Source organism: Aricia agestis, chromosome 11, assembly GCF_905147365.1.
Source record: "Aricia agestis chromosome 11, ilAriAges1.1, whole genome shotgun sequence".
NCBI lineage: Eukaryota > Metazoa > Arthropoda > Insecta > Lepidoptera > Lycaenidae > Aricia > Aricia agestis.
In genome coordinates, this window is record NC_056416.1 from 10282312 (window position 1) to 10426490 (window position 144179).

Here is a 144179-nt window from a genome sequence, read left to right on the forward strand (position 1 = left end):
AACACCTTATTACAAATACACACCACAAATCATACTCGACACACCTGACTACAAACTTTACTGGGACAGAACAATATTAACAGACAAGACCGTTCATCACAACAGACCAGATATAACACTACACGACAAACAAAACCGAACAGTCTACCTCATAGATATCGCCATACCCAACACACACAATCTCACAAGCACCCATACAAGTAAAGTTACTAAGTATACCGATCTCACAATAGAAATAAAAACGCAGTGGAAAGTAAACTCAGTCAAAACCGTACCCATAATTATTTCGACTACTGGTATAATACCGAAAACATTACATACGTCCCTCAAAACACTTGACATTCACCCTCTCACTTACATCACCTTACAAAAAGCAGTCATCCTCAACACATGTCGCATCGTCCGTAAATTTTTGTCAATTAATGATTAAACTTCCTCATCACCTGAAGTTGCTTGGCCACAAGCCCGCAACTTTAGTGGACCCCGCAAGGGAGAAAAGAAAATTAAAAAAAACATATAATAATAATAATAATAATAATAATAAAAATAAAACACTTTATTGCTCACAAATACAAAAAATTACACAAAACACAAGCTCAAATTAAAACAGTTATTTAAATATGTGGGCAAAGGCGGTCTTATCGCTAAAAGCGATTTCTTCCAGACAACCTTTGTGTTAACTGGAGAACCTTAATGTAAGCGGAAGTACAGTTATTTGTTTCAGAAATAGCGATTATATTATATTTTAGTTTTAGAATTTAGTTGGAACGGTGTTCTTGCATTGCTTTCGAATTTCGAAAGCCTGCCTATGACTGGCAAATAATTACTCGTTTTTATTAATTGAAGGCACAACTGTAAATAATTGTCGTCGGTTAATTTGCTTCTTAATTTACTTTTAATCTAATTCATAGATGAAAATGTTTGCTCACATGAATATGTAGACCGGTTATAGATATAAGAGCAAAATGTGCTATTTTTTTGGTCGTTTCATATGTTGCAGGAATGCTATTCCATGTATCAAACAGGATTTGCTCTATTTTAGGTAAATTATCGCAGGTTGATGGAAAATTTTCTTATTGTTTAGGTGTTTTATTTAAGCTAAAGTGGTACAGTTAGGCAGTGAGTGAGTGTAAGAAAACTTTTCTTAGAAGAACCATATTAATCCTATGGAAGAGCCGCGGTCTGCCGACCCCTGCCCTACCCTATTCCCTTCCCTACCCTCCCCTATTCCCTTCCCTTCCCATCCCTACCCTCCCCTATTACCCCATTCCCTCTTAAAAGGACGGCAACGCACCTGCGGCTCTTCTGATGCTGCTAGTGTCCATGGGCGACGGAAGTTGCTTTCCATCAGGTGACCCGCTTACTCGTTTGCCCCCTTATTTCATAAAAAAAATACCCACCCTAATAGTATTATCAATTTATCACTTAGTTTTGTTACACCCTATATTTCTTAGTAAATGGAAAGGTAAGTTAAAATGTTACGTTAAATAAACTTTATGGATGATTAAATAATACATATTGTATGAAATCAATTTATAATTCTCTAATATTTAAATTTTTAGGTGCAAGAAGCTATATAAACCCTCATTGTAAACTAAGCTACGTGTTTATCTTTTAATTAGATGATGATGTAAGAATCATTGTAACTGCTGGAGGCATTACCGAATCACTGACGAAAATGAGATGTGATTTTAATAATTAATGTCATCCTTTTGATTAAAAATTCAAGTTCACAGTTATTTTGCCTCGAGTTACCTTCCTTGTACTATTGTCTTAGAGGTCCAGTTACAGGTAGAATAAGTGTGAACGGCGTATACAACGATCACCCGTGAGAACGTGTGACGTCAGAGGCGGGGGCGGCGCGCGCACCCCGAGCCCAGCCGTCGTATCTGTTGAACGCGGGCCGCGCGCGCTCCGCCCGCCTACCGAGTACCGAGTACCGCGCGTACTACGCGGCCGGTAAACATAGTGTGATAGTGAAATAGGATGCACTGACTTGACAGGTACGTGTGTTGCGGTGATAAGAAAAATCAAGTAAGTGTTAAAAGTTGCGGATAATCGGGCGTATTTTATTTAAATTTTTATACGTGTGTTTTGTGTACGAAAAATCTCGCGATTTTGTGAATTAAAAATAATATTTTTTTAAAATGAGACGAGGAGTTAAAGATACTATTTTGTGACCCGTTAATATAGAGTTCGTGTCACGCTGTGATGGAACAGCGTAAAATTAGCCGAAAATTTCCAAGAGCTAGATTTAATATTGTGTCTAGACTGAACACTAGATTAACTATAAACAGGGTAAGTAAACCTAATTAAATAAGTTTGCTTTGATAAATACAACGAACTCTACAATTATACTAGCTAGTAAAACATGAAATCGGTTGCTTGAACTGCTTGAACACCAATAATATTTTTTCTGAAAAATTGTCGAAGTATTGTCTTTTACATCCAATATTAACAATTATTGTACCTTAGTGCCAAAAATTGCCGTTTATTTAAATTAAAAAATCCATATCCATACTTCCATACTAATATTATAAATGCGAAAGTGTGTCTGTATATCTGTCTGTCTGTCTGTCTGTCTGTTACCTCTTCAAGTTCAAACCGCTGAACCGATTTTGCTGAAATTTGGCATGGAGATACTTTGAGTCCCGGGAAAGGACATAGGATACTTTTTATCCCGAAAAAAGGTACGGTTCCCGCGCGATATACGAGTTTTGGCGCAACGGAGTTGCGGGCGTCTTCTAGTGAGTTAATAATATCAATAGATCAGTACATGCAAATAATTTAATATTATAATATTATTCTCGAGATTTCTAGCATTTAGCTTCATTAATTTTCATTAAGCTAAGCTGAATCGCGAGAAATTATTAATTACAATATTTACTGTGTAGGTATAAGCTGTAAGTATTATACCGTTCTAAGACTAAGAATTTCTGAGACTTTACTAGAGAATAATATGTTTATTCTGTAATTTACATAATATATTCGTGTGAAATTGTTTTGTTTCACTTTTTTTTTGCATTTAATTTATAATACTTATAAAAATGTTACATATTATTATTCTTTCCAAGAATTTGCCTACTACTATCATAATAATATTATTATGTTATTAATAAACCATCACTGATGATGTTTTTTTCTTTGTTTTTCAGACTTATAAGCTTGAATTCACGTGTACAAAATATTATTATGTTTATTGCAAATAATCCACATACCTTGAGCAGTGAGAGAGTACGCTGTGAATTTTCTATATTTTCAATCACCTTACCAAAAAAATTGCTGTGGAAACGCTATCAATGTTTTGTCCTTATTCATCAAGCTTCTTTTCCAAAATCCTAGACAAAGACAAAACATAGTAATTCACTTTTATTACGAAGGGTCTAATGTTTAATTCATCCAGCCCCATACGGTTACCAGTGACCGAGACTCAATAGAAATTCTATTGTGTCTCGTTTTTCCACGATCGACGGGATCGTAGTATGTAGTGTCAGCTACAAAATATCTCTTATTTATATAAAATTCTCGTGTCATCAAATTTTATATATATATTAAGTGGTCTGAGAATCGGCTACAGGTGGCTATTTTTTATATTGATAAGTGCATTTGTTAAACAAATAATAGTAAATTATTACAACTCGAGGCTGGCGACCATTGTTTGTGCGACGGCATAGCGATGGACTGCCATGGTGACTAGGGATTGCAAAAAACGGATTTTAAAAAAAATCCGGATTTTCGGATTTTGACAAGCTAAAATCCGTATTATCCGGATAATCCGGATTTTATGAAATTTTTCTAATATTTTTGATTAAAAGCTTTAAATGCGAGTTATTTCCTTGTTATTTCTTTATTAAACATTGATTTTAAAAGCGCAATATCAGACTTCTTAAAACAATTAACATTTTTCTTAAGTTAGTGATTTTCATACGGGCGTGATGAAGTAAGAAAATAAAATAACAGTATCTGATAATTAAGACGTTATTAACAAATTAAAAATATCTTGATTTTTAAAAGATATTTGAATAAGTGGAATTCAAGTTAACAATAAAATCCTAAACAATTTCCGGTTTATGGACGACTAAGCCCTTTTTGCTCCTACGGATACAGATAATAAAAATTACCTTAGGCACAATCAATGACCAACAGCACGAGATGTAAGGTCGAGGTGGACGTACTTGGGCCAGTTAGTTTATTTGATAACAGACAAGGAAATACAGAGAAACTAGTCCATGAAGAAGCTGAGGAAGGAAGACAAACCCCTCTCAGGGAACCACAGATTCGTCGACATGTGTATTTTACTCGTCCTAACCAACAGAGCGCAAACTCGGTCATTGACTAATTTACAAAAATCCAAATTGGGGCCTGCCTAAGAGCAATGAATCGCAGTAAGTTGGAAGTAAGTCTTCTCGACAAAACAAAAAATCCATCCAAACAAGAATCTCAGACGTAGGAGTCAAGACGGCGGCTAAAGTAGCTTTGGGCTGGTCGTGTTATCCACATGCATCTAGGCTGGATATCGACAGAGTGGGTATCTAGCCTAGGCCTAGGAAAATATAGCTCGATGCCCTGGAGGCATTTTTTCCCTCTGAAGGCAGGTTGCTGTACTCTGTAGCCCTGAAATCACCAAGACTCCTAATCCTCATAAATTGAACGATGCGATTGGAATTGGTGCCACCAATTTCCTCTATAGTAGAGAAGGTGAGTTTGAGCTGCCTGAGCTGCAGCAGCTACAGCTGCTGAGTAAAATAGTATTGTCAACAAGGTAAAAACAAAACAAGTTAAAAGGTGTCTCGGCCCTTTTCCTAGAATCTGCAAGTCGTAATGCTAGATATACTAGTTATTATGTGAACGTAAAGATTTTTATTCTTTTCTTTAAGTTTAAGATTATTAAGATTTTTATTTTTATTCTTATCTATAAGTTTAAATAGTTAGTTTTGTAAAAGCCAGGAATTAGTGCTTTAGAATGTTCAAGGCCAGGAGTCTAATTACATTGCTCTTTTCTTGCACATGCCTCGAGCACTTGCTTTGTAGTAATGGGAGATGTTTCAAAGACCGCTACTGGACCGTACATGAGATTCTCAGCTCTAAGCCTAAAGACGTTAATGTGACCCGGGGCCCATACTAGTCGAAGTTGTTGTTCTCTTCCAGCATGTTTTACGTATCACCATAATCTGGAACCAATTTGGACGAAATTTCTGCTGCAGTGCTAAGTGCAGTTTGACTGTCAGAGAAGATAAGTATATTTTTATTAAATATCATCTCTTGGCTCTCTTGTGAGCAACCGATTATTGCAAAAACCTCAGACTAGCACACGGTTGCAAACTCTCCCTTGGAGCTATATCAGCAGTGAACCTGGAGCGAGATAAGTGGAATATCCTGGGGGAACCTTTGCCCAGCATAAATTTGACCCAATAGGCTTATTGTACAGAATAAAAAAAACTTAAAATAATTTTTTAAACTTTAAATCAACATTTTAATATTTTATAAACCCTTTTCCTTTATTATATTAGACAAACTTACAAATCAGAAGATTTTATAGAAAACCATTTTATTCAATACTAGGATATTGTCAATCCTAAAAGAATAATTATTGTACATTTATCATGATTGCAGTCATATTATTAAATAGTAAAATGTATGGTAAAATAAACGGTAGGTCATAAGATATTAAAAAAATACGTTCTTTATAAGATTTACAAATGTTGATACACAATTTACAACCGCCAAATAACTAAACAATGCAATGTTAGACATACGAAGTACTGAGATAGGTACCTATTGAGCGCGCAAATTTGTGATTGTGACTTTAAACAAATGTGAATTTGTATGTCAGATGCTACACAATACATCTAAACTAATTTTATACTACGTAAAAGCTTATTTTTCATAATTTTACCAACTATTCGAAAAAACCGAAAATCCGGATTTTCAAAACTAAAAATCCGGAGTTTCCGTAGGCCCGAAAAATCCGGATTATCCGGATTTTTCGGATTTCGAAGTATCCGGATTGCAATCCCTAATGGTGACTGTATACTTATTTAGTCACTTCAATAAAACAATATGGGCGAAATATTTTATAACATAGAAAAACAAAGTTTGCCGGGGAGGCTAGTGTAAAAATGTTGACCAATTCTTAGATTCATCCGACAAACGGGCAAAATTTCATCAAAAATTGACCAACCGTTTCCGAGGTGTTAAAAAGCACCCCGTCAAAACAATTATTAAGTATGTTTGTATGGCATTATATTCTTAATAGTTTTTTATGTGACGATGCGACGCGCGACGTAGCTTTCAATATACAGATGTAGGCGTTCCGCGCTACACTAGCGTAACGTAACAAAATGCATAGGTAGTACTCATAGCAGTTATCCTCACAGGCTACAGCACGTAAAAAAATCGGCCAAGTGCGAGTCGGACTCGCGCACGAAGGGTTCCGTACCGTTATAGAGCAAAAATAGGACAAAAATTGTGTTCTTTTGTTTTGGAGCCCCCCTTAATTTTTTATTTTATTTTAATATTATTATTAAATATATAAGTAGACATATAACAATGGACTTTATGAAAAATTCATGTACCTACCTTTTGCCATTATTGATATAGAGCAAAAAAGACCGTAAAAATCATGTTTATTGTATGAGAGCTATAATATTAATTTTATTTTGTTTTTAGTATTTGTTGTTATAACGGCAACAGATATACACAATCTGTGAAAATTTCAAAAGTCTGGCTATAGCGGTTCTTGAGATACAGCCTGGAGACAGACAGACGGACAGACAGACGGACATACAGACGGACAGACTACGAAGTCTTAGTAATAGGGTCCCGTTTTTACCCTTTGAGTACGGACCCCTAAAAACATGCCACATTAAATTAAACAGTCAATCCCCATTTTAATATACAAATCCTTACATAATGTATACTGTCGTATACATTATGTAGAGGTAGTATACGGCTTGTATTAGGGGCCGAAGATTAATTCGGGTCCGTGATCCATTGGATTTGGCGTTTGATATTACTTTCGGAATCCATTTTTCTCCCCGCGTGATGATCCGGTGTAAAATCTACTCGTCGGTGTCGATTGATCAATAAGAGCCCCCAACGCGTGCTCTACGGTTTTTAATTCGCGCACTTTCAAGATTCTTTTGTTTTAGCGCCATTAGGGGTATATTTGGGTCAGTTATAGCTGACGCCGTTTTATACGTGGGAGAGCCATGCTTCGGCACGAATGGGCCGGCTCGACCGGATAAATACCACGTTCTCACAGAAAACCGGCGTGAAACAGCGCTTGCGCTGTGTTTCGCCGAGTGAGTGAGTTTACCGGAGGCCCAATCCCCTAACCCCTACCCTATTCCCTTCCCTACCCTCAACTATTCCCTTCCCTACCCTCCCCTATTACCCTATTCCCTCTTAAAAGGCCGGCAACGCACTTGCAGCTCTTCTGATGCTGCGAGTGTCCATGGGCGACGGAAGTTGCTTTCCATCAGGTGACCCGTTTGCTCGTTTGCCCCCTTATTTCATAAAAAAAAAACGCCCCTAGCAGATATAGTAAGTCCATAATCTATACAATACCAATAATATTACAAAATATGCGAAAGGGTGCTTGTCTGTCTCTGACTTTTTTACGCTTGTAAATAAAAGCTAGGATAGTTTTTGCTGATGAATGTACGTTTTTTGCAGAATGAGCGAAGTTATAGGCATTATATTTCAGTCTCGACTAAATTATATCGCAAATGGCAATGCAAATTTCACCTAAAGGTAAGCCTATATATAAATTAACTAGCTGTCTCGGCAAACATTGGCAAAACAATGTTATAAAATATTTCGCCCATATTATTTTATTGAAGAGCCTAAATAAGTATGGCACCATGGCGACGTCCAATGCTATCCCGTCGCACAAACAATGGTCGCCGTCAGTCTCGAGTTGTAATAATTTGCTAATATTTATTCAACAAATGCACTTATCAATATAAAAAGTAGCCCGTAGCCGATTTTCAGACGTCTACTATAATATGCATTTAATATAAAATTTGGTAAAAATCAGTAAAGCCGTTTCGCTGGAGTACGGTAACTAACATTGTGACACGAGAATTTTATATATATAAGAGATAATTTTAATGCGAAAATAATCACTGAAAGAATAAATTATAAAGTAATTAATAACAGACGGACGGTTTCGCATTTAAATGGAATAAAAACACCGAATACAAATGCGAAAATGCATTCAGCTGTTCACATACAAAAACGATAAATAAATATGCATTTGCAAAAAACCTTTCAGTTTCAATTGAGAACAAAAAGAGCGTAAAATGTCGCAGTCTGTCGCGCGTCAATAATATTTTAGTTTCATATCACATTTATTCTTTTTTAGGGTTCCGTGCCCAAAGGGTAAAAACGGGACCCTACTACTAAGACTCCGATGTCTGTCCGTCTGTCTGTCTGTCTGTGTGTCTCCAGGCTGTAACTGAAGAACCGCTATAGTTAGACTTCTGAAAATTTCACAGATTGTGTAATATCTGTTGCCGCTATAACAAAAAATACTAAAAACAAAATAAATTAAATATTAAAGGGGGGCTCCCGCCTCCCATACAACAAACGTGATCTTTTTGCTATTTTTTTATCGATATCAATAACGGCAATACATTGGCACTTGAGATATTCACGAAATACTCAAGTTTTATTTGTACTTTAATTATCCATACTAATATTATAAATGTGAAAGTGTGCCTGTCTGTCTGTTACCTTTTCACGCTCAAACCGCTGAACCGGGATACTTTGAGTCCCGGGAAAGGACATAGGATACTTTTTAACCTGGTAAAATGTACGGTTCCCACGCGATAAACGAATTTTCAGCCTATTTATGCTCTATTGTGGTATCGAACCCTTCATGCGCGAGTCCAACTCGCACTTGACCGATTTTTTATTTGATTTTTTTATCGATATTTTTATATGATAGGCTTTTAAAATTATAATTTTAGAATGAGATTGATCGTAAAGTTTTAATTTGAAAAACATGTAAACAAAATATTATGATAAAAATGTATAGGCACTTTAAATTATTTTGTAGTAAACACGACGTGTTGGGTTAGAAAAACGATAATACCTCTGGTTTATTATCTACTTATTAAATATTATCTTACCTTATATAGTAGAATATAACAACATTTTTCTCGCTATTTCGCTGCGGCGATAATTTTCGTGGCGCAGAATGCGTGATATTTTCTGGATCAAAATCTTTGTCCTTTCCTGGGACTCAAAGTATCCTCACCAAAATTCTTTCAGAATGTTACATATTATATTATACACGGACAACTTTCTAATCTTATATCTTTTAACGAGCAATTCTTGTATATAAGTATATACTAACTAATTGACCGAGCTTTGCTCGGTATTAGATAAAACACTAATAAAATGACATTTCCTAAAAATTATTCCTAGCTAAGTAGATCGATTTATCTCCCCGAAACCCCCTATATACTAAATTTCATGAAAATATCGTTGGAGCCGATTCCGAGATTTCAATTATATATTATATACAAGAATTGCTCGTTTAAGGATATAAGATATAATTGGAAAATGTTATTTTATTCGTGTTTTATCGAATACCGAGCAAAGCACGGTCAAATAGCTAGTATTGTATAACTACAGTACCTATGTATACCAATTAGTTATTTTTTTAACTTATCCAATATCGATATTCTATACTCCAAAATGTTAATCTTATCGGCGTGTTGACCTTCACAAAACTAATTCGAAGACAGACCGAAGTTGTGATAGAACGAGGATGCGATGTCCGCTCAATCAGCACTATTGTGCTCCACTCAGAACTTCTGTCCTCAATTTCGTATTGAAATAGTTATTTCAAAACTAACCACTTAATGTTAGTGGACTTAACTTCGGCGAAATTCCGAATTTATTTAAGGACTTCCTACTTAGTTACTTTATGCCGCAGTTTTGCCATAAAATTGACATTTGCATTGACATTTATACGTGGGAGAGCCATGCTTCGGCACGAATGGGCCGCCTCTAACGGAGAAATACCTCGTTCTCACAGAAAACCGGCGTGAAACAGCGCTTGCGCTGTGTTTCACCGAGTGAGTGAGGTTACCGGAGGCCCAATCCCCTACCCTATTCCCTTCCCTACCCTCCCCTATTCCCTTTTCTTTCCTACCCTCCCCTATTCCCTTTTCTTTCCTACCCTCCCCTATTACCCTATTCCCTCTTAAAAGGCTGGCAGCGCACCTGTAGCTCTTCTGATGCTGCGAGTGTCTATGGGCGACGGAAGTTGCTTTCCATCAGGTGACCCATTTGCTCGTTTGCCCCCTCATTTCATTTAAAAAAAAAATTGCCACTGTAAAATTTAAAAAAAAATTCTCATAATATGACAAGTGCACATATTGTGCGCAGATCGTTTGTTTATTGATCTACGTCTATTATTGAGAAGTTAAATTCTACCATTCTCTCTCCCATCTTTTTACCGCACAGCGAAAATTATTCTGCCGGTACCTACTCCCTAAATACAACCCGTTGTTTTTTTATGGTCAAAGATATATCTATTTTATAAAAGGACATCACATTGTTCACTAAAACTTAACAAAACAAAAATTATAGTAATTTTTTGTTTGATACTGTTAAATATTTGCGAAAAAACAGATACTCGTGTGTGATTTCTATCGCTATTGTTTTTGTGTGCGAATAAAAAACTTATCGGCGTGATTTATTGAGGCACAAACGACACAATTAGGTTGAAGGCGTATTAACTTCGCTTTTGTTTACTCGGCACACGAAGAGATATAAAAGATGAGGCGACAAATACGTTTTATGCAAGCTGCGAGGCATTCGACAATAAACGTTTTTCCTTCATAACGGTTATTGAATTATTTGTTGGTTCAGGCCTCGTTTCCACTAAGCAACAATTCACGCGCAACATGCTGGACAACAAGTTGCCCAACATGTTGAAAGTCAGCGCGGGACTTTTGATGAACAACGTTGTCTGTCTACGCATCTACTTTACGTCGGTCGTCGTCAACATGTCGCCAGAGGAACTTGTGTTGATTTTAGTGGCAGTGGTTATAATTTTTTTATAGTATCTGTGAGCAGTATCCCATAGACGTTCATAGTTTTGGTACAGTTCGCTTAATTTGAGCACTTGTTCGTTAGACCACACTACGGACATTGTTGCGCGCGTCTCCACTTGACGACAATTGATGCAATTCTCTTTAAACAAACAACAAGTCGCGCGTCATGTTGCGCGTCAGCTGGCAACATCGCGCGCTGTTGTGCAGCGTTGCCGTACATATTGAGCGTCACGTGTCGCGCGCTAAATGTTGCCTAGTGGAGACGCGGCTTCATTTCAATTTTGTTTTAAACATCGGTACTTTATAGGGATAGGAATCGTAATTCATACTCCCACACTTACTAGTATTATAACCCATCAATCACCAAGCGGCAGTCGGCTATCGCATTTAAATGTATTTGAAAATATTGTGTCTGTGATACCCACGTTGGAGGTGGTAAATACGAAAGTGTGTTTATCTGTCCGTCTGTTACCTCTTCATGCCCAAACCACTGCACAAATTTTGCTGAAATTTGGTATGGGAATACTTTCAATCCCGGGAAAGGACATAAGATACTTTATATCACAGAAAAATGTACGGTTTCTGCGCGATAAACGAATTTTGGCGCCACGAAGTTGCGACTTGCGGGCGTCATCTAGTATATTTTAAAGCATGTAATGTATTCAATACTTTGTTTCATCAATACTCTACCACGCCCGGTCGAAATTCGGCCTTTAATTTAATTATCTTCTTCTTTTGGCTCCCCGTTTAAGGTATTGACTATTTCAGATTTAATAAAGAAAAAATAACAATCCATTTTTAATTTGACAATAGACTTCAACCATAAACAAAAGAGTATAATTCGTATGTATAGGCTTGTTGGTAAAAACGGGACCCTATAACGGGACTTTGATGTTTGTCTGTCTGTCTGTCTCCAGGCTGTATCTCAAGAACGGTGATAGCTAGAGAGTTGAAATTTTTACGGATTATGTATTTTATAAAAACAAAATGAATAAAATATTTAAAGGGGGTTTCCCATACAACAAACTAGATTTTTTTGGCATTTTTTGCTCTCTATATCAAATATCAATAATGGCTACACGTAGGCACTTGAAATATTCACAAAAGACTTAATGGTATTAGTACTTTATTAATTGATGATAAAATTAAATATTTAAGGGAGGCTCCCATATAAAAATACATTTTTTTGCCTAATTTTGCTCATAAATCGTACGGAAACCTCCGTGCCCGACTTCGACTTCGTCTCTCCACTTCGACTCCGACGAGTCCGACTCGCACTTGACCAATCATTTACTTTTTGGGTACGGAACCCTAAAATGATTGCTTATAAATTATGCAAGGACTATAATTATTGTAGTAGAATGTGCGGATATCGCAAAGCTGATAGTAGTTTCTGTTATATTTGTCAAAAATGTAGGTCACTCTCGCGAAAAAAAATTCGAACTTTCAGAGTATATATTATAATGAAGAAGGCGCTACTCATATCTATAATATAATAATATAATAATAATATTTATTTATTGCATATAAATGTGGTACAAAAAGGGATAACTAGGGGATACCACGTAAAAGAAAGGCGCCTGGAGGTGTAACCCAGCGTTAGTGCGAGAAAGGGACTTAAATATTGATTACTGAAAAAAAACATAAGAATCAAAGTTCGAGGAAATTTAATAATAATGATTTTGTACTTAATTTTTTCTTTTGATGTCATACAGGCGAAATTATACTTTGACTTGTTTTTTGCAATTACTTCCGTAAAAATGTATAAGAATCAAACTTACAGAGAATTAAATTTGCAACAATCTTATAATTTTTGTAAAAAAATGAAAAATATAGATGTGGTCAAAAATAGGCACCTTCAAACCAATATGGCGGCTAACGCCCCGTCGGATTTGGTTGAGAATTTGAGATATTTATGACCTTTTCTAAACACTAGCGCAAAAAATAACTTTCTATAATTATTAATTTCAGAAAAGATCTAACGCGACTGTAGTAATACTGTGATGAACGCTATAATCTTAGCGGCTCCTATAACTAGACTAGCAATTTTATTGCGCCATATCACATTGCGTAATATTATTGACCGTCTAGGGTTGATATTGAATATATCGCGCGCCTTCAATCTAATAATTTTCAAATAAACTGTTCAATAAAATTGAAGGGTGATATTGCACAATACAATTGATCGTCTAAGGGCCGGCTTATGCAACAAATCATTAAAGTTTCATGAAAAAGAATAAATAAAAGCCAAATGTTATCCCGTAGTTATATTGTTTTATTTTATAATCTTGGTTGACATTTAAATTTGGAAAAATATTTGAAAAATTGGAAAAATATATTGGAAATTTTTCTTTTTTTCTTTTCTTTTCTTTCGGAAATTTTTCCATTATCCATCTGTAGTGGTAACCAACATTTTTCGTAAAGTGTGAGTAAAGTTAGAACCGTCGAAACATCTACACCTACTCACTTAAAGCTCAGTCTGTGCTATTTTATTATAGGTCGTGAAAAATACGCTACAAAGTGCCACTATTCCATTCCAGTCACAGTTATTTCTACACCATTCTCGCACATTTTTAGAGCGTCGCGTAATCATTAATTGGGGAGTCGTAACGTCAACAGATACACTTCCTCCATACTTCAAAAAGACGATAGGAAAGTTCAATCAGTTGATATTCTGTAATTCATCAAAGTAGCTCCGAGAATCTGTGACGTCACATCCGGCGCGAATGAAGGGAGATCGGAATTAAGGCTGGCGCAGACGAGCGACCGATACCATAATCTAAATGACGAGGCACAGCATTGCATACAAATGAATATTATTTAGGGGACTCACCATTAATAACACTGAAATCCGAATGAATGAATCCGTAAAGAACTTTATTGACACATTTAACACATACAATCGGATAGGAGCGCGAGCCTCGACTGCCCAAGGAATGCAAGCGTAACATAATATCCATTATACATAATATATGTAGTGTGTACAGACTGTACACCTACAATATTCCTCCCCTTATACAAAAAAAAATACAACACACAAAAAGAATCATGAAATAAACTTATTCTGTAAACTGTACCTACACTTGATAAGTAAGGTGACATTATGACGTGTTAACAACAACAATATCGTATTACATAATACTAGCTATTTGACCGAGCTTTGGTCGGTATTTTCTAAGAATGATTCCGAGGTAGATCGATTTATCGCCCCGAAACCCCCTATATACTAAATTTCATGAAAATCGTTGGAGCCGATTCCGATATATATATATATATATACAAGAATTGCTCGTTTAAAGATATAAGATATGTAGTGTGTACAGACTGTACACCTACAATTATAAAAAGGTTTATTGTGCCTTAATTCGCTGTATCAAAAATAATTTTAGCCTTTAAATTAAATTTTTTTTTTTCAAAAGACCCGACCGCCGAATAACAAGACGCGACCGCTGCCGAGCTCAAAAACTGTCTACGTGACATTTTATAGAATGTACAAAAGAAATTCTCTACAAAGCCGGCAGCCGAATACAGTACGACCTACGAATAATAAAAACTAAGGAAGAGTAACTCCGTCAAAAAAAGTGCACCAAAAGGCTACAAAATGTGACCCGAATACATGCATATATTTATGCGTGTGTTCGGAACACATTTTTCGTGTATATATACTCGAGTGACATTCAACCAGGTTGACATGACAATTTTGTCAAACTCATTTTACAATTTGTTTACATAGGTTTGTTTAACACTCTGATACTGGCAACTCACAAAGGAGCCATTAATAAAAAAGAAGAAGGTTTGTTTACTTACTTTTTACGTAGCTTTTTACAATATTTTTGTTGTTAAAATGCCTAAATGCCCTGTGAAATGGTGTAGAAGTCATACAGATACGACTTTTAATACAGGAATAACCTTTCAACTGTAAGGCAGTTCCATGTACAAGTCTACCATAAACTAAAAAAATAAATACCTGATTTTGGTATTAAAAATACTTAATTATAGTCACAACATTATGGCACTATTAAGATTTTATAGAAGCAACAATTTCTAAGCATTACTTTTCTAGCAAAGCTGCCATTTATGAGATGATGTGAGCTCGGCTGAGTGTGGTTTTGTGTGATGAAGTTCTGACTTAGTTTTCACGTTATGTATTTTAAATTGTTGTCATATTTTGTTACACACTGATTGTTCAAACAATTAAATACCGATATAGCTTTTGAGATTCGAGAAAATTCATTTTTATAAAGATATAATAGGCTTGTAAGTTCACAGTGTCGAGTTGTAGTGTCTGTCACATAAAAATCATTACTTTTGTCTATAACTACAGTAAAATTACTTTTACATCAACAAAATTAGAAACTTTCCTACGTGACGGCGTTACTCAAATGATAGTGGCATTAAAATTTGTCATCTTTTTTATAACATCTAAACTCTAAAAAATATTTTTGTAGTGTCGGTCACATTATAGAGTCGATCACGCCCAAAAGTAGCGTTTTGTTTGTTATTTTTGCTGATAGATGGCGAAAACAGCTATAGAAAGCAGAGAGGGAGAAGCAGAAAGCTAAATTATTATTTTAAGAACCTGCCAGACCACCTCAATGTCAAAATAAAATCCTAAATTTTGCGATGTCTGGAAATGGGAAGCAATTGTCACAAAAATCTCCACGGATATGAGATTATTACAGATATCGCAAGAAAATAAGATAAAATTATTGATTTTTAAACTTTATTGCACGTAAGATGCAGAACTGGAAACTTTCTAAAGTAATAGCGACCGAAACTCCATAGTGTCTGGTCGTTCTTACCTCTATAGGACTCATATAATGGAAAATTTTTAGCTTAAAAAATGACGAAAGTCTGCCTATCGCTGCCTCTTGGGTTATTATGTTAATAGTTTTTGAGAAGATTTCGTGTTGAGTTATTTTTTTGACTAATTATTAGTGATTTCGTTTTTGTGACGTTTAAGTTCAAAAAAAGCATTTTAATGAATTAACTAATTACTGATTAGCTTTTATATACTTTTAGAGTTCGTACTGTACGTGCTGAGATACATAAATTTTAAAGTTTAATGTAAAACTACCGACTTTTACCTGTACAAAGTCAGTGTAGTGTCGGTCACGTTTTGGGCTGTAGTGTCGGTCACAATTTCTTTTGCTAATAATTACTTTTTTAAATAACTTACAGGTAATCATTTTATAATAGTTTGTTTCATGCACTTTCGATAAAAATACAAATTAGAGTTATCTAGCACACAGAGAGGAGGATTATTGGTGTTTGCAAACACTCTCGGAAACGACTTCCTTTTGCATGTAGTGTCGGTCACGTTTGTGTGTGACTAAATAAATGCTATTTGAAAACAACAGTGTAGGTATACCATTTTTTCTACATAAGTTAACTTGTTTTATCTGCTACAAAGCCATCTTAAAATTGATACTAACAACATGATAGTAACCATAATATATGACAAAATAAAACGCAAGTTGTATCAAATGTAGAGTCAGTCACATATGGAATTGCCCTGTAAGTGAATTGTTTAAAATTATGCTTAAATTTCTTGTATTTTTGTCGACCCAAAAAAGATGGTTTATTTAAGTTGGATGCTGGGGTATTTGCATAAAATTAAGCTAGTCTCTTTGTGTTTGTCTTATTAAATTTACATGTTATTCTAAAAGTGCAATAATCAAAAAATTATAATATAATCACAAATTTTTTACAAAGTCGCCATGGACAGTGTTATGCAAGATGTAACAATTTAATCATAAATGAAATTTTAGGGTCTGGCTGACATTATACTAAATGCGTTATAAGATGATATGGGTACCTATTCTCATATTTCTTGCTACGGATTTTTTTTACAACAAAACAAAAAAAAACATAATGTAATTTATATTTTTTTATGAAATAAGGGGCGAACGAGCAAACGGGTCACCTGATGGAAAGCAACTTCCATCGCCCATGGACACTCGCAGCATCAGAAGAGCTGCAGATGCGTTGCCGGCCTTTTAAGAGGGAATAAGGTAATAGGGGAGGGTAGGGATGGGAAGGGAAGGGAATAGGGGAGGGTAGGGAAGGGATTAGGGTTGGGGATTGGTCCTCCTGTAAACTCACTCACTCGGCGAAACACAGCGCAAGCGCTGTTTCACGCCGGTTTTCTGTGAGAACGTGGTATTTCTCCGGTCGAGCCGGCCCATTCGTGCCGAAGCATGGCTCTCCCACGTATTTTTTAGTTTAGTAAGTAACATTATTATACTCTTGAATTATCCTCCTGAATTATCATGCTGCATGATGAAAAATGAGCGTTCATCATGCAGCATGTAATTCACGTAAATGAATGGTCATGCTGAATTACCGTGTACGGGGTACTTTAGTTTTTATTATTCGTAGAGTACGACCAATTCGTTGTCTTTGGATTAAAAGCAAAAAGTTCTATATGCAACTACATGCATGCAGTAAGTAGGTACGGTGAAGGAAAACATCGCGAAGAAACCCGCACATATTATAATATGATGGGACCATAAAGTTAATAAGATATTATACTTAATAATAACTTTATGGATGGGACCCACCATGACCATTGACCAACTAGGTGTAACGAGTCAAATACTGGATGTGCTTGGGCAACCATAAGTACATTTAAAATCTTGTCCCCAGGCACTACAGAATTAAAAAAGTGCTGAGTGGTTATTTCGGTCGGATAATCTAATATAAAAAATAAGTCGGGTTTATCCTTCCTGACGCTATAACTCCAGAACGCACGAACCGATTTCCACGGTTTTGCATTCGTTGGAAAGGTCTCGGGCTCCGTGAGGCTTATAGAAAAAATAATTCAGAAAAAACTTCAAGAGAAAAGCAGGAAAACTGGGAAAACAGGCAAAATCGTTGTTTTGCCTGTTTTCCCACTTTCCTTGCTTTTGCCTTTTGCCTTATCGGGACGGCTAGTACTGTATATAAACCATCCACAGCGGATGCAAAAGGCCAGAGTTTTATTCATGATATTATTATATTATAACCCGTTGCTTTTTATCCATCGTCTGTCATTTCCATCTTTGCCGCAGCAAGCAGCATCTTGCATCGTCGCTGACTCGCTGCATGGTTTTTATGGTTTAAAAGGTAACTAGAACTTGTATTTTACAGGGTGTAACAAAAATAAGTGATAATACTTTAGGGTGTGTACGTGTTCCTTGTAGAGAGTTAACTGTAAAGGAGCAGCTCTGAAAAACGAAAAAATTTTTTCACTTTTGTATGGGCAAGGGCCCGAGCGTCACGAGTTTCCCCATACAAAAGTGAAAAAAATTTTTGGTCTTTCAGCGCTGCTACTTTCACAGTGAACTCTCTACAAGGAACACGTACACACCCTAAAGTATTATCACTTATTTTTGTTACACCCTGTATAGGTACAAAATATGATCACTAATAACCGCAGCTTTAATATCTACCTTAACTAATTATTTTTAGGGTTCGTTATCCTCTCTGGGGTAAAAACGGGACCATTCTATTACTTAGACTTCGATGTATGTCCATCTGTCCGGCTCCAGGCACTATCTTAAGAACGGCGATGGCTAGACTTTGCTCAAAAATGGTACGAAACGCTGAAGTTCAACTCGCGCTTGGCCGATTTTTAGTATATTTTATGTAAAACATTTTTGTCTCAGGATTAGTATAGTCGAGTCTTTGTGTCGTGCCTTGTTCTCGGACAACAATAATTTTATTATAGACTAGACTAGTGCATTATTTAATAGCCTCTTATGCTCGATTAGTCTGGTCAATGTTCTTCTGAGAACTTCAGTTCCCACGAACTAACCTAGCTAAAACAGTTTTGTTTGTGTTTTTAGTTATTTTAATTTGTTATCTTCGAACACTTCTGTTATAATGAGATAATTTTAAATAATATTCTTTTTTGACTTAGGTTTGTTACTAGAGTTTCTTATTGTTTATGTCAATCTATCTAATATATAAAATTCTCGTGTCACAGTTTTCGTTGCCATACTCCTCCGAAACGGCTTGACCGATTTTCATGAAATTTTGTGAGCATATTAAGTAGGTCTGAGAATCGGCCAACATCTATTTTTCATACCAAAAATTATTTATATGGCAAAACAACGTTTGCCGGGACAGCTAGTATAATTATATAAACTAAAAGGTGTTTGTTTTCTTTTTTTAGGTTTATCTTAGTTATTTAATATCTATACTAATATTAAAAACGCGTAAGTGTGTCTATCCATCTATCTGTCTGTCTGTCTGTTACACCGCTGAACCGATTTTGATTTTTGGTATGCAAATACTCTGAGTCCCGGGAAAGAACATAGAATATTTTTTGTTGCGGAAACATAAACAGTTCCCGCGTCACGTTTGCCACTACGCCAACCAGCCTACTGAGGCCATTTTAAATATATTAAGGCACTCTCACCATGAATTAAAATAGCTGAAAAGGTCATTTTTAAATTAAACCTGGTGGCATGTTAAATTAACGGTCCGTCAGTAAGACCGAGCTCTACAAAAGGACAGCTCCCCTAATACGGATTACAGGACCCCAAATGGATTTAGGGACGCCATATTGTTTTTCCCATTATAATCGAAAACATGCTTTTTGAGGCATATAAAATGTTTAGTTAATGCAAAACGCATGCAATTTTAGCACAAAAAAAACTTTAATGGTGCACAGTTTACTGAGCGCCCTCAACGTGGCCAACGTACGAACGTACCGAACCTTTATGGATCAAAACCAACGATCATGTATATCTAGAGAGTCATATTCGTATGATTACCCATGCATGATTCGTAATATTGCATTTCTTTCTTAAAGACAACAAGAGCTTTTTAAACAATAATGTCCAAGACTTGTGGACTACGAGTACAAGTGTGTAATATGAAGTTGTTAATTAAAGCAACAGCAGCCTTCACAAGCTAATGGCGAGCCGAACAAGCTAAATTAACTTCAGAAAGAAAAAGAAAAATGGCGCCACCAACTAATTTAAACTTCAAGCTAACAGCTTTAATTGCAGCTACAGTTTATAAGATGTTATCTAAAAATACTGACGCAATTTGAGATAGCATAGTTATAAATAAGTAGATAGTTAACTTTATAGAGATGGAGAACTTTTTAAGGCGAGGATTACAAGAATGCGTATGAAACACTACAGATAAAATGATACAGTCATGATGATTTTGTCAAAACCGGTCGTGTGATACATTTAAAATTGTAATAAAATAAATAATAAAAGTGGAATAAGTGCATAAAAAGTGTATGTGAAACATGAATTTCCACCAAGAAGTTACAGTACATTCAATATCATTTATACTACAAAATACAGCTGATATAGCCAAAAATGCTGGTAGGTGGCACAATACGTGTAGTATTGATATAATGATATCTCAGATTTTTGACGTGTGATGGCGGTCGTAGGCCATGAAACAATTGCTCATTTTCCAATTCCAATTGAAAATCACATCGGTATATCAAACCTATCGACGAACATAGGTCACCAAACGTGGCACTTCAAGAGGACGCTCTTACGGTCGGCTGGAGCACAAAAATGTAAGGAATCAAATTGACCCTTCCAGTCAGGCGTGATTTTTTTGATTCCGCGTCTACGAATCAAACATTTGTTACATGGCGTAAAAGTTGTTTTTTATCTAAAGACGAAGAAAAACTAAATGCTAACGTTAACGTTTTTATTTCACTTGAAGAATTTTCAGCGTGTTCCAGTCTTTTTTCACTTCAATAGCTATTTTTAACAACACTTATTATTGTTAAATGACTATATTACTATATTATTCTTAGTATCATAGACTAAGAAAAATATATTTTCTCTATGGTAGAATTAAAAGAAGGGCCTAACAACAATAACAATTATCAAGTTAACAGGTAGTCCTAACAGGAGTTTTATTAAATATTTTATTTTAGAATTTTTCGACGTGATTTATATCATTGGAGATTAAAACGATCGGATTTGTTATTGAATTTAACAGACACGAATATTTTAAACTAAACATTGTCAGCTGCGTATTCATTTTATTTTCTGATAAATACGTGAACATCATGAACGGCCGTTATATAAATAGGCCGTTATGAAATCACATTTTTCATGAATCGAATTTTCATTTCTCATAATTTAATTCATATTTTTCACTAATTAATAGCCATCTATAGTAGCATCTATACTAATATTATAAATGCGAAAGTGTGTCTGTCTGTCTGTTACCTCATTACGCTCAAACCGCTGAACCGATTTTGCTGAAATTTGGTATGGAGCTACTTTGAGTCCCGAGAAAGGACATAGGATACTTTTATCCCGAAAAAGGTACGGTTCCCGCGCGATAAACGAGTTTTTGTGCAACGGAGTTATATGCATTTCTATCTAGTTTGTCATAATTGTGAAACTAAGCACGAAGTTAAGCTACACAATGTAAGCGCTTGAAGCTGGTAAACTATGTACTGTTTCAACTTTTTCAAGGACTCTCCCCGCTAAGCGACTGTTAAAGTATCGGAAAAGCGTGAATGTTCTACCGTAATGTGAATTCGTTCCTTTTTTGTAATCTGGCTAAACATTAGGCCCACTTTATTGTCTATCTACGTAATGCATTTTTTATTATACTGACATGGATTTGCGAACTAGAAATAAACCTTGAGAGGCCTGCAAACTTGAAGTATTTTTTAGGGTTCCGTGCCCAAAGGGCAAAAACGGGCCCTTATTACTAAGACTTCGCTGTCTGTCCGTCCATTTGTTCGTCTATCCGTCTCCGCTCGTCTGTCCGTCTGTCTAATGCCTGGGCCCCACCTGCGTAGTGCTTTGTGCTCATAACGATACCATTGGACGATCTGCGAGTATCGTCCAATGGTATCGTCTCATAGCACGAATATTCGTAGGATATACGCATGTGCGGCTGCCGCATGAGAGACATGTTGGTATATAACGGTACGGAACCCTTCGTTCTAATTAGTTTTTCGCACGAGAACAATACTTAGTACTTTCGCAATAAAAAACTATCGTATTTAAAATAAAATCCCAAGACTCAAAGTATCTAATATAATTACTTTATTATATTATCTTAATCAACCAATCAATCAACTGAACCTAGTATAGTTTGTGAAGCGGAAACAGACAAGTATACTTTTTTTGATGATTACTTTTTCAATTACAATAATTTTGGACTAACCAAGCGACGCTGTATGATTGCTAATTTAGCTTAGGTTAATGAACATTGTCTAGCCGATCCAGCTTAAAGTAATTAGGGTCATGTACCTGCAGTGTAATCTGCAAGCGACTCTCGCTAAAGCTCGTAATTCGGGGTTCTAGTTAAATAATAATTAATTCTCATTAAATTAGGTATAATCTTGTAAATTTCGTTAGGATTGTAATAAATTAAATTACAATTTTTCCACACTTCTTTTTCTAATCAGACTAATTGTCTGTACTTGAACTCTATTTCAGGAACACAATATACATATAACTATACTCTATAGTTTATAATATGTGTCAGCAGCGCTGAAAGAGATTTTTTTGTGAATTATATGGGCAAGCGCTTCAGCGTCATAAACTTGCCCATACAAAAGTAAAAAAAAATCTTTCAGCGCTGAAATACTTACGACAGAGAACTTAAATTTTCCGGTCGCTCAGTATGGAGTCAGCTAAAAGCGACCATTACTGGACTAGACCATCTATAAGATATTTGCAACTGGGCTCCCACACATAACTGCGAATTCGCATCGCATCGCAATGTCATTTTTATTAAGAGTTTTGTTGCAGATATTTGCGATGCGATGCGAATTCGCAGTTATGTGTGGGGGCCCAAAGGACGCATATAAATATATTATGCGTCCGTACGCGCGTAGCTAGCATGTAAATGATAGCGCATGCAACCGCTCCGCTATTTAAATAAATCGTTTCATAGTTACGAGTACATACTATGTTGCTTGTGATCTCGCGATGTAGTGGCCAAACCGCTTGTTCGCGCGGACACAATAAAATTCCAGCCTAGGTGACTGTGAAACAGGCACAGTCTTTTAATAATAATAATCCTATCAAAATCACATTTTCATATTATGTAAACTCTGGCATTAACCGCAAACAGCGGCATAATAGAGTTAACGCGGCCACCGGTCGCCCGCGTGACAACACCTGCCGCTATCAATTATTTAACATGCGGGTACACGACCGAAACGTCAATCTACATTAAAACGGCGTAATTACAAACGTCGGGTCGATTAGCGAATGCCGAGAGCCTTCGACGTGTTTGCATTGAATTCCAAAACAAATTATACAGAGTGAAACATTTCAAGTTTTACGTTCACATACGCTAAAGAAACATTGGACAATGAACGTTTTCCAAATGGTGTGTATTCTAAGGTTTTAAATTGTTTTTCTGTGTTAGGTAAAAATCAATATAAAAAAATAAGGCCTTTGTGGTTAATTATACAGTATTTTCCCAGCAAATGTAACTACTATACAAATACTGTACTGCCTGGACGACTCTAAAATGTCCATAAGTACGATTGTTCAAGCACGTACAACGTTCTGGCAATACAGGCTTTGGCAATGAACTGGTCAATACGTCTGGGACTTAAACCATGTGCTAGTTTCCTCACGAACGTCATGTACCGTAGGGGTATTCACCATATTCTTCTCGAGTGTAAACCACTCTTATGCCACCGACACTCTGAACATGAGCTTTGTTACTTTTTGAAATGACCAAAAAGACGTGGGTGAAACCGTAAAAAATAGGATTTTTTATTGTATGTATACAGTGGCACATTGTAGAAACGTCACGGACACATTAATCTTGCTCATAATAATATTGTCCGCTTCTTCGGAACGTGCACGTCAGTAGTGACATATTTTAAAAGAAGTTTTAGGGGCATGTGTCAAAAAATAAACAACAAGAGTTTGTTTATTTTGTTAATATTAAAGCAAATAAAATATATATAGAACAATAATTAATGGTATTTGGGTTATATTTAGTTAAAAACTACTTGTGGTGAATATAATCATAAAAAACTGGTTTTGAGAGTGTAAAACACCCAATAAGTTTCAAGGCCCAATCTATGCTAAAAGGAAATAAATTGGTGTTAGCAGGACATGTAAGGGATGTAGAATAGCTAAGAACTAATGGCAAAGTTTATTTAATACGAGCCACTATAATTCGCCGAACACCGGTGACTTTAGCACCCTATAAAACAAGTTCAAACAATGATATTCTATGTTACTAACGTAACAGAAACTCATTGAGTTCAAACGTAAGTACTCAACCAACCAAAAAACGTAACTAAGCATTTGGATAAAGCAAGTCTAAACATTTTTATTCATTCTTACAGATAGATAATAATGATCGGCCATCGGGTTGTTGCTGGAGTAAAATGCAGCTGCGTTTATAACCAGCTGCTGCTTTAATCAGTAACAAAAATACGAGCAATACTTTATACTTGAAAAAAATAAATGTAATGTTTTTAAAAATCTTGTTTTTATTTATTTTTTACAACATTAATACTCTTGAAGAAAATCGGAGTCTATAAATTTACTAAAACACTGCAAACATTATTCATGTTTCTGAGTTAGGTACACTTTCAATCAATGAGTTTCTAAAATAGTAACATAGAATACAATTGCTTTCAATCACTTCAATATGGATTCTTACTCGAGCAATATCATTAGTCCTTTCGGTTTCCTCTTGAGAGTACTCGTTTTGTTTTGCTCAAAATGGGGGCATAATAATTTTAACTTTTTTACTCCTTTCATCTAAAACTTGCTAACTTGAAAAACCTTTTTCATTTTCCAGCTCCTGAAAGATCAGTTAAACCAGAAGTAGTATCTGGTTTATCGTCATTTGTGAGTCACTATTTCTTCCACCTGATAGGTACTTTGGATTTAAATGAAATATTCTATGAAACTATCACTGCAAGTTTTGTCCAGAGAGAGAGAGACCATGGTGATCCATCATTCATCAACACTAAAATAATAGTTAGGTACTTAATTAATATCTTTCTAAAATGCAACTGAAATAAAATTGACTTAGGTTATATCGAATAACCTAAGACATACATAGACATACTTTTTCATTTTAACAGCAGCTATCCATTTATATCTGACCTAATTTCCTAGTGGATTTAGGAAAGACATTAAATTTGTATACTGACTACCTATTTCTGCTGTTGTTTTTGCAGTCTATGATAAAAAATAATTAAGACCAATTTCAAAAAATTTCAAAACAAGATTGACATGTTTGATTGACTATTAGCTGAGCCCCTTTGGTTGCATATTTTTGCCGCGGCAAGCGTGGCAATCGCTTTCTTTACTCCACTCCACCCACTTCGCACGCTCCGAATAGTCTCTTCCATTTTTTATGTTCCTACCTGTTACACGCGACACCAGCTTATATTTTATACAGTCGATGTAAATACTAAATTACTAACTCATTTAAACAGGCCTTTCCTTGCTAGTTCTAGACTTTACGTTATTTTAATATTATCTTGTAGGAATTATGCGGATTTTCCAATGTTTCAACTATCCTTTGAATCCATTTTAATGATAGAATAAGCTACAAAGAAAGGATAAAAGATTAAAAGGGAGTACAAACTACAGACTACAAATTAAAACTAAATAATACTTTATTTTTTAGAAATTCTTACATGTGTTTAAAGCGCTGTAAAAATGTAACATAATATTGTTTTAACCACGTTTAATTGTTAAAATACCTTCACCCCTTTTGAAGTGAATATATGGCGGTATTTCGGTGCTACACAACCAGAGCGAAGGCTTTCTATTTGATTTACAACGACAACTGCATTTTAAGCTAAAATATTGCACAAGTTCCCGCGGCTCCGACCGCATCTGTATAATATCGGATACATTCATTTCGTATTCTCTTAAAATTGGAAAAGTTAAAGTACAGCTGCTGTTCTGTCTGCATGTATAGTCCGTGCAATCCACGAAGACGCACCCCACTATTCCTCCTAATCGTCTATACTGTAGACTCTATAGTTTATGTGTGCAAGCTTTCGCCAATGTTTCAGTGTTATCGGTACACACTAATTACCTATGAGTGCACGCGCACATTACAATAAATAGATCAATTAAGAGATAGCGTCACGGTCAAAGGGAAAGATGCTCACCCAAAAATTGGTGGGGCGCGCCTTCGTGGATTGCACGGACTATATACATTCTGTTACCCGCAACTATACTGCACACGCCGCGCCGTAGCCTGAGTCCTGACTGTAGAGGTCATTGAGCTCCTGTCAAAAGACTTGTGTGTGAAGTGAATGATGTTTCTAGCAATGAGTTTCTAAAATTAGTAACATAGAATATCATTGGTTTCTTGACTGTTGTGTGAACCGTATCACTTCGAACTCTTAAAAGTTAGAGATAATCCATTCTAAGAGTTTCCAAAGAGGTCTTCCGAATTCCGATTCATCTTTAATAGTATGTCTTAATAAAAGTGCCTCTTTTTGATCGATTACTCAACCGTTTATATGGTCCGATTTTCAAAATTCTTTTTGTGTTGTATAGGGTTTACCTCGCATTTGGTACCATGTTTACAAAAGTGGTGATCTGATGATGGGATCCATAAGGAATCAAGGGGACTCCTTGAAATTTGTATGGAAACATTATATAGTAATTTCGATTTTTTTTAAGCATTCGAAGTAAATGCTACCAAAAAGTAAGATTTTGCACCAGGTTAAACCCTGGATCCGAAGGTAGCCAACAGAACTTAGGAAACCTTAACAGGTTCGGGGATTTTGGCGGTGTTGAAACCCCTGAAAGCATAAGCCAATATATCAATTTGATTGACCTTTTAAACAACAAGGTCTAAATCATATAGTTTAGTGCAAAATAAAATATCTGCGAAGCTTATTTAGGAAAATATGATGCTTTATTTTTTATATTTTAAAATGTCCCTACAGGCTTACTTAAACTTTGAATCGTCAGTGTTTTATATGGAAGCTTCTTTGGCGTATACATCCCCTATCTTAATCTGACAGATCCGATGATATTTCAATATTCAAAAAAAAAATTAACCCACTACGTGAGAAATCTGATTTCTATACCATGATAACTAGACACATGTCGGAAGCAATCATAATAAACAATCTTAATCTGATACGCTCGAGCTTGTCCCGAAATCCCCTCTTCCCCTGCCCAACTATATGTTATGTACCGCGTAACAAGTCTCAAAACTTCATAATATTATAGACAACATTAAAAAAAAAGAATTTTGGTTTCACCATGGTTTCAAAATTTATCATCCACAGCTGTATTTCTTACTATTTTTATCTTTCACAGACATTACTTGCGTAAAGTATATTTTTAAATTATGTTGTTATAGAACTGACATTCGAATATTTAATCAGTTAATCCATTAAATGCTAGAGTGCCAAGAATGTACCATTGACTAATAGCTCTGTTTTCATAAAAACGAATAGGAATGAAGTGAATTCTGAGTATTCTGATCATTTTAATGAGTATAATCTATTGTTATATTATGTAATTCGTTTTTAAAATGTATGGAAAGTGTTGGATATATGTGTATTTGAATTGTTAAAAGTTTGAGAACGTGCCATATATCAAATTTTCTTAGTTTTGATTGGCTTGAAACTTTAAGACCACTCAGCACTTTATTAGGGATTACGCAGTGATCGATTTTTAGATCCTTGTACTGGATTTACACGGGTGACTATAGCCGCACGATTTACTGCCTTTAAAATCAACTGCCTAAATGGCAATACGCCGCATGACGAATTGCAATTTAGACAGTCGATTTTCGCCATACGGCGTAAATCACTATAGCCACCCGTGTAAACCCAGCATTAGGGACGAAGAATGTGCAGAGAATCACGTGGTGGCAAGTTATTAGTAGAATAATGATAAATTAAGGTATTCGTAGATCACAATCGTTATAATTGTTTTATAAACGTAATTACGAGGGTTCAAAAATACGACGAAACGTTTCGAGAAAAGGTAGGTAGTGCCCTTGCTCTTCGCTTGGCTCGTCTTGGCGGGGGCACTATCGTGCACCCAGATGCTGCCCCTTCAATTTCGTGGAACGATCTTTAACTTGTGAGCGGCCTTTGTGTAGTACATACTACATTTAACCAAAAATAGTATTTTAAAAAGATAAAACCGACTTTAAAATTGTTCCTAATTGAGAATTAAAATTCCCTATCTTAAAAACTATTGAACCGATTTTGATGAAACTTGCAATATTCCCTAAGTTGAAGTACAACAAAGAATGTTTTAAATCACACACACACAACACAAATATATAAAAAAAAAACATACATAATATGTAACACTTTTGAAAATTGAAAAATTTATTCAGACGCTGATATAGACTACTGACTAACATAATATACTGAAACTGGGCAGTTCTGGAAATATGACATACATACGGGTCGAATTAATAACCTATTTTTTTTGAGATTGGTTAAAAACAAATCTCACTGTCGTTATTGAGCAGAATTAGAATTGAAGCACTAAGGGCCGGGACACATGTACACGATACGATATCGACGATCGTAAGAAACTAACGTGCCACGATACACGGCACATCGCCATCGATTTCTCGAAATTAACTGCGAAAATTCACCCTGCATTGTAATGCAGGGTGAATTTTCGCAGTTAATTTCGAGAAATGGACCGCACTAGACGCGTCCTGCTTGTTTTGTCCCATAGTACGGGACGCTGCTCGACTAGCGTTATTAAATGATCGACCTCAATAGCGTCCATCGTCTTTTAATTTTGAATAACAACTGTGGCACCGCAGGAACGCATCGTGAGTTTCTACGATGCGACGTCGTGCCGTGTATCTAGCACGTTACGATGTCGCGACGTAGATTTTTACGATGCTCGTCGCAGATTCGTCGTATCGTGGTACGACACGACGTCGTATCGTGTTTATGTGTCCCGGCCCTAACTCGCGAGTCCATCCCAAACAAACACTTGAGAGTTGAGACCGGCCGTCGGGATCGTGGATTGCACTAAGATTAGTCAAAGAGATCGTTTGTTTAGGAATGCTGGTGCTCTTCAAATTGATAGAAGGGCCATCCGAGAGGCACGTCGTAAATATAAAGTGACACCTGATGGGCATAGTACGTATAGAAATGTTTTTTTTTTATGAAATAAGGGGGCAAACGGGTTACCTGATGGAAAGCAACTTTCGTCGCCCATGGACACTCGCAGCATCAGAAGAGAGAGTTGCTGGCCTTTTAAGAGGGAATACGGTAATAGGGCAGGATAGGGATGGGAAGGGAAGGGAATAGGAGAGGGTAGGGAAGGGAAAAGGGTAGGGGATTGGACCTCCGGTAAACTACTCACTCGTCGAAACACAGCGCAAGCGCTGCTTCACGCCGGTTTTCTGTGAGAACGTGGTATTTCTCCGGTCAAGCCGGCCCATTCGAGCCGAAGCATGGCTCTCCCACGTCTACATACGTCCAAATAGGTCTATGTATTGAAATACATAGACCTATTTGTTTGTATTACTTTTTATTACGCCGGTCGCATACACACGTTTTCCGAATTCGTTTTTCGTATTCGGAAATCCGAATGCATGGAAATAATATATCAACTGGCGCACAGGTTCGCTTTTTCCGAACGGAATGAATTCCGCATTTAGTTTACGTATAAAACTGTGCTAGGCGGCGGGTTAACGCGTGAAAAAAACGAACGCTTGCGCTAGCCTCACGGAAAATCCAAATCCAAATCTAAATTACCACATTAGGAAATCGAATACGGAAAACGTGTGTATGCGGCCAGCCTGAAGCTGTTAGTTTACGCTGGCCATTGGTCAATAAATCACAAAGATGCATCTAATTTTCACGAATTTTTCATATTTTGCCATAACCGTGCATTATTAAACTAAGTTAATATTTAACACATTGTATAAAATTATGAAATTGAGACACTGACCTGGGGGATTTTTAAAATGTTGTATTTTTATCGAGTTATTAAAAAAACTAACGATAATTCTGCGTCGTACTTTTTCACCTGGCATATGCAAGACGGGCGTGAGTGTGAAGAGAGAAGGACGATGTTTGATTTTTTGGGTTAGTCGCCTTCTTAAGCTAAGCTCACCTGTAATTCGCTATGCAAATGCGCCCGCTTTTGTGTGAAAACTTTCCCTCGCCGGAACTTTGCAGATCCAATCGATTGGCAACTTAAAAGCTAATCATGCATGAACAGAGTACTTACCTGCCGTAGCTTTGAACTCTAAAAAGAACATACAAAAACTTATATTATATTCATGTTTAGTAGAAAAAGTTGAAATTTTCTACTATTTCTAGACTTTATCAATATATAAAGGGACTAAAAATGTGGGACTGAAATAAGATGTAAACAACGGTAAGAGAATCTATATTATACTAGCTGTCCCGGTAAACTTCGTGTCACTTTAAAACCTTCCCTGGACTTAAGTATACGAATATTTTAAAACTAAAATCAGCCCAATCCGTTCAGCCGTTTTCGAGTTTTAGCGCGACTAACACATTTGAAAATCCATTTTTATATATAAGAAGATGATGTATCTAATGTTTACACCGGAACATGTAAAACGTAAATACTTACTATCTGCAATCAAAACGGAACACATCACTCAAAACCGCATCAAAATCGGACTTACATCGAGCCATAATCTCCATCACTCACTCATGCATTAACTTATCTTCCGTCGCGGTCCGCGGATAACATGTGATTAATGTTCAAAAATATTCGATAAAGTCGAAGACGAGAATACCCAAATTGCAGGCTAAATTCATTTACCAAAAAATATATTCACCATTCATAAATTAAATTACAAAGCAATGAATCAATCAATTATTATCTGATATTTAGTCCAAACAAAATCGTTTGATTTATTTTTATTTTACAATTGAGAAAACAGGAAAATCAGCGAGGTAATCTTGGCGAAGAGAGAACGATTTATAAAAGCGATTGGTTTCAAAGAAATGCGAATGTGAATATAATATTAACTACAATGAGCAGACATTTTTCAAAATCGTCATTACGCAAGGCAACGAATTTGAAATGGCGAAATTAATCAAACAAGTGCTAACTAATAACAATAATAATTAATAATTATCCTAAGCAATTCAACTTGGTGAAAAACTTGTAATAATAATCTAATAAAATTATACCTAATGTGTGTTAAAAACATATAAAGAAAAAAATCAAGTGCTCTCAAATTTTGGGGAGAATAAAATCACCTCTAAATAATAATTATGAAATAATACTATTTACTTTGTAATGTTCAGGGCTTTATAATATCGCACGTATGTAAACTAAACATGACAGCAATGTAAATATCCACTACAAAAATAAAAAAACATTTTCACGGCGCAAATATTATTAAAAATGTATGTTAAGTGTACACACACGTTCAACAGTTGGTGTGTTTATTCAAAATGTCAATCAACTTACAAATTAAGAACGTTCTTTTGAACCAATGTGCGTAGCAAGTTTTGAGTTCTGAGTTCTATGAATAAAAAATGGTGTCACAAGAAAATTGACTAACTAACAAATGAGATGTTATTCTTTACTCTGATCTCGAATTCCTTTGTAACTACGCTGTTTCATTTTAGTATATTATATGAATCACAACTGTATTATTAACTAAATTCAGTTGAAGAGATTATTATGTAGTGACAGCATTAGTTTGCCTCTGTCATCTACTTTTTTTAGATCTTCTATGAATCTACTTGTCATCTCTCTATTATTATATTTTATTTTTCATTGTTTTCTGTCCTTTTGCATTACATTTTAGTAATTGTAACTTACAATAATTGTATAATTTAATATAATGAACTAATCTATAAGTAACACCTATTTCATTTATTATACGGTCTAATAAATTATATTAATATTACTTCTTAACCTTTGAGAAAAGGACACTGATCCTTATTAAGTACCTACAGCGTTTATGCTCTTAACTTACCGTATATAATTTATTATGATTTACATAATAATATATCAACTATTATAAAAGTAGGAAAGCCCAAAAGGTGATTTCACGATATTCTCGAGCGTGTCAGAAAGTATGCTATAGCTATGCTAGGTCTCCACTACACTCAAACACGAATAGCACTCTGGCCTCCCCTACTACTGAACATTACATTGCCCAGCAGGATGCCTAAATTTCTATTGTAACATTTTGGAAAGCACTGTGAAGCCACAGGCCGGACTTCCGCGGCCTTGTGGCCACTGACTGGGGCTCGTTACCTCAATGCCAGTGCCTCTCAAACTTTATCTGCATCTAAACCTTGACCGATGACTTTTCGATTTTATTTTTACAATTTGCAGAAATATTCGGGAAAATTCTAGAGATTTTCTAGAGAAAACTTAATTTTCTGCCAAAAATTCCGAACCGAATTTTTTTCGATTCGGACAACCTTTGGTAGAAAATAAAATTTTCTCTAGAAAAGCTCTACAATTTCTCTGATATACATGACCCACTAAACTGAAAGATTTATTTGCTGCGTATATAAATTGACTTTGGGAAGTAATATTATTTAGGAACGTAGATAAATGATCGGTTTCGTTGTAGCGGAGCGCGCACCATTAGTCTGACGGCATTAAAGTTATTGATCATAATTTATTGGCCATTTCGAACTCACAAGTACAGTGTTTCCAAAAATGTTATCGAGGGCTCCGAAATGCTCTACACAATAGTCGTTACATAATTTTCAGGCTTAAGAAGATAATATAGGATACCGATTAACAATGTGCAGTTATAATATAGACGTTTGTATTACTCTAGAGGACGCCTGCAACTGTTGCGTCGAAATTAGTTTATCTCGCGGTAACCTAACATTTTTCAAAAAGTATCCTATGTCATTTCCCAAGACTCAAAGAATTTTCAATACCATAAGTGAAAATCGTATAGCGGTTTAAGAAGAGGTACCAGAGAGGCAGACATACTTTCGGATTTGAAGGATTAGTATGAATTATAATGTTACCTGAAGCCATTTTCGTGCCTATAAATCATATAAAAGTATCGATTTTATATCAATAAGGGCCTGTTTCAACACTTCCTGATAGGCTTTCCACCACTGAACTTGACAGATAGAGTATGGAGAATCTGTCATAAAAGTTGTGGATAGCCTATCCGGCACTTTATCAGGAAGTGGTGAAACAGGCCCTAAATGTTCTATTTTTATCAAAGAAAATGCATTATTAATGTCTTATCGTTGGGGACAAGCTGAAATCGTAGAAGCTAGGAATCGATAGAGGAATTAAGTGGACGCTGGATAGCATTTCGTATTCTCTAAACGGTGAAATCCAATCGAAGTAAGAAATAGAGCTCGTGCCACTTAGAGCCACTTCCACCGTAGAATTGTTATTTCCAGTAAGTTTTATCAAAGAAAACTAGATGATAACAATATTTAAAAAGATTAAACTTACTTCCAAATTCCTTGTCTCAAAAACTAGATACTAAGCCGATGTTCCAGAAAACCGTTTTTCTGAAAATCTATTCATTAGGACATTCCCTCTTCTTTGCCTTCAAAATATAGAATATTAACATACATACATACGGGTCGAATTGATAACCTTTTTTTAAGTCACTTAGTAACTGCAGCACTAATGCCAATATATTTTAAGACGTGCTGCCAAAATAACTACAACTAGTTTTTATTATTCGTAGCAAAATAACTAAAAATGTTTAAAACTTTTATTTTAGTAATTAACAATGTTCAAGCTCAGAAAATCCCTGGAGCATAATGTTAAACCGTTACACGAGTAATGTAATACATTTTAAACTATTACCTACTTTATTCGTTATAATTATAGCAAAGGGTACTGACACTTACAATTTTATGGTTTTATTATTACATTTTGATTAAAATATGTTGTCTGGACAACAATGTCAGAGTAGACAGAATGATAGAGTATACCGACTTAGAACTGATGTTGAAATTTTTAAATTTGACGTATTATGACGAAAATCGTCGCTAGGGTTGTTAAATTATTACCTACTATCGGTTGTATTACGGGGAGTGCTCTGAGGAATTGTTCGGAATCATACTTGCAACTTTTCGCTATCGTCCCACGCGAAAAACATACCATCCTCATCACCTTGATGAGTGGCAGTTCGTTTTTCGCGTAACTTTCTGCCGCGCACTGTAAAACTCTGGAATGAACTGCCACCAGCAGTATTTCCGGACCTATACGACCCGCAAACCTTCAAGAAAAGAGCGTATTCCCTCTTAAAAGGCCGGCAACGCACCTGCAGCTCTTCTGATGTTGCGAGTGTCCATGGGCGACGGTAGTTGCTTACCATCAGGTGACCCGTTTGCCCCCTTATTTAATAAAAAAAAAAACCTACGAATTTAAAATTATGACATATTCGCTGGACGTGTTCCTCTTTGGTCGTATTGTTGTTTGTGTTTTGGCACATGCGATTAAAATTGTCAGAATTCAATTTTGAAATCTTTGTTTTAAGTATTTAAAAATAAATTATATCAGCCAGCGTGAGGCACAATCCGTTCATAATCCTAGTGAAACCCGACGAATTTGACAGATATTGAAACCTGTCCGTTTCTTTGCAGTCGAACTACTGGTCGTTATGTCTATTGTGACAATGTTTTACAGCAGTTGATACTATAAACTAGAAATAGTGAAAGTATTATCAAGAGCCCAAGTTAGAGCATCCATAGCAAATTAGCAATCTATAACTCGACTACATAAAAAAGATTTTTTAATAAAGAAAATTACATAAACTTTGTAAAATTATTACTCGCGACATATAATTATGGCGATTTAATAATCAGAGCAGTAGTTTAGCCGCTAGGAGCGATGTTAAAAGCATACCCTTCGAATTGACTTCGCTGTTGACGAATAAAATAATAATAATAGTAATAAACGAAATAGAAAATACTGATATTCCACAATACCTAGACACATTAAAACAAAAACTTAATACTCTAAGTAACCGCTTAAAAAGATATAAAGAAACCACTAACAGAAAAAGGCAAAACAAAGAATTCATTAACAATGAGAAATTATTTTATCGTAACCTTTCAAAACCGTAAATGAATGACAATAGAGAAAACACCACAGCACTGCCAAGCGCTGAATCGTTAAAAGAGTTTTGGTCGAATGTATGGTCTAAGCCAATAGAGCATAAACAAAATCAGTGGATAGAGGAAGACAAAGAAAAAGTAGAAAGTATACCGGAAATGGAATTCGAACAAATAGATATAGAAACCTTAAAGACAGTTATTAATCGAACACATAATTGGAAAGCCACAGGTTCTGATAATATACACAACTTCTGGTACAAAAAGTTATCATGTACTCATAAACTTCTGCACATACACATAAACTCATTCATTCGCTCACCTGAAATAATGCCACCCTACATAACGCACGGAATAACCTACATGCTCCCCAAAGATTCAAATAATACAGAAAACCCAGCGAAATACCGACCTATCACTTGCCTGCAGAATATATATAAAATAATAACCGCATGTCTCAGTGAATATATCTATAAGCATACACAACAATACAATATTCTTTCTGAAGAGCAAAAAGGTTGCCGCAAAAAAAGTCAGGGATGTAAGGAACAGTTAACCATAGACGCCGTGGCTACCGAACAAGCACGTAAACAGAAAAGTAATATTTTCACTATGTTCATAGATTACAAGAAGGCATTTGACTCCGTACCACATTCGTGGCTCGTATATATACTCAAACATTATAGAATCCACCCCATTATCATAGACTTCCTGAAAAATATAATGCTACAGTGGAGCACCAAATTAAGATTAGGCAATTCAACTGATAACTCTATCGAAACAGATTACATCTCAATAAGAAGGGGAATTTTTCAGGGAGATTCCTTAGGTCCACTCTGGTTTTGCCTTGCATTAAATCCGTTGTCATCCATCCTCAACTCAAACAATATTGGTTTTAAAATAAATTACAACAGAGAACATACCCTCATAACTCACCTCATGTACATGGATGATATTAAATTATTTGCCAGTACGCTAGAAGAAATACACACACTCGCCAACATAACACAGATATTTTCTAACGACATTGGCATGCAATTTGGAGTAGATAAATGTAAAGTGCAAGCTGTCATAAGAGGAAAACTAGAACCCACTACATATGAATTGCCAAACTACGAAATCATAGATACAGTTGACCCGGTAGAAGGATATAAATATTTAGGCTACAATCAATCTCAAGGAATTCACTATAAAAATACAAAAAAGCTTCTTAAAGAAAAAATTAAATCAAGATTACACCGGATACTTCGCACTCACCTTAATTCTAGAAACACAATTAAAGCCATCAATACCTTTGCAGTACCCATCCTTACCTATTCTTTCGGAATTATTACCTGGAGCCAAACAGATCTTAAATCGCTACAGAGACTAATTAACACAATAATGACAAAGCATAGAAAACATCACCCTAGAGCATGCGTACAAAGGTTGACTCTGCCTGAAGTGGAAGGGGGTAGAGGGCTCATTGACATTACTAACTTACATAATAAACAAGTCGCTCTTTTAAGAACATACTTCCACAATCACTGACACTCGTCACCACTACACTACGCTGTATCCCTATCTGATAAATTCACGCCACTTTCACTCGCCAATCATTCCAAACAAATCAGAATCACTTCCAAGCAAGAAAAAATAGATGCATGGTCCCAGAAATCCCTGCATGGCCGCCACCGCAACGACTTGACTAACATAAATGTGGACAAGATAGCATCAAACGCATGGTTGAGGCGGGGTGAACTGTTTCCTGAAACAGAAGGGTTCATGATTGCTATCCAAGACCAGGTCATCGACACCAAAAACTACAGGAAACACATCATATGAAGTACTGGAGCAGGCAGTGACCATTGTCGACATTGTCACAAACAGCCCGAAACAATCCAACACATCACCGGAGCTTGTTCATCCACCACACAAACAGACTACAAACACAGACACGACCAGGTAGCAACTATCATACACGAGACACTCGCACACAAATACAATCTCATTACAGATAAAATGCCATACTATAAATACACACCACAAACCATACTTGACTCACCTGACTACAAACTATACTGGGACAGGACGATACTGACAGACAAAACCGTTCATTATAACAGACCTGACATAACTCTACATGACAAAAGAAATAGGACCGTTTATCTGATTGACATAGCCATACCAAATTCACATAACCTCACATTTACACATACAAACAAATTGACTAAATATACTGACCTAGCAATCGAATTGAAATCGCAATGGAAAGCAAACGTTGTTAAGACCATACCTATCGTCATTTCTAGTACTGGCATTATACCTAAAACTCTACATACTCGTACAAGCCTTAAAACACTTGACATTCACCCACTCTCATTGATAACCCTGCAAAAGGCTAAATACTTGCCGAATTGTTCGGAAATTTTTGTCCATAGCATAACATCAAAACTCACCTGAGGTTGCTTGGCCACAAGCCCGCAACCTTAGTAGGAAATCCCTTAAAGGAGAATCTAAAAGAAAAAAATATAATAATAATAATATCTATGGACGCTTCACACCACGTCAGTCTGGCCCCGTGGTAAGTACCTGAAGGACTTGTGTTACAGGTAACAGACAACGGAAATATATTTAATACTTTTTATACTATACATATATTTAAGATTTTTATTATAAGATACATATATTTAATACACAATACACATCCATGACCCACGAACTTTGAAAACTTTTTGTTCCGTCGGCGGGATTCGAACCCGCGACCCCCGGCCTGAGCTACCAACGCGCTCACCACTGAGGCACAGAGGTCGTCCTAAAAAATAATATAACTCATAGAGCAGGCCCTGGGTGGAGTTGGGTACGCAAAATTTGAGGACCGCAATCTGTGATTGGGTAGAACTCAGAAAAGTATGCAGATAATGATTTTGAATGTTGCCAGAATTTGTATTGGTTCATTTATTTTTTACCTTTTTTTGTAAAAATGTGATTCCTAGGGCAACATTCAGAACATCTGCATGCTTTCTAACAGAATGCGGTCCTCATAATATATTGCATACTCAACTTTACCCAGCACCCGCTCTATAAGTAGTAAGTGCTAAATGGGGGAATATACAAAGTGGCATAGACTGCCAGCGATTATGTCTACTTCATAGAGCAACGCGCAATGCTTAGAGTAATTTACACATTGGGCCGTGTTTGCCGAGGCACGCCTGTGACATGCAAAGCGATCGCTTTATCAACGACTATAAAGAGCTGAATGGTCTCTTACAGTGCGTTTATGATATTAATAAGATTTTACCTTCGATCACATGATTTTACTTACATCCATACTATCCATACTGATATTATTATAAACGCCTCCGTGGTCTAGTGGTTAGAGCGTCGCTCTCGACTCCGGAGATCGTGGGTTCGAATCCCGCGTTGGAAACATGTTATTTCCAAGTTTGGTTAGGACAATGCTGGCTGATCACTTGATTGTCTGACAAGTAAGATGATCCATGCGTCGGATGGGCATGTAAAAAGTCGGTCCTGTGCCTAATCTCTGGCCAGTCGTATCGGTCTTCCGTCCCACTGGGTTATGAGAGTAAAGGAATAGAGAGTGCTCTTGCGTACTGCGCACACACTTGGGTACTATAAAATTACTCCTGCGTACCTGGTCTGGCTTCAATGAAACCGGCCACCGTCACTGAAACCGGTGTGGGGAGTATTATATTATAAATGCGAAAGTCTGTCTGTCTGTCTGTTATTTTCACACTTAAGCCGCTGACCCGATTTTGATGGGTATGGATATTATTTGAGTACCGGATAAGGACATAACTATACAGGTTGTTCGGGTGAACACCGTTATCCTTAAAATCATCAAATGAGCCCGTCAAAATCAACAATTTTTCTATGAGAACAATGCTGGGAAGTCTTATAGAAAAAGTTGTTCATTTTGCCGGGCTCATTTGATGGTTTTAAGGATAACGGTGTTCACCCGAACAACCTGTTTACTTTTTTCCCGGAAGAATGTACTGTTCCCGCGGGATAATTTTGCTGAAATTTGGTATGGAGATACTTTCGAGTCCCGGAAAAGGATATTCGATACTTTTTATCCCGAAAAGATGTACGGTTGCGACAGAGTTGCGGGTATCAACTTAGTACCCTATAAATTATAATAAATACGTATCATGGTACCCATTCCAACTGATATGGGTCCTTTGCGTTGAAAGCTCATTAAATTAAGGCTTGACCCAGTTATCGAAAGCAGCAAAAAGTAAATCTTGATACCAAAACGGATGTCGAGGAACCTTAAGCCTTTACTCAAATTGCAAAAAGAAGTAAATAATAAATATGTATGGGATTTGTCAAACCTAATGCTAAGTACTCACATACGGTTTTGCTCGATAGTTTTCTCGAAATCGAGCAAAAACTACCGTGTGGACCGTAAAACTCACAGCTCGATGGCTCGCATCGACCCAGTTTGAAGGCTCGAATCGAGCCGGCTTGACAAATTTTTGACACAGTTATTCTTCCTTAGTTTTTATTAGTCGCAGCTAATTTCCTTCGAAATGGAGTAAAACTATCGAGCAATACTGAATGTGTGGACGAAAGCCCGAGCCGTGGTTTTTACTCTACGTGATTGCTCGATCGAGCAAAATCATATGTGAGTACTTACACATAAAGACAATGTGTCAAAATCATAATCAAATTAAAGTTAAACAATCATTAAATATCTCTAAGTTCATATTAAGCTAGCCTTAAAATATTAGGTTGGATCCCACAAATTTTATATTCTAACTTTGCTTAAATTTCTATTCTAACATGGAACTGATTAAACCAGTTTGTTCAAATTAGGAATCTTGATAAGCAGTATAATATTTTCGAATCAAAAATAAAAGATTTAGCTCCCAATATCTCAATGAAGAAACAATATTTCTTATTAAGTTATCTACTGAAGTTTCAAACAGTTTCACCCGGCCCTCAATCTTTAGATCTTTTTCACTTATATTTTATTCTGTCGAACAAAAGATAAAACAAATAAATTTTATCTTAGCTTCGACAGTATTTAACAGAAGTTCGGGGAAAGTTTAAAACAGTGTTATTAGACTCGATTATTTTTGGCAATTAAAAATAAAGGACTTGTTTATTTTTTTACGTCCGTGTTGTTGGACATTTAAAAAAAATTGCAACTAGGCTAGTAAGGCTCGACTTAGGGTCAATTCAGACCGCAACGCGACGCAAATGTGTACTGAATTGACTTATTTAAATTGCTGAGACGTCTTGCAAATCAGTGAAATCCACACAAGCTTGTGATCTCGCGAATGCGATGTATCAGCCAAACTGCTCTTAATGCTCTTTCGCGTGGACGCATAATATAAATAGAGCCTTAAAACTAACAGGCACTTGACACTTCGTATTAAACGGCGAGCACACTTAAAACTAGCATAGAATCTTAGTTATTTCATTACATTTAATACCATTATAATATGCTTATTAGTTTCTCATTCCCTAGATGCCGTTGGAAAATTGATTAATAGACAGATCGTAATTTGGTACGATTATTTTGAGTCAAGGTTAGTCATGATCTGACTGGGATTGACAAAACCGGGTTTCGAAGTACGCTCCGTACCCAGCAAAATCGGTTCAGCGGTTTGACAAACACACTTTCGCATCTATAATAACTAGAGATCGCCCAATGGTCGAAATTCGACCTTAACGGCAATGACATTAGGACTACTACCTATATTTTGTTAAAAATATTGACATCATCATAGTTTTTTTCAATTCTTGTCTCTGGGACTCAGCTGATCTCAGACTGGCCGTTTAAGCATTGTCTAATAGTATCTAAAATTAAATAAAAAAAATCAATAATCCATTTTCAATTTGTCAACTTGTTGTCAACAGACTTCAACCATAAATAAAAGAGTATAATTCGTATGCATAGACTTAATATATATAGCATTATAGGTTTATGTTCGTTTGTATAGGCTTGTCACTCAAAAATCTGTCATTTTTCCTAGTAGTAGTGTCGTAGTGTGTGTAACGTTTTATTTGTTAAAAATATATATGATAAAATAATAATTTTAAAATAATATCAGCTCGATGCACTCCTTCACCATATAAACTATAACTGTGCGAAATTTCATGCACCTACTTTCCCCCATTTTTCGTAAAAAAGGTTACAAACTCTTTCTCTCACGTATTAATATATCTATAATAATATAAGTATCTACGAATAATAAAAACTAAGGAAAAGTAACCCCGTCAAAAACGTGTTCTACAATACCTGTCAAAAAAGTGTACCTAGGTCCTAGGTACACATTTTCAATACAATTTACAATATTTTAGATGGCCTTGAATCGAGCGGCTCAGGCTGATGTTACATGACAGTTCGTGTTCGCGCCAAACTTTAGCGCGACGAATGTGGCAGTTGGCAACACTGCGCATGAGTCTGCGCTGTCAGCTGTCATACGTTTGACGCAAGTTCGAAACAGTCCATTACCGGCGCGCGATCGTTACATACGAAAAATATCGGCTAGCCGTTCCCGTGATTCGCGATAAATCCTCAGCTCAGTGAAATAGAAGGTGACAGTGTCGTGTGACTACGAGCATCAGCACATCAGCCCTATCAGCCCTATCAGCCCATCTGCCCAGCTGTCTCAGCCACCAGGTAACCCCAGTTTCCTTTCTGCCCATCGTTGTAGTGTAGGGGTCCTCGCCCCTACATTTTCTGGTCCTTTCGAGCCGTCCAGTGACCTTTCTGGTCATCTCGAGCCTTTCAGCACACCCCGTGGTCCATACGAGCCTCCTAGGAAATTTTTTCACCCACCCGCTTTAATGCCCCGCCCGGCGAAAATTAAAACTACAGTTCATTCTGCTCATATTTCTGCCTAGTATTATTGAAATCCCATTTTATTACTAATATTCTATCGTATAAAGTAGCCTCCGCCCATTTTTTACCCCCTTACGGCAATATTTTTGCAAAGTTAGCCAAATACGATTTTGTTCGTCCGCCATATTAAGTAATAATTTGCATAGGTAATTTAATCCCCTATTATCTTATTGTGTAATTGTAATCGCATTATTTTCAGCCCATATATTGCGTCTATATTGCATTTAAATTAAATTCCCGAATATATTTCAGCCCAAACACCAATATAAAAATATCTTCAACATAATTCCGTCGGGTTGTAGGAACAAAGAAACTTTCATACATCACATAGTTTGTGCCTATTACATTAAGTGTTATTATTGTTCAGCTCATTGAAATATTTACAGTTGTTTTTGTTAACTTAGCACTTAGGTACTTCGACTTAATTACTCGCTTTATCGCGATCGATCTTTCGCCGCGCGCGCATAGCTCAGCACCTCCGCTCCGATAAGAAACATCTGTTAATTGTTTTTAATAACTATTACAATAACAAGCGTCTTAGGTATCGCATTTAAACGTTTTATGTCTCCGCTCATTACATAATATTGCTGTTACCGAGTTATACTTGCGTTAGAATTCAGATATACTAACTCAGCACATTACTATACTTAACACTTTACTATTTTTTCAACATAGTTTATTAACTACTTATATACATTTTTATCAGCTCGTTAAGGTTCCTTTACACTAGCATGCCTACTAAATCGCAAGCTGCCGTTTTCAGAGAGGCCGTCAAAGCTTTCAGTCGGCTCAAAGAAATTGCGACAGCACTTTCTAGTGGCGACTCTAAGGAGTCTTCTCAAACATTAAGAAAGGAATTTAATGCGCGATTCAAGGAAGTTTCCTATCAAAAAACAAGACTCGAGAAAATTTATCACGAGATCCTAGACGACCCAAACTTATCCCAAGACAACGAAAAATTATACACGTCGAATTACGACAGTGCGATTTCTGATTATTATTTTATTTTAACAGCGGCCGAAAACACACAAAGTACTTCGGAGTCTCCTCAGCTCACTTCTTCCGTTTTGCCTAAAATTGAGCTTCCTAAGTTTAATTCGTTGGTTGAAGAATGGCCTTCTTTTATTACGATTTTCCGTAGTCTGATGGACGACATGGCAACGTTGTCGGACGCGGTAAAATTACATTACCTGCTCTCATGCCTGTCGGGGGAGGCATTATCCATGGTTTCTCATCTAAAAATCACTAACGAGAATTATAGTGTTGCGCTCGACATATTAACACGTCGATATGAAAACCGTCGCGTGTTGATCGACAGGTTTGTCGATATTATACTCGGTCTGCCCAATATTCATATACGCTCGAGTATCCGAGCTACTTTTCTCACTCCGCTCATCTCAGCTCAAAGCGCATTAAAAAACTTAAACTTGCCTATGGACAGCAACTATGTTTTTGTCTCAATTGTAGTCCGTAAACTACAGGGGGAGCTCCGCACATTATTCGAGAGGAGATACGGCGCATCTGATGTCCTGCCCACTTTAGATAATTTAATCTCTTTTTTAGAAGAGCACGCGCGCTGCATCGAGACAGAATGTCCGACACCAGCGCGCACTGAGTCTCAAGGTCAAGCGGGATCTTCCCGTCAACAACCCCCCTCCCCCCGCTCTCCGCGCAGTCTCCGCTTTAGACCCATCAGCCCCGCGTATCAGCGCTCGCCTTCAGCACATACCATGCGTACCCCGCATGTCAGCCCAGCTCCATCTCATTCTCGCCAACACTATGCACCCCCCTCTCCCCCCCGACAAGTTCAGCACGTATACTCAGCTCAAGCCAGTTTTAAATCTAAGTTTTACTGCCCATATTGTAGGTCCACAGAGCACAAATTAATAGCTTGTCCCAAGTATAACCATCAGCCCATTCAAGGACGTTGGGACTTTATCGAGTCAAAAGGTAGATGTCGTAAATGTTTAGGTCCGCACTACGAAAACGAATGTAGGTCGACTGGTGTCTGTAAGGATTGTGGTAGTCCTAATCATCACACTTCTCTTCATCGTCATGATGCACCACGCTCGCCAACATCATCAGCTCATTTACTTCCTGCTCACCTGCGCGCGCAGCCCCGTCGTCGTGATAATAATAATAATACTCATACCTACACATCTAACACAAACCATACGATCGTTCATCATCAACCATCTACATCTCATCAGTCGCATTCATCTTCGCCTCATAATAATAATAATAACAAACAATGACTACCTACCATCACGGAGCATTCAGAGTTAGAAAATCAGCCCAATAATTTAAATAATAATTTTTCTCATCATAAATCCGCTCATAACTCAGCTCATAATTCAGCTCATAATGATTCCGCTCAAGTTAATACTACTCAGCATAATAATAACTCATTACAAACTCCCATATTATTACCTACAGTTGTTTTGAAAATTTCAGATAAATATGGTAACTATCATAAAGCACGCGCATTACTTGATTGTGGTAGTATGATAACATTAATTACTCAACGCTTAGTAAAAACACTTAATTTACAACCGAAACATTGCTCATTAAAAATTACAGGCGTTGGAGATCAGCACATACAAAATTCTAAAGGTCATGTTTCGATTACTTTTCGGCCCACACGTAGTGACACGCCTTCTATCACAACTTCCGCTCATATTTTGAAGGATGTCACAGGTTACCTACCTATGCAAAAAATTCCCGATGTAGTACATGCCTCGGAAAGTCAGCTTATTCCTTTAGCGGATCACAATTATCATACTCCTGCGCCCATCGATCTCATTTTAGGCTCAGATGTTTTAGGCCATGTGTTAGATGGTACTAAGGTGACTTTGGGCCCGGGGAAGCCCATAGCCTTCGGCACGATTTTTGACTTTGCACTCATAGGTCCCATTGAACAATTATATGATAACTCAGTAGTTCAAGTTAACTCCGCTCATATCGCTCATTTGACTCATTCCGCTCAATCCGCTCATTCTGTTCATTCTCATTCTCATCAAGATATAAATAAAAGTCTAGAACGATTCTGGGAGTCAGAAGAACCCCAGCCGCGTCCAACTCACTCAAACCCATTACATGAACAATGTGAAAACTTATTCCGCTCAACTACTACTCGTAACCGATCGGGACGTTATATCGTAACTCTTCCATTTTTATCGAATGCTCCGAAATTAGGTAGTACACATGCTATTGCTCTCCGTAGATTCCTCAACCTAGAAAAGCGACTGCAATCCGATCATTCACTCCGCTCAAAATACATAGAATTTATGAACGAATACATAAACTTAGGCCACATGACACCTTGTCATCCTTCTACTTTTACTCATAAAACTCATTATTATATTCCTCATCATGGTATATTTAAATCAGGTACTGATAAACTCCGCACAGTATTCGATGGCAGTTGTAAGTCATCCAATGGTGTCAGCCTTAATGATTGCCTACACACAGGCCCCGCCCTTCAGCGTGATATTGTCGATATAATTCTGACATTCAGGACACATCGTGTAGTCTTTACCACAGATATAAAAATGATGTTTAGAAATATTATTATTAATCCAGATCAACGTTATTATCAGCTCATACTCTGGAGATCGTCTCCTGATCGACCTTTACTCACATATGCACTCAACACTGTTACCTACGGATTACGTTCAAGTCCTTATCATGCTATCCGCACATTATTACAACTAGCTGATGATGAAGGTCATCGCTATCCCCAAGCTGCTCATGTATTACGTAACTCCATATTCGTAGATGATATTCTCTGTGGTCATGACTCCATAGAAGAAGCTTCAGCTCTTCAAACTCAACTCATTAATTTATTATCGCTTGGTGGTTTTCAGCTCAGTAAATGGAAATCAAACACTCCTCAACTCTTACAACGTTTCCCAGATGATCAATGCGAAATGCCTAAGGACTTTGACATCAGCTCAGATTCTCCCTCTGTTAAGGTTTTAGGTATTAGATGGATTCCGCAGTCTGATGAATTTACATATCACATTTCACTACCGCCAATTCCTCACATAACGAAACGATCCATACTCAGCACTGTAGCTTCTCTTTATGATCCAAACGGTTGGATCACTCCTGTCATATTCCGCGCAAAGTTACTTCTACAAAAATTATGGTTGCTCAAATTGGATTGGGACGACCCCACTCCAGATAACATTACACAAGACTGGCAGCGCATTTCTCATGATCTTCCGCACATCTCAAACATACATTTTCCCAGACACGTAGCTCCGCACAAATTAACTTCTACCTACTCACTTCATGGCTTCGCAGACGCCTCAGAAAATGGTTTTGCTGCAGTCGTATATTTACACGAATTAAATCACGACGGATCGGCTAACGTTCAACTCATAATTGCTAAATCTAAGGTAGCCCCTATTAAAAATAAACTCACAATTCCAAAATTAGAATTATCCGCGGCTACACTTTTATCTCAACTCATGTCTCGTGTCTCTCAACATCTCTCCGCTCATCTAACAATATCTCAACACGTCTGTTGGTCAGACAGCACCATTGTACTGGCGTGGATTAAAACTCCTACTCATCGTTTACAAACATTTGAAGCTAACAGAGTAACCAAAATTACTAATAACTCTCTCTCACTCATCTGGCGTCATGTACCTACACACTTAAACTCTGCTGATTGTGCCAGCAGAGGAATCTCAGCACATTCTCTTCTTTCACATAGCTTATGGTGGTCTCCTCCTTGGCTCAAACTGCCAGAGGATACCTGGCCCAAGATGCCTTCAGCTCACACTCGACAGGAATTACCTGGACTCAAACCTAAACAAGTTCCATGTCATTTCACAATCCCCGGTATAGATAGTGATCTTCTTACACGATTCAGCTCATTAGATATACTTATCGGCGTCACAGCGTACATGCGACGATTTATTTCTAACTGTAAATTACCTACACACTCGCGAGAACTAGGTCCGCTAACTGTAAATGAACGTAGACAAGCTCTGCTCTTCTGGATCCGCTCTGTTCAACAGAACTCCTTCGCAGAAGACATTCACCGCCTGCAAATTAACAAACTCTGCACAGTTAGGTTACAACGATTATCACCTTTTATGCAGAACGGTCTTCTTCGAGTAGGTGGTAGACTCACTCGCTCAGAACTCACATACGATGCACAGCATCCATTCATACTGCCTAGTTCTAGTCCGCTCACAGACCTTATCATCGATCACTATCATCGTATTCATTGTCACCCTGGCACCGATACATTACACGCTATATTACGTCAACAATTCTGGATATTATCAGCACGCCGCATCATTCGACATAAAACGTATAAATGTATAAGATGTTTCCGTTGCCGCGCTCAGCCCGAAATGCCTGTCATGGCTGACCTTCCAGCCGACAGAGTTATACCTCAGCCCGTATTTAGTCACGTGTCTACAGATTTTGCCGGCCCATTTTTACTTAAATCGAGTCAACTACGAAATGCTAAGTTAATAAAAGGTTACTTTTGTATATTCGTTTGTCTCACTACAAAGGCGGTTCACTTGGAACCCGTATCCGCACTTTCTACAGATGCATTTATTGCCACGTTACAAAGATTTTGCTCACGCTGCGGTGTTCCCGTTTTAATACGTTCCGATTGCGGCACAAACTATGTAGGTGCTAGGAATCAGCTCCTAGAAGTTCAACAATTTCTCAATGACAATAATGACGCTATTTCCCATAAACTCTCAGCTCAAAATATAACTTGGTTACTTAATCCGCCCAAGGCCCCGTGGATGGGAGGCATCCACGAGATTAATGTTAAATCTACCAAGCAACTTCTCTACCGTGTAATCGGTGAACAACGCCTCACATTTGAGGAATTCTCAACTGTGCTCGCTAGAATTGAGGCCGTATTAAATTCTCGGCCTATCAGCCCACTATCGTCCGATCCTACGGACTATCAGCCCCTCACAGCCGGCCATTTCCTCATAGGCCGTCCGCTCACAGCTCTTCCCGAGCACACAATAGATGACAGAGTCATCTCCCCCCTTAAGCGCTTTCAGCTCATTCAATCTCTCTCTCAGCGTTTTTGGGCTCTCTGGACCAAGTCCTACCTCCATACCCTTCAAATCCGCTCCAAATGGCTTTCCTCTTCCTCTCCACCCAAAATTGGGGAACTGGTTCTGCTCAAAGAAGATAATCTGCCTCCGCTCCAATGGAAGATGGGAAGAATCACACGCCTACTACCTGGGAAGGATGGAGTCATCAGAGTTGTGGACTTGGCCACCTCACAAGGCCAGCTGCGGAGACCTGTCGGCAAGATTGCCCGGCTCCCACTGGATTCAGCTCAAGATGGGGATCAGCTCACGCCCATTGCCGGGCCCCCCCAGGATGTTCGCGCCAAACTTTAGCGCGACGAATGTGGCAGTTGGCAACACTGCGCATGAGTCTGCGCTGTCAGCTGTCATACGTTTGACGCAAGTTCGAAACAGTCCATTACCGGCGCGCGATCGTTACATACGAAAAATATCGGCTAGCCGTTCCCGTGATTCGCGATAAATCCTCAGCTCAGTGAAATAGAAGGTGACAGTGTCGTGTGACTACGAGCATCAGCACATCAGCCCTATCAGCCCTATCAGCCCATCTGCCCAGCTGTCTCAGCCACCAGGTAACCCCAGTTTCCTTTCTGCCCATCGTTGTAGTGTAGGGGTCCTCGCCCCTACAGTTCGAAAGGAACCAAAAAAACGGTAATAGTATGGGAGTTACGTTTCCTTAGTTTTTATTATTAGTAGATAAGTAAAGATGATAAGTAAAGATAAAACACTCGAAAAACCATAAAGCTAATATACCTAGCGGAATAGAGAAACAAAGGCCTGAGCAAGAGAGATGTCACTATCAGTAACACTGCGTGGTAAAAAGAGACGTGTGATACATGACAGCAGCACTCTTTTTTTGAGTTTGCCGCACGTTGACAATTTAATCTGATAGAAATTATGTTCAATCATGCTTGTGTAAGTGTATACGTACACATATTTTTACACACAGATGAAACCAATTTCGGTTTCGTTTGACAGCTCGAGATCGATCGATGCTCTATTCCGCTAGGTATATTAACTTTATGCGAAAAACCTAGCCTCCACAAGCGCCAACCGCAGTTGGCAGTAATATTAACAGACTCTCGTCTTCACAGATTTGTGTCGACCACTTTAGAGTAATTGTCGTTGGAATTCCTTTGATGCTCGTTCCTAGCGAGGATTATTTGCAAATAACCATTCGTTTTGTATAGGTATAATATAGGCTCTGTCCCCATCAGACACGGCGCGGCGCCGGCACCGTGTTACGGCACGACGCCGCCACCGTGATACGGTACGGCGCCGCACCGTGTCACGGTGCCGCGCGTTTTATACGTGGGAGAGCCATGCTTCGGCACGAATGGGCCGGCTCGACCGGATAAATACCACGTTCTCACAGAAAACCGGCGTGAAACAGCGCTTGCGCTGTGTTTCGCTGAGTTACCGGAGGCCCAATCCCCTACCCTATTCGCTTTCCTACCCTCCCCTATTCCCTTCCCTTCCCTACCCTCCCCTATTACCCTATTCCCTCTTAAAAGACCGGCAACGTAGATGCAGCTCTTCTGATGCTGCGAGTATCTATGGGCGACGGAAGTTGCTTTCCATCAGGTGACCCGTATGCTCGTTTGCCCCCTTATTTCATTAAAAAAAAGTAACCATTTGACAGCACAGTTGAGTGTCGATGTTTCGTTAATTTAATCGCAATGAGTTGCTACGCTATTATGTACGTTCTACTAACACAACGTTGCCTGTCCGTTAGTTCTACCAAGCATCGAAAATATCTTAGGCTCTATTTAGGCTCGATTTGTATGCATCCGCGCAAACGAGCGGTTTGACCGCTACACGGCGAAATCACGAGCAATTGTACGGCGTCGCTATATGGCACTGCACTGAGCGCTCTATCGAATGGGATCTCGTAACAGCTAATAGATTACAGTTTTGATCTGCGACAGACATGATTTTAATGTGCGTAGCGGCCAATTCGCACCGCCGCATATAAATCAGGATTATCTTGACGGTACGGGTGGTTAATTAATATGGGCCTTAAAAGGATACACCAGGGGCTAGAGAAATAAAAAAAGGAAGTGTTATACACGTATAGCTGTCTCCCTTACCTCAAGCCTATAGGCTTGAGGTAACTAGGGAGACAGCTATGCGGTATACCGCAGAACACGATAGAGACAACTGCAGAAAATCAACGATACGTTGTCCCCTGATTCCTTCTCCAAAACTTAACCGATTTAAGTAATTTTTTCATTAAAGATTAAAGAAAGGCTTGAGCTGTGTTCCTATGTTTTATTTTTTTGTAAAATCTAGCCGAATCTGTTTTCTGGATGTTTAAACACAGCGGAAAATCTGGCCATTTTTTGGGTTTTTGAACGTTCATATCTTATTTAATAATTAAATTACGAAAAAAAAGAAAACATAGGGACATTGTATTAGTGGCCGTAGATATTCAGGATTTTTTTTTTTAGCTCTACCGGCATTATCCAGGGAGGAAACAGGGGACAACGTTTGTATGGAAAAACGGCGGTGTGGACTCCTCTTAATGTCTGGGTGCGACCGTTACTGCTATTATTGGAGTACCTTATGTATTCCATATTCCAACGAATCCGTGGTCTAGTGGTACAGAGCGCGGCTCTTGACTCGGAGGTCATGGGTTCGAATCCCGCGTTGGAAACATGTTATTTCCAAGTTTGGTTAGGACAATGCAGGCTGATCAGCTGATTGTCTGACAAGTAAGATGATCCATGCGTCGGATGGGCATGTAAAAAGTCGGTCCTGCGCCTGATCTCTCGCCAGTCGTGTCGGTCTTCCGTCCCACTGGGTTATGAGAGTAAAGGAATAGAGAGTGCTGCGTAGCTGTCCTGGTTTCAACGAAACCAGCCACCGTCACCGAAATCGGTGTGGGAGCTATTACCTTATGTATAATATCAGTTTCCAAATAGAGATGAGCTCATTCGATGGCACTACACTCTATCAAATGGGATCTCGTACCAGCTAATGGATTACAGTTTTGATCTGCGACAGTTAAACAAAGTTTTTATCTTTTATTTATATTAAAGACTAGCTGTCCCGGTGAACTTCGTGTCACTTTAAAACCTTCCCTGGACTTCTACGAATATTTTAAGACTAAAATCAGCCCAATCCGTTCAGCCGTTTTCGAGTTTTAGCGTTACTAACACAATTGAAGATCCATTTTTATATATAAGATATAGATACATAATTAAATCATAATGAGAGCCTAAAAAGTGAATGAGTAAGGGTGAATACTTTTAAGACAGTATATTTCAACACTAACACGCTACACATAAGTAAGGTACTTAAGAGGATTCCACACCGCCGTTTTTCCATACAAACGCTGTCCCCTGTTTCTTTCCATCAGAAAAAAATCATAACTCTACCGGCATTATCCATAATGCCGGTAGAGTTATGATTTATGGCCGCTATTAGCATGTCCCTATGTTTTCTTTTTTTTCATAATTTTATTATTAAAAAAGATAAGAACGTCCAAAAACCCAAAAAAATGGCAAGATTTTCCTCTGTGTTCAAACATCCAGAAAACAAAACTGACTAAAATATACAAAAAAATATAAAACATAGGAACACAGCTCAGGCCTTGTTTTAATTCTTAATGAAAAAAGTACTTAAATCGGTTAAGTTTTGGAGAAGGAATCAGCGGACAACGAATTGAAGATTTTCTGTTCTTTTATTAGAACTTTTGTCGTGTTGCCTCTATCGCGCTCTGCGGTGGGAGACTTGAGATTGGTGAGACAGCAATACATTTTCAAATACCTATTTTCAATTTCTCTCGCCCCTGGTGTATCCTCTTAAGTAAGATCTAGTACAACATCCCAATAATTATCTGGAGCACAATCTTAGCGGTAAGAGTGTGGTGATTAATGGATGGCGACCAGTGACCACAAAGGAATATCTTCGCCATCCATTTCGCCAAAAGAAGATTATTAATACAGGGTCTTAATTTGTAGCAAAAAAGATATTATTATGTTATCAAAGCTCTTTACTTATATGTAAATACCATTAACTTAAATACTCATGAATTATCTTTGAGTATTCGCAAATGTTGATCAATTGCAAATTGCAATATTAATAATTTATAATCGCGTTACCTAGTTTACGTACTCTAGGTCTCTTTTCATTTTGAACATATTCTGTTTTTAGAGACTGCGAAACAAAAGCAGCTTTCGACACGACCGGCGAAAGATCAGGCAGAGGCCCGACATTTTACATGTCCATCCGACGCATGGATCATCTTACTTGTCAGACAATTAGGTGGTCAGCCTGCATTGTCCTAACCTCACAGGAAAATAAGTCACCGAGTCAAGAGCCACGCTTAGTTGTTTTATCCATTATAACACCTCCCCCATTTTGAAAGTCGGATAAAATTGTAGCCTATGTGTTATTCTGATCTATAAGCTATATTATTGTAAAGTTTCATTAAAATCCGTTCAGTAGTTTTTGCGTGAAAGAGTAACAAACATCCATACATCCATACATCTATACATCCAAACAAACTTTCGCCTTTATAATATTAAATATTAAATTAGATTTAATTCATATTATACTTATATAATGATTACAAAATTGATACTTTGAAAGTTATTAATTATTAAATAACAACCACGAATATTTTGAATTTTGAGAGAAGCTCAAGGAAGGGGTAACATCTAATTGGCCACAATACAAAACATTATTCGCTACAGGGAATAGTTCGGACTGACGACAGAGCTCGTCGAGAAACTGAATTGATTTTAAATATAAAATAAAAATTAAAACAAAAAATTATAAAAGTAATTGATTTCGATGTGACATTATTGACTTCTATAGGTCTTTCCTTCTAAAACTAATCATTTTCAATTTCATCTTCTAAATGAAACAAATGAAATGACTCAGTAAACTACTGACATAAAACAACAACAAGATGGCCGCTCGAGAAACTTGAAATAGAACAGACTTTAATTTAATAAAGACTGCCTATACGGACAAGATCGCTGATAAGTACACAGATAGCTTTGAGCCTCAGACGGAGCACAAATCTCTTGTAGCTCTTGGACTATAATAATCTAAATATAGGTCATTCGATTCTTATACTATAGTAAACCATAATGTTACTTTTATTGTTGTGTATAACATGTATATTATTATTTATGTGTGTATCTTTGTGTTTATAAAGAGCTACTATATTAGGTACATAAGTAAAAAAAAACTTGTCAAAAGCGTCGCAACAGATCCCGCCCTTTGAAATAAAATTGTCTTTGTTCAATCCAAGCGATCGGTAAATTCAATTTCAAACATCTAAGAAATAAAACCGTCAATTTATTTATGAATTTTGGCGGATCTTTCACGATTTTCCTTTATTTATCGTATTATTTCCTTTGTGTAAATAGTTTTTTTTTGGATTTTTAAACCGATACTATATTATTATGGAACTTGTTTTTAAAAGGCAGAATCATCGATTAAGGTGACGCCGCGTTAAAGTAAAAAACCGTGTTGGATATGTTTTAGATTGCTTGTTTTCTATGAAAGGCTGGCCCGGCCTTTTATAGAAAACAAGCAATGGAACAGCAAAAAATGAAAAGGGCGTAAGCGACAAAATGGATTTTGTCGCTTAATTTAAAAACCATAAATACATTTCATAAACGCTATGGGCAAATTAAAGTGTATGCTTGAATCAATAATTTATGTACAAATTTTGGAAGCTTAAATCACTCTTCTCTGTTGGCAAAATAGTCCAATCCTATTTTGCCTAAAATAGTCTTTTTGATTGATTATTCTGTATTATGAAAGTTGACCAATCGTGTTTTGCTATGGGTAATTTAAAGACAAAGACATGATGAATACTGACAAATGACAATGAACTTTAATTTCTTAGCTTTAGTCATTGTTGAGAAAAATCGCTAGCGCTACAGCCAAATTATCAAGGCGTCGCCTTAATTCCCGGTATCTGAAGAGTTGTAATTACGAAAATGTATCGTTACAACAATGTTGTTAAATAGTTAAGGATTGACGTTAACTAACAAATAAGTAAACGCGTTAATAAGAGAATTTTCGAAAATTTCTAAACAAAAATCCTCAAAAATCGGCCATCATTTTTGGCAATTATAATAATTTTAGTCTTTAGAAGTGTTTCGTGGAAGCGTAAGTTCTGTTTCCACCCGTTTCCGCTTGAATGAACTAAACAAAAATCCATCAAGGGTCGAGGACCAAACAAACATTCAAATAAAGCCCCGATTTGTATACAAAACACGATTAATATTTTTAATTAAATTGTAAGGAGACAGATTAAAAAGTAATTAAAATAAAATTTTTGTAAGGGTCGTATTATAAAGTAATTCCGAGGTCGGAATATGCAAATATTTTCCCGAAATATAGGGACAATAATAAAATACGTAACTCGGAAATTCGTACAACGTGCGCTGTGGCTTTTCTTTTGTACTTTGAGTGTCTATTAAAGAACAATAATGTGTAATTGCTTTCATTTTGCCTCACAACACAGTTAAAACCTCAAAGACAATATTCATAATTTCCTTTTTAAGTTGTTTATCGTCATATTCATTTTAATGGTCGATTCATACCGCGACGCGTAGAAGCATTTCAGCGCCATGCGTTCAGTGCAGTGTTTTGAGCTACGTGTTAATAGAATAACTCAGTGGCGGCTAACGGCTACATAAACTGATATTCCCGCTTTTGGCAGCCTCATGAGATCACTATGTCATGTACACGATCAATAAACAAAGGGAACTGAATACCGAAGGTTATGAAAACGCTAAATGGGAAACTTGACGCTAAAAGCACTTCTTGAGAGTTCTCTACTTTGTTTCGGAGCTAATTACTATACTTGATATCTACGCTACTTATCTGTGTTTCCACGAGACTTCACCCATATTTTACCCGACTACAAACTACGAAGTGTAATGCTAAGTGTCACATACGGTTTTACTCGATAGTTTTAAGCGTCTCCCAGACAGACGCGGCCTGCAGTGGCGGTGGCGGTGGCGGTCAGTTGGATGACTTGAGAGGTCTAGGAACGACAAAGACGTACGCGGCCAAGCGGCCAAGTCATCCAACTGACCGCCACTGCCACCGCCACCGCAGGCCGCGTCTGTCTTGGAGACGCTTTACTCCTAATCGAGCAATAACCACCGTGTGAACCGCAAAACTGACAGCTTGAAGGCTCGCTTTGAGCCAGATTGATGGAATGAAATATTACGTCAAAAATGTCATTTCTTTCGATTCGGAGTAAAACTATCGAGCAAAACCGTATGTGAGTACTTAACATAACATACACTTTGTAGTCGGATTACAGTACATACGGTTATTACAGTCGTAAATTTCAGCTTATATTAATCTATTATTACCAGATATTATTACTGATATTAAACTGTCTAACTATAGATACGGTTAATTGAAAAACAAACCGTTCTTTAAAATGAAGAGCTGTCTTTAGATACGTCACATATTTTAGTACGAATATGTTCTTTTTCGTAACTTTTTATATCTATTAAGTATTAACAGCATAATATTTAGATATAATATTTTATGATTATTCATGAACGAGTTTACGGTGGTCTGCTAAAAATTAAACTTAGTTAAGATATAAAGCACGTCTACAATAGATTTTGCCCGCAACAAACACAGTCTTGGAACTTGACATTTCTAAGACTACTACTTTGATTAGATTTAATCAAATGGGTAAATAAATAAGTAACATACACACACACATTGTTATTCTTAATATAAGCACAGATATTATTATGGATATGGAAGACACGTAAAAATCTCCATGTAGCAGCTCGTTTGTATAACCGAAACGAGCATTAAAAAGTGATTTATAAAGCCACACATGGAATTGATGAGGCCTGCGCGGCAATTCGATTATCCTAATAAACGTACTAAAAGCGTCCACGATTCCGGAAAACAAATGTTATTTTATGATCTGTATCGAAAACTGGCCATTAGTGTAATAATAGATAGATTTAAAACGATTTTAATGTATTCTATTTCTGTCTTTGTAATTTGTGGGTACACTTTGTGTCGTACTAAAAACGTATGATTATTATTTACATTGTATGTATACAGGTTTTATTGAACCTAAGCAATATTTTGTTATAGGACTATTTTTCAATCGGTACGATATATATTTTTTACCAGAGGAATTATTATTATAGGTCTACCAGAATTCGATGGCAAAAAGTGAGAAAGTAAATTGACTCTAGCAATAGTAGGGTACTTGGAATAAAATATTTTGATCCTTTTTTTCCTTATAGCGGCTGATTATGTATGTGAAACATGCAAATATATAAATTCATCCAATGATCAAGGATATTTTTTGCAAATCTGCTGTCAAAATTTGCCATCAGATTCTGGTAGACCTATTATACTTTAGGTCCTCAGACAAAAATAATTATTAACACTGCCTCTCAACTTTTAACAAATATTGACAAATGTTACAAAATTTTTACGTTTATACGCGGGAGAGCCATGCTTCGGCACGAATGGGCCGGCTCGACCGGAGAAATACCACGCTCTCACAGAAAACCGGCGTGAAACAGCGCTTGCGCTGTGTTTCGCCGAGTGAGTGAGTTTACCGGAGGCCCAATCCCTTACCCTATTCCCTTCCCTCCCCATCCCTACCCTCCCCTATTACCCTATTCCCTCTTAAAAGGCCGGCAACTCACCTGCAGCTCTTCTGATGCTGCGAGTGTCCATGGGCGACGGAAGTTGCTTTCCATCAGGCGACTCGTTTGCTTGTTTGCCCCCTTATTTCATTTAAAAAAAAAAACTTGAAGATCGTTCAATGGCGACGGGCGGGTGGCACAATCATAGTAAAAGACCTTAAATGGTTGAAAAATTAAACCAGATAAAATATGACATGGATTATGTGGACAAAACAACGTTAAAAAAATATTGTTCTTAATCTGAACTTATATTCATAAGGGGTTTACCCTCATAAATAATATAAGTCTTTCATCCTATACATACATTAACATTGAAATAGAAGTAGCTTTCACAAACCGAAGTCACATTAAGCTGACTTAATGCAGCGTAATATTTCTTGCTCTACATTTTTTTGTATCACAAGAAATATGTTCCCTGTAAATGTACCAGTTCCGTATAATCATCTGTCAGGTCCAAATTAGATTTAGTGTAACAGAAACATCATATTTATCGAGTTGGGCAAAACAGTATCGTTTCCTTTAGGATGTGGGTAGAGATAAATATCTCCCGCGTACGTGATAAACAGATGAACGGCGAAAACGCAACGTATCGGTTTCCGATGTGTTCCGCATAATACATTACGATACATGCTGTATAAAATATTTTCACATTATTTTATGATGATTTGTTTTATTTTAACCCTTTTCGCTTTCATGAAAACGTAAAGTAGATTCTGTATAAACTTTGTTCACCATTTTTGAATCCTTAGAATTTTTTATCCTTAAAATCCTTTCTTAGTAGATGCCTATAGCACCAGGGCTACTGCCCACAGCCTCGCGGTCTGAATTTTTTAAAGGATTTACGAGTTTCATTTCCCATATTTTCATAAACGAAACATTTTATGAATAAGAGCATAGTAAAAGGAGGGGAAGTAAGTTATCTTCATACAAAGGCACCGCGCACGGCTTGTATGCGTCAATGCGTCGCCACGTACGGTACATAACAAAATCTCGGCGGTACCAGCCTTATAAAACTGGCCGAGATGATATGAAGATAACTTACTATGTTAAGAGTTTGAATATCAGAAAAATCATTCTCTAAAAAAAAACAGTTGACTTGCGTCATCCATCTGGGGGCCTCGCAAAATATATCTTGCCCACATCAAATTTACCTAGGTCTTGCCCCGCCACTGCCTAGGACTACTTAGGAGGAACACGCAGTGCGTGTGATGTCAGTCACAAGGGACATGACCCTTCCAAAATGTAGGTATTAGGACTATTAGGTAATCGCTAAGTAATTCTTTTGTTTCGATATAGGTATTGCGATTATTACTATCCGTGACCTCTTAAGAGCTCACCTGACTCTAAAAATCAAACATCGTCCTTCTCTCTTCACACTCACGCCCGTCTTTCATATGTCAGGTGAAAAAGGACGGCGCGGAATCACCGCCGAGTTAGTTTTACTTGAATAAACGACGAACTATAATGATTATGAAAAAAGTGTATTGAGCAAATTTAGGTTTTATCAATACCTTTTTAGATATTAAAAAATATTAAAGAAAAGACAGCAAACTTCGAAGATCCAAGCAAAAATGTGTCTAAAACAAGGTTATTTGTAAAAAAGAAACTATCGAGCATTTTTTGAGTAATCGTGTTTTCGTCTTGAGCATTTATAAACTGAAGTTACTTGTGTCAAAAAATCAGTTTTCTAGACCTTACAGATTTTGAGATCTAGGTTAAAGTATGTAGTCAAGTTAGGGTCATATGGGCTCTTAAAACTCCAATCTGTGTTTTAGTGGACAGTTGAAAATTTTGTTACTGGTATTTCATTTAAAGCTTTATGGAAACATAGTTATTAGTTATAGCAAAATGATTGATGTCTGATCGTGATCCAGGCAATTACCGACGCAAGTAAAAATAAAATCATATCATACCGCTCGTTAAACGATTAGGATCAGCTTTTAATCGGTTCAGCTCATACTCGGAACTATATCGTTTTAATATCTTTAAAGATTTATTACGATGTAAAACTAATAATATTAAGTACCGATGGAATACATAGACACGTCATAATAGAACATCATTCTTCCATAATATTATTTAGTATGTTACACCGTACACTTCTAAATTGTAAGGAGGTAGAGAATATCATGGAGAGTTGATGGAGTACTTTAATGGGACGGGACGGGAAAAATCTAAAAGTTTAAATTATTATTAAAGAAATTTTGAGGAACTCCCTTGCAATGAACATGGAAAATATTACTACTAAAGTATGACCTACATACACCAAAAATGCACAATCGTTTCAAAAACTCACGAACTACAAAGTCATGACTAAAAACGTACATTGTATAACTGACAGACTTTATATAGAGTGTGGTGCGTTTTTATGTGAATTGCGATATTTTCTGGGCGCTTTTCCTATCATGCATGTTGTAACTTGCGCGCGGATTTGGCCCGCATGCGGGTGACAATATTATAATGCCTTGGCCGTGCGAGGGTTGCCCGACAGTAAAAACATCTTTAATATGATGCGGGCAACTTTCATGCGGACCAGATCCGCGCGCGGGCGACGACAGGCATGGCGGAAAAGCGCTTTTAAAATGAATAATTATTCTGTATCTATGTGTATCTGTCGATTTTAAAATTTGTTACACCCCAAAAATGGCACATCGCTATAGAGGTTTCGTTTCAAAATATAAATGTGATATTAAGAGGAGTCCGCCGTTTTTCCATACAAACGTTGTCCCCTGTTTCCTCCCTGGATAATGTCGGTAGAGTTATGATTTTTTCCCTAAATATCTATGGCCACTATTAGTTATAATATTATTATTAAAAATATATATAATTTTATTATTAAAAAAGATAAGAACGTCCAAAAACCCAAAAAATGGCCAAATTTTCCTCTGTGTTCAAACACCCAGAAAACAAAACTGGCTAGAATATACAAAAAAAAAACATAAGAACACAGCTCAAGCCTTGCTTTAATTCTTAATAAAAAAAGTACTTAAATCGGTTAAATTTTGAAGAAGGAATCAGCGGACAACGAATCGAAGATTTTCTGTTCTTTTATTAGAACTTTAGTCGTGTTGCCTCTATCGCGCTCTGCGGTGGGAGACTTGAGATTGGTGAGACAGCAATACATTTTCAAATACCTATTTTCAATTTCTCTCGCCCCTGGTGTAGGATACACCAGGGGCGAGAGAAATTAAATACACGTGTCCCTCTGTGGCCGAGTAATTGCCGTGGCAGGCGAAGCGTGCAGCGCGGTAGAGTTACTTACGAGGGACAAAGATTGTGGGATCGCAGTGATTGGAGGGACATGTCCCTCGACCACTGAGCCCTTACTTGAAGGATCGGGATAAGCATCCTCGAAATCAAATGTCAACCAATTTGGCTTATTCACTGAATTTGGTCGTCGGGTGTAATATTTTTATGTGATTGTGCGATGTCTATTATTTTATTATGTAATTTGTGGCCATTTAAATAGGCTATTCGCCCATATCCTTTTTTTGCTATCTTTGTATATAGGTTTTTCGCACCAAGGATAATTGAAATAATATTATTACTTAGTGTAATTGTAGTCCATCACGCCACGGACTTTTTTTAATATATCATATAGAATATATAATATATTAAAAATATATAGACTATTATAATCTATGTTGTAAGACTAATTGCCGCACTCAGAGACGACTACTTAACTGTAAACTTAGGTAAATGATAAGTTTGATTTTTGAAATTTGAACTTTAATTCCCATAAAATAATAAATGTTACAATTATTATTATACTATATAGGTCTATATAATAATAATTGTGTAAGTATAAGCGGTGTCTATAAGGCTATGCCAAGATGTAACAAAAGTAAGTGATAAATTGATAATACTTCAGGGTGTGTACGTGTTCCTCGTAGAGAGTTCACTGTGAAAGTAGCAGCGCTGAAAGACCATTTTTTTCACTTTTGTAAGGGGAAACTCGTGAAGCTTGGGCGCTTGCTCAAAAGTGAAAAAAAATGTTGGTCTATCAGCGCTGCAACTTTCACAGTGCACTCTCTACAAGAAACACATACACACTCGTAAGTATGACTTAGTTTTATTACACTTTGTATAATAATATGGATTTATAATATTATGCGGCGGCGATATCACCTCGCGGTGTAGCCGCGAAACAGCGCGTTCGCGCCGCTACATATAAATCTAGTCTAAGCGGTGTTTTGCCTTATAAATTCTGAATGAACATTAAACGTAAAAGCATATTGTCGATGCAGCCTGCAGGAAATGGGTTATTTGTCGACAGAGCGGTACACTAAATCACAGAATAGGTAATAGTAGGTACAAGTAACTAAATCAACGGGTATTTGTAGCTTGCAGCGTGTACCGAGTCCTATAACCAAATGGAAGTTGTATACAATTTGAAATTTACTCATACTTTTTGAAAAAGCAAATATATTTTTGAAAAAGCAAATATATACAAATGAGCATACAAAGTAAGTCCCTACCAAAGTTCAATAATAATATCATTGGATTAATGCGTCTTTAGTTAACTCCTTTATAAATAGGTAGACTAGATAAACATTGGACACTTGAAGTGTTTCTTCCCAATTTTTATCATTTTCCGCTTAATTTATTTGCACAAAATATCACAACACGCACGCACAATGCGACATAGAACCACGTGTCATTTCAAATCTGACATAAGGAGATAGCCTTATTTAAAGTACTGTGGAGCGAGAGAGAGCTTAAATTATTCAGCATTCGTTCTATCATATTTGGCTGGATGTAAAAAGAATGAATGTACATGACATAAGTCCGGGTTAATTGACTCTGGGATAAATTCTTCTGGTGCAATATGTAGTATGAGTTAAAAATTAAAAACGTTAACACTGAGTTATTAAGCCCCGCGTTATTTATTTAACTCAAAGTTTTGGCACAATTGGGCCTAAAAGTAACGGTTTGGGTCCGGTATGTACTTAAATATACAACATTTTACATCCAAAAATTTTACAGACTACGAATATTTCCCTGTATAATCTTATCGGAAGCGCTGTAAAAGATCCTTGCACAATCCTCACAATTTTCTTTATTGAGTCGGCGGAGCGTCACGTCGGGTGGGGTGCGCAAAGTGTTTCCAGCTCTAATAAGATCACGTCGGGTCTGGTAGAGCGTGACACGTCACTGATGCGTGTTACACGGTCAGGGAGCCACGAGGCCACATATAGAGTTATCTGCTTGCGTTTGTTTGAAACGTTTGAATAACTTTTTGTTATGATCGTAGGGACAGGCTATAGCGATTAGCTACTATTTTACATGAAGTGACATGAAGATAACTGAAATAACACTACTGTTCTACTGTGTTCTTATCGCACGTGACCAATATCACCATACGTGGGAGAGCCATGCTTCGGCACGAATGGGCCGGCTCGACCGGAGAAATACCACGTTCTCACAGAAAACCGGCGTGAAACAGCGCTTCCGCTGTGTTTCGCCGAGTGAGTGAGTTTACCGGAGGCCCGATTCCCTTCCCTATCCTCCCCTATTCCCTTCCCTTCCAATCCCCACCCTCCCCTATTACTCTATTCCCTCTAAAAGGCCGGCAACGCACCTGCAGCTCTTCTGATGCTGCGAGTGTCCATGGGCGACGGAAGTTGCTTTCCATCAGGTGACCCGTTTGCTCGTTTGCCCCCTTATTTCATTAAAAAAAAAAAAAAAAAACAGAATAAGGCTGCGTTTCCAGTTGAGAACCAATAGAATCGCTTCATTGACATGAGCTTGACATGACCTCGCTCAGCGCTGCGATTCTATTGGATCTTTTAAAACACATTCCTCGCAAGTCGCAACACATCTCTGGTGGAAACGTAGCCTTAATGTCACTTGATCGACAACTGAAGCGATCATTATTGCGACAGTTATGACGTCCCATGATTATTCTTTCCGTGTGCCACAAGTTCACAACTCATAAGATCGCTATCGGTCTACGCGCCGGTTCTTCTTAGGGTTCCCTAGTCAGTGCTTGGTATTTGCAGTAGTCATAGTATAAGCAGTTAATTCTAAACTATATTTTAAAAAATATCTACAGCTCCTACTTAGTAGGTACCTACTTCTACAACATCTGCTAAACTTGTAGAGCCCACAATTTATATTATCCTGGGTTAAAATAATATAAATCCTTTGTTTGAACTAAACTTTTAAATAACCACAACTAGGAACTCTGCCGTTGGGTCATAATTCAAAGTTTAACCGACAGAACATTGTGATGGTATTTAACCCTCTATTCGCAAAACTTTTAACTATGACCACAACATCGTTACATTATAATGATGGCATTAACGTTTTGAAGTGAAAAGTTTTTAGTTTTGAGTGGGAAGCAAGTTCTCCCATGTTTTTCCTGAATAATGAAATAGTAGATAGCTCTATCTTAACTGAAAGTTACTATTTAACTTAACTAATATTTTAGGAATTTTAATTTTGCTATTATATTGATCATAATATGATCAATTATGATATTTAATTTCTTATAATTTAAGTAACTGCATCACCTAATTATTGTTTAGTAATTTGAAAAAAAAAATTTTTTTTTCAAATTACCAAAGTCTCTCCTGACAAAGTCTTTTCACGTAGCCTGTAGGTATTAATGTATGACTTATTTTAATTTTCGTTTTACCCGCGCCACATCAAAAACAATTTCACTTTAAAAATATAATATCATTACATGGGTTGACGAGTTTCAAGTTTTACATTTAAACATTATTAGAAAACCAAATAAAGGCCCTAATATCTAACTGCAACATTAAATTCCGACAGCTCACTTTCTTACTTACTTACAATATCCTACTAATATTGTATTAAAATGAGACTGAAAGTTAGCGTCTAGCGGAGTGGCGGATACAGGGCGGTTTCCGCGCCGCACTGTACCGGACGCGCTGCTTGTATCGCCCGTAATTTATATTCACAACCAACTCGTTTCTAATAACTTACTTTTTATGATAGTAATAATAATAATAATAGCTCCCACACCGGTTTCGGTGACGGTGGCCGGTTTCATTGAAACCAGGCCAGCTACGCAGGAGTAATTTTATAGTGCCCAAGTGTGTGCGCAGTACACAAGAGCAATCTCTATTTCTTTACTCTCATAACCCAGTGGGACGGAAGACCGACACGACCGGCGCGGCGAGAGATCAGGCGCAGGACCGACTTTTTACATGTCTATCCGACGCATGGATCATCTTACTTGTCAGACAATCAGGTGATCAGCCTGCATTGTCCTAACCAAACTAGGAAATAACATGTTTTCAACGCGGGAATCGAACCCACGACCTCCGAGTCAAGAGCCGCCTCTATACCACTAGACCACGGAGGCGTTTTATGATAGTACTGCTATTGAGATAGCTTTTAAACTGACACTTGCAAAAGTACGTTGATAAAGGTCAAGTTCAAATCAATTTCAATAGTATTAGCACTACTTGCGTAGATACCACGTTCTCACAGAAAACCGGCGTGAAACAGCGCTTGCGCTGTGTTTCGCCGAGTGAGTGAGTTTACTGGAGGCCCAATCCCCTACCCTATTGCCTTTCCTACCCTCCCCTATTCCCTTCCCTTCCCATCCCTACCCTCCCCTATTACCCTATTCCCTTTTCAAAGGCCTGAAATGCACCTGCAGCTCTTCTGATGCTGCGAGTGTCCATGGGCGACGGAAGTTGCTTTCCATCAGGTGACCCGTTTGCTCGTTTGCCCCCTTATTTCATAAAAAAAAAATTAGATTAAATTCCAGTCTGGGTTAAGCCGTGTATCCACTGTCGCAATTTGTAATTTATGAAATCCATAATACCCAGTAGGTTAACTTCAAGCCAGTTCTGCGCAACTATGCCTAACATATTTTAGATATTATAAATATGTGAGGAATTGAAATATGATTTTCTCATTGGCACCTTGTCGACGCGTAAAGCGCAAAATCCGCCAATTCACGAAATCCGTAGCAAATTATAACTGACAACGCTAAATCGCGGATAGGCAGCACAACCCGTCCCGGATTTTGGTAGGCAGCGTGAAAGCCGGCAGATTCGGAATTATTTCCAGTATTTATGATAAAACTAGGCTCCGCAACTTAGGGAGTCCGCACGGATTTTTGCCGTAATGACGATTATTTTCTGGGACTTGAAGTAACTATCTCTAGTAAAGATGTAATATAATATCTTACTAGCTATTTGACCGAGCTTTGCGCGGTATTCGATAAAACACGAATAAAATGACATTTTCTAAAAATGATTCCTAGCTAGATCGATTTATCGCCCCTGAAACCCCCTATATACTAAATTTCATGAAAATCGTTGGAGTCGATTCCGAGATTCCAATTATATATTTATATACAAGAATTGCTCGTTTAAAGATATAAGATAAATAAAGTTTTTACCTTGGAAGTCGGCTTACATTTTTAAAAAATAATAATTTTACACTTTTAAGTTAGATAACAAGATAATGTTTTATGCATAATTAACTATTCACATTATGTTACTGTAAGCGAAATTGTGGTAAATGCTTGCAGTTATCTAAGCGATGCTGCAATTTCCAAACTTTTATCTTTAAAGGTTCAGGAGTTCTGTTCGGTGCTTTTGGATCAAGAGACACCTTCGTATGAAATTTCACTTAATTGTAGCATAATATTATGTTTAAGTTACTAGAAACAACATCTTAAAACCACCATTTGTGTTTTAATAAAGGACCATGCGGGATTTTGTATGGACCCCGTCCCCACTCTTCAACAGTGATGGGATGCGTCTCGATTTGTTCACTGAGACCCAGAAAAGTCTTAAGTACCTGTGTCAGTTTCAAAATCAATTGGGTTTATATAAAAAATAAACTTTTCTCCAAAAAGAAAGGTGTTTATTTTTGAACAAAAAATCACTTTTTTCTACAAACAAAAAGCTTAACAGGGTTCCGTAGTCCTCAAGGAACCCATATAGTTTCGGTCTGTCCGTCCGTCTGTGTGTCTGTCTGTCAGTCCGCGGTTTTTCTCAGAGACTATAAGGCCTACAAAGCTGTAATTCGGCATGTATGCATATTATCTGTGATGCTCACAAAATGGTATATAAAATCTTTAATTTTTTTATGGTACCTCCCCATACACATCAAGCGGGGGTGATTTTTTTTCCGCGTCCATCCCATCGTGTGGGGTGTCGTTGGGTACGTTTTAAAAAAATATTATTCAGAGTATTCAAAGGTCATTTTTCGATTTAGGGATCCACTTGTGAAATATGAAGTTTTAAAGTGGAAAAAATCGTTAGAGTCCAGTGTCCCCCCTTCCACTAGCTCAAATTGTTTTAGCTCAGGTTTCAGACTCAGGTTTAGCTGTTTAGCTTAGGTTGCTTCTGGAAATCTGAAAAATTCGCGGGAGTAGGAGATATTATGCTGACTTTAAAGGAAAACTATCACGGCTAAAAAAACTTCATAAGTAAGTAATTGAGTAATAGTCGATCAACTAAAAAAATGTATTCGAAGAAGTATAAATAAACTTTTCGTTCAAATTATTTTAAACATAACTGAGATGGTATTGTTAGTAGTGTAAAAAACGTTATAAAATATGTGCATTCATTGACCATACAAAAATTATCAAAACCTAGCGGTACTACAGAGTACTGAGCCCTATATTGCGATTTGCGCGGTGTGCCGTTTTTTTTAATTTCATGTAAAAACGAATGACGATTTAATTTAAGACAATAGAATATTAATATGATCTCCATATTTAACACTATTTATTTGCACACTAAGGAAATGCGTATGTAAAAGATAAAAAAATAAAATAAAAACAATATATCTAAAACCTAAGGCGGTGGCGGCGTCGTATCGTGGCACGGCGCTGCATTGTGTCGTCACCGTGAAACGATACGACGCCACCACCGTGACACGTGACGCGTGTTCCGACTTCCGGTGCCACGATCAGTGCGCCGCCCCATGGCCCATTTACTCGTAGTTTGATTGAAATCTGACAATATTTCCACTACGCGAATTTGTTTGATAGGTTATTCACATGCCTTGTTTAAGTTTGGAACGCCATTGTTCGGAAGTTTCACCCTGAATAGGGACGCGCGGTGCACCGTTCGCGTCACCGGAACACTGTGCGGCATCGCGCCGTGTCAGGGTGGCGGCATCGTGTCGTGGCACGATGACGACGCCGCGCCAAGTTTGATAGAATTGCTCTGTAACCCCACGTATTTGACAGATGTCGACATAGTAAAAAAATCTCTATTCTAGTAGATCTTTCGAATGACACCTGTTTCTGCTCTGTTGGTTGGTGGGGCCGTTTCTTCTCATAGTCCTTTCAAGGATTTACCTCGATTGCTCATAGATCCCATCATCAGATCACCAATTTGGTAATGTTTATTATGAAAGTAAGATTCTATCCTATACAACAACACAATATTTTTGAAAATCAGTCCACAAACAGCGAAATAATCATCAAAATCATCTGCTTCGATGCGAAATATCATAAAAAGTACCAATTAACGTGTCATAATGTGATGATGCATGGCATAGTTATAGTTGTGATGATGATGATTAATGAAATTGATATATTGGCTAATGCTTTCAGTCGTTTAAACAACGCCAAAATCCCCAAACCTGTATCTATAAAGATTCAAAGTTCTGTTGGGTACCTTCGGAACCAGGGTATAACCTGATGCGAAATCTTACTTTTTGGTAGCATATGCCACGAATACTTCAGAAAAAATTGAAATCACTGTATGTTTCCATGCAAATATCAAGGAGTCCTCTCAATTCCTCATAGATCCTATCATCAGATCACCACTTTTGTGAACATGGTACCAAATTCGAGTTAAACCCTATATAAAATAAAAATAATTTTGAAAATCGGACCATAAACGGCTGAGTAATCGTTGAACATACATAATTATAAAATAAATTATTATAAGCAAAAAACTTTTTGAAAAAAAGCTTTTAATTTAAATACTCTAAAAAGAAGAAAATAAAGCCCTTAAAAATTCTAACTATTAAGTTATAACCGCAATATATTTGCATGATAATAAAAGCTTGTCGCGTGATTTGTAAATAATAAACTAGTAAGTACATACAATTTAACTGAGTAAACTGATATTATATTTTTTATTTTATTAAAGTAATTAAATATTGACAGATTGTTAAGTCTCGCTACAAGCTTTTATTATAATGCAAATTGTATAATATATGCAGGTTATAACTTAATAGTTAGAATTTTTAAGGGGTTTATTTTCTTCTTTTTAGAGTATTTAAATAAAAGCTTTTTTTCAAAAAGTTTTTTGCTTGTAATTTATTTTTTGTTTTTTAGTTAAATCTCTGACTAGATTTCTTAAGTCTGCTTGATTGTAGTTTGTATTGTTTCAAGAATTTGTTAAAATCTGATTAACTTAATTTAAAGTCTTTAAGAAATCGTACTTAATTTTACGACTAAAAAATTTAATATATTGGATGTAGTATGACATTACATTCGTTTTCGAGTTACTCTCAAAAAGCCCTTTCATTTAATATCCATTTTGTAGAACTGCATAGAAAATTACAATTTCGCCATCTTGGATGGTCGGCCATATTGGATTTAGAGTGATGTCACATACAATATCATGCATTGTCATCCAAACTAAACGTGCTTGCAAAATTTCAGCTCGATCGGTTAAATATATCTACTTTAAAATTGAGTTCCAAAATTTCACCCGAACATACATACTTACATACATACAGAGCAAGTTAAATAAAAGCTTTTAAAAAAATATACATACAGCCGAACGTATTATCTCCGCCTTTTTGGAAGTCGGTCAAAAATAAAATTATTTCAACTATAATTAAATAGTTTTATGCCCTTACTTATAAATAAAGTTCTTACTTATTAATAAAGCCTTTTACATGTATCAAAATCCAAATTAATTTCGAAGTAAGTACATTTTGTACGCCGCATTCGTTGCATATTAATAACAGCTGTTATTTCAGACCCTCTGCCTCTCGTAATATGTTAAGCTGTTATAAAAACTTAGTGTGTTACATGAGAAGTTTTTGTGCTGGTCACCGAGCACGGCTGACCTTTACCTCAACTATCCCCCCTCTGCTCCCGGGGTTAACCCCAGTCCACCTTTAGCATTTAAAACTTCAGGCCATTAATACATCAAAGCCTGTTCCGCGAAAACTTTACACCACACTTTCCTTTTCCATTTTTAATATTATGATCTCTCTTCTTTATAACAAACGTTTTTTTTTTAATTTTTGAGAAAAAAGACGTCTACGTTTTCAAAATAGAACTACGATTGGTAGGTATAATAATGAACTCTACATAATATCATTACTCGTCCCAAGATATTTTATTTCTGACAAAAACTTTATACAAACAAAATAAGGATGTGTAGTAGAGTTACACAAATTCGAAGGTATTCTAAGTACACAAATAACCTTTAAGAAAAGAGCGTATTCCCTCTTAAAAGGCCGGGACGCACCTGCAGCTCTTCTGATGTTGCGAGTGTCCATGGGCGACGGTAGTTGCTTACCATCAGGTGACCCGTTTGCTCGTTTGCCCCCTTATTTAATTTAAAAAAACCTATGGTTTCAGCGATCAGAGAGTAAGTTATGTCTTATCCTTCTGGGATCCAGGTCTATAACTCCCATACTATTACCGTTTTAAATTTGGTTCCTTTTGATCTGTCATGTAACGTCAGCCTAGTACCGCTCAAGGTCACCTAAATATTGCAAATGTATTGAAATGTGTACCTAAAGTACACTTTTTTGACAAGTATTGTGGACATGTTTTTTGACGGAGTTACTTTTCCTTAGTTTTTATTATTCGTAGTACCGATTCTATAAAATGTGACCCATACTTATGCAAAAAGAGACCCGAATACATGCAAGAATAGCGACAATTATTATTGTCAACGGCTTTATTTTGTCAATTTGAATGTAGTGTTTTGTAGCAGCTATTGTCATATTATTTTAGTGTGCGAAAAGAACCTTGAGAACCAAATTCAAAACGTTTGAAGTATGGGAGTTTCTTTTCCTTAATTTTTATTATTTGTAGCTTAATAGCTACCTAATGGTATATCTTTCATCTCTCTGCTTGTCTCTTTTTTCACGCTGTTTTTATTTGAGCGAGAGATATTGAAAAGAGATGTTGAAAAATGTCAAAAGATATCTTTTACTAGGGTTGCCATCCGTCCGGATTTCCCCGGATTTGTCCTAGTTTGAAGGGCGTCCGGGGACCGTCCGGCCGGGTTTTTGAAAAGTGTCCGGGTTAAATCCGGAGACTTTTGTTGAGAGAAATCCAACTTTTTAGCCAGGCAGCAATAAACGAAAGATAAAAACTCGCTAAGAATACACATTTTCGTTCTTCTTTGATCAAAATCAAGTACGATTTCAAGGACTTAAGTTAATCAAATTTTTACAAATTATTGTTGAAAAATTGGGACGTAATAGTAAAATATAGTTTTTTATGGGTGTCCGGGGAAATAGCCATATTTCGGCCAAATGTTCGGGATTTTTGTCGTGCTAGACCGGCGACGGCAATAAAGGTGATGGCAACCCTATCTTTTACCTAATTTTTTTACAGATCCGTGCGATAAATGAATTTCATCGCAACGAAATTGCGTGCCACATCTAGTGAGTATTTTATAAATCGAGTTACGAAAAAGATTCCAATGTGGGGTTTATTGTTTTCGGCAGGGAATGAACTATGCCTGCACAAGAAAACTTCAAATAACACACGCGCTAGGCAGGGCTTATCTCACCATTAACTACAACAGAATATAATTTATCTTCTTCAAGGGGAGAGAAAAGCAATGTTTCATTTTCACAAGTGCAAAAACATACCTTTTTCGGGAGAGACAGACAGGGAGAGACAGGTTGTTCTCACGCATATTTCCCATAGGGCTACACCGAATTGTACCTTCTTTCTCTTCATTCATAATTCTTCAAATGCCTTGCTTTTAAACCTTTTTGAGAGTACGTAATACGTAATATTATGTAGTACTAGCTGTTGCCCGCAACTTCGTCCGCGTCAACATAGTATAATCTATACATCTATACATATAAATAAAATTGGAGTGTCTGTTTGTAATATTGAAAGAACCATTTTTTACTACATGCATATTAATGTACATACGGTACATATAACAAAATAGCACTTTTTACAATTTTTGTCTGGCTGTATGTCCATTTGTTCCGGCTAATCTCTGAAACGGCTGGGCAATTTTAACGGGACTTTTTTGGCAGATAGCGGATATAATAAGGAGTAACTTAGGCTACCTTTTAACCGACTTTCAATAAAGAGGAGGATATATTTTAATTTTTTATATTTGTTCATACATATTTTGTAATTTCAACTTTCTAGCTAACGCGATGCTTGAGATATATCAGCCTGCAGACATACTACTATAATATTATTGCCGTGGACGAAGTCGCGGGCAACAGCTAGTAAAAAATATGGATAGTCCGCTAACAAATATGAAAAAAGTAAAATATAACTTCCTCTTTTTTGCAAGTCGGTTAAAAAGTTGCCTAAGTTACACCTTACTACATCAGCTATCTACCAAAAAAAGTCCCGGCAAAATAGCTCCAGCCGTGTCAGAGATTAGCCGGAACAAACAGACAGACATACAGACAAAAATTAAAAAAAATGTTTTTTGGTGTATGTAGCGTATATAGATTCATATGCATGTAGTAAAAAACGGTTCTTTCAATATTACAAACAGACACTCCAATTTTATGTATGTATACAGGGTGTAACAAAAATAAGTGATAATGCTTCAGGGTGTGTACGTGTTCCTTGTAGAGAGTTCACTGTGAAAGTAGCAGCGCTGAAAGACCAATTTTTTTTCACTTTTGTATGGGGAAACTCGTGACGCTCGGGCCCTTGCCCATACAAAAGTGAAAAAATTTTTTCGTCTTTCAGCGCTGCTACTTTCATAGTGAACTCTCTACAAGGAACACGTACACACCTTAAAGTATTATCACTTATTTTTGTTACACACTGTATATAGATGTATAGATGTTGTGTTAAAGAGACTGCAGAGCGAGAACATAAACATTCAGGCATAAGGCATCTAGTTATACCTCTTCACTGAAAATCACGGATATAGTACTTTCAGTAAAAGATATGTGACACCGGATTTCCCGAAAATGTACGGTTTCAGTACGAAAGAACTTCGGGACAGTGAAGTTGCGGCCAACTACTACTTTACTAGATGTAAACAAAATGAGCTTTTAAACTTTCTTTTCACGTTTCAAATAATATTATGAGCTACATAACAGAGTCATTAGAAATAATTAAGATATAGTAGGTATAGTGGCGAAAATCCCATTAGACACGAGATGAAAAGGGTAGACGTCTTTATGGCGGCTATTTTATTAGCTTAATTGGGTCCCTGGTGATGCAATTAATTGCTCAAATATCAAAATGGCTGACGCGGGAACATCATAGCATATAAAAAGTATGATTTGATACCAAGGATATGGTTCAAACCATGCTTAATCACAAAATATACATTTTTTTATTTCATGTGACGTTTTGTATGACCATTGTATGACTCATCTCGTCACTATTCACTTGTGGTTAGGTTATGGTTCCTAAAAACTGTGGAGACATTTTTACATCAGTTTAGTATATTTATAATGCAAATATGGATATAATTGAGGTCGGTGTAAGGTTTGTTTACCAAAAATATTTAAACAATAAAAATCGTTAAAGTACCAAAGTACTTATCCTTAAAATAGATTAACGTCGTTTACAGACCTTATCTAATATTTTATTCTGAGTGCAATATTTATTACCGTTTTTGTTGGAAAACTGAAGTAAGAAGATGATAGCAAACATTCCAATATCAATTTGTCGTTACGAATTGAAAAAAATTGTAGCGCATGTGAAGTTATATTTTTGGACTTTTTGGATTATAATCCTTTGATTAACGTTAGTTTAATTACTTTGTGATTAATCATACTCCAATAATGTTAACCTTAAAACTCGTTTTCTTGCGTAAATTTACTAGGAAAATCCAATGATTTTATATCAATTTATTGGTGATAGAATTTTGCCCGAAAAATCTTTATTGATATTGATAAGACACATATTTTAATTAAGATATTATGGTGATATTAAAAGTTTAACTAATCATAAAATACTGCTTTTTCATTTTCACCTGAAAAATATCTGACATATTATAAAAATTTTTTTAAACAAAAATGTTTTTAAGACAAAAATAATCTGACCTTTTCAACATAATCCCTGAGATACTAATTTTTGCTTTAACTTTGCGAATCCCTGCCAACCCAAACAAGGAAACTATATTAATTACCAACTTGCTTCCGACCACTTACCGACAATATGACAGCAATGTGACAAACCAACACGTCATATCGTCGGGAAGCGAGCGATAAACAATGGGAACGCGTCAGCAATATATTTGGATAATAGCACAATCTGTAGGCTTGATGGGCCATGGATGGGGCTGAGTAAACACCGAAAGGCTTTCACGCCGCCTTAGGTAATTTACTGCTAGGTAATATAGCTTCAGCACGTTCCGAGCTGCGATCTTACTTTGTGCATGATGTGGGGATATTAAGCTGCATGACATAGCTTTGTATATTAGCGCTGCCATTTTGATAAAGTATTAAGCTTTTGTTATTAAGCTAGATTAAGCCGTTTTAAACGTGGGAGAGCCATACTTCGGCATGAATGTGCCGACTCGACCGGAGAAATACCACGTTCTCCTTGCGCTGTGTTTCGCCGAGTGAGTGAGTTTACCGGAGGCCCAATCCCCTACCCTAATCCCTTCCCTACTCTCCCCTATTCCCTTCCCTTCCCATCCCTACCCTCCCCTATTAACTTATTCCCTCTTAAAGGCCGGCAACGCACCTGCAGCTCTTCTGATGCTGCGAGTGTCCATGGGCGACGGAAGTTGCTTTCCATCAGGTGACCCGTTTGCTCGTTTGCCCCCTTATTTCATAAAAAAAAGCCCACAAGCCACAACTCCGTTGCCTCTTTTTTCCTTCTTGTTCTTCCAAAATACGTGTTTCGCACGGGAACCGCACATTTTTTCGAGATAAAACGTACCCTGTGTCCTTTCCCAGGACTCGAAGTATCTCCATACTAAATTTCACCAAAATCAGTTCAACGGTTAAGGCGGGAAGAGGTAACAGTCTGATATTGATCTCTAATGGATTTAGTAAATATGGTAAATTGGAATAGTAATATTTATAATATTAAAGAGTTCTACTATTTACTACTACGACTTCGGAAAATAGGACACAATATGTGAAAGATCTTAGGTCGTGAACACGTAAACCGAAAATTGTGGAAATCCGAAGCGTCGGGAAAAAGAAATGTACTACTACACTTTACAATCCGTATGTAAAATAATCTATAATATAAAAATGACTCGCTGAATGTGTTGCTAAGCGCAAAACTCGAGAACGGCTGAACGGATTGGGCTAATTTTAGTCTTAAAATATTCGTAGAAGTCCAGGGAAGGTTTTTAAGTGACACGAAGTTCACCGGGACAGCTAGTATTTTATAAAAAACAGCTTTTCAAAAATATATTTTATGACAGAACTAACTAGCTATTAATACTAAAAGTAACAACTACGCATCAGATGTTTGAAAAACGTTTTCTGTCAGCCACACAATTATTTTTACTCTCGTTAAAAATTCGTAAAGGTCAATATCATTTTCTTTGATGAATGCATATATCATAAAAATGTAATACTTAACCTTTTCTTTTGTATTCATCGGACAGGCTAATTTAAATAATCTGTCTTATAAAATCGGAGCAGTTCTATCTCGTAGACTGTCCTGTAATAAATCTAATCGCAAATCCCTAATTCTAAGCTCTATGCCATTTCGAGGGCAGTTACCTTGCACTGGCGCCATTTTAATTTATACAATGTTTAAAACAATACGAAACTGTTTAAATAAATTTTGAAGTTGTCCGATTACTTTTTAAATATTTATTTAGCATTGTATATTAAAGATAAGCAAGTTTTTTAGCTTTTATCATAGCATAAATAAATTATCAATAAATAAAGCGTATAAACAAAGCTACACAGCGAAATTACTCCTCTGTTGGCAAAATTATCTTTTTAACAGAGGTCTTTTTGATTGAGTATTCTGTGTTATAAAAGTTGGCCAATCGTGTTATGCTATGGGTAATTCAAAGACAAATACATGATGAATACTGACAATGAACTTTAATTTCTTAGCTCTAGTCATTGCTGAGAAAAATCGATATCGCTACAGCCAAATTATCAAGGCGTCGCCTTAAGAGGAGTCCACACCACCGTTTTTCCATACAAACGTTGTGCCCTGTTTCCCCCTGGATAATGTCGGTAGAGTTGATGATTTTTTTCCTGAATATCTATGGTCACTAGTTGCATGTCCCTATGTTTTTTTTTTTTTTTTTATAATTTTATTATTAAAAAAGATAAGAACGTCCAAAAACCCAAAAAAATGGCCAGATTTTCCTCTGTGTTAAAACACTCAGAAAACCAAACTGGCTAAAATATACAAAAAAAAAATGAAACATAGGAACACAGGTCAAGCCTTGCTTTAATTCTTAATGAAAAAGTACTTAAATCGGTTAAGTTTTGGAGAAGGAATCAGCGGACAACGAATCGAATATTTTCTATTCTTTTATTAGAACTTTTGTCGTGTAGTCTCTATCGCGCTCTGCGGTGGGAGACTTGAGATTGGTGAGACAGCAATACATTTTCAAATACCTATTTTCAATTTCTCTTGCCCCTGGTGTATCCTCTTAACTTAAATAATCCTGAAGTCGCTGTCGTCAACATTTTACTGATGCGCTCGCCGGCTAATCCGTCATTTGTTTTGTGACTTTGTACGGTTCATACAGAATGAATGGTTCATTACGCGTAGGCTGCACTTATTCTATATCTTACAGTAAAGTCTGAGAAAGACATTCAGCACTGATCCTTATATATTATAAAATTTGTAATAATATAACGCGAAATGTTAGTTAGTAACAATTAGTAGATATTAGTGGCTTACAATACCATTTATATCGGTTTCCTATTATATCTACCATTTTGAAGAGCGATATGCTAATCCTTAACTCCTCCACTGACAAGTATAGTCTTTAATTGCAAATTGGTGTACTTTATATCTTAATTTAAAAGTTTTTTCAGTTTAAAACGTACGTTATAATAAAATTCTAAATTCTAAAGTTCTACAAACCTATATGGCAGCAAAATTTTAATAACAGCATGCAGCTGCACACCCCGGTATTATTGCAACTGTAAAATCAATTCTGTCGTTTTAATGTCTGTAATTATTTACGACTTTATTGATTCAGCGTCGACACAAACGAGCGACAAAATGTAGCGCGTTGTCGCTACACATTTTAGACGCCGCCACCTGCTACTTATATACATAATATAGACAGTAGCTTCACCTCATGAAAATGATGTGTAGTCTGATGATTTCGATCATCGGTCGTCAGTTTGCGCCGGCCATAAAACTGTTTTCATATCGTGTCATCACTCATCAGCCATTAGCGTCAACGATAATCACCCCGCATAATCATTTCAACACAAAACGCACCGAAAACCAATACATTAAGCTCACCGCTGATGTATGCTCCTATTTTGATTTAATACAAAACAAAATACTATAATATTTTTAATTGTACCCGCATGCGCTATTAAAGTATCATTACCTAATTTTAATTACGTAATCACTAATGAGATAATTAAAAGCCACGCACAGATGCAGGGGTTCAAATGGTCGTTGTTAAGCATTAGTGTCCTAACTCCTAACCCACAATTTTTTTTTTGCTAAATTTTGAATGCAGGCTTGTTAAAAAATCATCTAAAGAACATAACTGCACTCATAACTTAATACGTAATTTTTTGTGGGTTAGTACACGAATGCTTAACAGCGTCCAATTTAATAATATTTATGTCATTTTGACGTTTGCGTTGCATCAATGTGTGGCTGACCCTTAAACGCCTTATAAATATAATTTTTCAGCTATATATCTTATAGATATATAATTTGTCAGCTATATATCTTATATATACTCTATTCATACTGCATATCAATGACATGTTACAAACCAACGGCATTCATTGCTATGCGGATGATAGTACAGGTGATGCTGTATATACCGGCTCCCCTAATATTAATTCTCGGCAAAATGTCACTGAGAATCGAAACGAACTTGTGTCTAAGGTGGAGAATTCATTGGAGAAGGTCTCTGAATGCGGTAGACGTAACTTAGTCCAATTCAACCCCACCATGACACAAGTCTGCGCGTTCACCACTAAAAAGTCACCAATGGTCGTTTATCCTCGTTTCGAGGGCACATCTTTAACCATCTCTCCTAGCATTGACTTGCTACTCCTACTTGGCGTCAACATATCGAGCGAAGTCCAGTTCCGATATCATCTTGAGGGTAAGGCCAAATTAGCCTTGAAGAAGCTTGGCGTTCTTAACAGAGCGAGACAGTACTTCAGTCCGGACCAACGCCTACAACTCTACAAGGCGCAGGTTCGGCCTCATATGGAATATTGTTCTCATCTCTGGGCAGGGGCGCCAAAATACCAACTGCTCCCTCTGGATCATATCCAACGAAGGGCTGCTCGAATTGTTGGCTGCCATAGTGTTTCAATCAGCTTGGACCCCCTAGAATTACGCCGAGATGTAGCTTCACTCTGCATCCTCTATCGGTTGTATCACGGGGAGTGCTCTGAGGAATTGTTCGGAATCATACCACCTGCAACTTTTCGCTATCGTCCCACGCGAAAAACATACCATCCTCATCACCTTGATGAGTGGCAGTCTTCCACAGTGCGTTTTTCGCGTAACTTTCTGCCGCGCACTGTAAAACTCTGGAATGAACTGTCATCAGCAGTATTTCCGGACCGATACGACCTGCAAACCTTCAAGAAAAGAGCGTAATACCTCTTAAAAGGCCGGCAACGCACCTGCAGCTCTTCTGATGTTGCGAGTGTCCATGGGCGACGGTAGTTGCTTACCATCAGGTGACCCGTTTGCTCGTTTGCCCCTTTATTTAATTAAAAAAAAAAGATGCAAGGACGGACATCGCCTTGCATTAGAAATGGGACTGGGGTGTAAAATAGTGAAGTATAAGGTGGATTTTTTTATCGTTCGGGCACAGGGCCCACTCTCAATATTTTTTGTTAATTTTGGAACTGCAGCTGCGCTTGCAATATACGGTAAACATAATTACTTGTCTCTCACTTTTCAAACACGTAGGACCTAGCACAATATCCATAACACACAGTAGACCAACCTCATACTAGACCGCCTGAATCGGGCGCTCGCACACTTATGTGTGATTTCAGATAACTCTATAAAGATGAGTCCGCACTAGGCGCAACTACACTGCAGTGCGCAGCGGAACTACGCAAAAGATACCCCTATTCCCTAAGGCTTAGACAATAATATTATGATAAAGTTTCGAAGAGATACAAGTAAAGTGTAGGATCGCTCCGCTGCAGTACAGTTACGCCTAGTGCGGTTTTACCTTAAGTACCAAAACCATGTAGCTCAAACAAGCGTAAAACTTGTCTTTCTCTTTAGCGACAGTTTCCCAACATACGGCTCTACTATAGAAAATATACTGTGGCACAAGTTTACCCCAACACCTGCACCGGCGCTGTATTTCACAGCTAATATTCCGCTATCGGTTTAATTTAAGCCATAATTAAAATTTTTCACAAGGATTTTCCGAGTTTAATTAAATCGAGTGATCAGCGTATTACAAAGACTTTAATAGCGAATCTACATTGCTTCGTTGCGTTGCGGTTCGCCGTTGTATCAGCGTTTTACATTAATATTAATTTTTATAATAAGGGCCTGTAGACAAGTGGCAAAGCGCTAACGCTAACGTAGCGCTACAAAATGTATGCGATTTGACATAAGTCATCGCTTCGCTAGCGAATACTAATGTCAAATCCATACATTTTGTAGCGCTAGCGTTAGCGTTAGCGTTTTGCCACTTTTCTACGGGGGAAGCTAGATATATTAGAGAATAGAGGTGAAGTAAAACCTATGTCTTACTTCAATAATGATCGCTGCGTTGTCATCCTTTTGTATCATGTTAACATGCGTCGCCGCAACGCAGAATAAAATATGTGACATACAATTCGGAGTGACGGATTAAGACTACTTGATGCCCTAAGCAATCCATGCCTGTGAGCCCCCCTATCCGTATCTGAACTAGAATCGGTCTCTATACCTTTACTCTTCCGGTGCCCCCTCAGACGTGATGTCCTAGGCAATTTGATTAAGGGTTAATCCGTCTCTGACAATTCGTTATTCCATTCCAAAACGCAATGCACCGTAACGCACTGGAGCAGTGCGCACTCGCTCTTATATGTGACTTGTATGTTCGCATTATAGCACATTTGGCTTGAAATCTGCGTGTAATTTTCATAGCAAACTCACACTGGATTCTAGCCAATTGGCATAATTTTTGGTCCCATAAACAGGCTATAACAGGCCAAGTAGAATAGCGCGTGCTTAGCTAACTTGGCTGTTCTTGTGTCTATTTGTAGTGAAGCATCTACTTTTATGTCTCTACAGTGTGTAAAAAAAATAAGTGATAATACTTTAGGATGTGTACGTGTTCCTTGTAGAGAGTTCACTGTGGTCTGTGAAAGTAGCAGCGCTGAAATTTTTTTTCACTTTTGTATGGGGAAACTCGTGACGCTCGGGCCCTTGCCCATACAAAAGTGAAAAAAAATTTTCGTTTTTCGTGTGAACTCTCTACAAGGAACACGTACACACACTAAAGTATTATCACTTATTTTTGTTACACCCTGTATATATAAAATGTCTAAAGAATAATATAACCGTATATTTAGACGTGGGAGCCATGCTTCGGCACGAATGGGCCGGCTCGACCGGAGAAATACCACGTCCTCACAGAAAACCGGCGTGAAACAGCGCTTGCGCTGTGTTTCGCCGAGTAAGTGAGTTTACCGGAGGCCCAATCCCCTACCCTATTCCCTTCCCTACCCTCCCTTATTCCGTTCCCTTTCCATCCCTACCTTCCTCTATTACCCTATTCCCTCTTAAAAGGCCGGCAACGCACCTGCAGCTCTTCTGATGCTGCGAGTGTCCATGGGCGACGGAAGTTGCTTTCCATCAGGTGACCCGTTTGCTCGTTTGCCCCCTTATTTCTTAAAAAAAAAACACATCTGCAAAATATAAATTAGGTACTTACACAAAATATTATTTTATATTCCGACTGGAAATGAATAGAGGTCGTACTGTGACCGCCGAGTCCGACGCTGACCTCAAGTGAAAATAAATTGACAACTTGCTCAACATTTTCGTTCGGAATTTAAAATTCACACTCCTAGTTATTTTAGCCCGACACTTTTAACATTGTGTTTATACGCTGGCCACAACTAAATTTTGAATAGGGCTGTATATTTACCGACTTTGTCCGCTATTGTTTTGAAGTGTACGCTTAAAGGCTGCAAATAAAGGCTCCGAGAACACTTTTAAAACTTTTTAAAACCATCGCTGGTACGAGATGAATAGAAACGTCTTATGAAAATATTGAATGAAACTTCGAGGTGGTCGGCAAAGCTTATTCAAATAGATTTTATAATTAGTTAAGTATGGCAGAAAATAAGTAGTAGTCAGTGGAAAGTACCTTACTGGAAGTAGGTACGTAGATAGTAGATATATACATTAACGAACACATAAATTATAATAGTATTTTAAAAAGGTAAGACCGACTTCAAAATTGTACGTACTTAATTAAAAATTAAAATTCCCTATCTCAAAAACGACGCAACCGATTTTGATGAAACTTACAGCATTCCCTAAGTTGAACCATACCTAGTACAGCAAAAAAAGAATTACTTAAATCGGACTCCAACAGGATCCGGAGATATGCGAACACAGACATAAAAACATACATATATACACTTTTGAAATTTGGCACATTTGTTCAGACGCTGATATAGACTAACATATTATATGAAAACTGGGCAGTTCTGAAAATATTACATACATACAGGTCGAATTGATAACCTCCTTTTTATGAAGTCGATTAAAAACTTCTAATTCAAAAAATAATGCAATAAATACTTTCCATTAAAATTTATTTGTTCCTATATCCATGGGCGTACCCAGGTTCTGGGGGCAAATAACCTAGGTTCTGGGCCAGAGGGGGGCAAATCAGATTTTTTATAAGCTAGGAGTTTATAAAGAATAAAAAAATATAATTTTTAGTTGTGTAAATATTGTATTGCAAACAAATGGTAAAAATTCGTTTTCTTAATTTTTGATTTTAATAGATAAAAGTACTAGATAATATACTTAGTAGGGACGTCAACATGATCCAGGGGGGGGCAGCTGAGCCCCCCTCCCCCCCCTTGGTACGCCCATGCCTATATCTATTTCCAAAATAACTTAAAATTTGTTCAGCGTTAAAAATAAAATTCTTTTTACAATTGAAAAACCCGAGGGCTTCGAACACAAAAAACTTTCCCAAAGAGATTTTCTTCGGCATAAAATTATTATAATTTCATAAGTACAAACGTTTAGGGCCCTTTTAGAAATATGGAAGTCATTTCTGAGGGAAGAAAAATTTAAAATCTCTTCAAATAAATATTAAGGATGAATTATTTATGACTTTACTAAAAATGTTTACCCAGTGTTACATAATATTATAACATAATAATATTATATTATGTAGACTTACTTAAGATTCTTGACAACGCTTTCATTAGGATATTATGTTACGGCTCATATAGCAAAATATAATATTATAGATGTACTATAAAAATATGTCTACTAAAAGCCGCCAGAAATAAAAATTATTACCTAAGAGATACTACGTACCTACTAAGCACAAATTCGTATCTAAATTATTATACGTACAATATAGAGGTAGGAAAATATATCATTTTTATGTCAGACTTATTATTGGTACTTTTTATGAGGTTATTAAGTAGTCGTCAGATGTAATGACTTTTGGCAAGCTACGATATTGTGGTAAGCGTCTTCAATCCCTAGTTTTTGTACCTTCATCCTTATTTGCGATTTTGCGTTAGAGCGCAAAAAATGTAGAGGCTAAACAGAGTAGAAATAGATGTCTAATATATGAATTCATCTTTTCTTACGCGCCCAATTCCTCCCAAATAGATCTTTATTCTTTACTAATGAAATTTAAAATGCTTCTTAACACGTTCAGTGCCACCGAGTCACCTGTACCTATAGTTCAGGTAAATTTGATGATTCCAGTGCCGACGTGAGTCGTCCTGGTGAGTTCAGTGTTTTTCAGTAATACATATTTCCAAAATGCATCCGTATTTTCTGCTCAAATTATAGTTTAGACTAAATATATGCTAAACTAAAGATGTATGCGGTGGGCCGGACGTGGAGATACCGTTTATTTTTGAAAGGAAAAAGACGATTCTGCAATGCCTTGAACTATCCAGGTGAGTTCACGGACATAGATCCTCAAACTGTAAATATGTACATGTTAGAAAACGACGTCAACATAGTAGCATGGACTACCTACATACTTGTGATATGGAACTAGTTACATTAGAATCTATATATTATTTAAAAGAAAGTCGTGTTAGTTACACTAATTATAACTGAAGAACGGCTAAACAGATTTTGATGATTTTTGTGTTTTCGGATTTGTCTTCATCGGAAATAGGATAATAAAAATGAAAAAAATTAGGATCCAAGGAAACATATAATATAACATGATAATAACGGAGGAAACATGATATTTTTTTTTTTCATGTATTTCATTAGTTGTCACTCATGTCATATTTTCTATTTCTTGGATTTCTTTTCAAACACCGTCTCTGACACAATAAAAACTAACATAAATAGTTTAGAGAGTAACAATAACCAAATTTTAAAAGATTGATAACCACTGCTTAAATTACGAAACTAATTTAAGCAAATAGTTTTTTGCCATTTTTACAAGCTGAATAGTCCTACAACAACACCTAACACTTTTTAATTGCGTTAAACACCTTAGTTACACTGTAACGGTCACAAAAAAAATGAATTTACCCTTACGTAGTGCCAGTGAACTTACATGGCTAGTCGATTCAATTTAATATATTGCATTGCCGGCGACTCACCTGGCAAGTCCGCCGTAGAATGTAGGCGGCATCCGAGAAAACATCATGAAAATCGTAGTGGGAACGAACGTGTTAAGCAGGTAAATTTGAGCATCGGCCAACACCTATTTTTCATATTCGAAATAACGTATTTTTACGGACGCAAACTGGTAATTTGGGGCGCAGAAAGTTTAACATAATATTATAGATTTAATATGTCATGTCTATTATAGTAAAGCGTTGAAACGCGGCCAAACCGTGCGTGATGATCCACATGTCGCTAAAAAGCTTTCAACTTTTAATTCCTGTTATAGCTCTACTGGAACGAGGTCGCAGGTAACAGGTCGCTGTTAGGCTTTTTTTTATAAAATAAGGGGGCAAACGAGCAAACGGGCCACCTGATGGAAAGCAACTTCCGTCGCCCATGGACACTCGCAACATTAGAAGAGCTGCAGGTGTTCTATACATAATATTATATAGAATACTAGCTGTCCCGGCAAACGTTTCTTTGCCATATAAAGTATTTCGGCCGTATTATTTGATTGAAGTGACTAAATAAGTATGTCACCATGGCAACGTCCATCGCTATCCCGTCGCACAAACAATGGTCGCCGTCAGTCTCCAGCTGTAATAATTTACTATTATTTATTCAACAAATGCACTTATCAACATAAAAAGTACCCAGTAGCCGATTCTCGGACTCACTAAATATGCATATAAAATTTGGTTAAAATCAGTAAAGCCGTTTCGGAGGAGTACGCGGCCTAACATTGTGACGTGTGAAGACAGATACTTATAATGGTCCGCTGTCCTTATCTGTCAAGTGTCAATTAAACAAACACAATCAGACCTTGGTAACACCTAGTTTACTAAATTTATCTTAACAAGTAAGACGTAATTAATAACAATCATTATTCCCGAGTAAGTCGCAATATCTCTGCGCTCACGAATGTTCCAAAATGAAGACAAACGGACATAATATTTCAACCCGGATTATAAAATAATAAATGTTCAGGATGAAGCGTTTAATAATATCAAGACCGGCGCGTCGCCGATATTATCTCAATATTTCAGACGAAACATAATGAGATTCGAAAATGTTTTAGATATATTAAGCCTGATCTAGTGTTTAAATATGATTATAATTTATACTCGTAAATGAAACAATCGTAATGTAATTAAATCTTATAACGAGACAATCATATTGAAATAACGCGTCATTTTTATTTCCATTGCGTACCTATATAGAAAGTTTTAACTTTTAGGAACAAAAACGATCAAGTAAAGAGTTTTGGGACTGAAAAACGAATAAGTTGGAAGCCCGCTACATGAAGCGGCATCAGACGACGTGTCGTCGCCACTACTGGTTTCTGTGTATCATCATAATATTAATACGCGAACGAAAAACTTTGTAACCCTTTTTACAAAAATTGGGGAATCGTAGCTGCATGAAATTTTGCACAGTTATAGTTTATATGGTGAAGGAGTGCATCAAACTAATATTCAAAGAAATAATAATAATAATAATAAAAATTTTATTCAAACATAAATACAATACACTGCACACACTAAAGCAAAAAAAAAAAGCAAACAATAAACCATGTAGATGGTCTAACGGAGTGGCGTAGTTTGTAAGAACTAAAACTCCTTAAATAAAGATAAAAAAAAAAAAAACAATAAACCAAAGAATGTCATATACTAGCTAATATTATTTTGAAATTATCAAATAAAACATTACACACACTACAACACACAAACATGAGAAATGACAGATTTTTGAGTGACAAGCCTATACATACGAATTATACTCTTTTATTTATGGTTGAAATTGACAAATTGAAAATGGATTATAGTTTTTTTTTTATTGAATCTAAGATACTATTAGACAATGCTTACACGGCCAGTCTGAGATCAGCTAAGTCCCAGAGACAAGAGTTGGAAAAAAAAGATAAAGTCAATATTTTTTACAAAATATAGGTAGTAGTCATAATGTCATTGAAACTAAGGTCGAATTTCGGCCATTGGGCGATCTCTAGTTTCTATGAATAAGTGTCGCTAGCTTCGTGTCGCTAGCTGCGGAGGGTATTTCATAGAAATACATACAAACCAGTAGTGTCGCGACGACACGTCGTCTGCAGTTGTCGCGTGTCGCTCGGTTCCAACTTGTACCTTTAGTCCTCTTTAGTCGATATAATAATACTAAAGTATAGACAGCTAAAGTGTATAAAATAAAATATACTTATATCTTATATAATATAAAATTCTCGTGTCACAATGTTAGTCCGCGTACTCCTCCGAAACGGCTTTACTGATTTTAACCAAATTTTATATGCATATTCAGTGGGTCTGAGAATCGGCTAATGGCTACTTTTTATACTGATAAGTGCATTTGTAGAATAAATAATAATAAACTATTACAACTCGAGACTGATATAATATAATTATATATTATATTATATAACCTTTTTTTTTCTTAAGTCGGTTAAAAATGTCGTAATATCATACAATGGACGCTACAAAGTAGTTCGGTAATGTAACTAATTTTCTCTACACGTATATTATACAACTTATTTCCATGCCATGAACACAGTCAAATGATTTTCGCACGAACAAACACATTTAAGCAGGTATTAGACGAACAAATGGTATATCACCAGGCCTTGACACACTTGTGAGCTATGGGCCCACATTACTCAATAAAACATAATAAGCTTAGGGGCTTTTAAGTGTCTAAACTCACTAGGACGAAAATACACGGCCGAAGTTCGGCATGATTACGATTCTTTTAAATTACCGATGACACACCATGACGAAATTACGTCGGCATTCGGCATGATTACGTAGCGCATTGCTGACGTAATCATGCCGAACTTCGGCTGCGTATTTTCGGCCTAGTATGTTTAGACACAAAGTCTTGACAATTAAAATTTGGAGTAGTAAATTAGCGTATTAGTAGTACAAAATATAAATATCTTACAGTAGTACTTAGCCACAAACTCGCACGATATACCTTTTTTACATGGGGAAATGCTTTGTGCATCCCCGGCGGATTGGGTACATCGGCCGAGGTATGTGGGACTCCCCGAGGAACTACCCACTATAACCCCATGGTGCTCCACTCACCGCTTAGGCAAAGTTACGGGCACGATCAACCCACCGGTTGTCCGCGTCTCACAGACTCATCAAAACTCACTCTTTTCTAGGTCACACGACATACCTAGAGTATTTTGGTGCAAGTATACCCAGTGCTTTTAATATCGTGCTCTAAATGTGTGCGTACCCTGATTCGAATAATCTAGAATGAATTTAGTTACTGTATGTTATGTAGCGTTTTCAATCTTTTAAACGTAATATTTATAATGTACTTACTTAGGGGGAATCTTAAAACGCTAGTAATTTAAGCTAAAGTTTTTAAAGATGTGTGTACTAGGGTTGCTGAGGATTCCTCTTCCGCTTCCTCATAATGCGGAAGTTCCGCAATATTTTGGGTTCCTCAACCGTTACCGCATCCTCATAAATAAAAATAAAAATCCTCTTCCCCTATCGCTTCCTCAAAATTGAAGAGGAATTTATGAGGAATTTCACTGCGCATGCGCGTCGCGTACGGCGTATCCAATCATAGCAACGCACACGTGACACGCCAGAGCGCGAGAATTGTATTATTCACTCATCTTTTTTTTGTGTGTTTTGTATGTTACTGAACTCCTCCTTAACTGCTGGACCGATTTTGATTATTCTGTATTGTGTGTGTTTTGTGAATGGTTTAGAATAATCATAGTTTGGTCCACTGGAAAATGCCCTTTTAATTATTTTTTGTGTAGGTCTAGTTATGTACAGACAGGACAAAGGCTTTTGGGTTGGGTCCGCTAGTATTTATAATTTCCTATCATCCCATTCCTCATCCGCTTTCTCATCCGCATCCTCTTCCTCAAAAAATATCCTCTTCCTCATCCGCATCCTCTAAATTTGCGCGTGACCATTCCTCTTCCTCCTCCTCTTCCTCATAATCACTTCCTCAACAACCCTAATGTGTACCTATGGTATGTTGTTGTCATCGGAAAAATAATTGGTTTTAACAAAATACAGCCATTACCTGAAATAAATTTAAATTATATATGCCCCAGGCTTGATATTTTTAAACGAAATGTATACATTAATGCCATCAAAATATATAATAAATTGCCAAATCATTTTAAAGACCTTAATAACCTAGTATTCAAAAGAGAAATTACAAAGTGGCTAGCAGAAAAAAGTTTTTATAGTATCCAAAAATATATGAATTATAATTTATTATTACTTACTGTAATATTAACATTATTTTGACTTCTAATGGATATTTTAATGCTAATTTAATAATCACGGACTTCGTTTTGTAATCAATTCTAATTTTGTAATTCTATAAATTAATTTTCAATATTATGTTAAATGTTTACTTTGACTTTTGCACGCCACCTGGATGGCAGGATGTTTAGAACAGTATTTTTAATTTGAAGACCTATGTAATGCACTACATTCTTGCAATAATATATTTGAAATGAAATGAAATGATCATTTCATTTCAAAAAAAAAACCGGCCAAGTGCGAGTTGGACTCGCCCATGAAGGGTACCGCAGCTGCAGTAATAAGGTTTCTTTTTATGAAATTAAAAGGTTTTTGATTTATTTTTATATTTCAGTTGATTAAATGAAAGTTAATATTGTAAGGTTTGCCATTCATGACGACGTGTAAAAAAACTAGTACTTACTATATCTCGTTCAAACCAATTTTCGTTGGTTATAGTTTTTATAGTAAACACACATCATATATTTTTTTAGACTTATCATGCTCCTACTTTAGAAGTTAGAGGGACACACATTTTACCACTTTGAAAGAGTTTCTCTCGCAAACTATTCAGGTTAGAAAAAAATTATATTAAAAACCTCAATATGATTTTTGAAGACCTACACATAGATACCCCACACATATATTATCTTATATGAAAAAAAATGCCATTTTTGTATCAAAATCGATGCGGTTCACAGACTACATCTACTTACCAAGTTTCAATAGTATAGCTCTTATAGATTCGGAGAAAAGTTGCAGTGACATACGGAAAGACAGACAGACAGACAGACTGACAGACAGACAGACATGACGAATCTATAAGGGTTCCGTTTTTTGCCATTTGGCTACGGAACCCTAAAAAACAGTTTTAAAATGTATGATAGTAACAAACGTTTAAAATTACGTATTTAGGAACATAGAGTATAAAATAATAAAACACAATTATTTTTAATTATACCAAATAAAGCATTTTACTTTGATTGTATTAATTGGTTTGTTATTAACTTATGAAGTATTTACGGTACTCGTATTTGGTCGAACAAACATGCACACAATTTGGTAAACGGTTACCAATTATCCGAAAAGCAATTAATAAAATCATATTTACGTTTTCCGTTTGTGGTTTAATTATTTTCCGTATACTGCAGAATAATAATTATGTAATTACTTTTTTTTTTTTGTAAAAAAAATATTTGTGTGCCGTATGTGCGATTATTCGTTTGTTTAAACTAAAAATTCTTTTTCAGATATCCTCAACAGTCGCAGCCGAAAAAACGAAACCATGGACGAAGCTCTCCGCATAATAAGAAAATACAGTAAAAAACGTGAGTTACATTTTAATATCTCGTTAAGTTATTTGGTAGCACGCACCGTGGCAGTTAAATTTGCATTATAACACGGTGTAGTTAGTACCTGGCTCGGCCACGCTCAATTAGCTACTTATCTCGAGCCCGCCATTAAAATTTACACTTACACCACAACAGTTTTGTAAAGCTGTATTTTTGGAAGATAAATTTACTTTATGCGGTCATTACAATGTTGCTTTAGTCGATGTTTTTGGTATTAATATAGAGACCGTTTTAAGCTGGGTAGTTGGCAGTTGCTAAATGACATTATAAATTATGATACTGTCCGCAATTTCAGTAGGCACAGAACATGCAACAGTTGTCGGGTCCTTTGTCCGGACTCAGAGTACACTCTCTAATCTCTCCATACTAGGCATTACACAACACTGTGTATGTTGTTTCGCTTTTTCGTTTCGTTTCTAATTAATATTGTATGGTAATAATTAGATCAAGGTTAATAAACAATCTAGTTAGGTCAAAAAACTAGACATAATATATTATGTATTTCGAGTTACTGCTTTTTCCATCTTAGAACTCCAAGCAAAGCTATAATATCTTCTGACCATTTTAACTTGTTTCAGTAGTCCTTGGTCGGTTCTTATATTTTGACCAATCAAACATATTTCAGTTGTCGAAGAGATAGTTCGGTGAGGAAGCATGGAAGGCGCGGAAGATGAGGCGCAGGAGTGGGACATGTACCGGCGCTGGTACAACGGCACCAACGGCACCAACGCCAGTGACGCCACGGAGCTGTGGGTCAACACCACCAACGCCACATGGGAGCCCACCGACACCACCTCCGCGCTCTTCCGCGCCGCGGCTAAAGCGGTCGTGCTGGGCCTCCTGATACTAGCCACGGTAGTAGGTAAGAACTAGTAAGTAAGTAAGTAGTAGTACTCGGCGAAACATGGCGGTAGCGGTCATTGACTCCCTGTCAAAAACTTGTCATTTTCTATACAAAGCCGCGATTGATAACATCTGACACTTCATTGTCAATCGCGATGAGGCGGAAGTCGGAACCCACAACTTGCCTAACATTCCTGCATCGCAGTAGGTATCGAAGTTTTCTAAATTCTAAGTGCGTTGGTATAATATATACGGCAGCTGAAATGTATAACGTGGGCTCCGGCCTAACCGAGCACACCACCTCGCTCGGTCGGAAGATCTTCCTTTGTAGTGGCCACGCATTATTTCCACATTGGTGACCTTCGACAGAACACGCCTCCTTCATCATCATCAGTCCCCCGTCCTTCCGCACCGCGCCAGCCAGCATCGCCTCATCGGATACCTCGTCCACTAGCCGCAATGTACCGCGGCCTGGGCGACTCCGCATCGGCATAATCGGACTTTCTCACACCGACCGGTCAGCAAGCAGAGCACATCTCTCCTGGTCAGCACGTAGCATCGGCCCCGCACGGCAGCTATCCGACTCACTGGATCCCGTGCTGCAGCTTACAGTTCCGACTCACTGGGACTCACTGCAACAGTTCCGACTCACTGGAACTCTCTGGCAGTGGCGACTCAAGCGACAAGACTTCAAGATTCGACCTCCGGTCTTCTGGGGGGAGTGATGTGGCGGTACCCACAATTCGCATAACATTCCTGCATCGCACTATCGAAGTGCGTCGGTATAAATACGACAGCTGAAATGTATCACGTGGGCTCCGGCCTGACCGAGCACAACACCTCGCTCGGTCGGAAGATCTTCCTTTGCGGCCTCCACGCATACTCCCACAGCGGTTTATATTGAAAATGACAAATTTTTGACAGGGAGTCAATGACCGCTACCGCATGTTTCTCCGAGTACACCATTTTGTCTCTGAGGTCCACTTGCGCTAATTCGAGCTGAAGTTAGCCCTAAATATGCCTCACCTACTATAAAGTATGAACCATGTCTGACACAAGGGGGGCTTAGTGGACTTTTACTACTATATCTTATATCAGATTCAATATCCATAGAAACTCTTACGTATCTGTACTATCGATATATTTTAGTTTTAGTTATAGTAAACTAGATGACACCAACTCCGTTGCGCCAAAATTCGTTTATCGCGCGGAAACCGTACATTTTTCCGGGATAAAAAGTATCCTATGTCCTTTTCGGGACTCAAAGTATCTCCATGCCAAATTTCAGCAAAATCGGTCCAGCGGTTTGAGCGTGAAGAGGTAACAGACAGACAGACAGACAGACAGACACACTTTCGCATTTATAATATTAGTATGGAAGTATGGATATGGATGGAAAGCGTCTAGGCAGCAACGTTTTTCGATATTGCGCTTGTTGATTTAAATCATACCACTATCACTAGCGATTCTGGTGGTAATAACATTTTTCAAGATTTGACTAAAAGATTTAGTCTGTAAAAACAGTAAGTATCAAAACTAATTTATACAACAAAACTAGTCATATCATAATAGTGGTGGTAGTTTACACGAGTTTAATGTAAAAAGCGAGCTGGATTTTTGGCAACATTCTGGTAATAAAGTGCGTATAAATTATTGACGTAATGGTAAAACTTTCATTATGCTTTCAGCCGCTTACAAATAAAGGGAAACGTATTTTCATCGGTGACTTAATTATGTACAGAATAACAATAATATATTTCCAAATAAATTATGAACATAATAATTTGATACTTTGCTTTTCATTATTTTGTTACTAACTGACGAACAGTGCCGTAAATAGGGCGGTGCCACCGGTGCCCAGGCACAGGGCGTAGACTCTGGGGGGCGCAAGAATGTCCAGACCAGAGAGATCCTTATTTTTCGGATTGCTCCCGATAAGTTCCCGCTGCGCCCCCGACCCCAGAGATGTTTCCCAATGTAGTAAAGAAATATCTACAGCCGAACATATAACCTCCTCCTTTTTGGAAGTCGGTTAAAAAACGAAGGTGCTCGCACAGGGCGCAAAAAAGGCTATTTACGGCACTGCTGACGAACGTAGAATGTGGATTTGTATGTGAAATTAAATTTTAAGGAACCTAATGATACATAAATTAAAAAAAAAACTGTTTTATAATCCACTCCTAAGAAGTGTGTCACGAATGAACTTCTCATTAAAGCAAATAACTTACTAAAGTGTATGATAATACGTTTGGCAGAGCCTTCAGGCTCTGAGGTATTAGCCAAGAATGTCGGATACCCGCGGGTTCTTCAGGAAATTGGAAAATGCTCCATGCAATAAAGTCCAGTATTGTATAAAATGATTACGTTAAAATACAGTCTTCCTTTTACTTTGTGATTGCGCAATTATTTCTTTTTCATATTATTATGCATTATAGCAAAATTAGATATAAAAATAATAATTACCTGTGTAGTAAGAGACAATTATTATATTGTATGAATGTTGTCTAATTACGTTACTAACGTCAGTCTGCAATCACATTTTTTCTATAACATAACAGATTTATTCATGAAAAAGCCCCAAAAGACCTTAAAAACGTCGTTAAAGTGTAGAATGTTCGGGACGTAACATTTCACCCATAAAGAAAAGATCAGAGAATGCAGCAAATGAAAATCCCGACGAACGTTATTAAAAATGTCAATTTCATGTACATTTTCCACTTTCCCTATTCCACATATTCCTGTTTCATTTCGTTAGCGCCTAGAACATGACATTTAAAACGACTGGGCTTTGAAGCAGATGTAATATTGTCACTTAACATAACGCATAAACCTTTTGCACAGTGCAGTAAAAATAGATGACCTTATAAATTGTCATCTTATCTTTAGTCATCTTTAGACTTTAGTATTGCATTAAATCAGTATATTAACGATGAAGCCAAACGAGCGTAATTTGTGAGTCGCAGAATTTCTGCCGCGTAAATATCTTTTCATACAAATCATGACTCACAAAATTACGCTCGTGTAAATCAAACAGGACTTTTGCAGCAGAATTCTGCCGAACCGAAATTCTGCAACTCACAAATTACGCTCGTTTGGCTTCGCCCTTAAGGGGGCGACTAACCCTAAAATGTCGATTTTATAATTCATTTTTATACTTGAAAACAAGTCCCGAATTGTTTCATTTTCTAAAATTAGATACTACATTATATGTCCGAGAATTCGATCTGAGCAAAAATACGATATCTTAAAATTTTCTCTATAGAAAAGAATCACAAAGATGCATCTAATTTTCACGAATTTTCCATTTATTGCCATAACCTGAACTTAGTTCAATGCACGAACTAAGTTAATATTTTAACACATTGTATAAAATTCTATCATTGAGAGATCGACCTAGCGGATTTTTAAAATGTTGTATATTTATCGAGTTATTGAGAAAAAACTAATTTGGCGATGAATCCGTGTCGTTCTTTTTCACCTGGCATATGAAAGACGGGCGTGAGTGAGAAGAGAGGACGATGTTTGATTTTTGGGGTTAGTCGCCCTCTTAATGCAGTTTTTAGGTATTGAGAAAGTTTTTCAAGAGACTTAGTAAATAATAATATGGTTATTGGTTAATTAATACGTTGTTTCACTCTCGAGCATTCGTTTTCCGTCAAGTGAAATTTATACGTGAGAGAGCCATGCTTCGGCACGAATGGGCCGGCTTGACCGGAGAAATACCACGTTCTCACAGAAAACCGGCGTGAAACAGCGCTTACGCTGTGTTTCGCCGAGTGAGTGAGTTTACCGGAGGCCCAATCCCCTACCCTAATCCCTTCCCTACCCTCCCCTATTCCCTTCCTTACCCTCCCCTATTCCCTTCCCTTCCCTTCCCATCTCTATCCTCCCCTATTACCCTATTCCCTCTTAAAAGGCGGGCAACGCACCTGCAGCTCTTCTGATGCTGCGAGTGTCCATGGGCGACGGAAGTTGCTTTCCATCAGGTGACCCGTTTGCTCGCTTGCCCCCTTATTTCATAAAAAAAAATCGCCATACCAGATTTCAGCAATATCGGTTCAGCGGTTTGGGCGTAAAAAGGTAATAAACAAACGGCCAAGGGCGTCGCCAGCCGATGGCGCAGGGGGGGGCAAGTTTACTTTACCTACAACAATTCATACTTTTCTCATTCTCTTTATATGAGAAAAGTAGGTATGAATTGTAGGTAAAGTCGACAGCACATGAAGCTTTTCACTTGTACTACGAGCCTTCAATCTATTACCAAATTTTAATATTATAGTGGTCGTTGTTTGCATTATATTTAATTTTGGCAACTTTTTCAGAATCTCTAGGGGGGGGGCAGCTGCCCCTCCCTGCCCCCCCCTGGCGACGCCCTTGCAAACGGCCTTTATAATATTAGCTGTGATATTAGCACAGTCCATGGACTGTGATATTAGTATGAAGTTATTTTCAATTTGTTTTTGCTCTGAATTTTTGCCCATTTGTAATTATGGATTCCATACAATATTTACACTGCTCCCATGGATATCCGAGCAGTTCGCTAGTGATAATATTATGATTAAATGTAATAGAACAGAATAGAACCATAATAGAATCACGGGATTGGCGTCCATTAGTCACAATGGCGTGACGCTGAACATTGTCATTTCAAATCCAACGCCGCGTAATGTATGCCTGTTAATAACGAAAATAAATTTACCTCGTATGTTAAATTGTGATGAATTACCTTTTTAGTTTATTTAAGCAAATTTTTAATATTTTCATATATTTAAAGCTCAGAAAGAAAATTACTTCTGAAGGAAAATCTCTAGATAAACCTAGCACGATTTAAGTTAACTTAACAGTCCGAAGTTCCATGTAAGAAAAATGCATATTATTATACCTAGGTCAGTAACCAAAAACTCTTTGTTTCTTAAATCTTAAATATTTTTATCTATCGTTTCTTACTTTCACACCTCAATAACAGCACAGTGTGCTAGTTTTCTAAGAGTTTCAGTCATTATTTGTGTTAAAATTTAAAAAGAATAAAATACATGTAACATATCATAAGTTGTGGACCTAAATATTAATAATTTGCCTTAAGGACGCTATCACATTTTTTCACAAATATCAGAGATTTTCAGGTACCATTTTAAAGAATTAGGAGTCACACTGCAAGGATATTTTGGTTTCAAATGAAAGATAATATATTCGTCTCCACGTCTATACCATAAAAAATTTATAGCCGCATACAAAATTTTCACATAAATACGTTTTTAACCATCACAATAATTGCAAAAGATTAAAAAAATGGGGTTTGATTAGGTACCATTATAGCTAAATACACTGAACTAAGGAAAATAAACATACAAAAAAATTGTTGCTTATTTTGTCCCCTATACGAATAGCTAAATATTTTATTTAAAAATAAATAACATTTCCATTTATAAGAAAATAAGAAATGCTCTCAAATTTCTTGATTATATATTAGTTATATATTATATTTTCGCCCTATCAAGAAAGCGGCGAGCGTCGTTACCGCCATTGTACAAGGCGCGCTGATATTGAATGTTATTATGTCCTTAACGTCGATATTCATACTAACTTGCTAATTTTTGACATATTTTTGTGATAACGTCCTTAATAAGCACGTTATTCCTCAGGTAACGTGTTCGTGATAGCAGCAATACTCCTCGAGCGGCACCTCCGCAGCGCCGCCAACCAGCTGATCCTGTCGCTGGCGGTGGCGGACCTTCTGGTGGCCTGCCTGGTAATTATCAATTATTTTTTTAATAATACACTTATATAGTTGTAATATTAAAGAGTTCAGTCTTTGTGGAGAAATTGGAGACTTATTAGGCAATAAGAAGTGGCTTACTCGTATTTTAAGATACCGTGACCGAGCTAATTAATATACAATATATAGGATGTAACAAAACAAAGTGATATTAATACTTTAGGGTGTATGGCAATTATAGACTTCTAACTGTGAAAGTAGTAGAGCAGAAAGAGCATTTTTTTGTGATTTTTATGGTCAAGCGTCCCAGCGCGGCTGCATGAATTTGCCCATACAAACGTTTGAAAAGAGTTACTTTTTCAGCGCTACTGCTTTTACAGTGAACGATTAGATAGGTGAATCATATATGCCCTAAAATATCACTTTGTTTTGTTAAACCCTGTAGAATTTGTGAAATATGAAATGATGATGAATAACAGGTGATGCCGCTGGGGGCGGTGTACGAGATAGCTCAGCGCTGGACGCTGGGCCCCGAGCTGTGCGACATGTGGACGTCGGGCGACGTGCTGTGCTGCACCGCCTCTATACTGCACCTCGTCGCGATCGCATTAGACAGGTACGTACTTTAAGGCTTCAGTTTCGAAATTAGCGGGCAGCGGGAGCAACGGCGGCACGGAGCGGCGCGTTCCAATGTGTAAATTTATGTGAAGTGGTTCTCGAAAACAGCGGCGAGCGGCGTGTTGCGTACTAGTCGGCTTGCCGCGCCGCCGCCGCCGCTCCCGCCCCGCTGCCCGTTGATTTCGAGACTAGCCTCAAAGAAAAACCGCACAAGAGCGAAACGATAGGGCGCGCCTCGCCACACTTCACTTCCATAGAACTGACGTTTCACAAACGTGAATCTCATATTTTACAAACGTCAGTTCTATGGGAGCAAAGAGTCGCGCCGTGTCGTGTCGCTCTACTATTTAGTGGGGTCTTTACCTCAGACCGCAACGCGACGCGTAAATGCATTTCTAAATTTGTATGGATTTGACAGATTCGCAAGACGTCTCACGAAATTGAAATCTGTCAATTCAGTACTAATTTAGAGATGTATCTACGCGTCGCGTTGCGGTCTGAATCAATTTATATACTGAAATCAAACGAAACTTGGCGATGTAGAGCAATACCAAATTGAAATGTTAAAGTATTGCGTGACTTTGGTTCACTATTATCGCCGACTTTTCAGTAGGCGAATATTACGCAAAGATCGGAGCAGAGCAAATACAGTAAATAATGCGACCAAAATCCGACATGTTCCACACGTCCTGACACGTCTTATAAGGATGTTGACAGAAACCTTGTCAAACGTCGAACAAAATATTTTGTTTACTGTCTGTGCTGGTGCTACCCCTGGCGTGAAAACATTGCAGTAATATAATGTCTAAAGGTGGCTTTCGGATCTTTGCCGCGAGCGACCGCGACCGACGAAAATTCAAACGAAATGCCACTTTATGACATAGGCGATAGGTTTCATTTTACTCTACCAACTAGCTTTTACGCCGCCGCCGGCGGCAGCGTGGGTCGCCACCAAAATGTCAGTAGAAAATGACACTTATATTCTATGTCATAAAGTAGCATTTTATTTGAATTTTCACCGGTCGCGGTCGCTCGCAGCAAAGATCCGAAATCCACCTTTAGGGTTGAGTAGACCGCAACGCGACGCGTAGATGCATTTCTAAATTTGTATGGATTTGACAGATTTCAATTGCGTCAGACGTCTTGCGAATCTGTCAAATCCATACTAATTTAGAAATGCATCTACGCGTCGCGTTGCGGTCTGAATCAACCCTTATTCTGTATCCTTATTTTAGCATCATTATATTATTAAGCATCATTGCGTCACGTATCGCTGCCTATAACTACCAACAATATAAATAATTGTACTTATTTTAGTACATAATAATTTTATATTCTTGGCTTGGCTTGGCAGTAGCTATCTTTTAAAACTATCGTGACTGAATTCGCTTGTTAGGTAAATACTGAAATACTGCTTAACGCTTAGTCATAAAGTTTTTTGTTGCCGTTAAAATATTTTAGCAACTTTTAATTTATAACAAAATTATTTATAACGTTCTAGCGTATTTCTAGTAATAACGTCATAAAAGTTTTACGACGCTAGTACCGGGACCTTATCAGCTCGAACTCTGTGAATATCTGCGGAAATACTAACTTCCTACTTCATTCATTTCCCCTGGCAGACATTACTCAGAATAACTCGACGAGTAACAGTCTACGGAAATTTCGTTGGTAGTTCTTGATGGATTTGATACTCCGTAAGTAGTTTGTAATGTCAGATGCAGACAATCTATACATCTATAGATATAAATAAAATTGGAGTGTCTGTTTGTAATATTAAAATAATCATTTTTTACTACATGCATATGAATATTTAGACGGTACTTACACCAAAATAACAATTTATAGAATTTTTGTCTGTCTGTCTGTCTGTCTGTTTGTTCCGACTAATCTCCGAAATGGCTGGACCGATTTTGACGGGACTTTTATTGGCAGATAGCTGATGTAATAAGGAGTAACTTAGGGGGGTATTACATTATCATATATATTGGATCATTTCTATGATCATATATATGATCATTTGATCATATCTGCGTATTACATTATCATATTTCATTGATCCTATTTTACGTCATATGTGGTTTCAATAGCCAATGGAGAGCGCTAACGCTGACAGGTATTAACGTCAGGGTTACTAAATCTCAGAGAATTTGATTTGTCAAAAGACATCATCATTTTTAATATGGCTTGTTTTTTGTTATTTCAGCATGATTATCCAAGTATATAATTAAAAAACATATTAACGAACGTGTCAATGGGCTATCTAATACTGAAAGAATTTTTCAAATCGGACCAATAGAGTCTGAGATTAGCGCGTTCAAACTAACAAACAAACTGCAAACTCTTTTATTTCGTCATCGCACTGTAGGTCCTTTGTTAAATCGAAATTTGTCGAAAGAACTGATAATTTAATTAATGATGACATTGTTGCCCTGTATTTGTTTTCTATATACGACATCCTGGAGAAAGAACGCTCTGCTCCCCGTGTATTATATTTCTCTATGGCTATGGCTCTGCTTCACAGCTAGTGATCGGCATCGTTAAAAATCTTTAAGATGGTATAGCAGTTTGGGGAAACATCAACAAGTTTCTTTTCATAAATTAGCCAAAAAATTTCACTGCAAGAGGTGTAAGACTCTGTCTTAGACTGCAGTAAGATTTTAACTGAATGCACTCATTCACTAAATGTTCGTCTACGGCATTTGGATAATGCGCCAACCTTATGATAGGATTTTTTTTAATTCTATATAATTTTTACTATTGACAATATCGTCTATTGGTTTCGGTTCGGTTGGGGGCCCTCTGTATTCGCGGGGCCCTGGGCTGCAGCCCAAAAAGCCATATAGTAGATCCGCCCCTGACTGGCAACACCTATTTCTATGACCGTATTGGATCCAATCTCTCAGCAAATGTCAAAAATCTATGATCAAGGAAGAAATGAATCATATGTCTATATTACATTATCCAATATCATTGACTCAATGATCTCGGATCCAATATATATGATAATCTAATATCCCCCTAGGGCTACTTCCAAAAAGGAGGAGGACATTTTTTTACTTTTTTTATTTTTTACCTATGTATTTTACATTTTGTTGACGCGGACGAAGTCGCGGGTAACAGCTAGTAATATACTTATATAATTTTATCATTATCTACTTTACATCTTATAGCAGTCATGCAAAGCTGATAAACTAAAAGCCTAATATACAGCTAAAGGATAAATTATTTATCTATACAGGGCTTATTCTGTGTTGAGATTATCCTTGTTCAAATTACGCAACCACTTACAATCAATCTTTGAAAATCATATCCTATAACGATATCAAAGCGCGTAAGCCAGGAATGTTTTATATAACTACAAGGCTCATAATCATATTATTATTATCTACTATAGTGTCTGGTCCCCTCATAACAATTATAGTGTGTTCATGTCATAATTACATATCTACTACTAGGGTGTTAAGGTCCCTAAATTACCTAATTCAGGAGGTACAACGACACATAATGTGTGGAAACTAACGATAATAGTTATGCGAGAAGAGATAGGTCGGAGGCGATACAGTTTTCGCTAAGTAATATTAACTCTATTCCTGACGAGCTATCTAATGGAGTCATTGTTATTATTACTATTAGAATATCAAGGGCCTGTTTCACCACTTTCTGATAAAGTGCCGAATAGGCTATTCAGAACTTTTTGACAGATTTTGCATACTTGATCTGTCAAGTTAATTCGTGGATAGCCTATTCGTCACTTATCAGGAAGTTAATTAACATTCATATGACCTACATAATTTAGATTTACCATCTCTGACATAGTCTCTGATTTCTACAATTGTAATGATTCGGTTTCGATTTAAAGATCTTTATTTCCTATTTAGACATTTCGTCACTTGTATGAGAATAATAAAATATAATAACATTTTAAAAATATACTGATGATATTGCAATAAACCATGAGAAGTGCGTCTGTTAGTCTGTAACATCTTTACAATTATTAGCCTGCGATATGGATAAAGACTTTATCATAAAGTTTGGTGTGAAGTTGAGACTTGAGCTCCAAAAAAAGGAAAATTGCGATAGCGTGGCTAAATAAATGCGATGATAAACGCAAACGCGGGCAATGTCTAGTGTAATAAAAGTAAATGTCTGTTTACTGACGGCAAATTATATGAAAATATACATGTACTTTATAAGCTTAAAATCAAAGTTTTCCAGTCAAGATTATCTCCAGCTAAAGTTCGCGTTGAAGATGTTTGACAATAACCGTTGGTGCGAAGTTTATATTTATCTAGCGGTGTTAGGTGTCGGTAATATTTGCAAAGTGCTAACCCTAGTGCAACACGCTAGGGTTACCACCTCACGTATGCATCTGCATACTTTCCCTGTGCAGAATGTGTCTGCATAACCTCATGAAAGTATGATACGAAATATGGAAACGAGTTACTTAGATAAAGTAAAATAAGAATCAGTTTTGTGCATCTATTTTGTAACCCAGCCAGATGTGAACTGCAAAATCCTGTATCAAAGTGGCGATTATGCAAGAGATTTTCGCTAAAAATACGTTTATAAAGTTGCATAATACTTATAAGATTTATTCAAATAATGTAAGAGTTTTTATTTTCTACTTCTATATTTTGTTTTAAAATGTACTTGCAATTATTGTATATATATATATATATATTTATATATATATATATATATATATATATATATATATATATATATATATTGAAATCTTTTTTTTCATAACCATTGTTTAACACATTGGCATTAACAGTAGTTCAATATACAGTCGTAGCCAATCACTTAAGCATCTGACTGCCACGTCATTAAATAAACAATAGACATACTAACCCATCTATGTAAAGGGCAATTAATATTCTAAGAGGAATTAGATGCCATGTTCACAATATACATTAACATAATCCCAACTCTGTAACAATTACGTAGCGCTTAAAAAACAAAACATAAACCTAAAAGCCTGCAACTGACGTCAAGGATTACATAAAAATATGTTTATTGTTACATTCCTAAAATTATTTTTAGGAATAATTTTTTTGAGAATATTGTGTTAATGTTATTTGCTTCTTGTTTTTATTTAGTGAGTAGGTAATTATCAAAAAAAATATACAAAGAGAAATACTTTTTAGCAGAAAACGCTCGAATAGCAGCAGCAAACACGACAAAAGGCTGTAAATTATAAAGTAGTAAACACAAAAGTTACTGCTGCAGACTTAATGTTTCATTAGCAATAAATTATTTGATATTTTACTATTTTAGCTGCAAAGCACGTACGTCCCGAGTCGCTATACGTTGTACTGAATTTCCAAACTATGCGGGAATTCGTGTAGAAAATAATGAGGCCCCAAAGTTCGGCGCTACCGCACTGCAAACAACTACATCTTCGCTCAAATAATTACGAACCAAAACTAAGTTTACTTAGAATCGGAACGGTCAGACCTTATTACGAGGTACGAATAGGTATGACGGCCGTGACTTTACAATAACTTAGTAATAATGTAGAGCTAAAACTAAACTAAACTAAAACTAAATTAATATTGTAATTGTTTTTAGGTACTGGGCTGTGACGAACATCGACTACATCCACGCGCGCACGGCACGGCGCGTGGGCTACATGATCGGCTGCGTGTGGACCGCCAGCTTCCTCGTGTGCATCGCGCCGCTGCTGGGCTGGAAGGACCCCGACTGGCACCGCCGCGTGGCCGAGGACTTGCGCTGCGTCGTCAGCCAGGACGTCGGCTACCAGATCTTCGCCACCATGTCCTCCTTCTACGTGCCCGTCCTCGTCGTCCTCATCCTGTACTGGCGGATATACCAGACCGCCCGCAAGCGGATCCGGCGACGACCCGGCACGAACGCGCGCGGCCCGCCGCCGGTGCCGTCGGGCGGCGCGCTCGTCGCGGCCGGCGGCAGCGGCAACATCGCTGCCGCCGTCGTCGCCGTCATCGGCCGCCCGCTGCCGACCATCTCCGAGGTGACCACGACCACGACCGGCGTGACCACCGTCTCGTCGAACAACACGAGCCCCGAGAAGCAGTCGTGCGCGAACGGGCTCGAGGCGGACCCGCCGACGACGGGGTACGGCGCGGTGGCCGCCGCCTACTACCCCACGCTCGTGCGCCGCAAGCCCAAGGAGGCCGCCGACTCCAAGAGGGAGCGGAAGGCGGCGAAGACTCTAGCAATAATAACCGGCGCGTTCGTCGCGTGCTGGCTTCCGTTCTTCGTGCTGGCGATCCTCGTGCCGACGTGCAACTGCGAGGTGAGCCCGGTGCTGACGTCGCTGACGCTGTGGCTGGGCTACTTCAACTCGACGCTGAACCCGGTCATCTACACGGTGTTCAGCCCGGAGTTCCGGCACGCGTTCCAGCGGCTGCTGTGCGGGCGCCGCGTGCGCCGCCGCCGCCCGCCCCCCTAGCCGCCCCGCCCACCACCCGACTGACCTCGTTAGCGCGATGACTGTTGTGTTACCTTGTTACATTTTCAGAGATATATTTACACCCCCTTATTTTTTGTACGTGACGAGTGCGAGAGTATATCTATCTAGAGCGACCTGTCCTCTTTATACATAGTATTATTATTTTAGTCGGCGTAATGAGATTTTTAAGATTAATAAAAACTTAGATACAATATTTCTTACTGTGATCATTGATTGTAGTCATGAGTAACTTTAGCCAATATTTTAGCTCTAAACTAATATCATAACTACTTATGAACGTGTGTTACTATTCAATTATGTATAGTAATATATTTCCGTTTAAATATATGAATACTTTGGGAGTGTGTCGTTTTTATGAAACCTTTAATATACGATACGACGATAGGATGCTCCGGGCGGGGTCGGGAGTTTTTGCTGCTGAATTCTGAAACTCGCTTATGTAAGTATAATATGAGGAGGGTAAATGCATGGTTATGAAAAAATACGAATACTTCGAAAGTCATTATTTTGATCCATTGAAATTCTCAGTGCTCGAAGTGAACTAACAAACGATATTAACTTTTTAATAGAGTTGGGTGGACCTTTACCAGGTACATTATGAATAGTTAGGTTAATATTGTACGTTCTAATATTATATGCAACACCGGGACGGTGTATCATATTAACTCTGTCCAGCAGGTTGTCTCAACTTATGCTAATATATACCAGTTGCTAGAGCTCTGGGACCGTAACCTGTCTTTAGAAGGGTAACTGAATAACTAAATTCTGTGCTCACAAAGCGAGGGGGATAGTGAACAAACTTTATAATTAACTAAAAATGGCACGTTCCCCAACTTGTAAGTTAATTAAAGGATTTTAAGCTCTTACACCAATTAAGTAAACTGAGGAGTAAACAAAACAATTAATATACTACGCTCTGTTAATGTCACCTAATAGGTAATAATTAAAAGCACAAACTTTAGCTAAACTTTAGCTATCCGTGAAGTTGATTCCTAGGCAGATGGGAGACCTACGTAGTTTGGTCGCGTTACATCAAACCCAGCCGACAGATCACAATTAACAATTGATATGATCCGACCATAGAATTAGAACGTATTTTGTATTTAGTATTTTGATATCGTTGGATCCGACCAAATGATTTTGGTCAGTCAACTGCCTAGGAATCAATTTCTTCGATGGTGAATACTGTAAAAGATGTAGATTCACAACCATATACAGAGATACATTTTGTGAACTATTTTTACTATTAAAAAGAAGTTAAAAACTGACTAAAGGTCAAGTGATACCAAATTGAGACGAAACGAGGCGCTACTCCTGCGCTAGTGATGCGTAATGGCGATACAAAATTGAAATGTCAAGCGGCGTCTTTTGATATTCCAATTTCGTATTTCTTTATGCATCACCGAGTCGCAACCTTTTATTCTCTGAGTATAAAAAGGATTTTTTGATTTTTCCCAATTTTTTTATTTTGAAAACTTCAAGAATTACGAAAATAGCATCCAGTTGCCAAAAATTAAAGTTGATTTACTAACTGAAAAGTTTGAAATAAACCTGTGCGCTGAAAATACGACCTGTCAGCTATTTTGGGGTGCAGAGCTCGGAGACTCAAGACTGTGCAATTTTTAGGTGAGGTTCGGTGCCAACGCTTTTCTAAAAGATATGATTATAATAAACGATTGTTATAACAATAAGACATAATCCCTACGATAATATACATTAGGTACATACAAAAAAACAGCACATTCATAAAAGGTTAAACGAAATGTATTTTAATAATTGAATATTATTATCATTAAAGAATTATTTTGATATCGTCTTGATACCATTATAAATTGACCAGTCAGGACGTGTTTTTAACAAGCTATATTAAAATGTAAAGTTAAAGAAAATCAACTCTTTCGTAAGAACGAAATTTTCACTCTAGTCTCTACCATTATGTAACGTTAATGGTACCCCTGTCTAATATCGGGGCAGTTATTTTCTTATATCAGCCATAAACCTTAAGAGTGAGTTTTAATGACATCCCATATCTTTAGCCATTCGGTTTTCTCACTTTATGCGTCTGGCCGGCAACGTTTTATTATTATTACGCCAACGATAAGTTAGTTCCAAAATCTTAGTAAAGAAGTATTAAAAGTTTATTGCACCGCCTTCAATCGCTTTTGAGTCTATTGTTTTCGACGCCTTTTGTGCGATTGTATTTACGTTCATAATTGAATTATAAGCTATATAAACGTTTTATATGTAGGACAGAAATGGTTTCTTCGGTTGTATTCGCTCCGAAAGTACGGGTCTGATTTTGATGAAATTTGGCACAAATATAGAGCACACAATTTAAGAGGCTGGAACGGAGTAAAAAGCTATATATGTGTAATATGTTATAATATCATTTTGTTCAAGATTAAACATTTAAAATAAGAGAAAATGTAATCTTGGTACGCGACAAAATTATGTACTTAAATGAGACAAACAAAGGATACGGGCGACTGGCCCATAGACGACCCTAATTATTGTAATAAAAAAACATTTAAAATAAGGAAAGCATAAAATAGACATGAAATACTAACACTAAACAAAGATTTGTCTGGTATCGGAAGAACAAATAAACCGCAGAAACAAAAACACGTGTCCAAAAAGACTAATTTGGGGAAAAAACACATTCTATCTCCAAGGGGAATACGTCTGAATGCTCCTTTCACCCAGAATTTTTCCAATGAAAAACCAAACGAATGGATATCGCAGGAAAGGTTACAAAAACCGATCCCTCGAAGAAAATAGCCCGGTGTCGATCACAGCTAATAGGAAAAACCTTTCACGGAGTTATTTTACGTCGGCTTCCTCGTCTCGATATTCATAAAGACATCTTAGGTTTTGAGGCATAAATTTCTTCACCCAACGAGTATTCTAGTGGTAGTGATACTCGCTGGATGATAATTCTTTTTTGACGCCTCCGTGGTCTAGTGGTACAGAGCGCGGCGCTTGACTTGGAGGTCGTGGGTTCGATTCCCGCGTTGGAAACATGTTATTTCCAAGTTTGGTTAGAACAATGCAGGCTGATCACCTGATTGTCTGACAAGTAAGATGATCCATGCGTCGGGTGGGCATGTAAAAAGTCGGTCCTGCGCCTGATCTCTCGCCGGTCGTGTCGGTCTACCGTCCCACTGGGTTATGAGAGTAAAGGAATAGAGAGTGCTCTTGTGTACTGCGCACACACTTGGGCACTATAAAATTACTCCTGCGTAGCTGGCCTGGTTTCAATGAAACCGGCCACCGTCACCGAAACCGGTGTGGGAGCTATTATTATTATATAATAAGCTAATTCTTAAAAGAAGAATACAGCTTTCCAAGTTAAATTTGCTTATATGTATTCAGAAGTATATCCTGCAAAATCTTGAAATGGAATAAATAAGCATGTATATTGTATAATATTTAAGGATAAGTCGGCCACGTTGGAATTTACACATTATTAAACGGTTTTTACAACGGCGTTTATTCTTATGCGCATTTTGCGGAGTAAAAACATGTAAGAGCTTGGTACGATTTTATTAGACGTTAAGCCTTTAATGACGTAACATTTCTTATAGCATATTTTACTATACTTAACGAAAGAAGGGCGATTTATTCCTTTTGCTAATAGATATAGTTTTTTTAGACCTTTTTCTTTTTCTACACCTAAATACTACTAACTTTTACTGTTCTTGCAATCAATGTTTAATATTATTCAAGGACAATACAGCCTTAGAAGTCCGACAACAATTTGACCATTAAAATTCAAAGGCCAATCGAGTCGGCCTCATTTTAAATTCCATTTCCACTGGGTGCATATTTACCTAAACAGTTTCATTTCATCTGTTTGCTTCTTTAACATATTTTCGTGCTATATTGCCTCACATTCTTATTCTACTTGCTCAAAACATAAATTATATTAATACAAAACATATTTAAACATTTATTCGCAAAGACGGCATACTGCGTGACTGGTGAGACATGTTCAATACTCGAGGACGTGATACTGTATTTAGTTATTATATTAGATGAAAAAAATATATATTAATTGATCACTGAGTAAAATATGTAGCTTAAAGTTAAATGATTATTTTAGGAAGGGTAGCAGTGTGGTGTTTCTTCGGTGGAGCACGCCGCCGCGCCAGCCGCATAGTATGCTTACTTGCCTAGCCGCGTAATTTACTAAGTGTCCATGATTCATTTATTTAAAGGGAAATGCGAAAAAAATTAAGTACTTGCCTAATTTTATATGAGAATCGAGTACAGAGTAGTCTCCAGTATTGAACATGTCTCATTTTGTACTCCCCTTAAGTATTGAACAGTCATGTTGTATAAATCTTAGCAAAAATCATATTACGCTTAATAGACCGGACAGTTTTTAATGAAATTTTGCCCAGACAATAGATATATCACGAAGAAGGACATAGGCTACTCAGATTTAGAATAGCTAGTTACATATAAATATTGAGAATATCAAAATAATATTACTCAGTTATATGTGATCATTATATTTTAGAATAAATGGAATTACTCATACTTATCAACTCACACAGACTCCAAATTACTTCATAAACGTAACTCACTCACATATTTTAATGTCATATTATGTCAATACGAAGAACTGGGATTTTTGCTACAGCGAACCCGCACTGAAAGAAATAAGGTCACAAAGCAATGCTTCGCTAACGCTTAATGCGCTGATATCAAAACGGAGCTATTTAATAGGTATTGTGCTCAACTGGCACAGTATCTTTTTAATAAATTATACGTTTTATGCGCTCATATTAATTTTTATTGAGTTATTTGATTAAACTAACATTTATTTATCTGATTAACTATATTGTAAGGTTCGATGTTTTCGTCTGCCATGTGATGATTCCAATATGTAAGGCTTCTTACAGACGAACGGCACGTGTCGGCGGCACAAGTCGGCGGCAGTTGACGGCACTTGTCGGCGGCAGTTGACGGCAGTTGACGGCAATTGTCGGCAGCCGTTGACAGTTTATGACGCTTGCAGGGGGCCTACCACGACCTTTCCTAAAACGATCATGTTTCCAGAAAACTTTGTTGTAAGATTACAATAACATTACCGTACTCACTTTTTAAATATAATTTTACTAAAAAACAGTAAAAAATGCAAAATATTGTTAAATCCGCTGTGAAAATAATAATAATAATAAATCTTTATTTTCTCTCAACAATCTAACTTAACGGCTAATTTACAAATTATTATGGTGCATTACATTAGAAAGTGAGGAGCTGGTGCCTGAATTAGGCAGTAGCCTGTGTTACAGATCACCAGGACCCCAATTATACCGCGGACACATAAATAAGCGACCGTTTAGATTATATATTTTTATATCTATGATTATGAATACAATTGTAATAGAAAATAGTACTAAGGACTACAATTTTGGGTTAAATAAATCGGGAATAAAACTGTCTAGTGGCAAGTGGGTAGTGAAAAGTAAAAGTAATAATTGTATAATATAATGTTGTGATTAATTACTATTGATAATAAGATTTTCTGTAGATTTGTAATTTAATTTTTGCAGCCAGTCTGAAGTTAAACGTTTGCATTTGTTTTTATTCAAAGGATATATTGATAAATAAACTCTTGTTGATTTTATTATATAAGTTAGGACCCAGGTAAGTAAAGAATCGGTGAGCAAAGGTGGTTCTGCATAATGGCATCGTGCATACCTTACTTCTATCTTCTATCTTCTAAATATCAACTTTTTTAAGATCGCTAGCTTGAAGTTAAGGTATTTATTGCTTATCTGTCAAACGGTATCGCTTAGTAGAGATGGTGGTAGGCCCCCAGTTATGACGTACCGGCTAAAGGTAAGCGGCCACAGGTCGGTGTCATACGCAACGGACGTCTCGCATCAAACGGATAATTTTTTGATAGTATTTCCGTGGAATCAGCAGCGTACGGATTATCAAATAGCCTAGTAAATGAATGCTCAAAAGGGGGGTGTGGATGGAATAGCCGAAAGCAGAAATTTTGACTTAGAAACTTTGTTTGGACTAATTTGAAAATAAACATACTGTCTACTCGGTAATCCGTACGCTGCCGATATAGTGGACGTACTGTAAAAAAAATATCCGTTTGATGCGAGACGTCCGTTGCGTGCGATACCGAACGGTGCACCTTTACCTTTACCCGTTACGTCACAACTGCAAGCGTGAAAAACTGTCGACTGCCGCCGACACGTGCCGCTGACTGCCGCTGACACGTGACGTCGTCTGCCGTCGACTGCCGCCGACTCGTGCCGCCGACACGTGCCGTTCGTCTGTAAGCGCTCTAAGGCAAAGATAGTTAATCGCTGTGTTAACCAGAGTACATTACTTAACTCATTAAAAAAAAAAATCATATTTAATCATGTTGGTTTTCCACACATACTGTTGGCACAGTTTTTCATCTCGTATTACGAAATCGCTTCTCGATTTCGTCAACAAAATTGACATTGAGAGTGTCGTCAACCGCTAATTGTTCGCAAACATCGATACTGGCTGATACTGGTCTGCCGGACCTACCAGACTGGCTAGTAACAGACACAGTATAAATATTATACAGTAGTGTATCCATGTCCTTGAACTCAAACTTGCTCAACAGACATGTTCATAGTACTTAGTTCTTAAAACATGAATTATGTTTAAAAGCTAGGAGTTATTTTGTAGTGTAAACACGGTGATAAAATGCACGTTAGCGAAACGCGTGGTTTAGTGTGTTCCTGTCCTTATGAGGACGCGATGTAATACTGCTTTGTTTGTCTTCATTCAAGCTATCTTATATCTTAAGAGGGCGACTAACCCCAAAAATCAAACATCGTCCTTATCTCTTCACACTCACGCCCGTCTTTCATATGCCAGGTGAAAAAGAACGACACGGATTCATCGCCAAATTAGTTTTTTCTCAATAACTCGATAAATATACAACATTTTAAAAATCCACTAGGTCGATCTCTCAATGATAGAATTTTATACAATGTGTTAAAATATTAACTTAGTTCAATGCACGGTTATGGCAATATATGAAAAATTCGTGAAAATTAGATGCATCTTTTTGATTTTTTTCTATCAAGAAAATTTTAAGATATCGTGTTTTTGCTCAGATCGAATTCTCGGAAATATAATGTAGTATCTAATTTTAGAAAATGAAACAATTCGGGGCTTATTTTCAAGTATAAAAATAAATTATAAAATCGACACTTTAGGGTTAGTCGCCCCCTTAAGTGCGTGGCGTTCGTTTTGATTTTTGAGTCAACTGTGTATAAGTTATATTATTGTGTATTCAGCAACAGGTCAGCGATCAGCTGGTGATCATTAATCACAACACAAATGATGGCGTGACATTGACATAGAGTACTCACACATAGGAACCCTAGAACTTGTTTAACAGTAAATATTTTTGCCTAACATCCACATAAGCAACTCGACCGATTTTGATAGCGTTAGTTAGAAATAAAGGTAATTTCAGCACAAAGTATTATACGAGTATAAACCATAATATTTACACTTTTCTTTTCTACCTATTCTTCATCCAAGTTCAGTTTTAATGATTGGCTTAAAAATTATTAATATAGATCGTATTTTTTCCTATAACATTACTGAGATAAAATTTTAATCCTAGAATGGCAAGGCGATTGGTCATTAACTGATGATTGAGATTCGATGAAAGTTTAAAAATTCATTTCCTTGCTCCGGCGCTTACGTAACAGTGCAATTTTCAGCTGAAATGCTCGGTATAATATTGATTAGAACCGTTTCATACTTAATTAACTCGCCGCAGACTTGTCATTCCTTCTCTATATTCAGATTCCAATTATTCACGGATAAGGTTGTTGAAGCTACAAATATAATAATAAATATAATATATTTCTAATATTATAAATAGGAGAGTGTTTTTTTTTTTATACGAACGGATATAGAAAAAAATAGGCATGAAGGCAAAGGACTTTTTTTTAGGTAAAGGACTTTTTAAACAAGCATAATCACTAAAAGTTAACAAAATTGAACAAAAGTTAAAAGCGGCCTTTGCTGGAAGCAGTATTTTCCAGGCAACCATAATAACATTAACCCTTAGCTGGTATCGCGGGTCAAATTCGACCCAGACGCAAACATTTTTTGTTATTACTCTTCTAATGTTTATGGTACAAGTGCGCGCTTCTACGTATTCTCAGTACGTCGCAAGCTGCGGCGGGGGGCGGACGCGCAGCGCGACCACCATCATAGGAGCTGAGGTATGGAGCCGGCCGGGTCAAATTTGACCCACGACACCAAATACGTAACTTTTTTCACTGAGTGTAATTTTTAAACTTTTTGGTTTTAGTGAATATTTCAACAACAATGGAAGGATTTTTGAACGATAAACAAATTGAGGAGTTGTTGCACGACGTGAGTGATGATTCTGAGTCAGAAAATATTCAAGGGAGCTCAAATATAGGTCTACTTTGTGACGATGAAGTTATTAGCGATCGAGACAGTCCTGAACCTGTTACTTACTCAGAAGACAGTGTCATTGAAGAAAGCTTTGATAGTGAAAACGAAAGGGAGAGCACTAGAAACGGATATACGAGAAGTGAGGAGGAAGAACAAGGAGAGGAAGAGGAAGAAAGCACAGGTGATGACGGTGAAGAACGGACACGTCATTATCGAGGTAAAAATCGTTATAAATGGTCTAAAACAGCGCCAAGTAGATCCCGAACGAGGAGGCATAACATAATTACACACCTTCCTGGCTTAGTAGGGCCAGCTCGTGAAAAAAGAAATATGTCAGAGTTGGAGTCATGGAAGTTGTTAGTAACAAATGAGATGGTTGAAATTATAATCCTACATACAAACAAAAAAATTTCGGAGTTTAGGGAAACTCATTCAAGTACTGGAGCTCATACAAATTATATAGAAAATACTGAAATAAACGCTTTTTTGGGTCTTACCATTTTAGCCGGAGTTTTCAAATCTGGCCACGAAGATCTTGAAGGGTTATGGAACTCAGATGGTACAGGAAGAGACATTTTCAGAGCAACTATGTCCCTAAAAAGATATCTTTTTATTTCATCAGCTTTACGATTTGATGACGTTGAAACGAGAATCGCAAGAAAAGCGAACGATAGAGCTGCACTAATATCTGAAATATTCAATTTGTTTATAAATAACTGTCAAAAATGTTATAGTTGCTCTGAATATATAACTATAGATGAAATGTTGTGTCCGTTTCGAGGGAGATGCTTATTTAGAGTATATATGAAATCAAAACCTGCCAAATATGGAATCAAAATTTTATGCCTTTGCGATTCTAAAACTCATTATTTATACAATGCTTTTATATATACTGGAAAATCAGAATCTAGAAGAACTGATCTATCTATACCTACACGCACAGTTTTGGACCTAGTCGAACCTTTGAAGAATTCTAACAGGAATATTACAGCTGATAATTGGTTTTCCTCGATCGAATTAGTTGATAAACTTAGAGAAGTGGGGTTAACATTGCGTAAAAATAAACGCGAAATCCCACCTGAATTCTTGCCCCACAAAACACGTCCTGTAGGGAACCTAGTTTGTTCGGTTTCACGAATGATAAAACTCTTTGCTCCTTTGTCCCTAAAAAGAGCCAAAGTGTAATCATGATTTCATCTATGCACCACGATGAATCCGTCGACACTGAAAGTGGCAAACCAGAAATAATTCAATTTTATAATGGTACCAAAGGGGGTGTGGATTCATTGGACCAAAAATGTGCAAATTACTCGGTAGCTAGAAGAACTCAGAGATGGCCATGTGTAATTTTTGGGCAATATTGAATATTTCGGCAGCTAATGGATTTGTACTTTGGAAAGCCTCGAACCCTGAAAAACGTATGAAAAGGAACAAGTATATGAAAAAAATTGGTTTAGATCTGGCAACACCATTTATATTGCAACGGAAAACAGGATACGCTAATTTTTCCACGGATCTAAAAAGAAGGATTGACACAATTTTGGAACAAATTCAAGACCAGCCGGAAAATCAATCCCAAAGTCAAGAACCAGTTGCATCGACTTCTTCACTCGCTTCAAATTCAATCCGGAAAAGGGCCAGATGCTACCTATGTGATTGGAAAAACGACCGTAAACATTCTCTAAAATGTTATAAATGTTTACATTTTATTTGTAAGACACATTCCGTCCAAAATATACTGTGTACTACTTGCCGAAAAGTATAAGACTGAAATATGACGTCGTATTATTGGTTAGTTTTAAGCTGTTAGTTTTTGATTGTCATTTTTTAAATTGTTAGCTGATCTCAAGAGAATTATACTTTTTTGTTATTTAGAGGATATAGAAAGTGCCATTCATTTATTTTTGTTTAAGTTTTTCTAGAATTTTTATTATTTTTTTTCATTTAAAATAGACACTTACCAAGAAGTGCCAAAAACTAAGGTCAGTAATTACAAATTCATATGAAACTAAAAAACTATTTTATATTCTAAAATTACACTAAGATATTTTTGTAAAAAATAAGTGTTTTATCCCATACCCATACCAAAAAATCTGCTGTAGTATACATACTACAGCAGATTTTTTGGTATGGGTAAAAATTTGACCCACGATGCCAGTAGTGTTGCCAAAAGTAGCGACACCAGCCAAAGGTTAAATACTATTATTTCAAAAGAAAACCGTAAGTTTCACCATCCAATATTTTAAAATGAGCCGTTGAACAGTTGCAGAAGTGATACGTGGTGATATTAGGTCGGGCGATAATGGCCTGGCGGGGGCCACTCGGACCCCGCACCCGCTCAAGCACTCTTCTACAACCTTTTAGCAGAATATATTGGACCGCTTTTATGGGGCTGCTAAGTTTTTAATATAAACCGAACATTTTTAACGCTATTTGTTTAGTCGATGTAGTAAGATAATGTTGGTTTTTAAGAACGTTAATGGTTTGAAATTACAAACTAAGATGGGACTTCACCAGGCACACTCAAAACTTCGTTTTATAAAACTTAGTTCTCATTGAACGCGTTCACGCGGTGACGTAAATCTCATTCTGTTTCAAATTGATTTCACAAACTTCTTTTGATCGCGATTATTAAATCTAAGTTTAAGTGACGTCGCGCGATTATTTTACATGTTTTCATTATTTTAAAGCCTTTTCACGTTAATTTTACTTAGCAAGAAACAATACATAAACTAACAAACGCATATGTCAAAACTATCATTTTGACATTTCTTTTGTCTATCTTTTTCGTTCCGCCATGACAGGGCTTGAACGGGTTTTATAACGTTAAACTTCGGACTTTGGACGTTCAGAATATAAAACTCGGATTTGCTGTGAACACGTTCAGTTTATGTTCGTGAAATGCAATTCGAAGTTATAATCGCGTTTATACGTTTTGAACCGGTTCAGTGCGCATTGAACGCGTTCTATTTCTTTGATGAAATCGCCCCTTAGGTTTTCCAACTATGTAAAAGCTTTTCGACTTTTCTTCTCTCTGAAGACTTTTGGACGATATGTGACGTCGTAATAAACTTAAAAAACAACAGTGTGAGTAACTTACTTGTGTACAACTACAATTACACTACATTTATCTTTACTTGTGATTTATTTTTATTTTAATGACTTTTAGCCCGGCCGCACATTGTCCGAATTCTGATCAGAAACAGCTGAATTTCGCCGGACCGCCACCTCGCACACTATCCGAAATATCCTTCCGGCGAGTTCGAGCTCACTCGGCTCAGTACAAAATGTATGAGACAGCGCGGACGTTCAACTGTTTCTGATCAGAAATTTCGGACAGTGTGCGGCCGGGCTTAATCATAGTCAAATCTCAATTTGGCACAGGTACATACTCAATAGTGTGACGTAAAGAGGTAATATAAGAGTATAGTAATATTAGTATTTGGATCGAAAACACCACGGTGTTATAGTTATTAAGAGCATGGCTTTAGACTCGGAAGTAGTGATTTTGATTCCGGTATTGTTTTTACGTTTGGTTTTGTATAAAATCAACCAGCAATAAAGGGGCCACTGTCACAGAAACCAATGTGAAATGCACTCATCATCATCATCATTCATCATATCAGCCTATAGTCGTCCACTGCTGGACATAGGCCTCTCTCAATGAACGCCAAGATGACCGATCTCCTGCTACTCGCATGCAACATGGGCCTGCAACTAAACGAAGATTGTCGTCCCACCTAGTTGGAGGTCGACCTACACCCCGATTTTCCAGCCTTGGTCTCCATTCCAGAGTAAGTTAAATGCACATTACATGTAATGTATGTTATTACTGTGTTTTTCATCCAACATTTCATTAAACTCTACCTATACCATCAAAGGATAGATCGCTTTAAAAATTAAGGGGCGCCCTCGAAAGTCAAAGCGGTTTTCATGTATGACACTCAGTATTCACATCACAGGGCCCCGGGGGCACTTCAACAATAGGTTGTCAATTAAATCTCGAGGGGGCAAGTCTCAAAGAAACTAGATCCGCCACTGAGAGTTTATACAGGGCGAGTCTGTTTAATCATTTTAGCTTATCCCTGGTTCTTTCTCTTTTATTAACTGCATCGGATTAAACTTTCATTTTGCGGAGTTTCTTCGGAATAAAAATGATATTGTGACTTCCTTAGATTAAAAAAATACAATATTTTACCTTTTATAACCTTACAGAATAGATTACTTATACAGTGTTTTTTTTAAACTGAGATATTAATAATAACTTTATTCAAAACGAGCTTTTGCCTACGACTTCGCTCGCGTTAAAAAGTATTATTATATACAAACTTTCATCCCCTATTTTAACCCCTTGGAGGTAGAATTGATCAAATTCCTTTCTTAGCGGATGCCTGCGTCATAATATCTACCTGCATGCCAAATTTCAGCCCGATCGGTCCAGTGGTTTGGGCTGTGCTTTGATAGATCACCATGTCAGTCAGATCTTTGAGTTTTATATATGTCGCAGGGAAAAGAAGATATCAGGGATATCCCGAAATCCCTAGGGATATCACGAAATCGCGGTAGATACCGAATATTCTTGTTTCTTACGTCTTCTTACTAAACAAATCTAGTGAAATGTCAGAAAAGCGGATACCGCCGAATAAAAATCGCTCGCATTTCTCTCACTCGCTCTAATACCCACACGGGCACTAGTGGGAGTCTATATAGATTGGAACAGGCAGCCCAACACCACGGGCGGCAAGTCTGTTAATAATTCAATGTATAACTTCTTGTTATAAAGTTTCTGTATATAAAGTGCAGTTTTTAATTACTCTTTTAAAAATCCATCGGATTGCATAAACGCGTGAAGTTACAATGGTAACTAACCTTAAAGGCCTGTTTCACCACTTCCTGATAAGTGCTGAATAGGCTATCCACCACTTAACTTGATAGATAGAGTATGGAGAATCTGTCAAAGAAGTTGTGGATAGCCTATCCGGCACTTTATCAGGAAGTGGTGAAACAGGCCCTAAGGCTTATACGTGGGAGGGCCATGCTTCGGCACGAATGGGCCGGCTCGACCGGAGAAATACCACGTTCTCACAGAAAACCGGCGTGAAACAGCGCTTGCGCTGTGTTTCGCCGAGTGAGTGAGTTTACCGGAGGCCCAATTCCCTTCCCTATCATCCCCAATTCCCTTCCCTTCCCATCCCTACCCTCCCCTATTACCCTATTCCCTCTTAAAAGGCCGGCAACGCACCTGCAGCTCTTCTGATGCTGCGAGTGTCCATGGGCGACGGAAGTTGCTTTCCATCAGGTGACCCGTTTGCTCGTTTGCCCCCTTATTTCATAAAAAAAAAGTATTTTTACGACCTAACTCTTTTTACGATTACGACCGACAAAAATTCAAATAAAATGCCACGCTATGCTATAGGCTATAGGTTTCATTTTGCTTTACGCCACTACAAAGCAGCGGTGCTATGGGTCTAATGAAACCAGGGCGTATATAAGTGGGGGGAGGGGGGGTTCCTAGGGTCAAATATTGAAAAATACTTTTGATTTCCTTAACACGTTACCTATTTGCTGCTACGGAACCAGTGGAATCCTTCATGGGCGAGTCCAACTCGCACTTGGCTGCTTTAGGTTAGATACCCCTCCTCCTTATCAAAGCTATATAATATACGCCCGGCGTGCTATAGCCGATGTCATCATCTAGTGGAATTTTATTTGAAATATTGTTGGCCGCGGTCGCTTGCCGCGTTGATGGCAAAGTCACCTTATTTCCAAGACTTCATAATTGTAGATGTTAGTGAATCGAGTAGGTAAATAACAGTAAAAATATCGTTTTTTTTTTGTTTTTTTACATAAATGGAAGCTTTAGGGCTAAGGAAAATGATTTGAAATCAAAAAAAAATTGGATTGAATTTTTGAAGTAACTCGACATACATTATATTGCGACCATAAACTGCTACCAACTGCGCAGTAGTGTAACGAACATACAAACTTGAAGATTTATTAGTAGAGTGACGGCTATTATGGTAATACTCAAGTCCCGCTGGGCTGTCACCCCTCATCCCGATTGTGACAGGGATATGAGTAATGAAATAAAGGCTGCGGCGGCTGAGCTTTGAATATTTCACCTTAATTAATACGCGCCATTAGATATTACCCGGGAAATGTCAAGTTTGTGTATAATATTATGTATATATTGCCTGCATGCCAAATTTCAGCCCGATCCGTCCAGTGGTTTGGGCTGTGCGTTGATAGATCACCATGTCAGTCAGTCACCTTTGAGTTTTATATAAGTATAAAGATTTTTTTTTGTCGGTACCCGTAACACAAGTTCTTCAGGTACTTAGCACGAGGTTAGACTGACGTGGTGTGAAGCGTCCATAGATATTATTATTTATTATCATTTATAATGTTTATTTATGGTAGTACAAAACTAAGTGATAATAGTTTAAGGTGTGTATGTGAATTCCTCATATTGAGTTAATTGTGAAAGTAGCAGCGCTGAAAGATGATTTTTTTACATTTTTGTATGGAAAATGACGCTGGGGCGCCTGCCCATACAAAAGTTAAAAAAAATTGGTTGTAAAGGTACAAGGAACACGCACACATTCTTAAGTATTATCATTTACGATTTAGTTTTTTACACCCTGTATATTATGTAGATGTACATTTTTTTGGTAACACAATATTTTACAAAGAAAAACTCAGTATTCAATTATGTAGGCTATATAAATGTATTCTTATAAGCTTATTTACTTTATGTTATTAGATTTAGGTGTTCTTCATGAAAGATGTACTAACTTCTAATGTATAAAATTTTCTTGTCGCTTTAACGATTTTGAAGAAATTCTGTGTGCTTCTAAGTATCGCTAAATTTTTTTTCATGCACTATAATTTAATGTATATGGCAAAACAACGTTTACCGGGTTAACTAATTTTCAATACCATGTACTAAGGCACTTAGGTTCTCATACACTTTTATGGTCAATGAATATGCATTAAAGATCAACCCACCGCCAAAACGTTGCATTGCGTTAGCATATTTTAGTGGTACATTGTGACTACGGCGTAGAGCTACGAGCTACGTCGTAGCACCTCTACGTTGCTACAGATTTATAATGCAAATTGTTGTAATAAAAGTGTTGTTTTGTCGTATATGTTAGCTAGCGATGAAAATCAAGAGTTGCTCGTATAAGAGTAATTGTTTATTAAGTTATTGTTTTAATGTTTTTCAATGTTGAATCTTTAAAGATGAAAAGCGATGAAAATCAAGAGTTGCTCGTATAAGAGTAATAGTTTATTAAGTTATTGTTTAAGTGTTTTTCAATGCTGAATCTTTAAAAAAAACTAAAAATTGTATCTAAAAAATATTATACTTAATTAAAAATTTTGAGTGCATTTTATTTTATTTTATTCGTGCACTAGCTGTATGCGCTTTTTTGATCGGTTAATGTTAAATTAATGAAACGAAGTGATAGTATCACACAAAACCATAAAAGTTATATCAATTATAGATGTTTGCAAACAGTCTAACCAAACGACTCATTTCGTTACAATAATAATAATATCTATGGACGCTTCACACCACGTCAGTCTGGCCCCATGGTAAGTACCTGAAGGACTAATTGTGTTACGGGTACTAGACAACGGAAATATATTTAATACTTTTATACTATTTTAAGATTTTTGTTATATGATACACATATTTAGACATCCATGACCCAGGAACTTCGAAAACTTTTTGTTTCGTCGGCGGGATTCAAACCCGCGACCCCCGGCTTGAGCTACCAACAGCCCACCAACTGAGCCATAGAGGTCGTCGATAATGTTAAATATGATGAGGCGTGTGATGCATTTTTAAATTAGCCAGAGGAGGAAACAGTCAGACACGGAACGTGCCTGTCTGTCAATTTAGGGTGTATCTTGTAGTTATTAAACTCCAATTTGAATAGCACATAGTGTCGTCTCGTTGCAATGTGACCCTGACTCCTTCACATATCCGGTCTGCGGTCCAACAGGCAACCGGAAACCGGACGTCATTCACCATTCACTATTCACCGTTCGGAATGAGTGAACGATATTGGCGAGCATCAATTGTTCCGTGGCGTGTATGTCGATAGTAAATTGTCCTAGTCCCTATCTTAATCGTTGCTCTGACCTTTGGGAGGTCGCGAGGTATTTGATATGTTGTCTGAATGAAGCCGTTAACATTATCGGCACGAATAGCCAGAAATGAATGAATCCTGTATGTGAAATCCAGCTCGAATGAATCCTGATGAACCGAACGCTTTTTTCACCGATTACATAATATTTTCTTATTTTCAATAACCTTAACAAAAACTGGTCCCGCAAACGTTCTTGCGTTGTGTAAGTAGAGGGAACATGCTGAAACCGTGCGGTTAAGAATGCACCTGACCCTAACTTGACTACAGACTTAAACCTACTAGATCTCAAAATCTGTAAGGTCTAGATAACTGATTTTTTTACACAAGTAACTTCAATTCATAAAGATTAAATGCTCAAGACGAAAACACGATTACTGAAAAAATGCTCGATAGTGTTTGTATAGACATGAGCCTATTCCTTTAATTCCTCCCACTTTCAAATATCCCGCCAACCGCGCGTATCGCCTCCCGCCAATCACTGCGCGCGAGCAAGAAAAAATATATATGGCCGCCTGAAAGATATCGCGTGTGCGCGTCTGTGATCTAAAATCTAGAACTAAAGAATTAACAGTCTCGTTAGAGGTTTGCTGACTGAATTGCGCTCAATCTACCGTGGTGAATTTGTGGTGCTATAGTTTCACACCCACCAAGGTGTCTTCGAAGGGATTCCTTTGCCGGCCGGCAACCAGGCGACGCCCCGAGTTCAAGAGAATCTTCCTCCAGTCCAAACCTTTCCAGGTGAGTGTTTATGCTTTTCTACTGCTGGGAATTCACTAGGTATTGAAGCACAAGCTTCAGGGAAATGCAGCTGCCTCTCCAGCGAGAATCATACATTTTTTATGGTGCCTCCTGTGAGGACTAATTTCGTCGCCAACTAAGGCCGATCAATTACCTCGCTTATTAATTAAATTAGATAACATTTTCCGTCTTTCAGACGCATTAAAACTTATTATTTCAAAATATTAACTGAGTAACTTAACTATCATTGTTGCCACGGTCGCAGCAAGCGTCCGCCATTACTACCTACACCTACAATTTATAAAATTTTGCATTGAAATTCATTCTTCATTAAATAAAATAATTTCATAATCATCTGAGACATAAGTGGAGTTTTGTCAAAATTAAACTTATCTTAGTAGGTACTTAAATAGTGAAATTGGCACTGCATTGACTTGAATTTTGTAGTGTTATTTGTGGGTGTGGATGTGCTCGAAATATTTAGGTAAATCTAGGGAGTAAAGGTTTTATTATTATTATTTTTTTTTAATTACGTCAATGTCTAGATAGTGAAATACTATTTACATTCGTAAATTGAGAAAGGTGTTTGTTCAGTCTTTTCCAAGTCACAAAGGTAAAACAAAATGGCGGAAGCCAAATTGCAATCTTTCATTAAACGTCGCGAATTCGAGTTTAAAAATGTACAAATCATCTACGATTTAATACAAGAGATTAGCAAGGATTCTACAAAACTCGCGTCATTTAAAGCGAGGTACAAAAATATAGAAAGAATTCGTGCTAATTTTATTGAATCACACGAAGAGATAAATAAATTGGAATTGAGCTTAAATCCAAAATACGAGTTCAATAATAGTGTTTTGTTTTCCTTTGACGAATTATATTACGCCGCGGTTGAATTTGCCGACTCGCTCGGTTCGAATACTGCCTCGAAGCCTACGGAATCTGGACATCAGTCTTCTTCCTTTACTCGCGTTAAATTACCTAAATTAGAAATTCCTAAGTTTGACGGTCGTATTGAGAATTGGCAGACATTTATAGATAGTTATGTTCCGCTTATACAAAAAAATGAATCGTTGTCGGATATCGAGAAGTTTCATTATCTACTATCGTGCCTGTCCGGAGCTGCGTTGACATTGGCTAAGGGCGTACCGATTACTCAAGCTAATTATAATGTTGTCTATAATGCACTTTTAGATAGGTATGACAATAAGCGCGTCCTAGCGACGGCCTACTTAGAAAAGTTATTTCAATTAACACCGATACAAAAGCCGTCTCTTAATAACTTATCAGTATTTACAAATACTTTATATGAAAGTGTCAACGCCTTGCGCGCCTTAGGTATTCAGGATTTGTCTGAATTTATACTATTTTATATCGCTTCTCGACCTCTCGACATCGAAACTAAAAGGCGGTTTGAGCTACAAAATACTAACGAGATTCCGACCTTTAATAACTTAATATCATACTTACAGAGTTATGTAAAGGTTCTGGAGGTGAGTCAACCTAATGTTATGACCGCCCCATCGAACATAATAATTAGTAAACAATCGCGTGGCGTCAATAGGGTTAGCGGCGGTAGTCGCTCGCAGGGATCGTCGTTGGTAGCTTCCGATAAGCCTACGCATCTTATCAATAGTAATAAACAGATGTTATGTTCATGCTGTAATGAAGGTCATTCAATTTATAGATGCGGTAAAATGCATTCTATGAGTTTAGAACAAAGACAAAACTTCGTACGCGAATTAAAATTGTGTATAAATTGTTTAAGGCCGGGTCACACTAGAGAAAATTGTAAATCAAAATCGACTTGCTTCGTTTGTAACGGTAGACATAATACGATGTTACATGTTGAACAAAAGGTGTCTCGTACGAATGATTCGAACTCGTCGGACGGTGCTAGTACCGTTCTGACAGGCGCCACCAGCACAGAGTCTCCTGTCGATCAGGGCCTTACCGCTAAGATATTAGGTTCGGCGGTTGTGCGCATCTACCGCGCCGACGGTTCGCTACAGTATGCGCGCGCCCTTATAGACAGCGGGTCGATGGATTGTTTTATTACGACTGCGTGTGCGCGTCGATTAGGTTTAAATATTAAAAAATGTAATTTAAGTGTGACCGGATTAGGACAAAATAGTGTTTGTAATATAAAAGGTTATACTTTTGGTTCGATAATACCTCGTTCGAGTGAATCACCAAAGTTTAACTTACCATTTGTAGTTTTACCTAAAATTACATTTCAAATGCCTTCCGCTACGTTGCCGTTGTCGGTCAAGGATCATTTTAAGCACCTCGATCTCGCCGACTGCGATTTTGATAAATCGGGTCCGATCGATCTTTTGTTAGGTGTCGAATGTTTTGATCAAATATATACCGGATCGCGCTTTTCGCCCGGCCCCGGACTACCGTGCGCCTTGTCTAGTGTGTTCGGCTGGGTCGTTACCGGCAAGTATTTTCAAAACACGAAATCTCACGTTCCTAGTCAACCTGTTACGTCACTTCTCGCGTCTTCCTCGGCGCTCGAGAATATCGTGCAACGGTTCTGGGAGTCCGAGGAACCGCCGAAATGTAAAATTTCCGGTCCCGAGGACGATATTTGTGAACACAAATATAAGATAGGTACATATCGCACCTCCGATGGTCGTTATGTAGTACCTATTATGTTGAAGGGTGATTCTCCGCCTTTGGGTGATTCTTATAGTCACGCGTCTTATCGTTTCTTTAATTTGGAAAAACGTCTTAATAAACAGCCCGAATTAAAAAGGGAATATAAGGAGTTTATGAATCAGTACGAACACCTAGGACACATGCAGCCTGCAGATGCTTCGTCTACTGATCGTTATATAATTCCACATCATTGTGTGGTGCGTCCGGAAAGCGCTACTACACGGCTACGAGTAGTCTTTGATGCTAGTAGCAAGACTTCTAGCCATGTTTCTTTAAATAATTTTGTCCATGTTGGGCCAAAGCTTCAAATCGATATTATCGACTTAATTACTAAATTTCGCCTACATAAGGTTGTTTTCACGTGCGACATTTCTAAAATGTTTCGGCAAATCTTAATAAGACCTGAAGACAGGCGTTACCAACATGTATTATGGCGTGATGATCCAAACGATAATTTGGTGGAATATGAACTTAATACTGTAACTTATGGAGTTAGTAGCTCTCCGTATTTGGCTATCCGAACTCTTAGGCAGTTAGCAGAAGACCACGATTCTGAGTTTCCAAGTCGTGTGTCAGAAGTGCTAACCAAAGAGACGTTCATGGATGACGTAACCACGGGCTGCTCAACTCTCGAGGAAGCCAAGCAGTTAAAGGCGGATCTTACGTCTTTATTGTCTAAAGGCCACTTTGAGCTTCGCAAGTGGAGCTCAAATGAGCCCAGTCTTTTATCTGATGTTCCTTTGGATCATTGTCAAATTTCCAAATCCTTCGAAATATCAGGAGATGAATTTGTCAAAATTTTAGGAATCCGTTGGAACCCATCTAACGATAATTTTTCATATCACTTTTCGGACTCTTTCGACGTCAGGTTTACTAAAAGATCAATACTTTCAATTGTTGCTCGAATTTTCGATCCTTTGGGTTGGATTTGTCCAGTAGTTTTTGCCGCTAAGTCATTGCTACAAGACATGTGGCGATTAAACTTGTCCTGGGACGAAGATATTCCTCCAGAGCTCGCCAAAAGGTGGCATCTAATAGCTGCAAATTTAGCGGATTTACAGAAAATTGTTTTTCCAAGGCTTGTAATACCTTCGACACCGAAAGAAGTTCATTTAGTGGGATTCTGTGATGGTTCATTAAAAGGGTATGGTTGTTGTGTGTATATGTGTGTCGTTCCTGCTGATGCGTGCAGTTCCACAGCTGTTAGCTTACTGATAGGAAAATCCCGAGTAGCTCCGTTGAAGCCGACAACAGTGAACAGACTCGAGCTAAGCGCAGCAGTGCTTCTAGCAAAGGTCTTGAATCATATGTATAATCTTCTTAAGGACAAGGTCGACATTAGTTCGGTTCGAGCTTACTCCGACAGCACGACTACGTTATCATGGCTAAACACAGCACCGCACTTGCTTAAAATGTACGTCGCAAATCGTGTAGTTCAGGCTACTGATTTGGTCAGCCCTGACAAGTGGTATTACGTATCTACTGAAGACAACGCGGCTGACTGTAGCAGTCGTGGTGTCTCATGTCTAGATCTCATTGACCACCCACTCTGGTTTACCGGTCCGCCGTGGTTGCGGTTGCAGCCTAATCTTTGGTCTTCAAAACAAGTGCTCCTTCCTAAAGAAGAGTTACCAGAATTAAAGACTCTAGCTACAGAAAACTTTCACGTTGTGCAAACCGAAAACGTACTTCTGACTTTAACTTCAAAGTTTTCAACTCTTACTAAAGTTCAAAGAACCTTAGCCTGGTGTTTACGGTTCATTTCAAATTCTAGGTGCCGTCGTAGGTCGGACCGTAAAATTTCCGCGCTCACTAGTTCTGAGCTTGATAATTCAATGAAAACTTTAGTTAAATTCACTCAAGGTCATTTTATGACTTCCCAGGTCAGTCAAGTGCAAAGGCACGAGCAATGTGAAAAATCTATTCAAAAATTATCTCCATTCTTAGATCAGGATGGTTTATTGCGAGTGGGGGGACGAATTGATGACGCGAACCTTTCTCCATCAATTTTACATCCTCTACTCTTGCCTAAGGCATGTAATCTTTCTCGACTCATTGTCGAACATTTCCACTTAAAATATTTACATTGTGGTCCTCGAACCCTTCAGTCTTTAATCCAAAGAGAATTCTGGATAGTTGGATTAAGACTTCTTATCCGTACTGTACTATCCAAGTGCGTGCGATGTTTCAAGGTAAACCCAGTTGCTAGGCAACCAATCATGGGTAAATTGCCCGCGGCTCGACTAAGGCCTTCTCGTTGTTTTCAAACCACGGGAATTGATTTTGGTGGCCCGTTTTGTTTGAAGGAAAGTCGCCGTCGAGGCGCTAAAACTTATAAGGCATATCTTTGTCTCTTTGTTTGTTTAAGCTCTAAGGCCATTCACTTAGAAGCAGTAACCGAGCTTAGCTCGGAAGCATTTCTTGCCGCATTAGACCGTTTTGTGTCTCGCCGGGGAATGTGTCAAACTATTATTACCGATTGTGGGACTAACTTCGTAGGAGCAAATCGGCATTTGAACGAAATTATAAACGAACTTAGTAAACATAATCAAGAAATATCCGACGGCTTGGCAAATCGTCAAATAACTTGGAAATTTAATCCTCCGGGTGCACCTCATTTCGGAGGTATTTTCGAAAGCGGTATCAAATCGACAAAATATCATCTTAAGCGAGTTGTCGGTGCCCAAGTGCTCACTTTAGAAGAATTTATAACGGTTTTAACCAAAGTAGAAGCAGTATTAAATTCGCGGCCACTTTGCCTATTGTCACCAGATCCTCAGGAATCTGACGTTTTGACTCCCGGACACTTTTTGACGGGAGGTCCTTTGGTTTCATTACCGGAAGAATTTCGGGATGAAAACCGTTGTCCACGTTCTCGATGGCAGATGATTCAAAAGATCACTCAGAGTTTTTGGCGCGTTTGGCAGCGTGATTTTCTCCACACGCTCCAACAGAAAAATAAGTGGTTCTCAGAATCCCCTAATTTAAAGAAAGATGATTTAGTGGTCGTTAATGAACCTAATCTTCCACCTCTGTTGTGGAAACTAGCTCGCGTTGAACAGGTTCATACTGGTTCAGATAAAGTAGTTCGAGTAGTTACTCTCCGAACTGCTAACGGAAGAATTATACGCAGACCAGTTGTAAAGGTCTGTCCTTTACCTATTAATTAATTTCTTAATGCTGTATTCGCTAGGGAAATACTGTAAAGCACGTAGAAGGTAGATGGTGTTTCCTTATTAGCTTTAGTTTCTTAATTTATTTTTAAGTTTATTATATTTCGAGCACAGCTATCCCCTATTAATATCACTTTGCTTATGAAATCCTTGTGAATTTCAAGTGGGGGGAAAATGTATAGACATGAGCCTATTCCTTTAATTCCTCCCACTTTCAAATATCCCGCCAACCGCGCGTATCGCCTCCCGCCAATCACTGCGCGCGAGCAAGAAAAAATATATATGGCCGCCTGAAAGATATCGCGTGTGCGCGTCTGTGATCTAAAATCTAGAACTAAAGAATTAACAGTCTCGTTAGAGGTTTGCTGACTGAATTGCGCTCAATCTACCGTGGTGAATTTGTGGTGCTATAGTTTCACACCCACCAAGGTGTCTTCGAAGGGATTCCTTTGCCGGCCGGCAACCAGGCGACGCCCCGAGTTCAAGAGAATCTTCCTCCAGTCCAAACCTTTCCAGGTGAGTGTTTATGCTTTTCTACTGCTGGGAATTCACTAGGTATTGAAGCACAAGCTTCAGGGAAATGCAGCTGCCTCTCCAGCGAGAATCATACAGTGTTATTTCATTTTATGCAAGAAAACTTTTTTTAGACACATTTTTGCTTGGATCTTTGAAGTTTGCTGTCTTTTCTTTAACCTTAATTTGCTCAAAATACTTTTTTCATAATCATTATAGTTCGTCTTTTATTCATAGTAAAACTAACTTGGCGATGATTATGCGTCGTCCTTTTTCACCTGGATTATGAAAGACGGGCGTAAGTGTGAAGAGAGAAGGACGATGTTTGATTTTTTGGGTTAGTAGGCCTCTTAATAATAATTATTTTAAATGTTGTGTTGACGGCTCCTTTCGTTAGGACCTCCAAGACAAATTGCGATAGTGCGCTTAAGGATTGTGCACTGTTTTGGAAGCGTTATTTTTCGACACAAACAATTGATTTGGCATCTAGTATGCCAACATCTATATCTATTTGTAGGCCATGAAGTTATATAATTTCAATACTAATCTTGTGACAAAAATATTGTCATTACTGTACAAAATACTTAGGCCTTGTCGGTAATGTAATTATATTACATCTCCTAGTTTGTGAGGTCTGGGGGCAGATATCGATACCAAATTATCCTGCATCGAATCCTAAAGGTTCCGTTAATGATATATTGGTATAATGAGAAACATAATACATGATTCTGTTTTTACTAAAAGATGAGTTTAATTTAAAATTGATCTTTTAATGGAATCCTAAGTATTAAATACTAAATTATAATGCAACTAGATATAACGCCTCCGTTGCACTAAAATTCGTTTGCCGCATGGGAACCGTACATTTTTCCGCAATCAAATGTATGCTATGTCCTTTCTACGGACCCATAGTATCTCCATACCGAATTTCAGCAAAATCAGTTCGGCGGTTTGGGCGTGAAGAGGTAACAAACAGACAGACACACTTTTAGATTTATAATATTCGCTTCTTCCGGGATCAAATATATTCTTTGTCCTTTCCCAGGACTGAAAGTTTCTCCCTACCATACATAAGCATATGAACAATGTGAGTATTAGGTGCAATAAATATTGGAAAAAATATTAGGCGCAAGAAAAGTCGAGAAAAATGTCTGAATTATTGTCATAATATAAGCAATTTTATCCCAAAGCACAAGGTGAGAAATGACTCGAGCGTCTGTTAATAAGCCTGCGGGGGGGAAATGATAAGATATTTTGTTTGTAATGAAGGAACGTAAAGTTTTTCGAAATCGAAAATGTATGATAATAATATATGACTTCACACAAAAAGATTTCAAGATTTTCTAACGGAAGTTTATCTTTTCAACAGCGCTGTCGATTGGTTAATGTTTTGACATAAATCTGCTTATATATAAAAATGGATTTTCTAATGTGTTAGTCGCGCTAAAACTCGAAAACGGCTGAACGAATTGGACTGATTTTAGTCTTTAAATATTCGTAGAAGTCCAGAGAAGGTTTTAAAGTGACACGAAGTTCACCGGGACAACTAGTAATTCATAACTACGGAACCCTAAAACCGCTCGTGAGTTTTTATCGGTCTCAATCGCTTGCCGCGAGGATCGGAAAGTCACCATAACACCAGGTGTGTTAAGATTTTCTAACGGAAGTTCATTTATTCAACAGCATTGTTGGCTGTTAATGTTTGAAACAAAAACAAAAAAAATCATACAAAATGTAACAAAACTAAGTGATAATAGTTTAGGGTGTGTATGTGACCCTTGTATAGAGTTTTCAGCGCTGCTATTTTTATATAAAAGACACATCGACACTGGAAAGGAAAAGTCGCTAACCTTCATATAGGCAACTTTAGGAGAGAGCGTTTTAAAGTTTTAATTTTTGGAAAAAAATTCATAACTTTACAATCTATTGACCGATTTTGGAAATTCCAAAACCTATTAGATGGATGATTTTTTTATCATTTTTTGAAGCTAATCCTCAATGTAATATCCCATTAGTTTGGAAGATAAGTGGCGCTTCAGCGAATATCAGTACTAACTTTAAAAATTTAGAGCCTGGAAAAGTCGCTAACCTCCAAAAAAGAAAATTTCATTTTTGCTGAACTACCATCACTTTATATATTTCTTAATAGAGATTTTTGCTTACCATCCATTATTGTCTCTTATCAGCTGGTACTTTATTCTTAACGTCCAAAATGAACCAACATGACCTGGTTAAATTCGCTAAAGTGTTTTAAGATATTTTAAAATGCAGTAATCGAATACTTAAGTACAAGCAATTCAATTAAATAACTGTTTCTTTTCTTTTCTTAGCGACCTGAAAACAAATGAAATGTTTGACTTTGTTGTTTGAATTTGTTTTAGTCTTGTCGTCATCAACACATTTCTCGTCAACTGATTCGTTAACAGTGCTTTTCGAAATATGCTTAGGTGACGATGGTTTTGATGGGGTAGATGATTTATTCACAGATGTTTCCAGTGACAATATTTTAGCATTACCACAAATCTCGTCAATTATTGACTCTTCTTGACTAAGACTAAGTTGTACTTGACTAAGAAACTAAGAAATTAACAAAACATTAAAAAAATATTCAATAAAAGGCACCATTCCATATTACTTTAATAAAATTACAAATAATAATAATCTTTTTCGTTAATAACACACAAAAATACACAATTCTACACCAAAATATAGCAGGTATATTGAATAAGTCTAGCCTATTTGAATTAACTTTAGATAGATTGGAAAAGGAAGAAAACTTAAACGTAAGTATTATATGTCTGACAGAAACATTTATTAAAAAGGGCTCAGAAGCAAACCTTAAACTAAAAAATTATAATGTAGCGTCACAATTTACTAGAATCAATAAAAAGAGAGGGGGTGTTTGCATACTAGTAAAGAATGATATAAACTTTATATCATTAAGTAACTTACAAAAGGACATTACACCAGTAGAACATGATTTTGAATATTGTGCGATCAAAATAGTGTCACTACAACTAACAATCATATGTATCTATAGGACACCACAGTCTGATATTAATATATTCTTTGCAAAACTACAAGATTTACTGATAAAATTAAAAATTAACCCAAACAAAAAGGTGATATTATGCGGAGATTGGAATATCAACGTTATAGATAATAATAAAATATCGCAACAACTCTTATCTTTACTCGCTAATTTTAATTTAAACAATCATATTAATAATCCTACAAGAAAAAAATCATGCATCGACCTTATCATAAGTAATTTAAAAGATGTAACTTCTAAAATCCACTTGTTAGGTTTATCGGATCATGAAACTGGACAAACATTGACACTTGAATCTGCACAAGTTAATGACAAAAATTCACATCATAGAAAACAATATTACTTTGTTGAAAGAAGAGACTATTCAAAAAACAACATTATAAAATTTCATGAATGCCTTAGGTCACTCTCATTTAGTGAAGTGTATGCACAAAATGACACAAATACAGCATTTAATATATTTCACGAGGATCTGACTCTTTTTTACAATTTATGTTTCCCAATAGTTATGGTCAAAATAACACTAAAAAAGAAAAACAACCAGTGGATTACAAAAGGATTAAAAAAATCGTGTATTACAAAAAGAAAACTTTACATAAAATACCTAAATGAAAAAGCAAATAAAACAATTAACAAAAAACACTACGTAAAATATGCTAAGGTTTTAAAAAAATGTATAGCAACATCTAGGTCACATGGTAACACCAAATTTATAAATCAAGCGAAAAATAAAACTAGGGCAGCATGGCAAATCATTAATTCATTTGTAAGAGAACCTGATATAAAAGATGACATTGAATCAATTAAAATAAATAACCGAATATATAATAATGCATATGACATAGCTAACAAATTTAATGAACATTTCATATCAATTAACAAAAATAACAATTTATTAAAAAGAAATCAAATAAAATATTATGAAAAAATTAATAACAATATAAAAACTTTATTTTTGACACCTGTTACACCAGAAGAAATTATAAAAACAATAAAATCTCTTAATAATACCAACGCAACTGGTTTTGATGATATTAGAACAGACATATTAAAATCAATTGCAAATATCGTAAGTTTACCATTAGAGCATATAATAAACCTATCGCTTAGTGAAGGAATTTTCCCAAATATGCTTAAAAACGCAATTGTAAAACCGTTACATAAAAAAGGCGACAAAAACGATATTAATAATTATCGACCAGTTAGCTTAATATCTAACATTTCTAAAATATTTGAAAAAATCATGTATTCTAGACTAAACACATTTATAGCAACGCAAAATATACTAAGCCCAAAACAATACGGATTTAGAAAAAATTCAAGTACAGGTTTGGCGTGTTTTTCACTAAATAAAATTATTACAGAGAAACTAAATCAAGGCGACAAAGTGATCGGATTGTTTCTAGACATGACTAAGGCCTTCGATTTAATATGTCATAAAACTTTGCTAGCCAAGCTTGAAAGGTACGGAATAAGAGGTAAGGCTTTAGAATGGATAGCAAGTTATCTTAAAGATCGGAAACAAACTGTACACATTACAAAAACACTAAAAAATAAAAAAAGAATCATAAAAGCTAAATATAAAAAGAATAATCCCTATGGTGTTCCGCAAGGTAGTAACTTAGGACCTTTACTATTTTTGTTTTATATTAATGACTTCCCTGACTATGTAGATGACGAAACTGTAATGTACGCAGATGATATAACAATAATTATAGCACATAAAAATAAAATGAGGTTAGAAGAAGATGTAAACTTATGTTTAAAAAAGATTATGGATTGGATGAAAGCTAATAATTTACTAATAAATACAAATAAGACTATGCTAATTAACTTTAAAATGAAACAAACTAATGAAATTAATCTTAATATTACAATTCAAGGAAACAATATTAATGTAGTTAATAATACAAACTTCTTAGGTATAAACATTGACAACATATGCTCATGGAAATATCATACAGAACATATAAGCAACAAACTAGATAGGTTTACGTATGTGCTTAGAACACTATATCACAATGTAAACAATAAATCAGCTTTAATAGCCTATCATGGATGCGTCGAATCTATATTGAGGTACGGCATAATTATGTGGGGCAATTCTGTAACTGCCAACCAAATCTTTATTAAACAAAAAGCTTGTATACGAGCAATGAGTGGTGCTTGGAGATTAGACAGCTGCAAGCCACTTTTTCAAAAGTATGGTATCCTACCGCTACCATGCCTTTATATATTCGAAATGTTAAAATTTGTAAAGAAACATTACCATCTATTTGAGAACAATTTATCGAGCCAAAGACAAATAAGGAAGGAGAAACTACTGGTCCCTACTCAGAAAAAGAATATATTCTCTAATAGTGCATACTGTATGGCAATAAAATTATATAATAAATTACCTGATGAATTTAAAGACAAAAATTGTATACTATTTAATAAATTGACATTTAAATTACTTATAAAAAAATGCTATTACACAATCAATGAATACTTTAATGATAAAGAAATGAATCGTAGTATCTAATGGAATTATTATAAAGTTATAAAATATGTATTTTGTAATGACTTATTAATAAATAAATTAAATAAATAAATGAAATTTATGTAATGATGACTATTATGATTACTATTATTATTAATAACTATTGACATTGACTTTGAAACCATAAATGCTAATTAATTTATTGACATATTAATATCTATATTAGAATATAATAATAATAATAATCATATCGAAATAAAATAAGATGATAATTCATGACATAAATATTGTTCATTATCTAAAATTTAAATTGTTTATGTAAAAAAAGCACAAATTGACATAATATTATTGTATTAAGTTCTTTATAATAATTATTTAAGTATTAGAAATAGTATACTTGAAAATATAATAAGATAAAAGGACAAATAATTATAAGCAGTATTAGTATAAGTAAATAAATTATAAATTAGAATGTATAAAATTTGCACGCCACCCAAAGGCAAAATAAGAGAGCTTGATCATATTACTTTAACATCATATTGTACCTTATTTCAGCAAATAAATGATTTCTATTCTATTTCTATTCTATTCTATTCTATTCTTCATAGGCAGCTATACCATTACTTATCCTTGCAGGTGAAGATGGTTTAGAAGAAGTACTTTATTCCTTCGCTGTTATCTCCAAGATCGTATTTTCTTTTGGTACACGACTCTGTCCTTTGGTAATTATTTTCTCAAAAAGTATATACGAGTATTTTATTAAGTCACATACTTTTTCAGTCAAAGAAAAATTATAGTCAAATAATTTTTGTTTGTTTGACTTAGCTTTATTTTCTTAATTAAACATGTTTATAATTTCACCTAAGGTTAGTCTTTGTTATCATTGGAAGAGTGGAACCTTCTGAAACAAAGCTTGCGAGAAGGCTCTAGTTATAATAGTTTAGAAAACCTTTATATTTAGTAAATAAAAATATTTAAATTTTTAATCTATCATATTACATATTATACTCATAAGATATTTAATTAACCATTTTTAAGCAATTTATTTAAAAAAAACTAACCTTCTGTCGCAGCGTCACCCGCAAAAAATAAATTTTCCCTTAGGAAAAGCTAATTTCTGGCAGTAAAAAGTAGTCTTTGTTACTCAGGGATAATGAAGCAATCCAATGGTGAAATAACTTTAAAGTCAGTTTTGTAGTTTTTGAGTTTATTCGTTACAAAAATACAGACACAAAAATACAAAGGTTTCCTCTATTTTTCATGTAATTTGTATAGACTAGAGGACGCCCGCAACTCCGTTGTGCCAAAATTTGTTTATCGCGCCGGAACCGTACATTTTTCCAGGATAAAAACTATAATATGTCCTTTCTATGGAACTCAAGGTATCTCCATGCCAAATAGCAAAATCGGTTCTGCGGTTTAAGCGTGAAGACGTAACGGACAGACATCCACTTTTATGATATGTATTAACAAGTAAGTAATTTTAACAATTATTTTTTTTTAAAAGAAGGCAGGTCGCTGTAGCCCTGACGTCACTGCGACCCATGAGGATCTATTGTGACTCCTTCGCACTAGAGTATCATCCCCAACCCAATATTGCTCATAAATTGGACGATATGTTTGGGGTTGGTACCACGAATTTCCTCTGTGGATGAGTATTCGTGGCGACCAAGGTGCCTGTTCCTGCTTTGTAGTAGAGCAAGACAGTCGAGGAGAAGGTGAATAGGTGTTTGATCTTCCTCCTCACAGAATTTGCAAGTCGCTATGCTACAAATACCCATTCTGTTTAGGTGTTTGTTGAGCTTGCAGTGCCCAGTTAGGCTTCTGGTAAAGATTCTTAATTGGTTCCTATCCAAGGTGAGCACTAATTCTGATAGTTTCTTGTTGAAACCAGGAATTAGTGCCTTGGAATGTTCAAGGCCAGGGGTCTTAGCCCATTGCTTCCTGCATAGTATGTGACCCCATTCCTTGAGCACTTGCTTTGGGAGGTATACCACATACTGGTTCTGGGCCATATATGAGACTCTCGGTCCTAAGCCTAGCTAGTTCGTCAGCGGTTTCATTGCCGGGGACGTTACTGTGGCCCGGGACCCATACTAGGCGGATGTTGTTGTTCCTTTCCAGCATGTTTAACGTCTCAATGAATTCCAGAACTAATTTGGACGAGACTTCTGCGGCAGTCAGTGCTTTTTTTTTTATGGACGCTTCACACCACGTCAGTCTGGCCCCGTGGTAAGTACCTGAAGGACTTGTGTTACGGGTACCAGACAACGGAAATATATTTAATACTTTTTATACTATACATATATTTAAAATTTTTATTATATGATACACATATTTAATACACATCCATGACCCAGGAACTTTGAAAACTTTTTGTTCCGTCGGCGGGATTCGAACCCGCGACCCCCGGCTTGAGCTACCGGAGATCGGAGAAGATAAAAACGTTTTTATTAACTATAAGGGCCATCTCCAGGTTTTCTAGTGAACAACCGAGGATAGAGAAGTTTAACAATATTTGTAAAAAAAATCTTTTTTGATCCTCATACATTGCGGACCAAGAATGCGAGAGATAAACTCAACCTTGACTTCCTCGAAAAATTTAGTTTATATCGTTATTTAAGTTTTAAATTACACAGATTTTTGTTTGTAAGTGTTAAAAATCACGTTTGCTTGTTAGTCACTTCCTTAATGCTAATGGTGCAAACCTGTCATTGGCTTTTTGTTTTTTCTATTCTTTAGCTATTTAAGTAAAATTCTAAGCTGTTGGTTTTCTGAAATTAAATAAATAAAAAGTATTTCGCACGTCATAATTATTATACGTGCATACATATTTGAACGGCAAACGCGTAATTATTTCCGGTGGAGTATATTGTGTTTTAACATCTCCATTTTTGTTCGCCCATTGAACACGGCGTATTTACTAAGTTGTGTTTAAAAATAATATTAGTCCTAACAGCATTGCGCAACAATAGTGCGATATTTTTTTTAAAGCTTACATGGACTTCACGAAGAATACTTTGGACACTTATAGTTTTCGAGAAACCTTTATATAGAAATTAAGACTATAACAGCGTTCGAGTGCCCACAATAATACCAAGTACACTCACTCTGGGAAGAAACCGCTGTCGAACTAATTCACTTGTAATTGGCACATAAAGTTGACTTATACACCACTATAGGGTCAGGTAACAAGGTCAAATGGTACTAAGTGCATTTGGTTCTATACATTACTATTACTGGCGTATGAACTTATAGCGGATTTATAATTATTTCTTGTAGTCTATTACAAGTGTAACTTACTGGAGCAAGTTTTCTCAAGTATATTTACACCTTTGAAACACTTGTATAGGCCATCTTAGCCTATACTGCGCCTATAATCTCGTTCTATACGCGACTATATAACTCAACTTATAAGAACGTCTACTACAAACCCAAACGAACTCCCTGTAACCTGTTATAAGCTTGATAGTAAAACCTGGAACCACTAAGAGAGAGAGTTACTGGTGCTGCAAGCCTATAAACTGTGCACTTTACGAGAACTTTGTTACTTGGGTGATACAGTAATCAATGTCTGAAATCCATTTATAAAGTCTTGAATTTAGCATTATTTTCGCTATTGTCACACAGAAAGTAAAAAAAATACAGGTAAAAATGATTAAAACGCAGCATTTTCCTCTTATCAGTAGACATTTTTGACTTAACAATATTTTTATTGAAATAACCAGAGGACCTTTTCGCTTAACCGCCATAGCCTAACTTTTGAGAGAAAGTAAAAATTGCTGATACGCTATAGTAAACAATACGAGCTAGTGGAATAATCGCTTAAGTGTTATTCATGCTCCAAATAAGTAATGGAAAAATAACTTAAGCGACATAGGTGTAAAAATACCGTTTTGAGCGTTGTTCAGTGAAAAGATTTATAAAATACTGCCAATTTTCATTTTGCTAACTGACCACAAAATTACTCTGATTGCTTTGAAACCCCGATCATTCGACGCAGAAAAATCTGCTGATTCCAAATATGAAATATATAACTCTATATATATATATATATATATATATATATATATATATATGGCGCTTTATAACAAATATATAACAAAATGGCGCTTCAGCTACTTTTCCTTTCCAGTGTCGACATACACTCCCCAAAGTATAATTTACATTTGGTTTTGTTACACCCTGTTACCTATAAATAATTTTATAATGAATAGATAAACTCCTGTCGTAAAACTTGGAAAACTGGGCATAAGTAGCACGGTGCGATGTCCCACGTTTGCATACTTTTTCGTTTATGCAAATAATGAACTAGGCTGTAGGTTTCATTTTCTACCGACTAGGTCTAGTGACCCATGCCGCCGCTGCTTTTTACTCTTTGTAGTGGCGTAAAGCAAAATGAGACATGTCATAAAAATATATTTATTTGAATTTTTCTTGGTCGCGGACGCTTGCCGCGTTGATCGGAACGGTACCTTAAGAGGTAATAACTTAGTAGGAATGTAAATTGAGGTTATGAGTCGTAAAGCATAGATATAACGTAGGCAATGGCGGCCGGGCGATAAACGCCTCGTTAACATAAACGGGGAAATTAAACTTACCCCAAATGTCAGACATCTCCATTTGCATATGATGAGAATATTAATTATTATAGCCCTATATTGCCGTCTCATCACGATATAGCTATGTTCCGTCCAGGGTCTGCCCCCCCTGGATCATGTTGACATCCCTACTAAGTATACTATCTAGTACTTTTATCTATAAAAATTAAAAATTAAGAAAACAAATTTTCGCCATTTGTTTGCAATACAATATTTTTACAACTAAAAATTATTAATTTTTTATTCTTTATAAACACCTAGCTTATGAAAAATCTGATTTGCCCCCCCCCCCCCCCTGGCCCAGAACCTGGGTAATTTGCCCCCACCTGGCACCACAACCGGGGTAATTTGCCCCCCCCCCCCCCCCCCCCCCCCTGGCGCAGAACCTGGGTACGCCCATGCTGTCATCACATCTGTCTTAAGTTCAAACTTGTGCGAGTGACAAATTCGTATTACATAAGTTTGAAATTCTGTGTAGATACTAAATTATTATAGTATGTTGCATTATTATCTATACTTAAGAAACATCTTATATAAACAAAAAATACTTCATAATATATAAAATACGAAAGAATATTTTATTTTTTTTAGAACTATCATTATATAGAAGTAGATTCATAGGCAGATGATGGACCTACTTGCTTTACGGCCGTTCCCAATATTCAATCTATCTCTGGTTTGACATTCAACCGATCGCAGCTAACATTGAACTGACATAAAATATATGTCTCTAATGTCTAATGTGAGCTATTCCTATCTCTAGTAGGGCAAATGCGCTCGCTAAACGGTAATTCTGCATTACATGCATTACGTGCTGTAATGCACGAATTATCGTGTATTTCAGTGAATGATGCGAATTACATGCAAACTACGTGCTGTACAACGTGCTGTACATTGAATTACAACTTCTTTAATTTTTCAGCACGACATGAGTTACGTGCTGTAATTCACGCATGATCGTTTATTGTAGTGAATGACGCGAATGACATGCAAATTACGTGCTGTACATTGATTGAAAACCAGAGATAGCTCAAATATTGGGAACGGTAGTCGCGTTTTGTCAAACCCAGCCGACAGACGACGACATACATTAGGTTGACATGATCCGACCAAATTATGTAAATCCGTTAACTGCCTATTAATCTATTTCTTCGATATATAGTCTCGTATGTACTTCGACATTTTACAAAGGCAGTCGATTTTAGGGTTCCGTACCCAAAGGGTAAAAACGGGACCTTATTACTGAGACTTCGATGTCTGTCCGTCTGTCTGTCTCCAGGCTGTAGACTTCTGAAATTTTCACAGATTGTGTATTTCTGTTGCCGCTATAACAACAAATACTAAAAACGAAATAAAATAAATATTCAAGGGGGGCTCCCATACAACATTTGCTAGAAAATACAGGGCTTAATTAGTTCGGTAGGGAAAACTCAGTAATAGGATTACAATGGATTAATTATTGGGTATTACTCGTATAAGGATTATTTATATTGCTCCTGGAACGCAATCGAATCACCTTATCTTGGTAGACGAAAAACGTTGACCCTACATGCGGTAATATTAGCTCTCGGGGCAAATCCGACAACCGAATCTACAGTATAGATAAAGTTCTTCCACAATATAAATATGTTCACTATAGTAACTCAGCAGTAACCTTTAAAACTTGTTTACCGCAGTTATAAATAATCTAAAGCGCTCTTTATTCATTTATATTGTTCTGTAATTAAGGTTATTTTCAATTACACTTATGAGTGGGTAAGGCCGACATGGGTGTAGTACGAAACTGTTCTACTGCATATAACTTATAATCGCGTTATCATACCAATAGCCACAATAGGCATAACAATAGCTATGTCCACACTATGCAATTTGATCTTCAATTTTCGTCATCATCTTTTTATTCGTTTGGCATATTAAATAATCGAATGCGCCAAAATCATAAAGTTAATATACTAGCGGAATAGAGAAACAAAGGCCTGTGAGATAATTAAATTTTGACATTATGAGACGAGTAGTTACTCGTCTCATAATGTCAAAATCTCGACATTATCTCGACCAAACTTTAAAAAAATGTGTTATTTCGATGATAGATCTACGCGAGAAAAAATGTTTGTCATGCTAGGGTCAATAGAGATGAAGAGACAAACCAAACATCGAGAAAACATGTAGAGTGAGATATCTCGTTGGCGTATGCTAGGTAGGCTGAGCAAAAGAGATGTCACTATCAATAACACTGCGTAGTAAAAAGAGACGTGTGACACATGACAGCAGCACTTTTTTTTACGTCCAGTCGGCACGTGCCGCACGTTGACAATTTAATCTCATAGAAATCATGTTTTATGATGCTTGTGTAAGTATATACGTACACATATTTTTACACACAGATGAAAACAATTTCGGTTTCGTTTGACAGCTCGAGATTGTTGCTCTATTCCGTTAGGTATATTAACTTTATGATCAAAATCCACCCGCGTTGGAAAGAAAAGTGTCATAGCGTCGCGGGCATGCCTCACGTGCGATGTTGACTGCGCTATAACGCATGCCCTTGATGAACAAAAAAAAGGCACAGTGTGGACAAAGCTTATGAGATAGGCGGACTAGCCAAGTCGAACTATCTCGTCCGAAAGATAACTCGAAGTAGAATTGTTTGCTGCGTGGCGGACCTAAGTAAGTACCTAACTTGGTCGGATTTAGCCACTTGACATAACCCGACCAAATAGCGTAGATCCGACATCTAAGAATCAATTTGTGTGTGCGTGTGTAAAATGTTTCTAAATCTGTGGCCAACAAACATTGGCCGCTATCTTGGTTTTTATTTGATCGCAGGCCCAGGTACACCCTGAATAAATATCAACCTCGTAAATATCCTAAGTGATTCCGTTTTGGCATTCAGAGGTGCTCGCCGTGAAAATTACGTAGAAACGCTGCTAAAAGGTAAACAGATACTACATATAACTGCGCCAATATTTGTCAAGATTCTTCTCGTTTTTGCGAATACCCAGTTTCGACTTTGTATAAAGTATATTTGAATATTCCTATGGCGTTGCGATGCAAACATTGTAATGGAAATGGGCTTTTTGAAAATTGAAATTCATAATTTGAAATTACTATAAATTAAATGTAAGTATTTAAAAAATTATTCGTGTTGGAATATCAGAATCAAGCTATTGAAGTACCCTCTTTGTCTTTGACTTGCAAATTCCAGAATTTGCAAAAAATATTTTTCCAACACAGGAATCGAGCCCACGACCTTGAGTCAAGAGCCACGCTAGATCTACTAGATCACGGAGGCTTTCGCATATACCGTACAAGAAAATACGTGATTTTTAGACACTGAGAGCATGAAAACTTATGTAATATGTAATTCGATCAGATTTTAAATTGTAATTTATTTCTAATTTATGTTGATTATATAAGTAATTTATAATTGTTTTTAAATACCATTTAATGTAATTTTGCATGTTGTTGTTAACACTATACTAAAGAATGTTGTGTTGCCTATAAAGGTGTGTGCATCAGGTACTACACTATCAACTGTAATTTTTAAATGCATATGCTGTTGGTAACCATAATAAATAAATAAATACTTCTACAGTAGATGGAATGTTAAATGGCCTGTTACCAGAAATTATTCCACATCATTTGTTGTACACTTAACAATTGTAATGTTATTTATACCGTGAATAGGTTCCGCGAATAAGGCTTTAAAACTACCGATAACATTTTCGTATTCAGCGTTTGGAGTACAATAGTATCGCATATCAATTTGAGAAAGGGTCGTCTCACGTGTGACATTTTCTATAATACGGCCGGAGATCATTATGGATTGTGTGAAAATAGAAAAAACTTTTGCGGTCCCTATTTTGTGTTCTTTTTGCGCTTTTACTATGTACTATGAGACCCGCAATTTATTGTGCTATAAAGTATATTATAGAGTTCGTTTATATCGTAAATTATCCAGGATAAAACTTACGTTGTTAAAACCTAGGGTATAGATTATAGAATCTATATATCGACGGGTGAAAGCAGAAGTGGCGTATCTCGAAAAACCCAACTTTACAGTAGAGCCAAAAAACTTTTTTAAAAATTCATAACTTCTATATTTATCAACATACAACGTTAAAATTGGAACGTATTTATATTAATCTGAGGCCTATACGATGAGTTTGTTCAAATTATTCTAAAGTTGATATTTTATTGATTTTTAACAAGTTACGACAAAATATTTTTATATTTTATGCAGCAGAAATGTTGTATCTTTGAGAGGAAATGTATAGACAACTTAAAAAAAGCATATTTTTTTTGAGCGACAGATCTGTCGTAGCTGCATGTTCGAGAGCGATGACGCCTGGCAGGTGGCGGTCCCTTTCTGCGAAACCATCCTTGCGTACGAGAGCATGATCCATCCTCCGTTCCGCTCCGCTGGCCTAGGATGGGAGTACAGAGGCGTCGTTACGGGAACCCCCAAACTTCTGTCTAATCCGGGGCTCCGGGTCAGGATGGGAACCTGACCGGCTTAGCTAGTCCCGGCGCCGAGGGGAATTATGCTTCAGTTTGCCAAAGCGTTCCCTTATTATGGAGGAAGTCCGGTCGTGGAGGGAGTCCTGTGTTAGACATATCAGGACATCCCTCCGTATATGGCTGAAGACAAACCGCAGGTGGTTTTGTGGAAAGAGTCCCACATACCCCCGGGGTGCTTCAGCTTAACTGAGGCACATCCCCAACCTGGGTCACCCATGATGGGTTGCCCTGTCCAAAAAAAAAATGCCCACTCTGCTCTCACTACACTTGATTAAGCTTCATTTATGACACGAATAAACACGCATTGATACAATAGTGTTAAGAATACAGCAACAGACTCGTTTTCTCAAATCGATGCTCGCGCATTAACTAAAAGGCGTTAAGAACGGCGTATAGGGAGCGCCGACGAAGGTATCATAGAGGGGCGGGAGGGAGATGAAATGGCGTTACTTATCTCTGTACACATAACTTAACTATATTCGTTGGTTGTAAGTATAGGTTTAAGATTAAAATTATGTGTTTAAAATGTAATAACTTTTTCATACCTATTAAATAAGTATGAAATAAATTGTATCTATAAAAGTACACATCATTTCCCGCAGCATTGCCGTATCTATCTTTTATCCAAATATTGCAGTTTTTCGTCTAGTTACGACAATTTTTTTAAGGTCTGTGCTAAAAGGTGCTAAAAATCCATGGTCGTATCTTTACTAGAATTTATCGTAGAAAGACGAGATATAGACCATTCGACGCAGATTTTTTTTTATATAACAATCAATTAAAAAGTGATTTTGGCAAAATCCAAGTTACGCCACTTCCGCTTTCACCCGTCGATATATAAAACTCAAAGGTGACTGACTGACTGATTGACATAGTGATCTATCAACGCACAGCCCAAACCACTGGACGGATCGGGCTGAAATTTGGCATGAAGGTAGATGTTATGACGTAGGCATCCGCTAAGAAAAGATTTTGATAAATTCCAACACCAAGGGTTCAAATAGGGGATGAAAATTTGTATATAATAATACTTCTGAACGCGAGCGAAGCCGCGGGCAAAAGCTCGTCTATATATAAAACTCAAAGGTGACTGACTGACATGGTGATCTATCAACGCACAGCCCAAACCACTGGACCGATCGGACTGAAATTTTGCATGCAGGTAGATATTATGATATAGGCATCCGCTAAAAAAGGATTTTGATCAATGGGCATTGTCCAAAAAAAATCACATGTACTTTTTATATTTTTTTTCGTTAAAATAGGGTATTTTAAGAATATAAATTAAATAATTTTGAAATTCATTGGCTAGTTTTTTCTCAATAAATTTTTAAAGTTTCGCTCTGACGTCATCATCGGCCGCCAATTGAACTCTGCATATGTTTTAAATTTCCTTTCAATCTTATTTATAACGGCTGGTTCGTCAAATCCAAGTTCTCATTATGTGAAAGCTGATACGAGAAGCTTACCAAAAGTTCGAAACGTAATGTTGGTCGAATTTATTGCTAATTTAACGCCATTGAAGGTCAAACAAAGGTTAAACGTATTTGTTCAAAAATATAAGTATCTAATGGGTATTTTTTTCTTTTATATACAGAAAAACGATCACATGTTTTTGTAATGAGCAAAATTAAAAAAAATGGACAATCCCCATTCCACCTCCAAGGGGTTAAAATACGGAAGGAAAGTTTGTATATAATAATACTTCTTAACGCGAGCAAAGCCGCGGGCAGACGCTCGTTAATAAATAAAGATGGACACGCTTACAAGGTAGGGGGGTTAGAAAGGGATGGTCGCTAGACGGCAAAGCGACACTTCACTTCTTGACCAGCCGCCGCCAGAGTAGTAGTGTTCAGGTATACAGTTCTGTGTTTGATTTATTGTAGCGTGTGTATCTGTGAGTGATTTATTTGAGCCCAGCCATTGCACTATCCGTGAAGTTGATTCCTAGGCAGATGGAGGACCTACGTAGTTTGGTCGCGTTAGGTCAAACCCAGCCACACATCACAATCAACATTGAATTGACATGAACCGACCAAATGACATTGGTCTGTCAACTGTCTAGGAGTCAATTTTATCGATGGTATATGCAATGTATGTACTATCAGAGAAGTTGATTCCTATGCAGATGGTGGACCTACGTAGTTTGATCACGTTACGTCAACCAGGCGACAGATCACAATTAACATTGAATTGAATTGATCCTACCAAATAACGTTGGTCTGTCAACTGCCAAGGAATCAATTTCCTCGATGGTACATAATTATACTGTACAGCATTCATAATATATATTATTTTACGTTTACATAATACATTTTCCGAAATAAGAACTATGTTATGTCGTTTCCTGATATTTAAAGTGTCACCATGCATTTCGTTAAAATTAAGCGTGAGGAGGTAACAGACGGACAGACTGAGTGTATTTATGAGGGTTCCACCGCAGTTCCTAAATGACTGATCGGGTTTTAATGAATTAGGTGATAGGTGTAGATAGATACGTAATAACTAATGATACCCCAAAGGTATGCCAAAGGGAAAGTCAGGCCTTTTCAACCTGTAATCAATGATTCTTTTTAGGGTTCCGTACCCAAAGCATAGACTTCGTTGTCTGTCCGTCTGTTTTACTATCTTTACTGGCATTCTCTATTCATATCTAAATGGCATTTTATTTTTAGTCTATTTCACAGTCGCCTTCTGCGTTGATCAGAACGGTACCTCTATAACTGTTTACGGTACGTCTTTGACTATATTAAATGCGTATTTGGTAGTCACTAGTCACTCGAATACGTCAAGACGCGATTAGACCGGGTTGGCGGGACGGACGTTCATGACCCAAATAAGTTTAAACGACGGTTCTCCTTGACTTTATCTCGTGCTGCCCGATGCCATTTGGATTTAAGGAGATTTAGCCGAGTATAGGACGAATTGAATTCATTAGACGCTGGGCCCGTCTAACTCGAATTGGCTTAAAACTAATTTTATCGTCGGTAATGGAGACTCCAAAGTTAACCGCATAAACGTCATGATGTGGAACAAACCAAGTTTAACTTAAATCTAGTTTTAATAAGTATCTCATTTATTAGTACTCCAGTATTTTGACAGAGAGACTCACTTCTAACGGTTGATTCAGACCGCAACGCGACGCGTAGATGCATTTCTAAATTTGTATGGATTTGACAGATTTCAATTGCGTCTGACGTCTTGCGAATCTGTCAAATCCATACTAATTTAGAAATGCACCTACGCGTCGCGTTGCGGTCTGAATCAACCCTTAGGGTGCCTCTTCACAATGGTCCATGCTAGCCCGCTACAATTCGCCACTTTATTTCGCCATTGTGTAGACGGGGTAATGGCGGGGTGTATGATGGCGGACGATGGCCAGTGGATTACCAGGCAGTAATTAGCCCTGCGCCATTGTGTTTAACACCGAGTGATCGTGGTCTATACACAATGGCCCACCATGGCCCATCCCATTGTGTACTGGCTACTTTAAAGTGATCTTATAATAAATAATATATAACAAACTTATAATTCTTAGAAATGTAGGGTCCTGTAAAAATCACGCCGCGCGTGACGATCACGACGTCCAAATTAAACTCGTTACACCTACTTCACTTTTTTTCCTAAAATGTTGTAGGTTTTTCAACAAGAAGCACAATATAATTGTGCTTCTTGTTGAAAAACCTACCTATTCGGGAACTACCCGGCGAGAAGAATCAGCGGCGTTAGAAAGTCAAACGCATTTTAATACATTAA

General features: G+C 37.1%; 1 protein-coding gene across 1 annotated transcript; it reads left to right on the forward strand.

Annotated features, from left to right (window-relative positions):
- Positions 1–1903: 1903 nt before the first annotated feature.
- LOC121731534 (5-hydroxytryptamine receptor-like) lies at positions 1904–102344 on the forward strand. The gene is made up of 6 exons (XM_042121010.1): positions 1904–2034; positions 88331–88408; positions 89058–89294; positions 94918–95024; positions 95471–95607; positions 101187–102344. Exons 3-6 carry the CDS (start codon positions 89087–89089, stop codon positions 102046–102048), a joined length of 1314 nt encoding a protein of 437 aa, XP_041976944.1. The 5' UTR covers positions 1904–2034; positions 88331–88408; positions 89058–89086; the 3' UTR covers positions 102049–102344.
- The last annotated feature ends 41835 nt before the right edge of the window (positions 102345–144179 follow it).

Coding starts and splice junctions, on each gene's coding strand:
- LOC121731534 (XM_042121010.1), top strand. CDS start 89,087: ATGGAAGGCGCGGAAGATGAGGCGCAGGAGTGGGACATGTACCGGCGC. Junction 89,295..94,917: donor GATACTAGCCACGGTAGTAG/GTAAGAACTAGT, acceptor GTTATTCCTCAG/GTAACGTGTTCGTGATAGCA. Junction 95,608..101,186: donor GTCGCGATCGCATTAGACAG/GTACGTACTTTA, acceptor AATTGTTTTTAG/GTACTGGGCTGTGACGAACA.